This window comes from Dipodomys merriami, unplaced genomic scaffold, assembly GCF_024711535.1.
Source record: "Dipodomys merriami isolate MVZ:Mamm:240054 unplaced genomic scaffold, mDipMer1.0.p SCAF_75, whole genome shotgun sequence".
In the NCBI taxonomy this organism is placed as follows: Eukaryota; Metazoa; Chordata; class Mammalia; order Rodentia; family Heteromyidae; genus Dipodomys; species Dipodomys merriami.
The window spans coordinates 4,246,820-4,390,998 of NW_027206346.1; positions in this window are offsets into that span (position 1 = coordinate 4,246,820).

A 144,179-nucleotide genomic window follows, 5' to 3' on the forward strand; every position below is an offset into this window, starting at 1 on the left:
CCTAAACCTCACCCTAACCCTAAACGTAACCCTCATCCTCATGCTCTCCGTAACTCTAACCCTAACACTAACATTAACACTAATCCTAACCATAAACCTAAACTTAACCCTAACCCTAACCCTAATCCTAACACTCACTCTCACCCTAACCCTAATCCTAACCCTAACCCTCACACTAAACCTCACCCTCACCCTCCTTGTAACCCTAACCTTCATCCAAAACCTCACCCTAACCCTAAACCTAACCCAAAACCAAACCCTAACACACACACTCACCCTCACCCTAACTCTAATCCAAACCCTAACCCTATAACCTTGAATGTCCCCCTAACTCTCACACTAACCCTAACCCTAACACTAACCCTAACCCTAATTTTCAACCTAACCCTCACCCTAACCATAACTCTAACCCTAACCCTAAACCTCACCCTCACCTTCACTGTAACCGTAACTGTAACCCTAACCCTAACAATAAACCTAACCCAAACTCTAACCCTCACACTAACCAAAAGCCTCACCCTAACCCTAAACCTCACCCTAACCCTAAACCTAACCCTAGACCTCACCCTAATTTTAACCCAGACCCTCACCCTAACCCTAAACCTTACCAGAACCCTAAACCTAACCCTAACCCTCACCTTTATCTTAACCCTCACCATAAGCCTTAACCTAACCATTACCCTTAACATAAACCTCACCCTAACCCTCACCCTAAACCTAAACCTCATTCTAACCGTCAACCTAAGCATCACCCTAAACCTAACCCTCAACCTCAAACACACACTCAGAATAAGCCTAAGCCAAATCCTAAGACTTACCCTAATCCTCACCCTAGCCCTCACCGTAACCCTAACCCTAACCCTAACCCACAAACTAACCCTCACCTTAACGCTAACCGTAATCATCACCCTAGCCCTAATCCTCACCCCCAACCTCACCCTCAGCCTAACCCTATCACTAACCCTCACACTCACCCTCACCTTAACCCTAATCCTAACTCTAACCCTAACCCTAACCCTAAACATCAACCTCACCCTCACCCTAACCCTAATCCTAACCCTAACCCTAAACCTCACACTCACCCTCAACTTCAACCTCACCGTAACTCTAAACCTAACACTAATCCTAAACCTAACCCTAAGCCTATCCCTAAACCTCAACAGGACTCTCACCCTAACCTTAAACCTAACACTAACCCTAACCCTAGCCTTCGACCTAACCCTCCCCCTAACCCTAAATCTAACTATAAACCTCACCCTCACCCTTACCCTAAACCTCACCCTAAAGTTAACCCTAACCCTCACCCTCAAGGTAACTCTAACCCTAACCCTAAAAATAACACTAATCCTAACCCTAAACCTAACCCTAACCTTAAACCTAATCCTAATCCAAAAACTCACCCTCACCCTAACCCTCACCCTCACCCTCACCCTAACCCTAACACTCAACATAACCCCAACCCTCACCCTCACCGTAGCCCTTACCCCAACTTACACCCTAACCTTAAACTTAACCTGAACCCTAACTCTCACACTAAACATAGCTCTAACCTTCAACCTAAACCTAACCCTCACCCTCACCCTCACCCTCAGCCTAAGCCTAAGCCTAACCCTAACCCTAACCCTCACACTCAACCTAAAACTTACCCTAATCCTAACCCTAATCCGAACCCTCAGCCGAACCCTCACCTTAACACTAACCCTAACATTAACCCTAAACCTAACCCACACCCTCAGACTCAACCTAATCCTAACTCTAACAATAAACGTCACCTTGACCCTCACCCTAACCCTAACCCTAAACCTAAACCTCACCCTAACCCTAAAACTCAAACTCACCCTGAGCCTAGCCCTCACCTTAACCCTAATCCTAACCCTAAACTTCATCCTAAACCTCCCCATAATCCTAAGCCTAACCCTCACCCTAACCCTAACTTTCTCACCCTCAACCTCACCCTCAGCCTAACCCTAAGCCTAACCCTAATCCTAACCCTCACCCTCAACCTCACCCTCAGCCTAACCCTAACTCTAACCCTAACACTAACCCTCATCCTCACTCTCACCCTAACTCTAAACCTAACCCTAACCCTAACCCTTACCTTCACACGCACCCTTACTTTAACCCTAATCCTAATCCTAACCCTATCACTAACCCTCACCCCCACACTAAACCTCACCCTAACCCTTACCCTAACACTAACCCTAACCCTAATCCTAACCGTCACCCTAACCCTAACTCTAACTTTTAACCTCACCCTCACCGTAACCCTAACCCTAACCATAATCCTAAACCTCACCCTAAACCTAAACCTTAACCTAACACTTACCCTCACCCTAACACATACACTAACCCTAACACTAACCCTCACACTAATGCTAACCATCACCCTAAACATAAACCTCACCCTAACCCTAACTCTAACCCTCAACTTCAACTTAGCCCTCACCCTAACAATAACCCTCATCCTCACACTAAACCTCACACTAACCCTAACACTAATCCTCAATCTAACCCTGTCCCTCAGATTAACCATAACCCGAAACCTCACCCTTACCTTGAACTTCACCCTCAGCCTAACCCTCACTGTTATTCTAATTGTCACCCTCATCCTAACCCTCACCCTAATCCTAACCCTCATCCTAACCCTCACCCTAACCTTAACCCTAACCATCACCCTAACCGTAACCCTCACCCTAACCTTCAACCTCAGCCTAACCCTAAGCCTAAGCCTAAAACTATTCCTAAACCTCACACTCACCCTAGCCCTCACCCTAACTCTAATCCTAACCCTATCCCTCATCCTAACACTAAATCTAACCATAAACTAAACCAGCACTCTAAACCTAATCCTCATCCCCACCCTCACCCTCAGCCTAACACTAAGCCTAAACCTAAGCCTAACCCTAACCCTAACCCTCACACTCACCCTCACCCTAACCCTAATCCTAACCCTAACACTAACCCTAAACCTAAACCTCAACCACAACCCTCACCCTAAAACTAACCCTAACCCTAAACCTCACCCTTACTTTAGTCCTCACCCTAACCCTCACCCCAAACCTAAGCCTCACCCTCACCCAAACCTGAACCTTAACCCTCACCCTAACCCTACCCTTAATATTAACCCTAAACCTCACCCTAACCCTAACACTAACACTCACAATCTCCCTAGCCCTCACCCTAACCCTAATTGTAACCCTAAACCTCATCCTAACCCTCACCCTAACCCTAACCCTAACACTCACCCTAACCATAAACCTGATTCTAACCCTCAAACTAAACCTAAACCTGAGCCTCACCATAACCCTAACCCTAATCCTCACCCTAACTTTAAACCTAACCTGATCAATAAACCTCAACCTAACCCTAACCCTAATCCTCATGCTCACCCTAGCCCTCATCCTAAACCTAATCCTAACCGGAACCCTCATGCTAACCCTCCCCCTAACCCTAACCCGAACCCTCACCTTAAACCAAGCCCTAATCCTATCCCTCACCCTAGCCCTAAACTTAACCGTAACCCTAATCCTCACCCTCACAATAGCCCTCATATTAACCCTAATCCTAAACCTAACCCTCATCCTAACCCTCACCCTAACCCTAACCCTAACCCTCACCCTCACAATTAGCCTAAACCTAAGCCTAACCCTAACATTAACCGAAACCTAACCCTCAAACTCACCCTCACCCAAACCCTAATCCTACAACTAACCCTATCCCTAACCCTAAACCTCACCCTAAAACTCACGCTAAACCTAACCCGAAAATTAACCCTAACACTAACCCTCACACTAACCCTCACCTTAACACAAACTCTAACCCTAAACCTCACCCTCACCCTAACCATAAACCTCACCCTCACCCTCTCCCTCAGACTATCATTAAGCCTAACCCTAACACTAACCCTAACCCTCACACTCACCCTCACCCTAACACTCAGCCTTACACTAAGACTAAGCTTAAGCCCAACCCTAACACTAACCCTCACCCTAACCATAACCCTCACCCTAACCCTAACACTCACACTAAGCCTAACACTAACCCTCACCGTCACCCACAAACTCACCCTAACCCTAACCCTCACCCTGACCCTAACTCTAAGCCTCAACCTCATGCTCTGCCTAAGCCTAAGCCTAAGCCTAAGCCTAACCCAAACGCTCACCTAACCCTAACCCGAACATTAGCCCTAACTCTAACCCTAAACCTCACCCTCAACCTAACCCTAACCTTAAGCCTAACTCTAAAACTCATCCTAACCCTAACCCTCACCCTCACCCTAGCCCTCACCCTAACCCTAATCTTAACATTAAATCTCATCCTAACCCTCACCCTCACCCTAACCCTAACCCTCACCCTAACCCTAGCCCTAACCCTAACCCTAACCCTCAAACTAATCCTAACCCTCACTCTCACCATAAACCTAACCCTAACCCTCACCCTAACCCTAAACTTAACTGGAACCCTAACTCTCACCCTAGCCCTAAACCTAACCCTCATCATAACCCTAACCCTCACCCTCACCATCATCCTCAGCCTAACCCTAAACCTAATCCTAATTCTCAGACTCAACCTAAACCTTACCCTAACCCTAATCCTAACACTAAGCCTAACCCTCACCATCACCCTAACCCTTACCCTAACCCTAAATCTAACACTAACACTCACCCAAACCCTCAGCCTCACCCTAACCCTAACTCTAAACCTAAACCTCCCTCTCACCCTAACTCTAAACCTAAACCTCACCCTAACCCTAACCTTAACCCTAAACCTCATCCTCACCCTAGCCCTCACCCTCACCCTAATCCTAAGCCTAACCCTCATCCTAACACTCACCCTAACCCTAACCCTAACCCTAACTCTCACCCTATGCCTAAACCTCACCCTCACCCTCAGCCTCAGTCTAAGCCTAAGCCTAACCGTAACAATAACCCTCACACTCACCCTAACGCTTACCCTAATCCTAATCCTAACCATAACCCTAACCCTCACCCTCACACTATCTCTCACCTTAACCCTAACCCTAACACTAACCCTAACCCTAAACCTCACCCTCAGCCTCAACCTAACCCTAATAGTAACCATAATCTCACCCTCAACCTAAACCTAACCCTATACCTCACCCTAACCCTAAACATAAACCTCACCCTCAGCCTAACCCTCCCCCTAACCCTAATACTAAGCCTAACCCTCATCCTAACACTACCCCTAACCCTAATCTTAACCCTCACCCTTACCCTAACCCTCACCCTCACCCTCACACTCAGCCTAAGCCTAAGCCTAACCTTAACCCTAAACCTCACACTCACACTAACCTTAAAACTAATCCTAATGCTGACACTAACCCTAACCCTCACCCTCACCCTAACCCTCACCATAACCCTAACCCTAATATTAACCCTAAACCTAACCCACACCCACAGCCTCACCCTAACCCTTACTCTAACCCTAAACATCACCCTGACCCTAACCCTAAACCTAATAATAAACTTCACCCTAACCCTAAACCTAAACCTCACCCCCACCCTAGCCCTCACCCTAACCCTAATCCTAACCCTAATCCTCATCCTAACCCTCCCCATAAACCTAAGCATAACCCTCACCTTAACCGTAACGTTCTCACCATCAACTTCACCCTCAGCCTAACCCGAAGCCTAACCCTAAACCTAACGTTAACACACAAACTCACCCTAAGCCTAACCCTAAGTCTAACCCTCAAGCTAACCCTAACCCACACACTCACCCTCACCCTAACCCTAATCCTAAACCTAACCCTAACCCTCAACCTAACCCTCACTCTAACCCTGACTCTAAGCCTAAACCTTACAATCACCCTAACCCTAACTCTAACCCTAATCCAAACCCTAAACCTCAGCCTAACCCTACCCCTAACCCTCACCCTCACAGTAACCGTAAATATAAACCTTACACTAACAATAACCCTAACCCTAACTCTAACAATAAACCAAAACCTAACCCTCATCCTAACCATATCCTTCACCCTAATCCTAACCCTCACCCTAACACTTACCCTCACCCCAACCCTAACCCTAACCCTCACACTCACCCTAACCTTTACCCTAAACCTAATCCTAACCCTAAACCTAACCCTCACCCTCACCCTAACACTCACCCTAACCCTAACTCCAACACTAACCCTAAACCTAACCCTCACATCAGCCCCACCCTAACCCTAACTCTAAAATTAACCTCACCCTCACCCTAACCCTAAACCTAACAATAACCCTAACACTAACAATAATCCTCACACTAACCCTCACCCTAACACTAAGCCTAACCCTTACACTCACACTCACCCTAACCCAAAAGCTAACCCCTATCCCTCAACCTTGCCCTAACCTTCACACTCACCATGATCCTTACCCTAATCTTCAACCTAACCCTAAACTTAACCTGAACACTAACTCTCACACTAACCATAACCGTAACCCTCACCCTAACCCTAACCCTCACCCTAGCCCTCACCCTAAGCCTAACACTAACCCTAAACCTAACCCTAACCCTCACCCCAACCCTCACCCTAACCTTAAATCTAACCCTAAACCTCACCCTCACCCTAAACCTAACTCTAACCCTAACCCTAACCCTAACCCTCAACCTCAACCTCACCCTAACCCTAACTCTAACACTCACCCTCACCCTCACCGTAACTGTAACCCTAAACCTAACCCTAACAATAACCCTAACCCTAATCCTAACCCTCACCCTAACCATCAACCTCACCCTATCCCAAACCCTCACCCTAAATCTTACCCTCAACCTAACACTAACCCTAACCCTAAAGCTAACCCTCACACTAACCCTAACCCTAACCCTAACCCTAAACCTCAACCTAACCCTCACCATCACCCTAACCCTATCACTAACCGTACCCCTAAACCTCACCCTCCCTCTTCCCGTAACCATATATCTAAACGTAAACTTCACCCTCACACTAACCCTAACCTTAACCCTAAACACCAGCCTAACCCTAACCCTTATCCTCATCCGCACCCTCAACTTCACCATAACTATAACCCTAACCCTAACAATAACCCTAACCCTAACCCTAACCATCACCCTAAACCTAATCCTCACCTCCACCCTCACACTCAGCCTAACCCTAGTCCTAAGCCTAACCTTCACACTAAGCCTCACACTCAACCTCACCCTAAGCCTAAACCTAACCCTAACCCTATCCCTAAACTTCAACCTAACCCTGACCCTCACCCTAACCCGAACACTAACCCTAACCCTAAACCTTACCCTAACTCTCCCCCTAACCATAACTCTAACCCTAAACCTCACCCTCACCCTAAACCTAACCCTAACCCTAAACCTCACCCTAAACCTCACCCTCACCCTCACCCTCCACCTCACCGTAACTCTAACCCTAACCCTAACAATAAAACTAACCCTAACACTAACCATAACCCTAACACTAACCCTAACCCTAACCATAACCCTCATCTTCAGCCTCAACCTAACAGCAATTTTTTTTTTTTGGGTCCGGTCGTGGGGCCTGAACTCTGGGCCTGGGCGCTTTCCTTCAGCTCTTCAGCTCAAGGCTAGCACTCTACCACTTGAGCCACAGCGCCACTTCCGGCTTTTTTCTTTTTGCTTATGTGGGGCTGAGGAATCGAACCCAGGGACTCGAGCATGCAAGGCAAGCGCTCTACCACTGAGCCACCTTCCCAGCCCCCCTAACCGCAATCTTAACCCTAACCATAACACTAACAATAACCCTAACCCTAACCCTAATTCTCACCCCCACCCTCATCCTCAGCCTAACCCTAAGCCTGACCCTAACCCTAACCCTAACCCTCACCGTAACCCGAACCCTAACCCTAAACCTATACCTAAACCTAAACCTAAACTTAACCCTAACACTAAACCTAACCCTAATCCTCAGCTTCACCCTCGAGCTAACCCTCACCCTCATGCTCGGACTAAGCCTTAGCCTAAGCCTAAGCCTAACGGTACACCTGACCCTCACAATAACACTAACCCTAACACTAACCCTAACTCTAAACCTAAACCTCACCCTCACCATAACCCTCAACCTAACCCTATCCCTCACCCTAACACTTACCCTCACCCTAAAACAAACCCTAACACTAACACTGATCCTCACACTAACCCTAACCATCAACCTAACCCTAAAACTAAGCCTAACCCTAACCCTCACCCTCAGCCTAGTCCTCACCCTAACCCTAACACTCATCCTCCCCCAAAACCTCACCCTAACCCTAACACTAATCCTCAAACTAACCCTCAGCCTCAGTCTACCACTAACCATAAACCTCATCCTAACCCTAACCCTCACGCTTTCAGTAACCCTCACCATCAGCCTAACCCTCACGTTTACCCTTACCGTCAACTCCACACTAAACCTCACCCTAACCATTAACCTCACTCTCATGCTAACCCTAACCCTAACACTAACCCTAACTCTAAACCTAAACCTCACCCTCACCCTCACCCTCAGCCTGAACCTAAGGCTAACCCTAACCCTAACATTAACCCTCACACTCATCCTAACACTCACCCTAACCCTAACCCTAACACTAACCCTAACCCCTAAGCCTCACCCTCAGCCTCACCCTAACCCTAATTATAACCCTAAACCTCACCCTCACCCTAACCCTAACGCTAAACCTAACCCTAACCCTAACACTCCCCCTAACACTCAACCTAACCATAACACTAATCACTAACCCTAACTCAAACCCTAACCCTAACACTAAACCTCACCCTCACCCTAACCTAACCCGAACACTAACCCTAACCCTAACCCTCACCTTCAACCTCACCCTCAGCCTAAACTTAAGCCTAACCCTAAACCTAACCTAACACACACACTCACCCTTAACCTAACACTAATCCTCACCCTAACCGTAACCCTAATCCTAACCCTCCCCCTAACTCTCACCCTCACACTAACCCTAACACTAAGCCTAACCCTAACCCTCAAGCTAACCCTCACCCTAACCCTAACTCTAACCCTAAATCTCACCCTCACCCTAACCCTAACTCTAACCTCAACCAAACCCTAAACCTCACCCTATCCCTAACCCTAAACCTAAACCTAATATTCACCCTAACCTTAACTCTAACCCTAAACCTCCCCCTCCCCCTAACCCTAACCCTAAGCCTGATGCTAAACGTCACCCTAAACCTAAACCTTACCCTAACACTTACCCTCAAACTAACACTAACACTAACAATAACCCTCACCTTAACCCTAACCATCCCCCTTACCGTAACCCTAACCCTCATCCTAATCCTCATCCTAAACCTAACCGTAACCCGAAACCTTACCCTAACACTAACCCTAACCCTCACCCTCACCCTAGTCCCCAGCCTAAAGGTAAAGCTAACCCTAACGCTCAACCTAACCCTAAACCTCAAGCTCAAGGTAACCATAATCCAAACCCTCACCCTAATCCTAAACTTAACCTGAACCCTGACTCTCACCCTAAACATAACCCTAACCGTCTCTCAAACCCTAAACCTCACCCTCACCCTCACCCTCAGTGTAACCCTAAGCCGAACCCTAACCCTAACGCTAACCCTCACACTCACCCTAACCCTTGCCCTAATCCTAATCCTAACCCTAAATCTAACCCTCAGCCTCAGCCTCACCTTAACCAAAAATCTCAACCTCACCCTAACCCTAACCCTAAACTTCACCCTATCCCTAACCCTAAACCTCACCCTCACCCTAGCCCTCACCCTAACACAAATCCTAACCCTAACCCACATCCTAACCCTCAACCTAACGATAACCTGAACCATCACTCTAAACCTAAACCTCAACCCCACCCTCACCCTCAGCCTAACCCTCAGCCAAAGACTAACCCTAACCCTAACCCTCACACTCACCCTCACCTTAACCCTAATCCTAACCCTAACCCTTAACCTAAACCTCAACCTAACCCTCATCCTAAGCCTAACCTTAACCCTAACCCTCACCCTCACCTTAGTCCTCACCTTAACCCTCACCCCAAACCTAACCCTCACCCTCACCCAAACCCGAACCCTAACCCTCACACTCATCCTAACGCTACCCCTAACCCTAATCCTAAACCTCACCCTAACCCTAACACTAACCCTCACAATCACCCTAACCCTAACCCTAACACTACCTCTAAACTTCATCCTAACCCTAAACCTGACCGTCAACATCACCCTCACCCTCACCCTTACCTTAACCTTAACCCTAACCCTAAACCTAAGAATAACACTAACCATAAACCTAACCCTAAACCTCACCCTCAGCAAAACTCTAACCCTAACCCAAACCTTCACCCTAACCCTAACACTGAACCTAACCCTAACCCTAAACCTCACCCTAACCCTAATCCAAACCCTCACCCTAGCATATATCCTAACCCAAATCCTAAACCTATCACTCACACTAACCCACACTCTAACCCTAAAACTAACCCTCACCCTTAATCTAACCCTCACCCTCAGCCTCAGACTCAGCCTAACCCTAATGCTAACACTAACTCTAACCCTAACACTCACCATCACCTTAACCCTAATCCTAACCCTAACCCCAACCCTAAACCACCCTAACACTAACCCTCAACATCAACCTAACCCTAACCCTAACACTCACCCTGGCACATACCCTAACACTAATCCTAACCCTAAAGCTCACCCTAACCGTCACTCTAAACCTAACCCTAAACCTAACCCTCACCTTAACACTAACCCTCACCCTAATGCTAACCCTCACCCTACCCCAACCCATAACCCTCATACTAACCCTAAACCTCACCCTCACCCTAAACCTCACCCTCACCCTAACCCTAAACCTCACCCTCACCCTAGTGCTCACCCTAAACCTAACCCTAACCCTAACACTCACCCTAACCATAACCCTCACCATAACCCTAACACTCAGACTAACCCTAAATCTAAACCTCTCCCTCACCCTCACCCTAACTCTAACCCTAACCCTCCCCCTCACCCTAAACCAAACCCTAACCCTAACACTCACCCTAACACTAACCCTAACCCTAACCCTAAACCTAACCCTCACACTCAACCTCAACCTACACCTAATCCTAAACCTAACCCTAACCCTCACAGTAACCCTCAAACTAGCGCTCACCCTAACCCTAATCCTAACCCTAAATCTCATCTTAACCGTCACCATAACCCTAAACCTAACCCTCACCCTAAACCTAACCCTAACCCTCACCTTCATGCTCGGCCTAAGCCTAACCCTAAGCATAAGCTTAAGCCTAAACCTAACCTTCACACTAACCCTCAACCTAACCCTAACCCTAACACAAAAGCTAACTCTAACCCTAAACCTCACCCTCACCCTAACCCTAAATCTAACCCTAACCCTAAACATAAACCTAACCCTCAACCAAACCCTAAACCTCACACTCACCTTAACAGTAAACCTAATCCTAACCCTAACAGTAACCCTAACCCTAACCCTCATTCTAACCATAACACTCACCCAAAACCTAACCCTCACCCTAACACATAAATTCACCCTAACACTAAACCTAACCCTAACACTCGCCCTCACACTAACCCAAACTCTCCCCCTCACCCTAAACCAAATCCTAACCCTAACTCTCACCCTAACCCTAAGCCTAACCCTAACCCTAACCCTAACCCTGACACTCACCCTCAACCTACACCTAATCCTAAACCTAACCCTAACCCTCAGACTAACCCTCAACCTAGCCATCACCCTAACCCAAATCCTTACCCTAAACCTCATCCTAACCTTAACCCTAAACCTCACCTTAACCCTAACCCTCACCCTCATGCTCGGCCTAAGCCTAACCCTAAGCCTAACCTTAAGCCTAAACCTTACCCTCACACTAACACTCAACCTAACCCTAACCCTAACACAAAAGCTAACTCTAAAACCTAAACCTCACCCTCACCCTAACCCTAACTCTAACCCTAACACTAAACATAAACCTAACCCTCAACCTAACCCTAAACCTCACACTCAACTTAACAGTAAACCTAATCCTAACCCTAATAGTAACCCTAACCCTAACCCTCATTCTAAACATAACACTCACTCTAAACCCTCACCCTAACCCTCACCCTAACACTTAAATTCACCCTAACACTAAACCTAACCCTAAGAGTAGCACTCACACTAACCCTCACCCTCACCCTCACCCTAGCCCTCATCCTAACCCTAACCCTCATCCTCATGCTAAACCTCACACTAACCCTAAAACTAGTCCTCAATATAAACCTCACCCTCACCTTAACCCTAACCCTAACCCTCCCCCTAAACCTAACCCTCACCCTTAACTTAATCCTCACTCTCAGCCTAACTCTCACCTTTACCCTTACCTGCACCCTCACCCTAACCCTCACCCTAAGCCTAACCCTCATCCTAACACTCATCCTGACCATAACCCTAAGCCTAACCCTAACGCTAACCCTCACCCTCACCCTAGACATCATCCTAACCCTAATCCTAACCCTAAAACTAACCCTAACCCTAACCATCACCCTTAACCTAATCCTCAACCCCACCCTCACCCTCAGCCTAACCCTAAGCCTAAGCCTAATCCTAACCCTAACCCTCACACTCAGCCTCACCATAACCCTAATCCTAAACCCAACCCTAACACTAACCCTAAACCTCAACCTATCCCTCCCCCTAACCCTCCCCCTAACTCTAACTCTAACCCTAAACTTCACCCTCACCCTAACCAAGACCCTAAACCTAAATCTAACCCTCACCCTCACCCTCACCGTAACTCTAACCCTATCTCTAACAATAACACTAACCCTAACCATCACCCTAACCCTAACCCTAACCCTAAACCTCACTCTAAGACTAACCCAAAACCTCAACGTCAGCCTCACCCTAAACGTAAACTTAACCTTAACCATAACACTAACAATAACCCTAACCCTAATCCTCACACTGATCCTCACCCTAACCCTAACCCTCACACTCACCGTAAGCCTAACTCTAATCCACACCCTAACCCTCACCCTCAGGTTAAGGCTAAGCCTAACCCTATCCCTAAGCCTAACACAATCACTCACCCTAACATTAACCCTAATCCTAATCCTAACCCTAACCCTAACTCTCATCCTAACCCTCACCCTAACCCTAACCCTAACACTCAACCTAACCCTAATTCTAATCCTAAACCTCACCCTCAACTTCACCCTAACCCTAATCCTAACCCTAAACCTCACCCTAACCCTAACCCTTACCCTCACCCTCACTGTAACTCTAACCATAACCCTAACAATGACACTAAACCTAACCCTAACCCTCACCCTCACCCTCACCGTAACCCTAACCCTAACCCAAACCCTCACCCTAACCCTAACCTTAACCCTAACCTAAACCTCACCCTAACCCTAACCCTAACCCTCACCCTGAGCCTCAACCTCACCATAAACTTAAACCTAACCATAACACTAACAATAACCCTAACCCTAACCCTAATTTAACCCTCACCCTCACCCTAACCCTAACCCTAACCCTCACCCTAACCCTAACCCAAACCCTCAACCTCACCGTAACCCTCACACTAACACTCACCCTAACCCTAAACTTAATCCTAACCCTAAACGTCACCCTAATGCTAACCCTAACCCTAACCCTCACCCTAGCCCTCACCTTAGCCCTAATGCTAAACCTAAACCTCACCCTAACCTTCACCCTAACCCTAAAACCCTAACAATCACCCTAATCCTAACCCTTAACCTCACCCTCACGCTAGGACTAAACCTAAGACTAAGGCTAACCCTAACCCTAACTTTCACACTCACCCTCACCCTCATCCTCACAGTAACTCTAAACTTACCCCTAACAATAACACTAACCCGAACCTTAACCCTAACCCTAACCCTCACCTTGACAGTAAACCTCAACCTAAACCAAGCCCTCACCCTAACACTAACACTAATCCTAACCCTAAACCTTACCCTAACCTAACCCTAAACCTCACCCTCAGCCTCAACCTCACTGTAAACTTAACCTTCATGATAACACTAACAATAACCCTAACCATAACACTAATCCTAACCCTCAGCCTCACCCTAACACTAACCCTCACTCTCACCGTAACCCTAACCTAACCCTCACCCTAACCCTAAACCTAACCCTAATCCTAAACCTCGCCATAATGGTAACCCTAACACTCACCCTCACCCTTGCCCTCATACTGACCGTAATCCTAACCCTAAACCTCATCCTAACCCTGACTCTAACCATAACCCTAACCCTCAACCTAACCCTACCCCTAACCTTGAAGCTAACCCTAACACTCACCCTCACCCTCACACTCAGCATCAGCCTAATCCTAAACCTAAGCCTAACCCTAACCCTAACACTCACCCTCACCTTAACCCTAATCCAAACACTAACCCTCACCCTAACCCTCAATCTAACCCTCTCACTAATCCTAACACTAAACGTAAACCTCACCCTCACCCTAACCCTAACTCTAACACTGAACCTAAACCTAAACCTCACCCTAACCCTAACCCTAACCCTCACCCTCACCGTAACAGTAACCCTAACCTTAACAATAACCCTAACGCTAACACTAACCCTAAATATAAACCTCACCCTAATGCTAACCCTCACCCTAAAACTAACCCTAATACTAACACTAACCGTCACACTAACCCTAACAATCACCTTAACCCTAAACTTCAAAATAACCCTAAACCTAACCCTCACCCTCACCATAGCCCTCACACTAACCCTAACCCTCATCCTCACCCTAAACCTCACACTAAACCTAAAACTAATACTCAATTTAACCTCACCCTCACCCTAACCTTAACCCTAATCCTCACCCTAACTCTCACCCTAATCTTAACCCTCACTTTTACCCTTACTGTCACACTCACCCTAACCCTCACGCTAACCATAACCCTCATTCTAACCCTCACCCTAAACATAACCCTAACCATCACGCTAACCGTAACCCTCAACCTCACACTCAGCCTCAGTCTAAACCTAAGCATAAGCCTAAACCTAACCCTAAACCTCACCTTCACCCTAGTCCTCACCCTAACCATAATCCTAACCCTAACGCTAAAAATAACACTAACCCTAACCCTAACCCTCATTCTAACCCTAAACCTCACCCTAACCCTGATCCTCACCCAAACACCTTACGCTAACAATAACCCTAACCCTAAGCCTAACCCTCATTCTAACCCTAACCCTCACCCTAACCCTTACCCTCAACCTAACACTTACCTTATCCTAACACTAACCCTAACCCAAACACTAAACCTCACACTAACCCTAACCCTCACCCTACCCTAACCCTAACCCTAAACCTCTCCCTAAACCTAACCCTAACCTCACCCTCACTCTCCCCTCACCCTCACCCTCACCATATCTCTAACCCTAAACTTAACAATAACACTAATCCTAACCCTAACACTAACCCTTATCCTAATCCTAACCCTAATACCCACCCTCAGTCTCACCCTCACAACAAACTTAACCCTAACCATAACACTAACAATAACCCTAACCATCACCCTAACCCTAACATTAACCCTCACCTTAACCCTAACCCCAACCCTAATCCTAACCCTGTACCTCATCCTAACCCTCACCCTAACCCTAAACCTAAACCTCAACCTAACCCTAACCCTCACCCTCACACTCAGCCTAAACCTAAACCTAACCCTAACACTAACCCTCACACTCACACTCAAGCTAACCCTAATCCTAAATCTAACCCGAACCCTAACCATAACCCTCAACCTAACCCTCACCCTAACCCTAACCGTAACACCAATCCTAACACTAACCTTCACACTAACCCTAACTCTAACGATAAACCTCAACCTCACCCTCACTTTAATCCTGACCTTCAAACTCAGCCTAAACCTAAGCCCGACCCTAACCTGAATCCTCACACTCACACTCACCCTCACCCTAACACTAATGCTAATCCCAGCCCTAACCCTAACCGACAACCTAACCCTAACCCTCACAATAACCCTAAACCTAATACTAACCCTAACGCTAACGCTCACCCTAACCCTAAATCTAAACCTAAACCTCACCCTCAACTTAACCCTAACCCTAACCCTAACCCTAACCCTAAACCTCACCCTAAACATAACCCTAAACCTCACCTTCACCCTAGCCCTCACTCAAACCCTAATCCAAACTCTAACACTCATCCGAACCCTAACCCTAACCCTAACCCTAACCATCACCCTAACCGTAACACTCAGCCTCAAACTTACCCTCACCCGCAGCCTAACATTAAGCCTAAACTTAAACCTAACCCTAACCCACACACTCACCCTCACCCTAACCCTAATCCTAATCCTAAACCTAACAATAACCCTAACCCTAAAGCTATCCCTCACCTTAAATATAACCCTCACCCTAACCCAAACCCTCACCCTAACACTTACCCTGACCCTAACACTAGCTGTAAGCATCACCCCAACGTTCACACTAACCCTAATCCCCACAGTAACCCTAAACCTCATCCTAAACTTAACCCTAACCCTAACCTAAACCTCAACCTCATCATAGCCCTCACCCTAACCCTAATTCTAACCCTAACCCTAACCCTCAACCTCACCGTAAACCTCACACTAACCCTAACTTTAATCCTCAATCTAACCCTCACCCTAACCATAACCCTAAACCTCACCCTAACCCTAACCCTCACCCTTATTTTAACACTCACCCTCAGCCTAACCCTCACCTTTACCCTTACCATCACTCTCACCCTAATCCTCAACCTTACCCTAACGCTCACCCAATCCCTAACCCTAACCCTAACCCTAAACCTACCCTCACCCTCAGCTTTACACTAATCCTATCACTATTCCTAACCCTAAACCTCACCTTCACACTAACAGTCAGCTAATTCTTAACCTCACATTAATCCTAACCCTAACCCTAACCCTAACTCTCACACTAAACCTAAATCTTAACCTAACAGTAACCCTACACCTTACCCTAAACCTCATCTTAACCCTAACTCTAACCCTCACCCTAACCCTAACCCAAATCCTCAACATCACCCTAAATCTGACCCTAACACTAATAACAACCCTAAACCTCACCCGAACCCTAACCCTCACCCTGAACCTAACCCTCACCCTAACCGTCACCCTAATCATAACCCTAAAAATCAGCCTAACCCTCATCCTAAACCTAAGCATAAACCTAACCCTAACCCTCACCCTAACCCTCACGTTAACCCAAACCTTAACCCTAACCCTCACCCTCACCCTAACCCTCATCCTAACACTTAACCTCACACTCGCCCTAAACCTCACACTTAACCGAATCCTCACCGTAACTCTAACCCTAACAGTCACCCTCACCGTCACCCCCATACTAAGCCTAACCCTAACCCTCACCCTAATCCTAAAACCCACCCTAATCCTCACCCTAAACCTCACCCTAAATCTAATGCTAAGTTTAACACTCACCCTAACCCTCATGCTATCACTTATCCACAGCACAAACCTAACCCTAACCTTAACCCTCAAACTCACCCTAAACCTAATCCTAACCCTAACCCTCATCCTAACCCTCACCCTAACCCTAAGGTTAACCATAACCCTAAGCCTAATCCTCACACACACCCTCACCCTCAGCCTAACCCTAAGCCTAAGCCTAATCCTAACCCTAACCCTCACACTCACCCTCACTCTAACACTAATCCTAACCCAAAACCTAACCCTAACCCTAAACATCAACCTTACCCTCACCTTAAACCTAATGCTAACCCTAACACTAACCCTAACCCTAACACTCACCCTTACCCTCCCCCTCAACCTAACTCTAACCCTAAACCTCTCCCTCACCTTATCCCTAATACTAACCCTAACTCTAAACCTCACCATAACCCTAACCCTCACCCTCACCCAAACCGTAAGTCTAACCCTAACCCTAACATTAACACTAATCCTAACCCTAAAACTGACCCTAAACCTAAGCCTAACCCTAATGCTAACACTCACCCTCACCCTAATCCTAATCCTAACCCTAACCCTCAACCTAACCCTAACCCTCACCCTCACTGTAACCCTAAACCTCATCCAAATGCTCACCCTAAACCTAACCTTAACCCTAAAACTCACCCTAACATTAACCCTAACACTCACCGTCACCCAAGCAATCACCCTAACCCTAATAATAACCCTAATCCTCATCCAAACCCTCACCCAAACCCTAACTCTAACCCTAAAACTCACCCTAACCCTAACCCTAACTAAAACCCTAACCCTAACACTAAACCTCACCCTAACCCTAACCCTCACCCTCAACCTCACTGTAACCTTAACCCTAAACTTAACAATAACCCTAAACCTAACCCTAAACCTCACCCTAAACATAACACTCATCCTAACCCTAACCCTCACCCTAACACTTACCCTAAACCTTACCCTAACCCTAACTCTAACACTAACCCTCACAGTAACCCTAACTCTCACCCTAATCCTAAACCTCACCCTAACCCTAACCCTAACCCTAACCCTCACCCAAACCCTAGCCCTCACTCTCACCCTACTTCTAACCATAACCCTCACCCTAACCCTAACCATCATCCTCACCGTAAACCTCACACTAACCCTAACCCTAATCCTCAATCTAACCCTCACCCTCACCCTAACCCTCACCCTATCCCTTATGCTAACCCTCACATTAATCCTTATCCTCACCCTTAATGGAACACTCACCCTCAGCCTAAACCTCACCTTTACTGTTACCGTCATGCTCACCCTAACCCTCACCCTAAAACTTACACTCATCCTAACACTCACCCTAACCCTAACCCTATCCATCACCCTAACCCTATCAATCACACTCACCCTCACCCTCAGCCTAAACCTATGCCTAAGCCGAACCCTAACCCTAAACCTCACCCTCACCCAAGCCCTCACCCTAAATCTTATCCTAACCCCAACCCTCATCCTAATCCTCACCCTAACCCTAACCTTAACCATCACCCAAAACCTATTCCTCACCCCCACCCTTATCCTCAGCCCAACCCTAAGCCTAAGCCTAACCATAACCCTCACATTCACCCTAGCCCTCACCCTAAACCTAATCCTAACCCGAACCTTCATCCTAAACCTCACCATAACCCTAACCCTAACCATCACCCAAAACCTATTCCTCACCCCACCCTCAGCCTAACCCTAAGTCTAAGACTAACCCTAACCTTAACCCTCACCCTCACCCTAGCCCGCACCCTAACCCTAACCTTAACCTAACCCGAACCCTAATCCTAAACCTAAACCTATCCTTAACCCTCACCCTAGCCCTCACCGTAACCATAATCCTAACCCTAAACCTCATCCTAACCCTCACCCTAAACCTAACCCTAACCCTCACCCTAACCCTAACCCTCACCCTCACCCACAGCCCAACCCTAACCCTAATCCTCACACTCACACTCACGCTAAACCTAATCCTAAATCTAACCCGATCCCAAAACATAACCCTCAACCTAACCCTCATCCTAACCCTAATCCTAACAGCAATCCTTACACTAAACCTCACACTGACCCTAACTCTAACCCTAAACCTCACCCTCACCCTCACTTTAAGCCTCACCCTCAACCTCAGCCTAAACCTCAGGCTCACCCTAACCCTAACCCTAACACTTACACTCACCCTCACCCTCACCCTAACACTAATCCTACTCCAAGCCCTAACCCTATCCCTCACCCTAACCCTAACCCTCACCCTAAACCAAAACCGAACATTAACCCTAAACCTAACACTCACCCTAACCCTAACTCTAAACCTAAACCTCAGCCTCACCTTAACCCTTACCCTAACCCTAACCCTAAACCTCACGCTAAATATAACCCTAAACCTCACCTTCACCCTAGCCCTCACCCAAAACCTAATCCTAACTCTAACCCTCATCCTAACCCTCGCCCTAACCCAAACCCTAATGATCACCCTAACCCTAATCCTCAGCCTCAACCTCACCCTCAGCCTAACCTTAAGCCTAAACCTAAACCTAACCCTAACCCACACACTCACCCTCACCCTAACCCTAATCCTAATCCTAGCCCTAACAATAATCCTAACCCTAAACCTAACCCTCAAACGAAACATAAACCTCACCCTAACACTTACCCTCACGCTAACACTAACCTTAACTCTAACCCTAACCCTCACACTAATCCTAACCCTCACAGTAACCATAAACTTTACCCTAAACTTAACCCTATCCCTAACCTAAACCTAACCCTCATCCTAGTCCTCAGCCTAACCCTAATTCTGTCCCTAAACCTAACCCTAACCCTAACCCTCAACCTCACCCTAAACCTCACACTAACCCTAACCCTAATCCTCAATCTAACACTCACCCTAACCGTAACCCAAACCCTTAACCTAACCCTCACCCTAACCCTAACCCTCACCCTTATCTTAAACCTCACCCTCAGCCTAACCCTCACCTTTACCCTTACCATCACTCTCACCCTAACCCTCAACCTTACCCTAACCCTCATCCAAGCCCTCACCCTAACCGTAACCCTAAACCTCACCCTCACCCTCAGATTTACACTAATCCTATCACTATTCCTAACCCTAAACCTCACCCTCACCCTAACAGTCAGCTAATTCTTACTCTCAAACTAATCCTAACCCTAACCCTAACCCTAAGGCTCACAATAAACCGAACCCTCACCCTAACCGTAACCCTACCCCTTACCATAACCCTCACCTTAACCCTAACTCTAACCCTCAACCTAACCCTCACCCAAAACCTCAACGTCACGCTAATTCTGACCCTAACCCTTATAACAACCCTCACACTCACCCTCACCCTAACCCTCACCCTAATCATAACCCTAACCCTCACCCTAAACCTCACCCTAAACCGAACCTTAACCCTAACCCTCACCCTCACCCTAACCCTCATCCTAACACTTAACCTCATCCTCACCCTAAACCTCACACTTAACCGAATCCTCAACGTAACTCTAAACCTAACCGTCAACCTCACCATCACCCTCACGCTAAGCCTAACCCTAACCCTCACCCTAACCCTAAAACTCACCCTAATCCTCACCCTAACCCTAATGCTAAGTCTAACATTCACCCTAACCCTCATGCTATCACTTATCCACACCACAAACCTAACCCAAACCTTAACCCTCACCCTCACTCTAAACCTCAACCAAAACCTAAACCTAATCCTAATCCTCACCCTAATCCAAACCCTAACATTAACCCTCACCTAACCCTAAACCTATTCCTCTACCTCACCCTAACCCTCACCATCATCCGAATCCTCACCCTAATCCTAACGCTCTCCCACACCCTAAACCTCAAGCTCACCCTTACCCTAACCCTCAACTAATCCTCACCCTAACCCTAACCATTACCTAACCAAAACTCTCACCCTCACCCTCATCTTCACCCTAACCCTCACCCTCACCCTAGACCTCACCCTAACCATAACCATAACCCTAAACCTCACCCTCACCCTCACCCTCAACCTCAGCCTATCCCTAATCATATCCCTAATTCTAACCCTAACCCTCACCCTCATCCTAACCCTCACCATAACACTTACCCTCACCCTCACTCTCACCCTAACTGTAACCCTCACACTAAACCTAAACCTCACCCTAAACCTAAACCTACCCCTCACCCTAAACCTCACCATAAACTTCACGCTAACCCTAACCCTCACCCTCACGCTAGCCCTCACCCTAACCTTAATTCTAACCCTAACCCTCACCCTAACCCTCATCCTCACCGTAAACCTCACACTAACCCTAAAGCTAATCCCCAATCTAACCCTAACCATAATCCTAACCCTAACCTTCACCCTAACCCTAACCCTCACCCTTACCGTAACTCTCACACTTAGCCTTACCCTCAACTTCACTCTTACCATCACGCTCATCGTAACCCTCACCCTAACCAGAACCCTCATCCTAACCCTCACCCTAACCCTAACCCTATCCATCACCATAACCCTAACCCTCACACTCACCATCACCCTCAGCTTAAACCTATGCCTAAGCCTAAACCTAACCTTAACCCTCCCCTCACCATAGCCCTCACCCTAACCCTAATCCTAACCCTAACCCTCATCCTAACCTTCACCTAACCCTAAGGTTATCCATCACCCTAAGCCTAATCCTCACACCCACCCTCACCCTCAGCCAAACCCTAAGACTAAGCCTAATCCTAACCCTAACCCTCACACTCTGCCTCACCCTAACCCTAATCCTAACCCTAAACCTTGCCCAAACCCTAAACCTCAACCTTACCCTCACTCTAAACCTAAAGCTAACCGTAACACTAACCCTAACCCTAACCCTCACCCTAAACCTCTCCCTCAGACTACGTCTAACCCTAAACATCACCCTCACCCTATCCCTAATCCTAACCCTAAAACTAACCCTTACTCTAACCCAAAGCTTCACTCTCAGCCTCACCCTCATGGGAAATGTAACCCTAACCATAACATTTACAATAACCCTAACCCTAATCCTAACCATCACCCTCACCATAACCATAATCCTAACCTTAACCCTCGCCCTAACCTTAACCATCACTCTCACTGAAACCCTAACCCTCATCTTAACCCTCAACCTAACCTAACCTTAACACTCACCCTAACACTTTACCTCACCCTAATCCTAACACTAAGCCTGACCTAAACCTCCTCCTCACCCTCAAGCTGGGCCTAAGCCTAAGCCTAAGCCTAAGCCTAGTCCTAACCCTAACCCTAACAAAAACCCTAACCCTCAACCTAAAACTCAACCTAACCCTAACCCTAACCCTAACCCTAAACCTCACATTAACCCTAACCCAAACCCTACCCCTCATCCTGACCCTCAAGCTAACTCTAACCCTCACCCTCACCAGAACCCTAAACCTAACCCTAACCCTAAACCTCACCTTAAGGCTAATTCTAACCCCAACCCTAACCCTAACCGGCACCCTAACCCTAATCCTAACCTAAACCCTCACCCTCAGCCTAACCCTAAGCCTAACAGTAAGCCTAACCCTCACACTCACCCTCACCCTAACCATAAACCTAAACCTAACCCAAGCCCTAACACTTACCCTCAACCTAACCCTCACCCTAACCCTAACCCTAACACTAACCCTAACCCTAACCCTCAACCTAAACCTCACCCTAACCCTAACACTAACCCTAAAACTGACCTTCACCCTAACCCTAACTCTAACCCTAACCCTAACCCTAAATCTCACCCTAACCCTAGCATTAAACCTCACCCTCACTCTCACCCTCACCGTAACCATAACCCTAACCCTAACAATAACACTAACCTTAATCCTAAGCCTCACCATAAACATAACCCTCACCCTAACCCTCAACCTCAACCTAACACATAACTTCACCCTAACACTAACCCTCACACTAAGCCTACCCCTCAACGATACCCTAAACCTCACACTAACCCTAACCCTAATCCTCAATCTAATCCACACCCTCACCCTAACCCTAACCCTTACCCTTACCTTCACCCTCACCCTAACCCTAACTCTTACCCTTACTCTATACCTCACCCTAACCCTAGCCCTCCCCCTTAACGAAAACCTCACCATCAGCCTAACCCTCACCTTGAACCTTACAGACACCCTCAACCTAACCCTCACCATAACCCTAAAGCCGAACCTTAATTCTCACCCTAACTCTAACCCTAAGCCTCATCCTAACCCTAATATTCACCCTAACCCTAACACTCACCCTCACCCTCACCCTCAGCCTAACCCTAAGCCTAACCCTAACCCTAATTCTAACCCTCACACTCACCCTCTCCCTAACCCTAATCCGAATCCTAACCCTAACCCTAACACACACCATCACCCTACCCCTCACCCTAACCCTCACCCTACCAGTAACACTAACCCTAACCCTAACCCTCACCCTAACCGTCACCCTAACCCTATCTCTAACACTAAACGTCAAACTCACACTGACCCTAAATTTAACCCTAACCCTAAACCTCACCCTAAACCTAACCCTAAACCTTACCCTCACCCTAGCCCTCACCATAACCATAATCCTAAAACTAACCCTCATCTTAACCCTCATCCTAAACCTAACCCTAACCTTAACCCTCACCCTAACCCTAATCCTAACCATAACCCTAACCCTAAACCTCACCCTAACCCTAAACCTAAAACTAACCCTAACCCTAACCCTCATCCTAACCCTCACTTGAACACTAACTGTAACCCTAAACCTCACCCTCACCCTCACCGTAACTCTAACCCTAACCCTAAACCTAAACCTCACCCAAACCCTAACACTCACCCTCACCCTCAACGTAACCCTAACTCTAAACTTAAAAATCACCCTAAACCTAACACTAACCCTCACCCTAACCATAACCCTCACCCTAACCCTAACCCTCACCCTAACACTTACCCTCACCCTAACACTAACCCTAACTCAAACACTAACCCTCACAGTAACCCTAACTCTCACCCGAACCCTAAACCTCACCTAAACCCTAACACTAACCCTCACCCTCACCCTAACCCTAACCCTTACCCTTACTCTATACCTCACCCTAACCCTAGCCCTCCCCCTTAACGAAAACCTCACCATCAGCCTAACCCTCACCTTGAACCTTACAGACACCCTCAACCTAACCCTCACCATAACCCTAAAGCCGAACCTTAATTCTCACCCTAACTCTAACCCTAAGCCTCATCCTAACCCTAATATTCACCCTAACCCTAACACTCACCCTCACCCTCACCCTCAGCCTAACCCTAAGCCTAACCCTAACCCTAATTCTAACCCTCACACTCACCCTCTCCCTAACCCTAATCCGAATCCTAACCCTAACCCTAACACACACCATCACCCTACCCCTCACCCTAACCCTCACCCTACCAGTAACACTAACCCTAACCCTAACCCTCACCCTAACCGTCACCCTAACCCTATCTCTAACACTAAACGTCAAACTCACACTGACCCTAAATTTAACCCTAACCCTAAACCTCACCCTAAACCTAACCCTAAACCTTACCCTCACCCTAGCCCTCACCATAACCATAATCCTAAAACTAACCCTCATCTTAACCCTCATCCTAAACCTAACCCTAACCCTAACCCTCACCCTAACCCTAATCCTAACCAAAACCCTAACCCTAAACCTCACCCTAACCCTAAACCTAAAACTAACCCTAACCCTAACCCTCATCCTAACCCTCACTTGAACACTAACTGTAACCCTAAACCTCACCCTCACCCTCACCGTAACTCTAACCCTAACCCTAACCCTAAACCTCACCCAAACCCTAACACTCACCCTCACCCTCAACGTAACCCTAACTCTAAACTTAAAAATCACCCTAAACCTAACACTAACCCTCACCCTAACCATAACCCTCACCCTAACCCTAACCCTCACCCTAACACTTACCCTCACCCTAACACTAACCCTAACTCAAACACTAACCCTCACAGTAACCCTAACTCTCACCCGAACCCTAAACCTCACCTAAACCCTAACACTAACCCTCAGCCTCACCCTAGCCCTCACCCTAACCCTAATTCTAACCCTAAACCTCACCCTAACCCTAACCCTCATCCACAACCTAAACCTCACACAAACCCCAATCCTGATCCTCAATCTAACCCTCACCCTCACCCTAACCCTCATCCTAATCCTTACCCTAAACCTCAACCTAATCCTAACCCTCACCCTTAGGGGAACACTCACCATCAGCCTAACCCTCACCTTTATTCTTACCGTCACATTCAGGCTAACTCTCACCCTAACACTAACCATCATCCTAACACTCACCCTAACCCTAACCCTATCCATTATCCTAACCCAAACCCTCAAACTAACCCTCACCCTAAGCCTAACCTTAAGCCTAAGCCTAAGCCTATCCCTAATCCTAACCCTCACCCTCACCCTAGCCCTCACCCTAAACCTAATCCTAACGCTAAGCCTCATCCTCACCCTCAACCTAACCCTAACCCTAACCATCACCCAAAACCTATTCCTCACCCCCATACTCACCCTCAGCCTAACCCTAAGACTAAGCCTAAACATAACCATAACCCTCAACCTCAGGCTCACCCTCACCGCAAACTAAACCCAAACCATAACACTAACAATAACCCTAATTTTAACCGAAACCCTAACCTTAATCCTCACCCCCACCCTCACCCTCATCCTAACCCTAACCCTAACCCTAAATCTAAACCTAACCCTAAACCTCACCCTAATCCTCAGCCTCACCCTAACCCAAACACTAACATTAATCGTCACCCTAACCCTAAGCCTAACCCTAACTCTCAAACTCAACCTCAACCTAAGAATAAACCTAACACTAAACCTCACCCTAAACCTAACACTCAACCTCAACCTCAACCTCACTGCAAACTTTACCCTAACCATGAAAATACCAATAACCCTAACCCTAACCCTAACCTTAACCCTAATCCTCACCCCCACTCCCACCCTCAGCCTAATCATAAGCCTAATCCTAAACCTAACCCTAAGCCTCACCATAACCCTAAACCTAACCCTCACCCTAAACCTAACCCTAACACTAAACCTCACCTTAAGGCTAACTCTAAACCTAACCCTAACCCTAAACCGCACCCTAACTCTCATACTTACACTCTACCTCAGCCTAACCCTAAGCCTAAACCAAACCCTAATTCTAACCCTCACACTCACCCTCAACCTAACCATAATCCTAAACCTAATACTATCTCTAACCCTAACCCTCACCCTAACGTTAACCCTAACCCTAACCCTAACACTAACCCTAAACCTAACCCTCACCCTAACCCTCCTCCTAAACCTATCTCTAACCCTAAACCTCAAACTCACCCTGACCCTAACCCTAAACCTAACCCTAAACCACACCCTAACACTAAACCTCAACCTCACTCTAGCCCTCACCCTAACCCCAATCCTAAACCTAACCCTCATTCTAACCCTCACCTTAACCCTAAACCAAACCCTCACCCTAACCTACACCCTCACCCTAAGCCTCAGCCTAACCCTAAGCCTAACCCTAAACCTAACCCTAACACTAACCCTCACACTCACACTCAAGCTAACCCTAAACCTAAATCTAATCCTATCCCTAACCATAACGCTCACCCTAACCCTCACCCTAACTCTAACATTAACACCAACCCTAACGCTAACCCTCACACTAACCCTAACTCTAACCCTAAACCTCTCCCTCACCCTCACCTTAACCCTCACCCTCAACCTCAGCGTAAACTTAAGCCTAACCCTAAACCTGACCCTAACACTAACCCTCAAACTGACACTCACCCTCACAAAAACTCTTATCCTAATCCCAGCCCTAACCCTAACCCTCACCCTAACCCTAACCCTCACCCTAACCCTAAACCTAACACTAACCCTAACCGTAACCCTCACCCTAACCCTAACTCTAAACCTAAACCTCACCCTCACCTTAACCCTAACCCTAAACTTAACCCTAAACCTATACCTCACCCTAAACATAACCCTGAACCTCACCTTCACCCTAGCCCTCACCCAAATCCTAAACCTAACCCTCAAACTAAACATAACCCTAACCCAAACCCGAACCCCCACCCTAACACTTCCCCTCACCCTAACACTAAACCTCACACTAACCCCAACTCTCACAGTAAACCTAAACCTCACCCTAACATTAACCCTAACCCTAACCTAAACCTCACCCTCACCCTAGCCCTCACCCTAAACCTAATTCTAACCCTAACCCTCAACCTAAACCTAACCCTCAACCTCACACTAAACCTCACACTAACCCTAACCCTAATCCTCAATCTAACCCTCACCCTAACCGTATCCCGAACACTTAACCTAATGCTCACCTTAACCCTAACCCTCACCCTTATCTTAACCCTCACCCTGAGCCTAACCCTCACCTTTACCCTTACCATCACTCTCACCCTAACCCTCAACCTTAACCTAACTCTCATCCAAGCCCTCACCCTAACACTAACCCTAAACCTCACCATCACCCTCAGCTTTACACTAATCCTATCACTATTCCTAACCCTAAACCTCACCCTCACCCTAACAGTCAACTAATTCTTGCCCTCACACTAATCCTAACCTTAACCCTAAACCTAACTCTCACAATAAACCTAACCCTCACCCTAACCGTAACCCTACCCCTTACCCTAACCCTCACCTTAACCCTAACTCTAACCCTCAACCTAACCCTCACCCAAAACCTCACGGTCACCCTAAATCTGACCTTAACCCTTATAACAACCCTAACCCTCACCCTCACCCTCACCTTAACCCTCACCCTAAACCTCACCCTAACCCTCACCTTAATCATAACCCTAACCCTCAGCCTAACCCTCACCCTAACCCTAAGCATAACCCTAACCCTAACCCTCACCCTAACCCTCACCCTAACCCTCATCGTAACACTTACCCTCATCCTCACCCTAAACCTCACACTTAACCGAATCCTCACCGTAACTCTAACCCTAACCGTCACCCACACCGTCACCCTCACGCTAAGCCTAACCCTAACCCTCTCCCTAACCCTAACACTAACACTAACACTCACCTAACCCTAACCCTAACCTTCTACCTCACCCGAACCCTCACCCTAACCCTAATGCTCACCCACACCCTAAATCTCAAGCTCACCCTTACCCTAAACCTCAACTAATCCTCACACTAACCCTAACCATTACCTAACCAAGAACCTCACCCTCACCCTCACTTTCACCCTAGTCCTCACCCTCACCCTAACCATATCCCTAACCCTAAACCTCACCCTCACCCTCACCCTCTCCCTCAGCCTATCCCTAACCCTATCCCTAATCCAAACCCTAACCCTCAACCTCACCCTAACCCTCACCATAACCCTTAGCCTCACCCTAACCGTAACCCTCACACTAATCCTAACCTTCACCCTAAACCTAAACCTATCCCTCACGCTAAACCTCACCATAAACTTAACCCTAACCCTAACCCTCACCCTCACGCTAGCCCTCAACCTAATCCTAATTCTAACCCTAACCCTCACCCTAATCCTCATCCTCACCCTAAACCTCACACTAACCCTAAACCTAATCCCCAATCTAACCCTAACCCTAACCCTTACACAAACCCTCACCCTAACACTAACCCTCACCCTCACCCTCACCCTCACCCAAATCGTAAGTCTAACCCTAACCTTAACATTACCACTAATCCTAACCCAAAAACTAACCCTTAACCTAACCCTAATCTTCACTCTCAGCCTCACCCTCACTGGAAATGTAACCCTAACCATAACATTTACAATAACCCTAACCCTAATCCTAACCATCACCCTCACCCTAACCATAATCCTAACCCTAACCCTCGCCCTAACCTTAACCCTCACTCTCAATGAAACCCTAAACCTCATCTTAACCCTCACCCTAACTTAACCTTAACCCTCACCCTAACCCTTAACCTCACCCTAATCCTAACACTAAGCCTAACCTAAACCTCCTCCTCACCCTCAAGCTGGGCCTAAGCCTAAGCCTAAGCCTAAGCCTAGTCCTAACCCTAACCCTCACCTAAACACTAACCCTAACACTAACCTTAACTCTAACCTTAAACCTCACTCTCACCCTAACCCTAACTCTAACCCTAACCCTAAAACTAAACCTCATCCTAACACTAAACCTAACACTCACCCTCACCCTCACATTAACCATAACCATAAACTTAACACTAACAATAACTCTAACCATAACCCTAACCATCACACTTACCATAAGCCTCACCCTAACATTTACCCTCAACCTATCACTCACCCTAACCCTAACACTAACCCTCATACTGACCCTAACCATCACCCTAACCCTAAGCCTAACCCTGACCCTAACCATAAACCTCAACCTCAACATCACCCTCAGGCTAACCCTAAGCCTAAACCTAATCCTAACCCTAACAATAACCTTAACCTTATTCCTAACCCTCACCCTAACCATAACCCTCACCCCAACCCAAACCCTCACCCTAACACTTACCCTCCCACTAACACTAACCCTGACCCTAACACTAACCCTCAAACTAACCCTAACCCTAACCCTAAACCTCAAACTAACCCGCACCCTCACCCTAACCCTAACACTAACCCTAACCCTAACCCTCACCCTAACACTCCCCCTAAACCTATGTCTCACCCTAAACCTCACCCTCACCCAAATCCTTACCCTAAACCTAACCCTAATCCCCACCCTAACCCTAACCCTAACCCTGACCCGCACCCTCACCTTCACCGGAAATCTAACCCTAACACTAACAATACCACGAACCCTAAACAAAACCATCACCCTAACCCTAATCCTCACCCCCACCCTCACCCTCAGCCTAACCTGAAGCCTAAGACTAGCCCTCAAACTAACCGTCACACTCACCCTCACCCTAACACTAATTCTAAACCTAATCCTATCCCTAAACCTCAACCTAACACTCACAATCACCCTAACCCTAACACTAAACCTAACCCTAAACCGCAACCTAACAGTCCCCCTAACCATAACTCTATCCCTAACCCTAAGCCTAAACCTAACCCTCACCCTAAACCTAACCCTAAACCTAACCCTTAACCTCACCCTAAAACTCACACAAAGCCTAAACCCTCACCCTCACCCTCAACTTCACAGTAACTCTAACCCTAACCCTAACCCTAACAATACAACTAACCCTAAACAAAACCATCACCCTAACCCTAATCCTCACCCCCACCCTCACCCTCAGCCTAACCCTCAGCCTAAGCCTAAGCCTCAACCTAACCCTCACACTCACCCTCACCCTAACCCTAATCCTAAACCTAATCCTATCCCTAAACCTCAACCTAACCCTCACAATCACCCTAACCCTAACACTAAACCTAACCCTAAACTGCAACATATCAGTCCCCCTAACCATAACTCTAACCCTAACCCTAAGCCTAACCCTAACCCTAACTGTCACCGTAACCCCAACCCTAACCCTAAACCTAAACCTAACCCTAAACCTAACTCTAAACCAAACCGTAATCCTCAGCCTCACCCTCACCATAACACAAATCCTAACCTTTACCCTCACCCTAACCCTAAGCCTAATCCTAACTCTAACCCTAATCCTCACATTCAACCTCAACCTAATCTTAAGCCTAAACCTAAACTATCCCTAAACCTAACCCTTAACCTAACCCTCACCCTAGCCCTAACCCTAACCCTAATCCTAACCCTAAACCTCATCCTAACCCTCACCCTCAACCTCATGCTCGGCCTAAGCCTAAACCTAAGCCTAAGCCTAACCCTAACCCTCACCCTAACCCTAAAACTAGCACTAACCCTAACTCTAAACCTAAACCTCACTCTCACACTAAAACTAATTCTAACCCTAACCCAAACCCTAAACCTTATCCTAACCGTAACCCTAAACCTCACTCTCACCCTCAATGTAACCTTAACCCTAACCCTAACAATAACCCTAACCCTAACCCTAACCCTCACACTAAGAATAAGCCTCATCCTAAACCAAAACCACACCCAAACACTTACCCTCACCTTAACACTAACTCTAACCCTAACACTAACTCTAACCCTAACACTAACTCTCACACTAACCCTAACTGTAACCCTAAACCTTAACCTCAACCTAACCCTCACCCACACCCTAACCCTAACACTGACCCTAACCCTAACCCTCCCCCTAACCCTTCCCCTAACCCAATATCTAACCCTAAACCTCACCCTCACCCTAACCCTCACCCTCACCCTAGACCTCAACCTAACCCAAATTCTAACACTCACCCTTACCCTAACCCAGACCCTCATCCTCACCCTAAACCTCACACTAACACTAACCCTAATCCTCAATCTAACCCTCACCCTAAGCCTAACCCTAACCCTCAGTCTAACCCTAAACCTAACCCTAACCCTAACCCTAACCCTGAGACTTACCCGAAAGCTTACCTTAATCCTAATCCTAACCCTAAGCCTAACCCTAAATCTAAACCTCACCCTCACCATAACCCTAAATCTAACTCTAACCCTAACCCTAATGCTCACCCTCAGCCTCACCCTAACACTAACTCTACCACTAAACCTCACCCTCACCCTAACCCTAACCCTTACCCTAACCCTAAAACTAACCCTAACCCTAAGCCTAAACCTCACACTCAAAAAAGCCCTCACTCTAACCCTAATCCTAAAACTAACCCTCATCCTAACTCTCATCCTAACCCTAACGCTAATCCTCACCCTCACCCTAACTCTAACCTTCAAACTAACCCTAACCCTCACCCTCAACATAACCTTTACCCTAACCCTCACCCTAACCTAAACGTAACCCGAACCTTAACGCTCACCCTAACCCTAACCCTCAACCTCAACCTCACCCGGAGCCTAAACCTAAGCCTAATCCTAATCCTAACCCTAACACACACACTCACCCTCACCCTAATCCTAATCCTAACCCTAACCCTAACCCTAAACCTACCCCTACCACTCACCCTAAACCTAACTCTAAACCAAACCCTAAACCTCACCCTAACCCTAACCATAACCCTCACACTAACCCAAACTCTCACCCTAACACTTACCATGACCCTAACACTAATCCTAACCCAAACACTAACCCTCACACTAACCCTAAACCTAACCCTCACCCGCACCCTCACCCTTACCAGAACTCTAACACTAACTCTAACAATAACACTAATCCTAACCCTAACCATCACCCTAACCCTAATCCTCACCCACACCTTCAGCCTCATCCTAACTCTAAGACTAAGCCTAACCCTCACCCTAACCCTAACACTAACCCTAACCCTAAACCTCAACCTAAGCCTCCCCCTAACCCTAACTCTAACCCTAAACCTCACCCTCACCCTAAACCTAACCCTAAACCTAACCCTAAACCTCACCCTAAGCCTCCCCCTAACCCTAACTCTAACCCTAAACCTCACCCTCACCCTAAACCTAACCCTAAACCTAAACCTCAACCTCACCCTAAACCTCACCCAAAGCCTAAACCCTCACCCTCACTCTCAACCTCACAGTAACACTAACCCTAACCCTAACCATAACCCTCAACCTCAGCCTCACCCTCACCGCAAACTTAACCCTAACCATAACACTAACAATAACCCTAAACCTAACCCTAACCCTAACCCTAATCCTCAATCCTACCCTCACCCTCACCCTCACCCTCAGCCTAACCCTAACCCTAACACTAACCCTCACCATAACCCTAACCCTAACCCTAATCCTAACCCTAAATCTAACCCTAAACCAAACCCTAATCCTTAGCCTCACCCTCACCATAACCCAAACCCTAATCTTAACCCTCACCCTAACCCTAAGCTTAAACTTAACCCTAACCCTAACCCTCACACTCAACCTCACGCTAACCTTAATCCTAAACCTATCTCTAAACCTAAACCTAACCCTCAATCTAACCCTCACCCTAGCCCTAACCCTAAAACTAATCCTAACCCTAAACCTCATCCTAACCCTCACCCGCAAACTCATGCTCGGCCTAAACCTAAGCCTAAGCCTAAGACTAAGCCTAAGCCTAAGCCTAACCCTCACCCTAACCGTAAAACTAACACTAAGCCTAACTCTCAACCTAAACCTCACTCTCACCCTAACCCTAATTCTAACCCTAATATAAACCTAAACCTCATCCTAAACCTAACCCTAACCCTCACTCTCTCCCTCACTGTAACAGTAACCCTAACCATAACCCTAACAATAACCCTAAACCTAACCCTAAACCTCACCCTAACCATAACCCTCACCGTAACCCAAACCCTCACCCTAACACTTACGCTAACCATAACACTAACGCAAACCCTAACACTAACCCTCACACTAACACTAACCCTAACCCTTACCCTTAAACTCAACCTAAACCTCACCCTTACCCTAAGCCTAACATTAACCCTAACCATAACCCTCACCCTAACCTTACCCCTAACTCTATATCTAACCCTAAATCTCACCCTCACCCTAACCCAAACCCTAAACCTAACCCTAAACCTCACCGTAAACCTCACCTTAACCCTAACCCTCACCCTTACCCTCAACCTCACCGTAACTTTAACCCTAACCCTAACAATAACATTAACCCTAACCCAAACCATAACCCTCACCCACAGCCTCATCCTCACCGCAAACTTAACCCTAACCCTAACACTAACAATAACCTAACCCAAACCCTAACCTTAACCCTAATCCTCACCCCCACCCTCACCCTCAGCCTAACACTAAGCCTAACCCTATCCTAAACATAACCCTCACCTTAACCCTAACCCTAACCCTAAACATAACCCTAACCCTAAACATAACCCTAACCCTAAACCTAACCCTAATCCTCAGCCTCACCCTCCCCCTAACCCAAATCCTAACACTAATCCCCACCCTAACCCTAAGCCTAATCCTAACCCTATCCCAAACCATCACACTCACCCTCACCCTAACCCAAATCCTAAACCTAACCCTATCCCTAACACTAAACCTTAACCTAACCTTCACCCTAGCCCTCACCCTAACCCGAAACCTAAACCTCATCCAAACCCTAGCCCTCACACTAACCCTAATTCTATCCCTCACCCTCACCTTAACCCTAACCCTCATCCTCACCCTAAACCTCACACTAACACTAAACCGAATCCTCAATCTTACCCTCACCCTAACCCTAACACTAACCCTTACCCTAACCCTAAAAATAACCCTAACCCTCACCCTTATCTTAACACTCACCCTCAGCCAAAACCTCTCCTTTACCCTTACCATCATAATCACCCTAACCCACACCCTAACCCTAAACCTCATACTAACCCTCACCCTAACCGTAAACCTAACCATCACCCTAACCAAAATCCTCACCCTCAAACTCAAGCTCAGCCTAACCCTAAGCCTAAGCCTTACCCTAATCCTCACCCTCACCGGAGCCCTCACCCTAATCTTAATCCTAACACTAACCCTCATTCTAACCCTCAACCTAAGCCTAACCCTAACCATCACCGTAACTTTAATCCTCACCCCCACCCTCACCCTCAGCCTAAACATAAGCCTAAGCCTAACCCTAACCCTAACCCTCACACTCACCCTCACCCTAACCCTAATCCTAACCCTAACCCTAATCCTAACAAAAAACCTCAACATAACCATCAACCTACACTTAACCCTAACCCTAACCCTCGAACTAACACTCCCCCTAACCCAAAATCTAACCCTAAACCTCACTCTCACCCTAACCCTAATCCTAACCCTAAACAAAAACCTCACCCTAACCCTAACCCTAACCTTCACCCTCAAGCTCACCTTACCATAAATCTAACCCTAACCCTAACAATAACACTATTCCTAACCCTAAACCTAAACCTAACCCTAAGCCTAACCCTAAACCTAACACTCACCCTCAACCTAACCCTAATACTCACACTCACTGTAACCCTAACCCTCATCCAAACCCTCACCCTAACCCTAACCCTAACCCTCAACTTCACCCTAGTCATCACCCTAACCTTAATCCTAACCCTAATCTTCATCTTAACCCTAACCCTAAACATCACACTATCCTTAAACCTAACCCTCAACCTAACCCTAACCCTCACACTAACCCTAAACTTAAGCAGAACCCAAACTCTCACCCTAATCCTAACCCTAATCCTCACCCTAAACCTAAATCTAACCCTAAACCTCACACTCACCCTAACCATAATCCTAACACTAATCATAAACCTCACCCTAACCCTAACCCTAAACTTCACCCTCACCCTCACCCTCACCGTTACCATAAATCTAAGCCTAACCCTAACAATAACACTAATCCAAACCCTAAACCTAACCCTAAACCTAAGCCTAACCCTAATCCTAACACTCACCCTCACCCTAACCCTAATCCTAACCCTAACCGTACACCTAACTCTAATCCTCAACCTCACTGTAAACCTAACCCTCATCCAAACCCTCACCCTAACCCTAACCCTAAACCTAAACCAAACCCTAACACTAACACTAACCCTCAACCTCACCCTAGTCCTCACCCTAAACTTAAGCTTAACCCTAATCCTTATCCTAACCCTAAACCTAACCCTAACCCTAACCATCACACTATCCATAAACCTAACCCTAAACCTAACCCTAACCCTCACCCTAACCCTAAACTTTAGCTTAACCCATACTCTCACCCTAAACCTAAAACTAATCATCACCCTAACCCTAACCCTCACCCTCACCCTCAACCTCAGCCTAACCCTAAGCCAAAGCCTAACCCTAAACCTAACCCTCACACTTACCCTAACGCTTAACCTAATCCTAATCCTAACCCTAAGCCTAACCCTCACCCTCAGACTAACCCTCAGCCTAACCCTAACCCTAACACTCACGCTAAACCTAACCCTCACCCTCAGCCTAACCCTAAGCTGAAGCCTAACCCTAACCATAACCCTCACACTCACCCTAACCCTTACCCTAATACTAATCCTAACTCTAAGCCCAAACTTCAATCTCACCCTAACCCTCACCCTAACCCTAACTCTAACACTAACCAAAACCCCAACCCTCACCCTCAGCCTCACCCTAACCCTAACTCTAATCCTAAACCTCACCCTCACCCTCTCCCTAACCCTAACCCTAAAACTCAACCTAAACCTAAACCTCACCATCACCCTAATCTTAACCCTAACCCTCATCCTAACCCTCACCCTAACACTAACCCTAACCCTCTCCCTCACCCTCACCCTAATCCTAACCTAACCCTAAAGCTCAACCTAAACCTAACGCTCACCCTCACCTTAACCCGTACCCTATCCCTAACCCTAAACCTAAACTTAACCCGAACCCTAACTCTCACCCTAACCCTAATCCTAAACCTCACCCTAACCCTAACCCTCACCCTCACCCTCAGCCTAACCCTAAGCCTAACTCTAACCCTAACCTTAAACCTCACACTCATTCTAACCCTAAGCCTAATCCTAATCCTAACCCTAACACTAAACCTAACCGTCAACCTAACCATCACATTAACCTTAACCCTAACAATAACCGTAACCCTAACCCTCACCCTCACCCTCAGCCTCACCCTAACCCTAACCCTAAAACTAACACTAAACCTCACCAAAAGCATAAACCTCACCCTAACCCAAACCCTCACCCTAAAATTTAACCTCACTCAAACACTAACCCTAAACTTAACACTAACCCTCACACTAACCCTAAGCCTAACCCTAAAACTTACCCTAACCCTCACCCTCACCCTAACCCTAACACTAAGCCTCACCCTAACCCTCACCCTAACCCTCCCCCTAACACTATATCTAACCCTAAACCTCAACCTCACACTAACCCTAACCCTAACCCTAACCCTAAACCCCACCCTAAAAGTAAACCTAACCCTCACCTGCACCCTCACCCTCTCCATAGCGCTAACGCTAACCCTAACAATAACACAACCCTAACCCTAACCCTCACATTCACCCTCACCCTCAACCTAACCCTAATCCTAAATGTAACCCTATACCTTACCCTAACCCTCACCCTAGTCCTAACCCTAAACCTCATCCTAACCCTCACCCTAACCCTCACTCTAACCCTAACCCTAACCCTCACCCTCATGCTCGGCCTAAGCCTAAGCCTAAGCCTAAGCCTAGCCCTAACCCTAACCCTCACCCTGACCCTAAACCTAACCCTAACACTAACTCTAACCCTAAACCTCACTCTCACCCTAACCCTAACTCTAAACCTAACCCTAAACCTAAACCTCATCCTCAACCCTAAACCTACACTTCACTCTCACCCTCAACTTAATCATAACCCTAAACCTAACCCTAACAATAACCCTAACCCTAACCCTCACCCTTACCTTAAGCCTCACCCTAACATTTACCCTCAACCGAACACTCACCCTAACCCTAACACTAACTCTCACACTAAATCTAACAATCACCCTAACTCTAAACCTCACCCTAAACCTAACTCTAGCCCTCACCCTCACCCTAGCCCTCACCCTAACCCTAACACCCATCCTCACCCTAAACCTCACACTAACCATAACAATAATCCTCAATCTAACCCTCACCCTCACACTACCCCTAACCCTAACTCTCACGCTAACACTAACCCTCACACTTAAAATAACCCACACCCTCAGCCTAACCCTCACGTTTACCCGTACCATCACTCCCTCCGTAACCCTCACCCTAACCCTAACCCTCAACCTAAAACTCACCCTAACCCTGACTCTACCCCTAAACCTCACCCTCACCCTAACCCTAACTCTAACCCTAACCCTAACACTAAATCTAACCATAATGCTAACGCTAATCCTCACCCTCGCCCTCATTGTAACTGTAACCCTAACCCTAACCTTAACAATAACCCTAACCCTAACCCTAACCATCACTGTAACCCTAACCCTAACCCTAACACTAGCCCTAAACCTAAACCTAACCCTCAACCTAACCCTAATTCTCAGCCTCACCCTCACCCTAACAAAACTCTAACCCTAACCTTCACCCTAACGGTAAGCCTAAACCTAACCCTAATTCTAACCCTCACATTCACCCTCACCCTAAACCTAATCCTAATCCTAAACCTATCCCTAAGCCTAATCCTCACCATAACCCTCACCCTAGCCCTCAGCCTAACCCTAATCCTAACCCTAAACCTCATCCTAATCCTCACCCTAACCCTAACCTAAACCCTCACCCTAATCCTAACCCTAACACTCACCCACATGCTGGGCCTAAGTCTAAGCCAAAGCCTAAGCCTAACCCTAACCCTAACGCTCACCCTAACTCTAACCCTAACACTCACCCTAACTCTAACCCTAAACCTCACCTTCACACTAACCCTAACTCTAAACCGAAACCTAAACTTAAACCTCATCCTAACCCTAACCCTAATAATAACCCTAACAAAAACACTTACCCTAACCCTACCCTAACCCAATCCCTAAACCTAACACTAAACCTACACCTAAACCTAACCCTAACGCTAACCATAACCCTCACCCTAACCCTAAATTCACCCTAACACTAAACCTAATCCTCACCCTCACCCTAGGCCTCACCCTAAGCCTAACCCTCATCCTCACCCTCAAACTCACACAAACCCTAACACAAATCCTCAATCTAACCGTCACCCTCACCCTCACCCTAACCCTAACCCTCACCGTAAACCTAACCCTCACCCTACTGTAACCCTCACCCTAAGCCTAACCCTCAACTTTACCCTTACCGTCACACCCACCTTAACCATCACCCTAAACCTAACCCTCACCTTAACCTTCTCCCTAACCCTAACTCTACCCCTAAACCTCACACTCACCCTAACCCTGTCTCTAACCCTAACCCTAACACTAAAAACCTCACCCCAACTCTAACTCTAACCCTCAACCTCATTGAAATCGTAACCCTTACACTAACAATAACCCTAACCCTAACCCTAATCCTAACCCTCAACCTCACATTAACCCTAATCCTTACCCTAATCCTCACTCTAACCCTAACCCTCACACTTACCATAACCCTAACCCTCATCCTAACCCTCACCCTAACACTAACCCTAACCCTAAAACTCACCCTAACAATAAACCTACCCCTCACCCTCACCCTCACCCTCAACCTCACCTTAACTCTAACCCTAACAATAACAGTAATCCTAACCCTAAACCTAACCCTAATCCTAACCCTAATCCTAACACTCACGGTCAACCTAACCCTAACCCTAACCCAACCCTCACCCTCAGCCTCACCCTAACCCTACCTCTAACCCTAAACCTCACCCTCACCCTAACCCTAACCCTAATCCTAACCCTAAACCTCACCCTAACCTTAACCCTAAAACTCACCCTCAAGCTAGCCCTCACCCTAATCCTAATCCTAACCCTAACACTCATCCTAAACCTCATCCTAAAAATAACCCTAATCCTAACCCTCACCTTCACCCTAACCCTAAACCTAACCCTAAACCTCAACCTAAACCTAACCCTCACCCTCACTGTAACCCCTACCCTAACACTCACCCTAAACCTAAACTTAACCCAAACCCTAACTCTCACCCTAACCTTATCCCTCACCCTAACACTAATCCTCACACTCACCCTCAGCCTAAACCCAAGCTTATACCTAACCCTCACCCTCACTGTAACCCCTACCCTAACAGTCACCCTAACCCTAAACTTAACCCAAACCCTAACTCTCACCCTAACCCTATCCCTCACCCTAACTCTAATCCTCACACTCACCCTCACCCTCAACCTAAACCTAAGCCTATCCCTATCCCTAACCCTAACCCTAACCCTCACATTCATCCTAACCCAAATCCCAATCAAACCCTAACCCTGACTCTCACCCTCACCCTAAGCCTCACCTTAAGCCTAAACCTAACATTAATCCTAACCCTAACCCTAACCCTAAACCTCACACTAACACTAACCCTAACCATCACCTTAACCCTAAACCTCACCCTAAACCTAACCCTAACCCTCACCCTAAACCTAACCCTCACCCTTACCGTAACCCTCATCCTCAGCCTAAACTTCACATTTACCCTTATCGTGACTCCCACACTAACCCTCACCCTAAACCTAACCCTCATCCTAACCCTAACTCTACCCCTAAACCTCACCCTCACCCTAACCTGAACTCTATCACTAACCCTAACACTAAACCTCAACCCAACCCTAAAGCTAATCCTCACCCTCAACCACATGCTCAGCCTAAACCTAAGCCTAAGCCTAACGCTTACCCTAACCATGAAACTCACCCTAGCCCTCAGGCTAACCCTAATCCTAAACCTAACACTCATCCTAACCCTCCCTCTATCCCTAACACTAAACCTCAAACTAAACCTAACACTAAACCACACCCTCACCTTAACCTTCACCCTAGCCCTAATCCTAACCCTAACCCTGATCCTAACCATCCTCATAACCCTAACCTTAACCCTCACCCTAACCCTAACACTCAGCTTCAACCTCACACTCAGCTTAATCCTAAGCCTAACCCTAACACTAACCTTAACCCTCAATCTCACCTTAACCCTCACCCTTACCCTAACCCTAACCCTAACACTAAGCCTAACCCTAAACCTCACCCTCAGCCTCACCTTAACCCTAACTCAAACCCTAAACCTCACCCTCACCATAACCCTTAGCCTAACCCTAACCCTAAACCTGACCCTAACCCTAACTCTAAACCTACCCTTACCCTAGCAATTACCCTAACCCTAATCCTAACCCTAATCCTCATCCGAACCGTCCCCCTAACCCTAACCCTAACACTCACCCTAACCCTAACCCTTACCCTCAACCTCACCCTCAGCCTAATCTTAACACTAACCCTAATCCTCACCCTCACCCTAGCCCACATCCTAACCCTAACCCTCACCCTCACCATAAATTTCACACTAACACTAACACTAATCCTCAGTCTAACCCTCAGCCTCAGCCTAACCCTCAGCCTAACCCTCAACCTAACCCTAACCCTGACCCTTACCATAACCCTCACCCTAGGCCTAACCCTCACCTTTAACTTTACCGTGACCCCCACCTTAACCCTCAGCCTAATCCGAACCCTAACCCTAACCCCGACTCTAACCCTCACCCTAACCCTAACTCTAACCCTAAATCCCACCTTCACCCTAAACCTAACTATAAAGTAAACCAAAACCTAAACCTCACCCTAACCCCAACCGTAATCCTAACCCGAACCCTAACCTTAGGCCTAACCCTAACACTAAGCCTAAACCTCACACTTATCCTCACCCTAACCGTAACCCTAAACCTAACCATAACAATAACCCAAACCCTAATTCTAACCCTTACCCTAACCATAACCCTCACCGCAACCCAAAACTTAACCCTAACACTAACCCTCACAATAACCCGAACCTCACGCTAACCCTAACTCTAACCCTAACCGTAACACTAAAAACCTCACCCTAACCCTAATTCTAAACCTCAACCTCACCATAATCGTAACCCAAACCCTATCCCTAACAATAATCCTAACCCTAACCCTAATCCTCAACCTCACACTAACCCTAATCTTAAACCTAACCCTCAACCTAACCCTAACCCTCACACTTACTCTAACCCTATCCCTCATCCTAACGCTCACCCTCACCCTAACCCTAACCCTAACACTAAAAGTCACCCTAACACTAAACCTAAACCTCACCCTCAACCTAGCCCTCATCCTAACCCTAATTCTAACCGTACTTCTCATCCTAAACCTCACCCTAACCCTAACCCTAAACCTAACCCTCAACCTAACCCTAATCCTCACGCTCAACTTAAAGCTAACCCTAACCCTCACCCTAACCCTAAACTTTACCTGAACCCTAACTTTCAACTTAACCCTAACCCTAACCCTCACACTCACCCTACCCTTACCCTAATCCTAATCCTAACCCTAACCCTAACCCTCAACCCCCGCCTCACCTTAACCCTAACTCTAACCCTAAACCCCATGCTCACCCTAACCCTAACCCTAACCCTAAACCTAAACCTCAACCTAACCATAACCCTAAACCTCACCTTCACCTTAGCCCTCACCCTAACCCTAATCCTAACCCTAACCCTCATCCTAACCCTCCCTATAAACCTATATGAAAATCTCAACCTAACCCTAACCCTCAAACCCACCCTCACACCCAGCCTAACCCTAAGCCTAACCACAAGCCTTACCTGAAACCTAACCTTAACCCTCACACTCACCCGCACCCTCACCCTCACCATAACTCTAAACCAAACCCTAACTCTAACCCTAAACCTCACCCTAACCCTCACCCTCACCCTAACCCTAAAACAAACCCTAACCCTAACCCTCCCCCTAACCCTGTATCTAACCCTAAACTTCCCCCTCCACCTAACCCTATCATTAAACCTAACCCTAAACCCCACCCTAATCCTAACACAAACGCTCACCCTTATCTTAACCCTCACCCTCAGTCTCAACCTCACCTTAACCCTTACTGTCATCCTCACCCTAACCCTTACTGTAACACTAAAACTCATCCTAACCCTCACCGTAACCGTAAACCTAAACATCACCCTAACCCTAACCCTCACACTCAACCTCACACTCAGTCTAACCCTAAGCCTAATCTTAAGCCTTACCCTAATCCTCACCCTCACCCTATCCAACACTAACCCTAATCCTAACCATCACCCTAAACCTAATCCTTCACCCCACCCTCACCCTCAGCCTAAGCCTAAACCTAACCGTAACCCTCACACTCACCCTCACCCTAACCCAAATCCAAACCCTAAAAATAACCCTAACCCTAAAACTCAACCTAACCCTCACCCTAACCTTAACCCTCACACTAACCCTAATCCTAACCCTCCATATAACCCGCACCCTAATCCTAAATCTAACCCTAAACCTCACCCTCAACATAACCATAATCCTAACCATAACCATAAACGTCACCCCAAACCTATCCCTCAATCTCACCCTCAGCCTCACCCTAACTGTAACTCTAACACTAAAATTAACACTAATCCTGACCCTAAACCTAAACCTAACCCTAACCTTAACCTTAATCCTAACACTCACCCTCACCCTAACACTAATTCTAACCCTAACCTAAACCCTAACCCTAACCCTCATGTCACCATAACCCTAACCCTCATCCTAACCCTCACCCTAAACCTAACCCTAACCCTAATCCTCACCCTAACACTAATCCTAACCCTAATCCTCATCCTAACCCTCACCCTAACTCTAACCCTAACCGTCACAATAAACCTAGCCCTAATCCTAACCCTCAAACTAACCCTAACTCTCATGCTCATTGTAAGACTAACCGTAACCCTCACCCTAACCCTAAACTTAAGCTGAACCCTAAATCTCACCCTAACCCTAACCCTAAACCTCAACCTAACCCTAACCTTCACACTCACCCTCACCCTCGGCCTAAACCTAAGCCTAAACCTAAGCCTAACCCTAACCCTCAGACTCACCCTAACACTTACCCTAATCCTAATCCTAACCCTTAGCCTAACCCTCACCCTCACCCTAACCCTTAATCTAACACTAACCCTAAACCTAACCCTCATCCTCAACCTCACCCTAACCCTAACCCTAACCCTAAACCTCACCCTCACTATCGCCCTCACCCTAACCCTAATCCTAAAACTAACCCTCATCCTAACCCTCACCATAAGCCTAACACTCATCCTCACCCTCACCCTAAACCTAAACCTAACCGTCAACCTAATCCTAACCCTCACCCTCAACATAACCCTTACCCTAACCCACACCCTAACCCTAAACTTAACCCGAACCCTAACCCTCAACCTAATCCTAACCCTCACCCTCAACCTCACCCTCAGCCTAACCCTAAGCCTAACCCTAAACCTAACCCTAACACACACCCTCACCCTCACCCTAACTCTAATCCTAACCCTAACCTTCCCCCTAACTCTCACCTTAAACCTAACCTTAACACTAACACTAACCCTAAACCTCAACCTAACCCTCACCTGAACCGTAATTCTAACCCTAAACCTCACCCTCACCCTAAACCTAACTCTAACCCTAACCCAAACCTAAACCTCACCCTAACACTAACCCTCACCCGCACCTGCACCCTCACTGTAACTCTAAACCTAACCATAACAATAACACTAACCCTAACCAGAACAATCACACTACCCCTAATCCTCACCCCCACCCTCACCCTCAGCCTAACTATAAGCCTAAGCTTAACCCTCAACCTAACCCTTACACTCACTCTCACCCTAACCCTAACCCTAAACCTAAACTTAAACCTAAACATAACCCTAACCCTAAACCTAACCCTAATCCTCATCTTCACACTCACCCTAGCACAATCCCTAAACTTAAACCTCACCCTAACCCTAAGCCTAATCCTCACCCTAAGCCTCACACTCACCCTCACCCTAACTCTAACCCTAACCCTCACCCTAACCCTCACACTAGCCCTAATCCTAACCCTAATCCTAACCCTAACCCTCATCCTAACCCTCACCCTAAACCTAACCCTAAACCTCACCCTCACCCTAGCCCTCACCCTAAAACTAATCCTAAACTTAAAGCTCATCCAAAACCTCCCCATAACCCTAACACTAACCCTCACCCTAAACCTAACCCTCACCATCAATCTCACCCTCAGCCTAACATTAACCTTCGCCCTAACCCTCACATTCACCCTAACAGTAAACCTAATCCTAAACCTAACCCTATCCCTAAATCTCAACCTAAACCACACCCTCACCCTAAACCTAACACTAACCCTAACCCTTAACCTCACCCTAACAGTCCTCCTAAACCTAACTCTAACCCTAAACCTCACCCTCACCCTCAACCTCAAAGTAACTCTAACTCTAAATCCATAAACCTCACCATCATCCTCACCCTCACCACAAACTTAACCATAACCATAACACTAACAATAACCCTAACCCTAACCCTAACCCTAACCCTAAGCCTAACTCTCACCCACCCACTAACCCTAACCCTATCCCTCACACTAACCATAAACTTAACCCGAATCCTAACTCTCACCCTAACCCTAACCCTAACCCTCACACTAACCCTAACCCTCAGCCTAACCCTAATCCTAACCGTAACCCTAACCCTAACCCTCACATTCACCCTCCCCCTACACTCCCCCTAACCATATATCTAACCCTAAACCTCACCCTCATCCTAACCCTAAACCTAACACTAAACCCCATCCTAACCCTAAATTTAAACCTCACCCGCACCCTCACCCTCACCGTAACTCTAACCCTAACACTAACAATAACACTAACCCTACCCCAACCATCACCCTAACCCTAATGCTCACCCCCACATTCACACTCACCCTAACTCTAATCCTAAACCTAGCCCTATCCAGAAACCTCAACCTAAACTTCACTCTCACCCTAACCCTAACACTAACCTTAACCCTAAACCTCACCCTAACTCTCCCCTTAAAGCTAACTCTAACCATAAACGTCACACTGACCCTCATCCTGACCCTAACCCTAACGCTAAACCTCTCCCTAAACCTCACCCTAACCGTAACCCTCACACCCATCCTCAAACTCACCGTAACTCTAACCCTAACCCTAACAATAACACTAATCCTAACCCAAACCATAACCATAACCCTCACCCTCAGCCTCACCCTCACCACTAACTTAACGCTAACCATACCACAAACAATAACCCTAACCCTAACCCTAAGCCTAATACACACACCCAAACTCACCCTCAGCCTAACCCTAAACCTAACCCTAAACCTAACCATAACCCTCACTGTAACTCTAACCCTAACCCAAACCCTAACCCTAAACCTAACCCTAATCCTCAGCCTCACCCTCAACTTCAACCAAACCCTAACCCTAACCCCCACCCTAACCCTAAACCTAAACCTAACCATAACCATAATCATAACCCTCATTGTAACTCTAACCCTAACTCTAACCCTAACCCTAAACCTAACCCTAACCCTAACTCTAACCCTAACCCTAAACCTAACCCTAGCCCTCATTGTAACTCTAACGCTAACCCTAACACTAACACTAAACCTAACCCTAATCCTCAGCCTCACCCTCACCCTACCCCAAAACCTAAACCTAACCGTCACCATAAACCTAATCCTAAACCTAACCCTAAACTTAACCGTCACACTCACCCTCTCCCTACCCATTATCCTAAACCTAACCCTCACCCTAACCCTAACACTAAACATAAACCTAACCCTAAACCTAACCCAAACCCTAACCCTAAACCTAAACCGAATCCTTAGCCTCACCCTCAACTTAAACCAAACCCTAACCCTAACCCCCAACCTAACCCTAAACCTAAACCTAACCATAACCGTAATCATAACCCTCATTGTAACTCTAACCCTAACCCTAACCCTAACCCTAAACCTAACCCTAATCCTAACCCTAACCCTAACCATAGCCCTCACTGTAACTCTAACCCTAACTCTAAACTTAAGCCTAAACCTAACCCTAATCCTCAGCCTCACCCTCACCCTAACCCATACCCTAACCCTAACCCTAAACCTCACACTCACCCTCACCCTAACCCTAATCATAAACCTAAACCTATCCCTTACCCCAACCCTCACATTCAGCCTCAACCTACCCCTCACCCTAACCCTAATCCTAACCCTAAACCTCATCATAACCTTCACAATAACCCTAACCCTAACCCTTACCCTAACCCTAACCATAACCCTCACCCTCATGCTCAGCCAAAGCCTACTCCTAAGCCTAAAGCTAAGCCTAACCCTAACCCGAACCCTCACCTTCACCATAACCCTAACCTTAAACCTAACTCTAACCCTTAACCTCACTCTCACCCTAAACCTAACTCTAACCCTAACCCTGAAACTAAACCTCATCCTAAACCTAACCCTCACACACACCCTAACCCTTACCCTAATCCTAATACTTTCACTAAGCCTAACCCTCACCCACACCCTAAACCTCACACTAACCCTAACTCTAACACTAACCCTAACCCTAACCCTCACCCTCAGCTTCACCCTAACCCTAACTCTAACCGTAAACCTCAACCTCATCCTATCCCTAACCCTAAACCTAACGCTAAACCTCACCCTAACACTAACCCTAAAACTCTAACCCTAAACCTAACGCTAAACCTCACCCTAACCCTAACCATAAAACTCACCCTCACCCTAGCCCTCACCCTAACCCTAATCCTAACCCTAACACTCATCCAAACCCTCCCCATAACCCTAACCCTAGCCCTAACCCTAAACCTCAAAATCTCCCTCACCCTCAGCCTAACCCTAAGCCTAAACCTAACCCTCACCATAACCCTCACACTCAACCTCTCCCTAACCCTAATCCTAAAGCTAACCCTATCCCTAAACCTCAACCTAAACCTCCCCCTCACCCTAAACCTAACCCTAACCCTAACCATGAACCTCATCCTAACTGTCCCCCTAACCCTAACTCTAACCCTAAACCTCACCCTCACCCTAATCCTAACCCTAACCCTAAACCTCACCCTAACCCTAACCCTCACCCTCACCCAAAACCTCAAAGTAACTCTAACGCTAAACCTAACAATAACACTAACTCTAACCCTAACCCTAACCATAAACCTCACTCTCAGCCTCACCCACACCGCAAACTTAACCCTAACCATAACACTAACAATAACCCTAAACCTAACACTAACCCTAATCCTCACCCCCACCCTCACCCTCAGCCTAAACCAAAGCCAAACCCTAAACCTAACAGTAACCCTAAACCTCACCGTAACCCTAACCCTAAACCTAACCCTAACCCTAAACCTAACAAAAACCTTAACCCTAAACCTCATCCTCACCCTAAAACTCACACTAACCCTAAAACAAATCCTCAATCTAACCCTCAACCTCACCCTCACCCTAGCAATCACCCTAACCCTAACCCTCATCCTCACCCTAAACCTCACACTAACCCTAACACTAATCCTCAATCTAACCCTCACTCTCACCATAACCCTAACTCGAACCCTCACCCTAAACCTAACTCTCACTCTTACCATAACCCTCACCCTCAGCCTAACCCTCACCTTTACCCTTACACTCAACCCGACCCTAACACTCACCCTAAACCTACCCCTCACCCTGACCCTAAACCTACTCCTAAACCTCACCCTCACCCTAATCCTAACCCTAACCATAACCCTAACACTAAAACTCACCCTATCCCTAACCCTAACCTCACCCTCAACCTCATGCTCAGCCTAACCCTAAGCCTAGCCTAACCCTTACTCTAACCCTCACACTCACCCTAGCCCTCACCCTAACCCTAATCCTAACCCTAACCCCCATCCTAAACCTCACCCTAACCCTAAACCTAACCATCAACCTAACCCTAATCCTCACCTCCACCCTCACCCTCAGCCTAAACCTAAGCCTAAGCCTAACCCTAAACCTAACCCTCACACTCACCCTCACCCTCACCCTAATCCTAACCCTAATCCTAACCCTAATCCTGAACATCAACCTAAACCTCACCTTAACCTTAACCCTAACACTAAACCTAACATTAACGCTCGACCTAACCCTCCAACTAACCCTAAATATAACCCTAAACCTCACTATCACCCTAACTCTAATCCTAACCCTAACCCTAAACCTAATCCTAACCCTCACCCTAACCCTAATTCTCACCCTAACTGTAACCGTAACCCTCATCCTAAACCTCACCCTAACCCTAACCCTAAACATCACCCTAACCCTAACCCTAACTCTCACCCTCACCCTAGCCCTCACCGTAACCCTAATACTAACCCTAATCCTCATCCTAACCCTCAACCTAACCCTAACCCTAACCCACACTGTAACCCTAACCCTAACCCTCTCCCTAACCCTAAACTTACCCGAACCCTAAATCTCACCCTAACCCTACCCCTAACTCTCACCCTAACCCTAACGATCACCCTCACCCTCACAGTAAGCCTAAACCTAAGCCTAACCCTAAACCTAACCCTAACCCTCACACTCACCCTAACCCGTTCCCTATATCTAATCCTAACACTAAGCCTTACCCTCACCCTCACCCTAACCCTCACCATAACCCTAACTCTAAGATTATCCCTAACCCTAACCTTCATCCTCAGCCTCACCCTAACCCGAACTCTAACACTAAACCTCAGCCTCATCCTAAACCTAACCCTATCCCTAACCCTAAACCTCACCCTCACCCTAACACTAAACCTCACACTCACCCTAGCCCTCACCCTCACCCTAATCCTAACCCTCACCCTCACCCTAACACCATACTTAACCGAACCTTAAATCTCACCCTAACCCTAACCCTAACCGTCACCCTAATCCTAACCCTCACCCTCATCCTCACGCTCAGCCTAACCCTAAGCCTAAGCCCTAACCCTAACCCTAACCTTCACACTCATCCGAACCCTTACACTAATCCTAATCCTAACCCTTATTCTAAACCTCACCCTCACCCTAACCCTCACCGTAACCCTAACTCTAGCACTAACCCTAAACGTAACCCTCAACCTTACCCTAACTCTAACACTAACCCTAACATTAAAACTCACCCTAACCCTAACCCTATACCTCACCATCACAGTAACTGTAACCTAACCCTAACAATAACCCTAACCTTAACTCTAACCCTCACCCTCACCCTAGCCCTCACCCTAACCCTAATTCTAACCCTCACTCTCACCCTTATCTTAAACCTCAACCTCAGCCCAAAACTCACCTTTACCCGTACCATCATCCTCACCCTAAACGTTACCCTAACCCTAAACCTCATCCTAACCCTCAACTTAAACTTAAACCTAACCATCACCCTAACCCTAACCCTCACCGTCAACCTCATGCTCAGCCTAACCCTAAGCCTAAGCCTAACGCTCATTCTAACACTCATCCTCACCCTAGCCCTCACCCTAACCCTAATCCTAACCCGATCCCTCATCCTAACCCTCCCCTAACCCTAACCCTAACAATCACTTAACCCTAATCCTCACCCCCAATCTCACCCTCAGCATAACCCTAACCCTAAGCCTAACCCGAAACCCTAATTCTAACATACCATCACCATAACCTTAATCCTAATCCTAAACTTAACCCTAACGCTAAACATCAACCTAACCCTCACCCTAACCCTAACCCTAACACTAATCCTAACCCTAACCCTCGACCTAACCCTCCCCCAACACTAAATCTCATCCTAAACTCACCATCACCTTAACCCTAATCCTAACCCTAACGCTCACCCTAACCCTCACCCTCACTCTAAACCTAACCCTTATCCTAACCCTCACCCTAACCCTAACCTTAGACTTAAATCTCACCCAAACACCAACCCTAACCCTCACCCTCACCCTAGCCCTCACGCTAACCCTAATTCTGACCCTAATCCTCATCCTAACCCTCACCCTAACCCTAACCCTAACCTTCACCCTAATCTTAAGCCTAACCCTAACCCTCAACCTAACCCTAACCTCACGCTCACCGTAACCCTAACCGTAACCCTAATCATAACCTTAAACATAACCTGAACCCTAATCCTCACCCTAACCCTACCCCAAACTCTCACCCTAACACTAACACTCACACTCACCCTCACCCTCAGCCTAACCATAATCCTAAGCCTAAACCTAAACCTAACCTCACACTCACCCTAACCCTTACCCTAAACGTAATCCTAACACTAAGGCTAACCCTTACCCACACCTTAAACCTTACGGTAATACTGAGCTAACACTAACCCTCACCCTCACCCCAACCCTAACCCTCATCCTCACCCTTAACCTCACACTAACCCTAACCCTAACCCTAATCCTCAATCTAACCCTCACCCTAACCCTAAACCTAACCCTAAACCTAACCCTAACCCTCACCCTTATCTTAACCCTCACCCTCATCCTAAACCTCAACTTTACCCTTACCAACACCCTCCCCCTAACCCTCACCCTAACACTAAACCTCATCCTAACCCTCACCCTAAACGTAATCCTAACCATCACCCTAACCCTAAAACTCACCCTCAACCTCTTGCTCAGCCTAACCCTAAGCCTAAGCCTGGCCCTAACCCTAACCCTCACACTCACCCTAACCCTTACTCGAATCCTAATCCTAACACTAAGCATAACCCTCACCCTCACACTAACCCTCACCGTAACCCTAACTCTAACACTAACCCTAACCCTAACCCTCACCCTCAGCCTCAACCTAACCCTAACTCTAACCCTAAACCTCACCCTCATCCTAACCCCAACCCTAAACCTAACCCTAAACCTCAACCTAACCCAAACCCAAACCTCACCCTCACCCTATCCCTCACACTAAACCTAATGCTAAACCTAACCCTCATCCTAACCCTCACCCTAACACTAACCATAACACTCATCCTCACCCTCACCCTATCCCTAAACCTAACCCTAACACTCCACCTAACCCTAACCCTCACCCTCACTGTAACCGTTACCCTAACCCTCACAGTAACCCTAAACTTAACCCGAACCCTAACTCTCACACTAACCCTAACCCTAACCCTAACCCTCACCCTTACCCTCACTCTCAGCCTAACCCTAAGCCTAAGCCTAACCATAACGCAACCCTCACACTCACCCAAAACCTTACACTAATCCTAATCCCAAACCTAAGCCTAAACCTCACCCACACCCTCACCCTCACTCTAACACTCACCCTAACCCTAACTCTAAGACTAACCCTAAACCTACCCCTCAACCTCAGCCTCAACCTTACCCTAATTCTAACCCTAAACCTCACTTTTACCCTATCCCTAACTCTAACCGTGACCCTAACACTAAACCTCACCCTAATCCTAACCCCAACCCTCACACTCACGCTCAACCTAAACCTAAGCCTAACCCTTACTCTAACCCTCACCCTCACCATAGCCCTCACCGTAAACCTAATCCTAAACCTTTTCCTCATCCTAACCCTTACCCTAACCCTAACCCTAACCATCACCCTAACCTTAATCCTCACCCCCAACCTCACCCTCAGCCTAACCCTAAGCCTAAGCCTAACCCTAAACCTCAACCTAACCCTCACCCTAACCTTAAACCTAACACTGAACCTAACACTAACCCTCGACCTAACCCTCCCCCTAACCCTAAACCTAACCCTAAAACTCACCCTCACCGTAACCCAAATCCTAAAGCTAACCCTAACCCTCAGCCTCACTGTTACCCTAACCCTCAACCTAACCCAAACCGAAACCCTAACTCTAACCCTAAACCTTACCCTAACACTAACTCTAATCCTCACCATCACCCTAGCCCTCACCCTAACCCTAATCCTAACCCTAAACCTCACCCTAACCATAAACATAACCGAACCCTAAATCTCAACCTAAACCTAAACCTAACCCTCACCTTAACCCTAACCCTCACACTCACCCTCACTCTCAGAATAACCCTAAGCCTAAGGGTAACCCTAAACCTAACCCTCACACTCACCCGAAAAATTACACTAATCCTAATCCTAACCCTAAGCCTAACCCTCAACCTCACTCTCACCCTCACTCCAACCCTCACCCAAACCCTAACTCTAACACTAACCCTAAACTTAACCCTCAACCTCAGCCTCACCCTTACCCTAACTCTAACCCTAAACCTCACCCTCACCCTAACCCTAACTCTAACCCTAACCCTAACACTCAACCTCACCCTAACCCTAACCCTAACCATCACCCTCACACTAACGGTAACCCTAACCCTAACCATAAGAGTAACCCTAACCCTAATACTAACCCTCACCCTAACCATAGCCCTCACCCTAACATTAACCCTCACCCTAACACTTACCCTCAACCTAACACTAACCCTAACTCTAACACTAAATCTCCCACTAACCCTAACCCTCACCCTAATCCTAAACCTCACCCTAATACTAAACCTAACTCTAAACCTCACCCTGACCCTAGCCTTCACCCTAAACCTAATTCTAACCCTCAGTCTCACCCTAACCCTAACCCTCATCCTCACCCTATACCTCACATAAACCCTAACCCTAAACCTAATCATCAATCTAACCCTCACCCTAAGCCTTACCCTAACCCAAAACCTAACCCTAAACCTCACCCAAACCCTAACCCTAAACCTCATCCTCACCCTAGCCCTCACCCTAACCCTAATCCTAATCCTAACCCTTATCCAAACCCTCACCCTAACACTAACTCTAACCCTAACCCTCACCGTCACCCTCACACTAACCTTAAACCTAACACTAAACCTCAACCTAACCCTAACCCTCACCCTCACTATAACAGTTACCCTAAACCTAACCCTAACCCAAAACTTAACCCGAAACCTAACTCTCACCCTAAGCCTGAACCTAATCCTCACCCTAACCCTCACCCTCAGCCTAACACTAAGCCTAACTCAATCCCTAACCCTAACCCTCATCATATCGCTCACCCTACCCCTAACCCTAATCCTAATGCTAACCCTAACCCTAAACCTCACACTCACCTAACCCTCAACTTAAGCCTAATCCTAACATTAATCCTAACCCTAACCCTAACCCTAAACCTCAGCCTAAACCCTAAAAATCACACTAACCCTCACACTAATCCTCAACCTAACCCTCAACCTAACATTAACCCTAACACTAACCCTAACATTAACGCTCGACCTAACCCTACAAGTAACCCTAAATGTAACCCTAAACCTCCCCCTCACACTAACCCTAATCCTAAACTTAACACTAAAACTCACCCTAACCCTAAACCTCACCCTCACCCTCACCCTCACCATAACTCTAACCCTAACCCTAACAATAACACAAATCCTAACCCTAAACCTAACCCTTACCCTAACCCTAATCCTAACACTCACCCTCACCCTAACGATAATCTTAACCCTAACCCTCAACCTAACCCTAAACCTCACTCTCACCATAACCCTAACCCTCATCCTAACCCTAACCCAAACCCTAACCCTAACGATAAACCTTACCCTAACACTAACCCTAATCCTCACCCTCACCCTAGCCCTCACTCTAACACTAATCCAAACCCTAAACCTCACCCTAACACTAAACATAATAAAACCTTAACTCTCACCCTAACACTAACCCTAACCTTCACCGTAACCCTAACCCTCACCCTCACCCTCACTCTCAGTCTAACCCTAATCCTAAGCCTAACCCTAACCATAAACATCACACTCAACCTAACCCTTACCCTAATCCGAATCCTAACACTAAGCCTAAGCCTAACCTTCATGCTCAAACTCACCCTAATCCTAACCCTCACCCTAACTTTAACTCAAACACTAACCCTAACCCTAACCCTCAAACTCAGCCCCACCCTTACCCTAACTCTAAACCTAAACCTCACCCTCACCCTAACTCTAACCCTAACCCTAAACTTGACCCTAACCCTAACACTAAACCTCACCCTCAACCTAGCACTCACCCTAACCCTAATCCTAACACTAACCCTCATCCTAACCCTCCCCATAACCCTCACCCTAACCCTAACTCTAAACCTCACACTCACCCTAACCCTAACTCTAACCCTAACCCAAAACCTAAACCTGACCCTAACCCTAAACCCTAATGCTCACCCTTACTCTCAATGTTACCTTAACCCAAAACCTAACCCTAACAATAACCCTAACCCTAATCCTAACCCTCACCCTAACCAAAAACCTCACCGTAACCCATACCCTAACCCAAACACTAACCCTCACAGTTACCCTAACCCTAACCTCACCCTATCCCTAACTCTAACCTTAACCCTAACACTAAAAACCTCAACCTAACCCTAACCCTAACCCTCACCCTCACCTTCAATATAATCGTAACCCTAAAAATAAACCTAACCCTAACCCTAATCCTAACCCTCACCCTCACCCTAAACCTAAACCTAAACCTAACACTCACCCTAACCCTAGCCCTCACCCTTACCGTAACCCTAACCCACATTTTAACACTCATCCTAACCCTAACCCTAAATCTCACCCTAACCCTAAACCTACCCCTAACCCTCAACCTAACCCTAATCCTCACACTCAACGTAAACCTAACCCTAACCCTCACCCTAACTCGAAACTTATCCTGAACCCTAACTCCCACCCTAACCCTCACCGTCACGCTCACACTCAATGTAACCTTAAGCCTAATGCTAACCCTAACCATAACCCTCACACTCACCCTAACCCTAACCTTAACCCTAACCATAAACCTCACCTTAACCTAACCCTAAACATCACCCGCACACTAGCCATTACCCTAACCCTAATCCTAACATTAACCCTCATCCTAACCCACTCCATAACCCTCACCTTAACCCAAACAATAACCCTAAAGCTCAAGCTCACCCTTAGCCCAAACCTAAGCCTAAGCCTAAGCATAACCCTAAACCTAACCACAACACTCACACTCATTCTGCACCCTAACCCTCACCGTTACTCTAACCCGAACCCTAACCCTAACCCTAAAACACACCCTTACCCTATACCTAACCCTAATCCTAACCCTCATCCTCACCCTAACACTAAAACTAAACCTAACCCTAACCCTCACCCTAACCGTCAACCTAACCTTATATCTAACCCTAAACCTCACCCTCACCCTCATCCTAACCCTAACCCTAAACCTAAACCCCACCCTAACCATAACCCTAAACCTCACCCGCACCCTCACCCTCACCGTAACTCTAATGCTAACCCTATAAATAACACTACCCCTAACCCTAACCATCACCCTAACCCTAATCCTCACCCCACCCTCACCCTCAGCCTATCCCTAAGCCTAAGCCTAACCTTTACCCTAACCCTCACACTCATGCTCACCCTAACCCTAATCCTAAACCTATCCCTATCCCTAAACCTCAACCTAACCCTCACCCTCACCCTAAAACTAACACTAACCCTAAAACTAAACCTCACCCTAACCCTCCTGCTAACCATAACTCTAACCCTAAAGCTCAACCTCACCATAAACCTAACCCTAACCCTTACTCTAAACCTCACCCTAACCCTAACCCAAACCCACAACCTCAACCTCACCGTAACTCTAACCCTAACCCTAACAAAAAACTAACCCTAACGCTAAACCTAACCCTAGCCCTAATCCTCAACCCCACACGCACCCTCAGCCTAAACCTAACCCTAACCCTACCCCTCACCATAAGCCTAACCCTAACCCTAACACTAACACTAACACTAACCCTAAACCTAAACCTCACCCTAACCGTAACCATAAACCTCACCCTCAACCTAGCCCTCACCCTAACCTAATCCTAACCCTAACCCTCATCCTAACCCTCCTCATAACCTAAACCTAACCCTCATCCTCAACCTAACCCTCACCCTAACCCTAACCCTAACCCTAACACTAACCGTAATCCTAACCCTCAACCTAACCATCACCCTAACCCTAACTCTAAACCTAAACCTCACCCTCACCCTAACCCTAACTCTAACCCTTACCCAAAACCTAAACCTCACTTTAACCCTAAACCCTAACCCTCACCCTTACCTTCACTATAACCGTAACCGTAAACCTAACCCTAACAATAACGATAACCCTAATCCTAACCCTCACCCTAACCACAACCCTCACCGTAACCTATACCCTAACCCAAACACTAACCCTCACACTAACCCTAACCCTAACCTCACCCTAACCATAGTTCTAACCTTAACCCTAACACTAAAAACTCAACCTAACCCTAACCCTAATCCTCACCCTCAACCTCACCATAACCGTAACCCTAACAATAACCCTAACTCTAAACCTAAAACTAACCCTCACCGTACCCCTAACCCTAAACCAAAACTTAACAATCACACTAACTTAACCCTCACACTTACTGTAACCCTAACCCTCATGCTAACCCTCACCCTAACCATAACCCTCACCGTAACCCATAACCTAACCCCAAAACTAACCCTCACACTAATCCTAACACTAACCTCACCCTAATCTTAACTCTAACCCTAACGCTAACATTAAAAACCTCAACGTAACCCTAACCCTCTCCCTCACCCTCACCCTCAACATAACCATAACCCTAACAATAACCCTAACCCTATCCCTAATCCTAACACTCACCCTCATCCTAACCTTAAACCTAACCCTAACCCTCACCCTAACACTAACCCTCACCCTTACCGTAACCCTTACCCTCACCCTAACCCTCACTCTAACTCTAACCATAAACCTAAACCTCACCCTAACACTAACCCTAACCCTCACTCTCAACCTAGCCCTCAACCTAACCCTAATCCTAACCCTAATCCTCATCCTAACCCTCACCCTAACCCTAACCCTAAACCTCACCCTAAGCCTAACCCTAACACTAACCCTCAAGCTAAGTCTAACCCTCACACTCAATGTAAACCTAACCCTAACCCTCAACTTAACCCTAAACTTAACCTGAACCCTAACTCTCTCCATAACCCTAACCCTCACCCTCACCCTCAGTGTAACCCTAAGCCTAACCCTAACACTAACCCTAACACTCACACTCACCCTAACCCTTACCCTAATGCCAGTCCTAACCCTAACCCTCAACCTCACCCTCAGCCTCACCTTAACCCTAACTCTAACCCTAAACCTCAACCTCACCCTAACCCTAACCCTAAACCGAACCCTAAACCTCACCCTAACCTAACCCTAAACCTCACCCACACCCTAGCCATTACCCTAACCCTAATCCTAACACTAACCCTCATCCTAACCCTCCCCATAACCTTAACCCTAAACCTCAACTTCAACCTAGCCCTACCCTAACCCTAATCCTAAACCTAATACTCATCCAAACCCTCAGACTAACCCTAACCCTAACTCTCACTCTCACCCTCACACTAACCATAACCCTAACCCTCAACCTAACCCTAACCCTCACTCTCACTGTAACCATTACCCTAACCCTCACGCTAACCCTAAACATAAACCGAGCTCTAACTCTCACCCTAACCCTGACCCTAACGTCACCCTAACCCTAACCCTCAACCTCACCATCACCCTCAGCCTAAACCTAAGCCTAAACCTATCCTTAACCCTAACCCTCATCCTATCCCTCACCCTAACCCTAACCCTAATCCTAATCCTAACCCTAACCCTAAACCTCACCCTCACCCTAACCCTCAACTTAAGCCTAACACTAACATTAATCCTAACCCTAACCCTAACCCTAAATCTCATCCTAAACCCTAAACCTCACACTAACCCTCACACTAATCCTCAACTGAACCCTCACCCTAAACTTAACCCTAACACTAACCCTAACATTAACACTCGACCTAACCCTACAACCAACCCGAAATCTAACCCTAAACCGCCCCCTCATCCTAACCCTAATCCTAACCCCAGCCCTAAAAATCACTCTAAACCTAAACCTCACCCTCCACCAAACCCTCACCCTCACCATAACTCTAACCCTAACCCTAACAATAACACTAATCCTAACCCTAAAGCTAACCCTAACCCTAACCCTAAACCTAACACTCACCCTCACCCTAAACATAATCTTAACCCTAACCCTCAACTTAACCCTAACCCTCACCCTCACAGTAACCCTAACCCTCATCCTAACCCTAACACAAATCCTAACCCTAAACCTAAACCTTACCCTAACACTAACCCTAACCATCACCCTCACCCTAGCCCTCACTCTAACATTAATCCTAACCCTAACCCTCACCCTAACCCTAAACATAATCGAACCCTAACTCTCACCCTAACCCTAACCCTAACTTTCACCCTAACCCTAACCCTTACCCTCACCCTCACTCTCAGCTTAACCCTAAGCCTAAGCCTAACCCTAACACTAACGATCACACTGACCCTAACCCTTACCCTAAACCGAATCCTAAACCTAAGCCTAACCCTCACCCTCACGCTCACCCTAATCCTAACCCTCACCCTAAACCTAACTCTAACACTAACCCTAACCCTCAACCTCAGCCTCACCCTTAACCTAACTCTAAACCTAAACCTCAAACTTACCCAAACCCTAACCCTAACCCTCACACTAAACCTTCCCATAACCCTAACCCTAAACCTCACCCTCAACCTAACTCTCACCCTAACCCTAACTCTAACTCTAAACCTCACCCTAACCCTAACCCTAACTCTAACCCTAACACAAAATCTAAACCTGACCCTAACCCTAAACCCTAATGCTCACCCTTACTCTCAACGTTACCTTAACCCAAAACCTAACCCTAACAATAACCCTAACCCTAATCCTAACCCTCACCCTAACCACAGCACTCACCGTAACCCATACCCTAACCCAAACACTAACCCTCACAGTAACACTAACCCTAACCTCACCCTAAACCTAACTCTAACCCTAACCCTAACACAAAAAACCTCAATCTAACCCTAACCCTAACCCTCACCCTCACCCTCACCGTAACTGTAACCCTAAAAATAACCCTAACCCTAATCCTAACCCTCACCCTCACCCTAACCCTAAACCTAACCCTAACCCTCACCCTAACCCTAACCCTCACCCTTACAGTAAACCTAACCCTCATCCTAACTCTCAACCTAAATGTAACCCTAACCCTAAACCTCACCCTAACACTAACCCTAAACCTCACCCTCACACTGGCCCTCACCCTGACCCTAATCGTAACCCTAATCCTAATCCTAACCCTCACCCTAACCTTGACCATAACCATCATCCTAACCCTAAACATAACCCTAACCCTGACCCTAACCCTAACCCTCACCCTTACTTTAACCCTTACCCTCATCCTAACCCTCACCCTAACTCTAACCCTAATCCTCATCCTAACCCTCACCCTAACCCTAGCCCTAAACCTCACCCTAACCCTAAGCCTCAACCTAACTCTAACCCTCACACTCAACGTAAACCTAATCCTAACCCTCAACCTAACCCTAAACTTAACCTGAACCCTAACTCTCATCCTAAATCTAAACCTCACCCTCACCCTCACCCTCAGTGTATCCCTAAGCCTAATCCTAACCCTAACCCTAACACTCACACTAACCCTAACACTTACCCTAATCCTAATCCTAACCCTAACCCTAACCCTCACCCTCAGCCTCACCTTAACCCTAACTCTAACCCTAAACCTTAACCTCACCTTAATCCTAACCCTAACCCTAACCCTAAACCTCACCCTAACCTAACCCTAAACCTCACCCTCACACTAGCCATCACCCTAACCCTAATCCAAATATTAACCCTCATCCTATCCCTCCACATAAACCTAACTCTAACAGTCACCCTAACCATAAACCTCAACCTCACCCTTAGCCTAACCCTATGCCTAAACGTAAGCCTAACCCTAAACCTAACCCGAAACCTCACACTCATCTGCACCCTCAACCTCACCGTAACTCTAACCCTAACCCTAACCTAAACCCTAAACCTCACCCCTACCCTAACCCTAACCCTATCCCAAACCCTAACCCTCATCCTTACCCTAACCCTAACCCTAAACCTAACCCTAACCCTCACCCGAACCCTCCACCTAACAATAACCCGAACAGTCACCCTAACTCTAATCCTCACCCCCACCCTCACCCTAAGCCTAACCATAAGCCTAAGCCAAACCCTCACCCAATCCCTCACAGTCCCCCTCACCCTAACCCTAATCCTAAACCTAACCCTGTCCCTAAACCTCAAACTAACCCTCAACCTCACCCTAACCCTAACACTAACCCTAACACTAAACCTCACCCTAACCCTCCCCCTAACCCTACCTCTAACCCTAAATATCATCCTCACCCTAACCCTAACCAAAACCCTCAGCCTAAACCTCACCCTAATCCTAACCTCACCCTCACCCTCAAACTCACCGTAACTCTAACCCTAACCCTAACAATAACACTAACCCTAACCCTAACCCTAACTCTAACCATAACCCTCACATTCAGCCTCACCCTCACTGCAAACTTAACCCTAACTATAACACTAAAAATTACCCTAACCCTAAGCCTAACCTAACTCTAAATCTAATCCTAACCCCCACCCTCAGCCTCAGCCTAACACTAAGCCTAAACCTAACCCTAAACCTAACCCTAATCTTCAGCCTCAGCCTCAACCTAACCCAAACCCTAAACCTAACACTCACCCTAACTCTATGCCTAAACCTAACCCTAATCCTCACACTCACCCTCAAACTAACCCTAATCCTAAACCTAACCCAATCCCTAACCCTAACCCTCACCCTAACCCTCACCCTAGCGCTCACCCTAACCCTAACCCTAACACTCACCCTCAACCTAGCCCTCAACCTAACCCTAAATCTCACACTCACCTTAACCCTTACCCTAACCCTCACTCTAACCCTAAACTTAACTCAAACCCTAACTCTCACCCTAACCCTAACCCTAACACTAACCCTAAACCTAACCATCAACCTTACCGTAACCCTCACCCTCTGCCTAACCCTCATGTTTGCCCTTACCGTCACCCCTATCTTAACCCTCACCATAACCCTCACACTCACCCTAACCCTCACCCTAAAACTAACTCTACACCTAAACCTCACGTTCACCCTAACCATAACTCTAACCCTAACCCTAACACTAAACCTCACCCTAACCGTAACCCTACAAATCAGAATAACCCTAACCCTCAACCTCACGCAAACCCTCAGCCTAAACCTAAGGCTAACCCTAACCATAACATTAAGCCTCAAACTCACCCTAACCAGAACCATAATCCTAATCCTAACCCTAAACCTAACCCGAACCCTCACGCTCAACCTCACCCTAACCCTAATTCTAACCCTAAACCTCACACTGACCCTAACCCTAATCCTAAAACTGACCCTCACTGTAACCGAAACCCTAAACCTAACCCTAAACTTATCCCTAACCCTAGCCCTAACCCTACCCCTAAAGCTCACCCTAACCATAACCCTAACACTAACCCTAACCCTAAACCTCACCCTAACTCTAACACTAACCGTAAACCTCACCATCATCCTAACCATCACTCTAACCCTAACCCAAACACTAAACCTTACCCTAACCCTAACCCTAAAAGTCACCCTCACCTCACCGTAACCAAAACCCTAAACCTAACCCTAACAATAACCCTAACCCTAATCCTAACCCTCCCCATAACCATAACCCTCATCCTAACCCAAACACTCACCCTAAAACTTACCCTCACCCTAACACTAACCCTAACCCTAAAACTAACCCTCACACTAACCCCAACCATAACCCTAACCATAAACCTCAAAGTAACCCTCACCCTCAGCCTAACTCTAACACTAACCCTATCCCTAACCCTCCTCCTAACCCTATATCTAACCCTAAACTTCACCCTCACACTAACCCTAACCCTAACCCTAAACCATACCCTAACCCAACCCTACCCCTCACCCACACCCTCACCCTCACCGTAACTCTAACCCTAACCTTAACAGTAACACTAACCCTAACCCAAACCATCACCCTAACCCTAATCCTCACCTCCACCCTCACCCTCAGCCTAACCCTAAGTCTAAGCCTCACCCTCACCGTAACTGTCACACTCACCCTCACCCTACCCCTAATACTAAATCTAACCTTATCCCTAAACCTCAACCTAACCCTCACCCTCCCCGTAACCCTAACACTAAACCTCAACCTAAATCTCACCCTAACCCTAACCCTCACCCTCACCTTCAATCTCACCATAACTCTAAACCTAACCCTAAATCTAACACTAACCCTAACCCTAACCATAAACATAACCATAAACCTCACCTTCAGAATCACCCTCAGCTCCAACTTAACCCTAACCATAACACTAACAATAACCTTAATCCTAAACCTAACACTAATCCTCAAACCCACCCTCACCCTCAGCCAAATCCTAAGCCTATCCCTAAGCCTAAACCTAACCCTAACCCTAACTGTAACCCTAAACCTAACCCTAAACCTAACCCTAATCCTCAGCCTCACCCTCACCCTAACCAAAACCCTAACCCTATCCCTCACCCTAACCCCAAGCCTAACCATAACCCTGACCCTCACACTCACCCTCAACTTAGCCCTAACCCTAAACCTAACCATATCCCTAAACTTAACCCTCACCCTAACCCTCACCCTAACACTAATCCTAACCCTAAACCTCATCCTAACCCTCACCCTAACCCTAACCCTAACCCTCACCCTTATCCTAAACCTAACCCTCAACCTCATGCTTGGCCTAAGCCTAAGCCTAAGCCTAAATCTAACCCAAATATTCAACATAACGCTAACCCTAACTCTAAGCCTAAACCTCACTCTCACACTAACCCTAACTCTAACCCTTACCCTAAACCTAAACCTCATCCTAACACTAATCCTAAACCTCACCCTCACCCTCACCGTAACCGTAACCCAAACCCTAACTCTACCAATAACCCTAATCCTAACCCTAACCCTCAACCTAACCCTAACCCTAACCCTAACCCTCACCCTAACACTTACCCTCACCCTAACACTAACACTAACTCTAACACTAACCCTCACACTAACCCTAACCATCACCCTGACTCTAAACCTCACCCTAAACCTAAACCTAACCCTCACCTTCATCCTAGCCCTCACAATATCCCTAATCCTCATCCTCACCGTAAACCTCACACTAACTCTAACACTAATCCTCAAGCTAACCCTCACCCACACCCTTCCCCTAACCCTAACCGTCACTCTAACCCTAACCCTCACCCCACTGTAACCCTCACCCTCAGCCTAAACCTCAAGTTTACCCTTACCATCACCCCCATGCTAACACTTACCCTAAACCTAACCCTCAACCTAATCCTCACCATAACCCTAATTCCACCCCAAAACCTCATGCTCACCCTAATTCTAACCCTAAACCTAACCCTAACCCTAACCCTCATCCTAACCCTAAACCTCACACTAACCCTAACCCTAAACCTCAATTTAACTCTCACACTGACACTAATCCTAACCCTAACCCTAACCCTAAACCTAACCCTAACACTCACCATTATCTTAATCCTCACCCTCAGCCTAAACCTCACCTTTACCCTTACTATCATCCTCACCCTAAACCTCCCCCTACGCTAAACCTCATCGTAACCCTCACCCTAACCATAAAACTAACCATCACCCTAACGCTAACCCTCAACCTCAACCTCACCCTCAGCCTAACCCTAAGCCTAAGCCTAAACCTTACCATAATCGTCACCCTCACCCTAGCCCTCACTCTAACCCTAATCCAAACCCTAACCCTCATCCTAACCCTCACCCTAAACCTAACCCTAACCCTCATCATCACCCTCACCCTTACCCTCATCCTAACCCTAAGCCTCAACCTAATCCTAACCCTCACCCTCACAGTAACTCTTTTCCTGACACTCACTGTAACCCTAAACTTAACCCGAAACCTAATTCTCACCCTAAACCAAACACTAACCCTCACCCTAACCCTAACCCTAAATTTCATCCTCACCCTACCACTCACCCTAACCATAATCCTAAACCTAACCCTCATCCTAACCATCCTCCTAACCCTAAACCTAACCCTCACCCTAACCCTAACACTCACCCTCAACCTCACCCTCAGCCTAACCCTAAGCCTAACCCTAAACCTAACCCTAACACAGACACTTATCCCAAACCTAAATCTAAACCTAAGCCTAAGCTTATCCCTTACCCAAAACTTCACCCTCACCCTAACACTAATCCTAATCCTCACCCTAACCCTAACCCTAAACCTCCCCCTAATTCTCACCCTAACACTAACACTAACCCTAACCCTAACCCTCCACCTAACCCTCACCCTAACCCTAACTCTAACTCTAAACCTCACCCTCACCCTAAACCTCACCCTAACCCTAACCCTAACCCTCACCCTCACCCGCACCATAACCGTAACCTTAAACCGAACCCTAACAATAACCCTAACCCTAATCTTAACCCTCACCCTAACCATAACCCTCACCCTAACCCTAAACCTAAACCTCACCCTCACCCTAGCTCTCACCCTAACCCTAATCCTAACCCTAACACTCATCCTAATCCTCCCCTTAACCCTTACTCTAACCCTCACCATAACCCTAATCCTCACACTCAACCACACCCTCAGCATAAACCTAAGCCTAAACATAAACCTAACCCTAACACATACACGCACAATCACCTTGACACTAATCCTAACCCTAACTCTAACCCTAACCCTCCTGGTAACTCTCACCCTAACACTAAACCTAACCCTAACCCTCAACCTCATCCTAATCCTAAACCTAACTCTAACCCTAACCCAAAACCTAAACCTCAACCTAACCCTAACTCTAACCCTCACCCTCACCCTAAACCTCACACTAACGCTAACCCTAATCCTCAATCTACCCTCACCCTAAACCTAAAACTAACCCTAACCCTCACCCTTATCTTAACCCTCAACCTCAGCCTAAACCTCAGCTTTACCCTTACCATCATCCTCACCTTAACTCTCACCCTAACCCTAAACCTCATCCTAACAGTAAAAATAACCCTCACCATAACAATAACCCTCAACCTCAACCTCACCCTCAGCCTAACACTAAGCCTAACCCTAAACCTAACCCTAACACACAAACGCACCCTCACCCTGAACCTAATCGTAACCCTAACCCTAACCCTTACACTCCCCGTAACTCTCACCCTAACCCTAACCCTAACACTAACCTTAACCCTCAGCCTCACTCTCACCCTAACCCTAATCCTATCCCTAACCCTCATCCTAACCCTCCCCCTAACCCTTACACTAAACCTCACCCTAACCCTAACCCTCAAACTCAACCTCACCCTTAGCATAAACATTAGCCTAAACCTAAAACTAAACCTAACACACACACTCAACCTCACCCTAACCCTAATCCTAACCCTAACCTTCCCTCTCACCCTCACCGTCAGTGTAAACCTAAGCCTAACCCTAACCCTAAACATAACACAAACCTAACCCTTACCCAAATCCTAATCCTAACCCTAACACTAAGCCTCACCCTCAGCCTCACCTTTACCCTAACTCTAACCCTATATTTCACACTCACCTTAACCCTAACCCTAACCCTAAACCTCATCCTAACCCTCCCCATAAACCTAACCCTAACCCTCAACCTAACCCTAACCCTCAAACTCACCCTCAACCTCAGCCTAAACCTAAGTCTAAACCTAAAACTAAACCTAACACACTCACTCAACCTCAATCTAACCCTAATCCTAACCCTAACATTCACCCTCACCATCAGTATAAACCTAAGTCTAACCCTAACCCTAACCATCACACTCAACCTAACCAGTACCTTAATCCTAATCCTAACCCTAACCCTAAGCCTCACCCTCAGCCTCACCTTTACCCTAACTCTAACTCTATACCATAACCATAACGCTAACCCTAACCCTAAACCTCACCCTAACACTAACCCGAAATCTCAACCTGATCCTAGCCCTCATCCTAACCCTAATCATAACCCTAACCCTCATCCTAACCCTCCCATAACCCTAACCCTAACCGTATCCCTCACACTCACCCTAACCCTCACCCTAAACCTAACCCTAAACCTAACAATAACCCTAACCCTAAACCGCACCCTCAGTCTCACCCTAAACCTAACTCTAACCCTAAACCTCAAACTCACAGTAACCCTAACCCTAACCCTAACCTTAAACCTCACACTCACACTCACGCTTGCCCTTACCGTATCCCTAATCCTAACCCTAAACCTCATCCTAACCCTCCTCCAAAATCTAACCCTCACCCTCAACGTCACCCTCAGCCTAACCCTAAGCCTAACCCTAAACCTAAACCTAACACACACACTCACCCTCACTCTAACCCTGATCCTGTCCCTAACCCTAACCCTAACCCTCCCCCTAACTATCACCCTAAACCTAACACTAAAACTAACCCTTACCCTAACCCTCAACCTAAACCTCACCCTAACCCTAAATCTCACCCTCATTCTAACCCTAACTCTAACCCTAACCCAAACCCTAAACCTCACCCTAACACTAACCCTAACACTAACACACACCCTCTCCCTCATTCTAATTCAAGCCTAACCCTAACCCTATCCCTCACACTCACCCTAAACCTAACCCTAAACCTCAAACTAACCCTCACCCTCACCCTCAACCTCTGCCTAACACTAATCCTACTCCTAACCCTAACCCCAAGCCTCACCCTCAACTTAACCCTCACCTGAAGCCTAACCCTAACATTAATCCTAACCCTAACCCTCACCCTCAGCCTCACCCTAAATCTAACTCTAACACTAAACCTCACCCTGACCCTAACCCTAACCCTAACCCTAAACCTATCCCTAAACCTCATCCAGGCCTAACCCTAACCCTCACCCTCACCATAACCTTAACCCTAACCATAAAGCTAAAATAACCCTAACCCTAAACCTAACCCTCACCCTAACCCTAACCCTCAACCTCAACTTCACCCTCAGCCTTACCCTAAGCCTAACCCTAACCCTAACGCTCACACTAACCCTAACCCTTACCCTAAACCTAAGCCTAACCCTAAGCCTAACCCTCACCTTCAACCTAACCCTAAATCTAACCCTAACACTAAACCTCAACCTCACCCTCACTCTCAGCCTTACCCTAAGCCTAACCCTAACGCTAACGCTCACACTAACCCTAACCCTTACCCTCAACCTAAGCCTAACCCTAAGCCTAACCCTCACCTTCAACCTAACCGTAAATCTAAAACTAAGCCTAAATCTCACCCTCACCCTTACCATTACCCTCAACCTCAGCCTAACGCTGAACTTTACACTTATCGTCAATCCCACCCTAACCCTCACTCTAACTCTAACACTCACCCTAACCCTAACTCTACCCCGAAACCTCACACTCACCCTAACCCTAACTCTAACCCTAACTCTAACACTAACCCTCACCCTAACCCTAACACTAACCATCACCCTAACCCTAATCCTCACCACCACCCTCACCCTCAGCGTAACCCTAAGCCTAAGCTTAACCCTAACCCTAAACCTCACACTCACCCTCACCCTCACCCTAACCCTAACCCTAATCCTAAACCTCAACCTCACCCTCAACCTAACCTTAACCCTAACACTTACCCTAAACATAACCCTCCACCAAACCCTCCAACTAAACCTGTCTAACCATAAACCTAACCCTCACCATAACACTAATCCTAGGCCTAAACCTAAACCTCACCCTAACCCTAACACTCACCTTCACCTCACCCTAATCCTAACCCTAACCCTCACCCTAAACCTTACCCTCACCCTCACCGTAACCCTAACCCTCACCCTAACCCTAACCCTAAACATTACCATAAAACTAACCCTAATCTTCACCTTCACCCTAGCCCTCACCCTAACCCTACTCGTAAACCTAATCCTCATCCTAACCCTCACCGTAACTCTAAGCCTAACTCTAACCCTAACCCTAACCCCAAAACTCACTCTAACCCTAACACTAACCCTACCACTAACACTAACCCTAAACCTAACCGTAAACCTAACCCTAAACCTAACCCTAATCCTCAGCCTCACCGACACCCTAACCCAAACCCTAACCCTAACCCTCATCCTAACACAAAGCCTAACCATAACCCTAATCCTAACCCTCACACTCACCCTCACCCTAACCCTAAACCTAACCCTATCCCTAACCCTAACCCTCAGCCTAACCCTCAGCCTAGCCCTCACTCTTACACTTATCCTAACCCTAATCCTCACCCTAACCATAACCCTCACCCTAACCCTAACCCTCTCCCTGAGACTTACCCTCACCCTAACCCTAACCCTAACCCTAATACTAACCCTCACACTAACCCTAAACATCACCCTAAAACTAACACTCACCCTAAGTCTAACCCTAACCCTCACCCTCACCCTATCCTTCACCCTAAACCTAACCCTCATCCTCACCATAAACCTCACTCTAAACCTAACCCTCACACTAACCCTAACTCTACCCCTAACAATAACACTAATCCTAACCCTAAACCTAACCCGAACCCTAACCCTAATGCTACCATTCAACCTCTCCCTAACCCTAACCCTCACCCTAACCCTAAATGTACCCCTAAACCTCACCCTCACCCTAACCCTAACTGTAACCCTAACCCTAACACTAAACCTCGTTGGAACCCTAAACGGAACCCTTACCCACACTTTAAACGTAACCCTAACCCTAAACCTAACAATAACCCTAACCCTAACCCTAACCCTCACCCTAAACATAACACGTACCCTAACCTTAACCCTCACCCTAAAACTAACCCTAACCCTCACCCTTATCTTAACCCTCACCGTCAGCCTAAACCTCACCTTTACCCTTACTTTCATCCTCACCCTAACCCTATACCTCATCCTAACCCTCGCCCTAAGCATAAACCTAACCATCATCCTAAACCTAACCATCACCCTCACCCTAGCCCTCAACCTAACCCTAATCCTAATCCTAACCCTCATCCTAAACCTCACCTTAACCCTAACCATAACGATCAAACCTAAACATAATCCTCACCCCCACCCTCACCCTCAGCCTAACCCTAAGCCTAAGCCTAACCCTAAACCTAACCCTAAACCTCACCCTCACCCTAGCCCTCACCCTCACCCTAATCCTTACCCTAACCCTCAACCTATCCCTCACCCAAACACTAAACCTAACCCTCAACCTCACCCTCACCCTAACCTTAATCCGAACCCTAACCCTCAATCTCACCCTAACCATCACCCTCACCATAACCCTTACCCTAATACTCAACCTAACCCTAAACTTAAACCAAACCCTAACTCTCACCCTTACCCTAACGATAACCCTCACCCTAACCCTAAGCCTAAACTTCACCCTCACCCTAGCCCTTACTCTCAACCTCACCCTCAGCCTAATCCTAACCCTAAAACTAAACATTACGCTAACACACACACTCACCCTCACCCTAAACCTAATCCTAACCCTAACTCTCATCCTAACCCTCCCAATTACCCTAACCCTCAACCTAAACCTAACCCTCACCCTCAGCCTAATCGTAAGGCTAACCCTAACCCTAAACCGCACACTCAAACTAACCCTATCCCTAAACCTCATCCTAGCCCTAAACCTAACCCTCACCCTCACCCTCACAATAAACGGAACCCTAACCCTAATGCTAACAATAATCCTAAACCTATCCCCAATCCTCACCCTAACCATAACCCTCACCCTAACCCTAACCCTCACCCTAACATTTACCCTAACCCTAAACCTAACCCTCACACTAACACTGACCCTCACCTTAACACTAACCCTAACCCTAACACTAACCCTAAACATCAAACTATACCTAAACCTCACCCTAACCCTAACCCTAAACCTCAACCTCGCCCTAGAACTGACCCTAACGCTAACCCTCATCCTCACCCTAACTTCACACTAACCCTAACACTAATACTCAATCTAACTCTCACCCTCACCCTAACCCTCACCCTAACCCTCACCCTAACCCTAACCCTTACCCTTACTGTAACCCTCACCCTCAGCCTAACCCTCAACTTTACCCTTACCGTCACCCTCACCCTAACCCTCACTCTAATTCTAACCCTCACCCTAACCATAACTCTACCCCTAAACCTCACCCTCAGCCTAACCCTAACTCTAACCCTAATCCTAACACTACCCTCACCATAACCCTAAACATAACCATCACCCTAACCCTAATCCTCACCCCCACCCTCACCCTCAGCCTAATCCTAAGCCTAAGCCTAACCAAAACCCTAAACCTCACACTCACCCTCAGCCTAATCCTAAACCTAACCCTAAACCTAACCTAAACCCAAAACCTCAACCTAAACCTAACCCTAACCTTAAACCTAACATTAATCCTAACCCTAACCCTCGACGTAACCCTCCAGCTAAACCTAAATGTAACCATAAACAACACCCTCACCCTAACACTAATCCAAACACTAAACCTAACCCTAAAACAAACCCTCACACTAATCCTAACCCTCACTCTAATCCTCATCCTAACCCTAACCCTCATCCTAACCCTCACCCTCAGTGTAACCCTAAGCCTAAACCTAACCCAAACACTCACACTCACCCTAACCCTTAACCTAATCCTAATACTAACCCTAAACCTAAGCCTCACCCTCAGCCTCAGCTTAACTTTCACTCTAACCCTGTACCTCACACTCACACTAACCCTAACCCTAACCCGGAACCTCACCCTAACACTAACCCTAAACCTCAACCTCACCTTAGCCCTCACCGTAATGCAAATCCTAACCCTAAAACTCATCCCAACCCTCCCCATAACCCTAACCCTAACCCTCACCCTAACCCTAAACCTCACCCTCACCCTCACCCTCAGCCTAAACCTAAGCCTAACCCTAAACCTAACCCTAACCGTCACACTCACTCTAACCTTAACCGTAATCCTAATCTTAACCCTCACCCTCACCCTTATCCTCCCCCTAAACTTAACCCTAAACATACACTAACCCTAACCCTAACCCTCATTCTCAGCCTCACCCTAACCCTAACACTAACCCTAAACCTCACCCTCACCCTAACCCAAACTCTAACCCTAACCCAAACCCTAACTTCACCCTAACACTAACCTTAACCCTAACCCATACCTTCACCCTCAGCCTAATTCTAAGCCTAACCCTAACCCTAACCCTCACACTCACCCTAATCCTAACCCTAAACCTCACCCTAACCTTAACCCTCACATTGACCCTAACACTAATCCTAATCCTACTCCTAACCCTAACCCTAACCTCACCCTAACCATAACCCTCACCCTTACTGTAAACCTCAACCTCAGCCTAAACCTCACCTTTACCCTTACCGTGACCCGCACCATAACCCTCACTCTAACACTAACTCTCACACTAACCCTAACTCTACCCCTAAACCTCACCCTCACCCTAACCCTAACTCTAACCCTAACACTAACCCTCACTCTAAACCTAACCCTTACCCTCACCCTAACCCTAATCCTCACCCCACCCTCACCCTCAGCCTAAACCTAAGCCTAAGCCTAAACCTAAACCTAATCCTCACACTCACCCTCCACCTAACCCTAATCCTAACCCTAATCCTAAGCCTCATCCTCAAAAGCACCTTAACCTTAACTCTAACCCTATACTTCACACTCACCCTGATCCTAACCCTATCCCTAACCCTAAACCTCACCCTAACCCTAACCCTAAAACTCAACCTCACCCTAGCCCTCACCCTAACCCTAAACCTAACCCTAACCCTCATCCTAACCCTTCCCATAACCCTAACCCTAACCCTCACCCTAACCCTAAACCTCACCCTCGCCCTCAGCCTCAGCTTAACCCTAAGCCTAACCCTAAACCTAACCCTAACCCTCACACTCACCCTAACCCTAACCCTAATCCCAATCTTAACCCTCACCCTCACACTAACCCTCCCCCTAAACCTAACCCTAAACCTAACACTAATGCTAACACTAACCCTCACACTCAGCTTCACCCTAAACCTAACTCTAAACGTAAACCTCTCCCTCACCCTAACCCTAACCCTAACTCTAACCCTAACCTTAAACCTCACCCTCACACTCACCTTAGCCCTTACCCTAACCCATATCCTAACCCTAACCCTCATCCTAACACTCCCCCTAACCCTAACCCTCACTGTCAAACTCACCCTCAGCCTAACCGTAAGCCAAACCCTAAACCTAAACCTAAGACACACACTCACCCTCACTCTAACCCTAATCCTATCACTAACCCTAACCCTAAACTTAAACCTCCCCCTAACTCTCAACCTAACCCTAACCCTAACACTAACCCTTACCTTAACCCTAAACCTAAACCTCACCCTAACCCAAACTAACACTAAACCTCACCCTCACCCTAAACCTAACTCTAACCCTAACCCAAACCCTAAATCTCACCCTAACACTAACACTAACCCTAACCCACATCCTCACCCTCAGACTAATCCTAAGCCTATCCCAAACCCCAACACTCACACTCAACCTAACCCTAACCCTAAACCTCACCCTAACCCTAACCCTCACCCTCAACCTCAGCCTAAGCCTAAGCCTATCCCTAATCCTAACCCTAACCCTCACTCTCACCCTAACACTAACCCTAATTCTACTCCTAACCCTAACCATAACCCTCATCCTCAACTTACCCCTCACCTTAAGCCTAACCCTAACATTAATCGTAAGCCTAACCCTCACCCTCTGCCTCACCCGAACCCTAAATCTAACACTAGGGTTACTAACCCTAACCCTATCCCTAAACCTCATCCTAGCCCTAAACCTAAACCTCACCCTCACCCTCACCATAACCTTAACCCTAACCCTAACAATAACAATAAACCTAACCCTAACCCTAAACCTCACCCTAAACATAACCCTCACCCTAACCCTAACCCTCACCCTAACACTTACCCTCACCCTAACACTAACACTACCCCTAACACTAAACCTCACACTAACCCTAACCCTGACCATCACCCTAACCCTAATTCTCACCCCCACACTTACCCTCAGCCTAAACCTAAGCCTAAGCCTAACCCTAACCCTAAACCTCAAACTCACCCTCACCCTAACCATAATCCTAACCCTAAACCTTACCCTAACCCTAAACATCAACCTAACCCTCAACCTAACCTTAACCGTAACACTTAAGCTAACCCTAACCTTCGACCTAAACCTCCAACTAAACCTAAATCTAACCATAAACCTCACCCTCACCCTAACCCTTATCCTAACTCTAACCCTAAACCTCACCCTAAACCTAACACTCACTCTCACCCTCACCCTCACCATAACTCTAATCCAAACCGTAACAATAACAGTAATCCAAACTCTAAACCTAACCCTAACCCTAACCCTAACCCTAATGCTAACACTCAACCTCACCCTAACCCTAATCCTAACCCTAAGCCTCACCCTAAGCCTAATCCGCACCCTCATCATAACATTAACCCTCATCCTAACGCTCACCCTAACCCTAACCCTAACCCTAAACATTACCATCTCACTAACCGTCATCCTCACCTTCACCCTAGCCCTCACCCTAACCCTAATCATAAACCTAATCCTTATCCTAACCCTCACCCTAACGCTAAGCCTAAACCTAACCCTAAACCTAACCCCAACCCTCAATGTAACCCTAACACTAAACCTAACACTAACCCTAAACCTAACACTAAACCTAAATATAAACCTAACCCTAACCTTCAGCCTCACCCTCACCCTAACCCAAACCCTAACCCTAACCCTCATCCTAACACCAAGCTTAAAACTAACCTAATCCTATCCCTCACATTCACCCTCACCCTAACCCTAATCCTAAACCTAACCCTATCCCTATCCCTAACCCTCACCCTAACCCTAAGCCTAGCCCTCACCCTTACACTTATCCTAACTCTAACCCTCACACTAACCATAACCCTCATCATAACCCTAGCCCTCACCTTAACATTTACCCTCACCCTAACACTAACCCTAACCATAACAGTAACCCTCACACTAACCCTAAACATCACCCTAACCCCAAACCTCACCCTAACACTAACCCTAACCCTCACCCTCACCCTAGACTTCATCCTAACCCTAAAACTCATCCTCACCATAAACCACACACTAACCCTAACAATAATACTCAATCTAACACTCCACCTCACCCTAACACTGACACTAAACCTCACCCTAACCCTAACCCTCTTCCTTACTGTAAACCTCACCCTCAGCCTAAGCCTCACCTTTAAACTTACCTTCACCCCCACGCTAACACGGACCCTAACCCTAAGCCTCACACTAACCCTTAATGTAACCCTAAACCTCACCCTCTCCCTAACCCTAACTCTAACCCTAACCCTAACACTAAACCTCACCCTAACCCTAACCCTAAACCTCACCCTCATCCTAACCATAACCCTCAGCCTAACCCTAACCCTCACGCTAACACTTACCCTCACCCTAACACTAACCCTAAACCTAACACTAACCCTCACACTAACCCTAACCCTCACCCTAATCCTAAACCTCTCCCTAACCCTATCCCTATCCCTAATCCTAACCCTCAGCCTAGCCCTCACCCTAACCCTAATTCTAACCCTCACCTTCACCCTAACCCTAACCCTCATCCTCACCCTAAACCTCACACTAACCCTAAACCTAATCCTAAATCTAACCCTCACCCTAACCCTAAACCTAACACTAATCCTTACCCTAAACCTAAACCTAAATCTAACACTCACCCTTACCTTAACCCTCACCCTCAGCCTAAACCTCACCTTTGCCCTTAACATCATCCTCACCCTAACCTCACTGTAATCCTAAACCTCATCCTAACCCTCACCGTAACCATAAATCTAACCATCACACTAATTCTAACCCTCACCCTCAGCTTCACACACAGCCTAAACATAAACCTAAGCCTAACCCTTAATCTAACCCTCACCCTCACCCTAGCCCTCACCCTAACCCTAATCCTAATGCTAACCCTCATCCTAGCACTCACCCTAGCCCTATCCCTAACCATCACCCTAAACCTTATCTTCACCCCCACTCTTGCCTTCAGCCTAACCCTAAGCCTAAGCCTAAGCTGCACCCTCACACTCACCCTCAACTTCACCCTACTACTAACCCTAACCCTAACCATAACCCTAAACCTCAACATAACCCTCACCCTAACCTTAACCCTAAAAATAACCCTAACTCTAACCCTCGACCTAATCCTCCAACTAACCCTAAATCTAACCCTAAACCTCAACCTCAACCTCACCCTAACCCTATTCCTAACCCTAACCCTCAACCTCACCCTAACCCAAAACCTAACCCTCACCCTCAACCTCACCCTCACCATAACTCTAACCCTAACCCTAACAATAACACTAATCCTAACTCTAAACCTAACCTTAACCCTAACCGTAATCCTAACACTCACCCTCACCCTAACCCTAATCCTAATCCTAACCCTCATCCTAACCCTAATCCTCACCCTCACTGTAACCCTAACCCTCAACCTAACTTTCACCTAAACCCTAACCCTAACCCGAAACCTTAATCTAACACTAACCCTACCAATCACCCTCAACCTAGCCCTCACTGTAACCCTAACCGTAACCCTCACCCTAACACTAACGCTAAACCTAAACCTCAACCTAACCCTAAACCTCACGCTCGCCATAACCCTAAACCTCACCCTAACCCTAAACATAACCGAAACTTAACTCTCACCCTAACCCTATCCCTAACCCTCCACCTAACCCTAACCCTCACCCTCACCCTCACCCTCAGCCTAACCCTAAGCCTAACTATAATCCTCACACTCACCCTAACACTTACCCTAATCCTAATCCTAACCCTAACCCTAACCCTCACCTTCAGCCTCACCCAAACTCTAAATCGAACCCTAAACCTCACCCTCTCCCTAACTCTAACCATAACCATAACCTTAAACCTCACACTCACACTCACCCTAGCCCTTACCCTAACCCTAATCCTAACCCTAACCCTTATCCTAACCCTCCCCCTAACCCTAAATCTCACCCTCAACCTCACCCTCAGCATAACCCTAAGCCTAACCAGAAAAATAAACCTAACACACACACTCACCCTCACTCTCACCTTAATGCTATCCCTAACCCTAACCCTAAACCTCCCCCTAAATCTCACCCTAATCGTAACCCTAAACCTAACTCTTACCATAAACCTTAACCTAAACCTCACCCTAACACTAACTAACCCTAAACCTCACCCTAACCCTAACCCTAACTCTAACCCTAACCCAAAACCTAAACTCACCCTAACACTAAAACTAACCCTAAACCTCAACCTAACCCTCCAACTAAACCTAAATCTAACCATAAACCTCAAACTCACCCTAACCCTAATCCTAACCCTAACCCTAAACCTCACGCTAACCCTAACCCTAATCCTCATCCTAACCCTCACCCTAACTCTTAGCCTAAACCTCACTCTAACCCCAACCCTAACCCTCCCCGTAACGGTAAACCTAACCTTAACCCTAACAATAACCCTAACACTAACCCTCAGTCTCACCCTAACCAAAAACCTCACTCGAAACCTATCCCACACCCTAACACTTACTCTCACCTTAACACTAACCCTAACCCTCATCCTCACCCTAAACCTCACACTAACCATAACACTAATCCTCAATCTAACCCTCACTCTAAACCTAACCCTAACCCTTACCCTAAACCTAAACCTAACCCTAACACTCACCCTTATCTTAACCCTCACCCTCAGCCTAAACCTCAACTTTACCTTTACCACAATCCCCTCCCTAACCCTCACCGTAACCCTAAACCTCATCCTAAGCCTTAACCTATTCGTAAAACTAACCATCACCCTAACCCTAACACTCACCCTCACCCTAAACCTCACCCTAAAACTAATCCTAATCCTAACCCTGATCCTAACCCTCACCCTAACTCAATCCCTAACCATCACCCTAAACCTAATCCTCACCCCCACCCCCACCCTCAGCCTAACCCTATGCCTGACTAACCCTAACCCTAACGCTCACACTCACCCTCACTCTAATCCTAACCCTAACCCTAACCATAACCCTAAACCTCAACCTCAACCTAACCGTAACCTTAACCCTAAAAGTAACCCGAACCCTAACTCTCGACCTAACCCTCCAACTAACCCTAAATATATCCCTAAACCTCACCCTCACCCTAACCCTAACCCTAAACCTCACCCTAACTCTAACTCTAACCCGAACTCTCACCTCACCATCACACTCATCATAACTCTAACCCCAACCCTAACAATAACATTAATCCTAACCCTAACCCTAACCATAAACCTAACCCTAACCTTAATCCTAACACTCACCCTCATGCTAACCCTAATCCTAACACTAACCCTCACCCTAAACCTAATCCTCACCCTCACTGTAACCCTAAGCCTCAACCTAACCCTCACCCTAACCCTAACCCAAAACCTAAACCTCACCCTCACACTAACCCTAACCCTCACCCTCACCCTAGACCTCATCCTAACCCTAATCATAACCCTAATCCACATCTTTACTCTCACCCTAAACCTAAACTTAACCCTCACCCAAACCCTAACACTAACTCTCAACCTAAACCTAACCCTAGCCCTCACCCTAACCCTAACCTTCACCCTCACTCTCACTCTCAGCCTAACCCTAAGCCTAACACTAACCCTAATGCTCACAATCACCCTAAACCTTACCCTAAAACTAATCCTAACCCTAAGCCTACACTTCACCCTCAACCTAACCCTAAATCTAACACTAACCCTAACCCTAACCAACAACCTCAGCCTCACCCTAACCCTAACTCTAACCCTAAACTTCACCCTCACCCTCATCATAACCCTAATCCTAACCCTAAACCTCACACTAACCCTAACCCTAACCCTAACCCTCCACCTAACCCTCACCCTAACACTAAACCTAACCCTAAACCTCACCCTCACCCTAACCCTAATCCGAACCCTAACCCTCAACCTAAACCTAACCCTCACCCTCACCATAACCCTTACACTAACACTCAACCTAACCCTAAACTTAAACCGAACCCTAACTCTCACCCTTACCCTAACCATAAACCTCACCCTAACCCTAATAATAAACTTCACCCTCACCCTAGCCCTCACCCTCAACCTCACTCTCAGCCTAACCCTAAGCCTAACCCTAAACCTAAACCTAACACACACACACTCACCCTCAAACTAACCCTAATCCTAACCCTAGTCCTCATCCTAACCCTCTCCATAACCGTAACCCCCACACTAATCATTACCCACAACCTTCACCATCAGCCTAATCATAAGCCTAACACTAACCCTAACCCGAAACTTAAACCTCACCCTAAAATTAACCCTCACTATCAACCTCAGCCTAACACTAAGCCTATACCTAACCCTAACCCTAACCCTCACACTCATCCTAACAAAAACCCTAACCCTACTCCTAACCCTAACTCTAACCCTCACCCTCAAACTAACACTCACCTTAAGCCTAAACCTAATTTTAATCCTAAACGTAACCTTCACCCTCAGCACCACCCTAACCCTAAATCTAACACTAAACCTCACCCTGACCCAAACCCTAACCCTAACCCTATCCCTAAACCTCATCCTATCCCGAACCATAATCCTCACCCTCACCCTCACGATAACTGTAACACTAACCATAATGCTAACAATAATCCTAAACCTAACCCTAACCCTCACCCTAACCATAACCCTCACCCTAACCATAACCCTCACCCTAACACTTACTCTCACCCCAAAAATAACCCTAACCCTAACACTAAACCTCACATTAACCCTAACCATCACCCTAACCCTAAACATCACCCTAACAATAACCCTAAACCTCACCCTCACCCTAGACCTCGCCCTAAACCTAACCCTCATTCTCACCCTAAACTTCACACTAACACTAACACTAATCCTCAATCTAACCCTCATCCTCACCCTCACCCTAACCCTAACCCTCAGCCTTAACGTAACCATCACCCTCAGCCTAACTCTCACCTTTACCATTACCGTCACCCCCACCCTAACCCTCACCCTAACCCTAATTCTAACCCTAACCCTAATTCTAACCCTAACCCTAACACTAACACTCACACTAACCCTAACCCTAACCATCACCTTAACACTAATCCTCACCCCAGCCTCACCCTCAGCTGAACCCTAAGCCTAAGCCTAACCCTAAACCTAATGCTCACACTCATCCTCAACTTAACCCTAATCCTAACCATAACCATAACCCTAAACCTCAACCTAACCCTCAACAGAACCTTAACCCTAACACTTACCCTAACCCTAACCCTCGACCTAATCCTCCAACCAAACCTAAATCTAACCCTAAACCTCATCCTAACCCTAATACTCACCCTCACCCTCACCCTCACCATAAATCTAACCCTCACCCTAACAATAACAGTAATCCAAAACCTAATCCTAAACCTAACAGAAACCCTAACCCTAATGCTAACACTAAACCTCACCTTAACCCTAATCCTAACCCTAACACTCAACCTAACACTAACCTTCACCGCAACCGTAAACGTAACCCTCATCCTAACCCTCACCCTAACCCTCATCCTAACCCTCACCCTCACCATAATCCTAACCCTAACCCTAACCATAACCCTAAACCTCAACCTAACCCTCACCCTAACCTTAACCCAAAAACATACCCTAACCCTAACTCTCGACCTAACCCTCCAAATAACCCTAATTGTTACCCTAATCCTCACCCTCACACTAACCCTAATCCTAACCCTAACCCTAAACCTCACCCTAATCCTAACCCTAACCCTCACCCTCACCCTCACCCTCACCATAACTCTAACCCTAATTCTAACAATAAAATTAATTCTAACAATAAACCTAACCCTAACCCTAACCCTAATCCTAACATTCACCCTCACGCTAACACTAATCCTAACCCTAAACTTCACCCTAACCCTAATCCTCACCCTCACTGTAACCCTAACCCTCAACCTTACCCTCACCCAACCCTACCCTAAACCTAAACCTTAATCTAACACTATCCCTAACCCTCACCCTAACCTTAACCCTCACCACAACCATAAACCTCTCATCCTAACCCTCACCCCAACACTAACCCTAACCCTCACCATAATCCTAACCCTAACCCTAACCCAAACCCTAAACCTCAACCTAACCCCCACCCTAACCTTAAACCTAAAACTTACCCTAAACCTAATTCTCGACCTAACCCTCCAACCAACCATAAATCTTACCCTAATCCTCACCCTCACACTAACCCTAATCCTAATCCTAACCCTAAACCTCACACTAACCCTAACCCTAACACTCACCATCACCCTTACCATAACTCTAACCCTAACCCTAACCCTAACATTAATTCTAACAATAAACCTAACCTGAACCCTAACACTAATCCTGACACTCACCCTCAATCTAACCCTAATCCTAAGTCTATCCTTAGCCCTAACCCTAATCCTCACCCTCACTGTAACCCTAACCCATAACCTTACCCTCACCCTCACCCTAACCCTAACCCTAAACCTTAATCTGACACTAACACTAACTCTCACCCTCACACTAACCCTCACCCTAACCCTAATCCTAACCCTAATCCTCATCCTTACCCTCACCCTAACCCTAAACTTAACCCCCACCCTAACCCTAAACCTAACCCTAACCCTAAACCTCACGCTCACCATAACCTAACACTAACCCTCACCCTAACCCTAAACATAACCGAACCCTATCTGTCACCCTAACCCTAAACCTAACCCTTACCCTAACCCTAACCCTAATCCTCACCCTCACCCTCAGCCTAACCCTAAGCCTAACCCTAATCCTAACCCTAACTCTCACACTCACCATAACCTTACCCTAAACCTAATCTTTACCCTAACCCTAACCCTAACCCTAAACCTCACCCTAACACTAACCATAACCCACAACCTCACCCTAACCCTAATCTGAACCCTCATACTCAACCTAACCATAACCCTCACCCTCACACTAACCCTTACAATAATCCACAACCTACCCCTAAACAAACCCAGAACCCTAACTCTTACCCTTACCCTAAACGTTACCCTCAACCTAACCCTAACACTAAACCTCATCCTCACCCTAGCATACCCAACCCTAACCCTAATCCTTACCCTCTTCCTAACTCTCCCCCTAACCCTTACCCTAACCCTCACCCTAACCCTAACCCTCACCCTCAACCTCACCCTCAGCCTAACCCTAAGCCTAACCATAAAACTAACAATAACACACACACTCACCCTCACCCTAAACCTCACCCTAACCCTAACCCTCATCCTAACCCTCCCCATATCACTAAACCTCACCCTAACCCTAACCCTCACCCTCAACCTCAGCCTAACCCTAAGCCTATCCCTTTTCCTAACCCTAACACTAACCCTCATCCTCACCCTAACCCTAATCCTACTCCTAACCCTAATCCTAACCCTCACCTTAAGCCTAAGCCTAACATTAATCCTAAACATAACCCTCACCCTCAGCCTCACCCTAAACCTAACTCTAACACTAAACCTCACCCTGACCCTAAACCTAAACCTCACCCTCACCCTAGCCCTCACCCTAACCCTAATACTAACCCTATCCCTCATCCAAACCCTCCCCCTGACCCTTACCCTAAGCCTCATCCTAACGCTAAACCTAACCATCAACCTTACCCTAAGCCTAACCCTAAGCCTAACCCTAAAACTAACTCTAACACACACATTCACCCTCACCATAACCCAAAGACTAACCCTAACCCTCACGCTCACCCTCACCCTCTGTGTAACCTTAAGCCTAACCTAACCTTAACCCTCACACTCAAACTAATCCTTACACTAATCCTAATCCTAACTCTAACCCTACCCCTCAACCTCAGCCTCACCTTAACCCTAACTCTAAACCTAAACCTAAACCTCACCCTAACCCTAACAGTAACCATAACCCTAAACCTCTCCCTAACCCTAACCCGAAAACTTACCCTCACCCTAGGTCTCACCCTAACTCTAAACCTAACCCTATCCCTCATCTTAACCCTCCCCCTAACCCTAACCCTAACCCGCACCCTCACCCTCACCCTCACCCTAAACCTCACCCTTACCCTAACCTTAAAGCTAATACTAGCTGTAACACTAACCCTCATCCTCAGCTTCACCCTAACACTAAATCTAACCCTAAGCCTAACCCTAACCCTCACCCTAACCCTCACCCTAAAACTAACCCTTACCCTAATATTAATCCTAACCCTAACCGTAAGCCTCACCCGCAGCCTCTTATTAAACCTAAAACTAACCCTATACCTCACACTCACCCTAACCCTAAACCTAACCCTAAACCTCACCCTAACCCTAACCCTACACCTAAATCTCACCCTAGCCCTCATCCTAACCCTAATCCTAACACAAAACCACGTCCTAAACCTCCCTATAACCCTAACCCTAACTCTCACCCTCACCCTCACCCTCAGCCTAACCCTAAGCCTAACCCTAACCCTAAACCTAACCCTCACACTCACACTAACACTAAACCTAAACCTAACCCTAACCCTCACCCTCACCATAACCCTCACCCTAAACCTAACACTAACCCTAACCCTAACCCTCACCCTCAGCCAAACCCTAACAATAACTCTAAACCTAAACTTCACAATCACACTAATCCTAACCCTATCCCTAACCTTAAACCTCACCCTAACCCTAAACCTAAACCTCACCCACAACCTAGCCCTTACCCTGACCCTAATCCTAACCCTAAACCTCATCCTAAACCTCCCCTTAACCCTAACCCACACCCTCAACCTCACCGTCAGCCTAACCCTCAGCCTAACCCTAAAGCTAACCCTAACACACAAACTCACCCTCACTCTAACCCTAATCCTATCCCTAATCCTAACCCTAACCCTCCCCCTAACTCTCATGCTAACCCTAACACTAACACTAACCCTTACCCTAACCCTAAACCTCACACTCGCCCTAACACTAACAATAACCCTAACCCTAATCCTAAACCTCACCCTAACCATAACCCACACCCTAACCCATACCCTCACCGTAACACTTACCTTCACCCTAACACTAACCCTAACCCTAACATTAACCCTCACACAAACCCTAAACCTAACCCTAACCCTATACCTCAACCTAACCCTCACCCTCAACTTAACCCTAACACTAACCCGAATTCTGATCCTCCCCCTAACACTCCCCCAACCCTGTATCTAACCCTAAACATCACCCTCACCCTCACCCTCACCCTAACCCTAACCCTAAACCCCACCCTAATCCTAACCCTAACCCTCACCCTCAACGCAAACTTAACCCTAACCATAACATTAACAAAAACTGAAACCCTAAGCCTAACCCTAAACCTAACTCTAATCCTCACACTCACCCTCACCCTCAGCTTAACCCTAAGCCTAACCCTAAACCTATCCCACACTGTAATAAACCTAACCCTAACCCTAACCCTAATGCTAAACTTGACCCTAAACATAACCCTAATCTTCAGACTCACCCTCACCTTAACCCAAACCCTAACCCAAAACCTCACCCTAACTCTAAGCCTAAACCTAAAACTAACCTTCACACTGATCATCACCCTAACCCTAATCCTAAACCTAACCCTATCCTTAACCCTACCACTCACCATAACCCTCATCCTAGCCCTCACCCTAACCCTAATCCTAACCCTAAACCTCATCCTAACCCTAACCCTAACCCTCACATTCATGCTCGGCCTAAGCCTAAGCCTAAACCTAACCCTAATCCTCACCCTAACCCTAACGCTAACACTAACCCTAACCCTAAACTTAACCCGAAGCCTAAATCTCACCCTAACCCTAAATCTAACCCTAAACCTCACCATCACACTAGCCCTCACACTAACACTAATCATAACCCTCATCCTAACCCTCACCATAACATTAACCATAACCCTCACCCTACCACTCACCCTAACCCTAATCTGGAACCTAACCCTCAACCTAAACCAAACCCGCACCCTCACCGTAACCGTTACCCTAACACTCACCCTAACCCTAAACTTAACCCGAACCTTAACTCTCACCCTAAACCTAACCCTAAACCTCACCCTAATTCTAATCCTAAACCTCACCCTCTTCCTAAACCTCCTCCTAACCCTTACCCTAAAGTCACCCACACCCTAACCCTCACCCTCAACCTCACCCTCAGCCTAAACCTAATTCTAACCCTAAACCTAACCTTAACACCCACACTCACCCTTACCCTAACTCTAATCCTAACCCTAACCTCACCCTCCCCCTCACACTCAGTGTAACTCTAAGCCTAAGCCTAACCCTAACCTTAACCCTCCTACTCACCCTAACCCTTACCCTAATCCTAATCTTAACCCTAACACTAATCCTCACCCTCAGCCTCACCTTAACCCTAACTCTAACCCTAAACCTCACAACTCACCCTCACCCTAACCCTAAACCTAAACCTCACCCTAACTCTAACTCTAAACATCACTCTCACCCTAGCCCTCACCCTAACCTTGATCGTAAACCTAACCCTCAACCTAAACCTCCCCATAACCCTAAACCTAACCCTCAACCTCACCCAAACCCTAATCCTCACCCTCACCCTCAGCCTAAACCTAAGCCTAACCCTAACTCTAACCCTAACCCTCACACTCACCCTAACCCTAACCCTAATCCTTATCCTAACCCTCACCCTCACCCTAACCCTCACCCTTACCCCAACCCTAAACCTAACACTAACTGTAACACTAACAATCACTCTCTGCTTCAACCTTACCCTAAATCTAACCCTAAACCTCACCCTCACCCTCACCCTAACCTTAACCCTAAACCTCACCCTAACCCTAACCCTAAACCTAACCCTCACCCTAGCCCTTACCCTAACCCTAATCCTAAACCTATACTTCATTCAAACCCTCCGCCTAAACTGAATCCTCAGCCTAAACCTAAGCCTAACAATAAACCTAACCCTAACACACACACTCACCCTCAACCTAACCCTAATCCTATCCCTAAACCTAACCCTAACACTAACCCTCCCCCTAACTCTCACCCTAACCCTAACACTTACACTAAACCTAAACCGAACCCTCAACCTAACCTAAACCCTAACCCTAACCCTAATCCTAACCCTCACCCGAACCATCACCCTCACAGTAATTCAAACCCTAACCCTAACAATAACACTAACACTAACCCAAGCCATCACCCTAACCCTAATCCTCACCCCCACCCTCAACCTCAGCCTAACCCTAAGCCTAACCCTAAACCAAACCCTAACCCTCACACTCACCCAAACCCTTACCCTAATCCTAATCCAAACCCTAACCCTCACCCTCACCCTAACCCTCACCCTAAACCTAACACTAACCCTAACCCTAAAACTCACCCTCAGCCTCACCCTAACCCTAACTCTAACACTAAACCTCACCCTCACAATACCCTTAACCCTAACCCTAACGTTAAAGCTCACCTTCACACTCACCCTAGACCTTACTCTTACCCTAATCCTATACCTAACACTCATCCTAACCCTAACCCTAAGCCAAACCCTTAACCTCAACCTCACACTCAGCCTAACACTAAGCCTAACCCTAAACCTAAACCTAACACACAAACTCACCCAGACTCTAACCCTAATCCTATCCTTAACCCTAACCCTAATCCTAACCCTCCCCCTAACTCTCACCCTAACCCTAACCCTAACACTAACCCTTAAACTAACCCTCAACCTAAACCACACCCTAACCCTAAATCTAACCCTAAACCTCACCCTCACCCTAACCCTAAATCTAACCCTAACCCAAACCCTAACCCTAACCCTAACCCTAACCCATACCCTCACCCTCGGCTGAATCCTAAGCCTAACCCTAACCCTAACGCTCACACTCACCCTAACCCTAAACCTAAACCTCACCCTAACCGTAACCCTAACCCTCAAACACAGCCTAACCCTAAGCCTATCCCTAACCCTAAACCTAACCCTCACACTCACCCTAACACCAACCTAATCCTACTCATAACCCTAACCCTAACCCTCACCCTCAACCTAACCCTCATCTTAAGCTTAAACCTAACATTAATCCTAACCCTAACCATCACCCTCAGCCTCACCCTAACACTAACTCTAACACTAAACCTCACCCTGAACCTAACCCTAACCCTAACCCTATGCCTAAACCTCATCCTAGCCCTAACCCTAACCCTCACCCTCACCCTCACCATAAACTTAACCCTAACCCTAACGCTAATAATAACCCTAACCCCAACCCGAACCTCACCCTAAACATAACCCTCACCCTAACCCTAACCCTCACCCTAACACTTACCCTTACCCTAACACTAACCCTAACCCTGACACTAAACCTCACACTAACCCTTACCATCACCTTTAGCCTAAACCTCACCCTAACACTAACCCTAAACCTCACAGTATCCCTAGACCGCGCCGTAACCCTAACCCTCATCCTCACCCGAAACTTCACACTAAACCTAACACTAATCCTCAATCTAACCCTCAACTCACCCTAACCCTAACACTAACCCTCACCCTAACCCTAATCCTCGCCCCCAACCTCACCCTTAGCCTAACCCTAAGCCTAAGCCTAACCCTAACCCTAAACCTCACACTTACCCTCACCCTAACCCTAATCCTAACCCTAACCCTAACCCTAACCCTAAAACTCACCATTACCCTAACCCTAACACTGTACCTAACACTAACCCAAAATCTAAACCTAACCCTAAACCTAACCCTAATCCTCAGCCTCAACCTCACCCTAACCCAAAACCTAGCCATAACCCTCACACTAACTCTAACCCTAACCCTAACACTAACCCTCACCCTAACCCTAACCCTAACGATCACTCTAAACCTAATCCTCACGCCTATGCTCACCATTAGCATAACACTAAGCCTAAACCTAACCCTAACACGAAACCTCACACTGACCCTCACCCTAACCCTAATCTTAAAACTAACCCTAACCGTAACCCTAAACCTCAATCTAACCCTCAACCTAACCTTAACCCTAACACTTAACCTAAGCCTAACCCTCGACCTAACACTTCAACTGAACCTAAATCTAACCGTAAACCTCACCCTCACCCTAACCTAATGATAACCCTAACCCTAAACGTCACCCTAACCCTAACACTCATCCTCACCCTCACCCTCACCATAACTCTAACTCTAAGACCAACAATAAGAATAATCCTAACCCTAAAATTTACCCTAACCCTAATGCTAAAACTCAACCTAACCCTAACCCTAACCCTAACCCTAAACCTCACCCTAACCCTAAACCTCACCCTCACCGTAACCCTCACCCTCATCCTAACCCTCACCCTAACCCTAACCCTAACCCTAAACCTTACCCTAACACTAACACTAAACCTCACCTTCACCCTAGCCCTCACCCTAACCCTAATCGAAAACCTAATCCTTATCATAACCCTCACCCTAACTCTAAGTCTAAACTTAACCCTAACCCCAACCCTCACTCTAACCATAACACTGACACTAACACTAACACTAACCATAAACCTAACCCTAAACCTAACCCTAAACCTCAGCCTCACCCCCACCCTAAGCCAAACCCTAAACCTAACCCTCATCCTAACTCTAAGCCTAACCAGAACCCTAATCCTAACCCTCATATTCACCCTCACCCTAACCCTAATCCTAAACCTAACCCCATACCTAACCCTAACCCTCAGTCTAGCCCTCACTCTTGCACTTATCCTAACCCTCACCCTCACCCTAACCATAACCCTCGCCCTAAACCTAACCCTCACAATAAAACTTACCCTCACCCTAACAATAACCGTAATACTAACCCTCACACTAACCCCAAACATCACCCTAACCCTAAACCTCACCCTAACACTAACCCTAACCCTCACCCTCACCCTAGCCTTCACCCTAACCCTAACCCTCATCCTCACCATAAACCTCACACTAACCCTAACACTAATCCTCAATCTAACCCTCAACCTCACCCTAGCGCTAAAACTAACCCTCACCATAACCCTAACACTCACCCTTACCATAACCATCACCCTCAGCCTAACCCTCACCTTTACCCTTACAATCAGCCCCACGCTAACCCGCACACTAACCCTAACCCTCACGATAACCCTAAATGTACCCCGAAACCTCACCCTCTCCCTAACCCTAACTCTAACCCTAACCCTAACAGTAAACCTCACCCTAACCCTAACCCTAACCCTCACCCTCACCCTAACCATAAACCTCACACTAAACCTAACCCACAACGTAACGCTTACCCTCACCCCAACACTAACCCTAACCTTAACACTAACACTCACATTAACCCAAACCCTCACCCTAATCCTAAACCTCACCCTAACCCTAACCCTAACCCTAATCCTCACCCTCACCCTAGCCCTCACTCTAACCCTAATTCTAACCCTTACCCTCACCCTATCCCTAACCCTCATCCTCACCCTAAACCTCACACTAACCCTAACTCTAATCCTCAATCTAACCCTCACCCTAAACCTAACCCTATCCCTTAGCTTAACCCTAAACCTAACCCTAACCCTCACCCTTATCTTAACCCTAACCCTCAGCCTAAACCTTACCTTTACCCTTACCATCATCCTCACCCTAACCCTCACACTCACCCTAGCCCTTAACTAACTCTAATCCTAACCCTAACCCTCATCCTAACCCTCCCCCTAACCCTAACCCTCACCCTCAACCTCACCCTCAGCCGAACCATTAGCCTATACCTAAACCTAAACCTAACACACACACTCACCCTCACTCTAACCCTAATACTATCCCTAACCCTAACCCTAACACTAAACCTTCCCCTAACTCTCACCCTAACCCTAAAACTAACCCTTACCCTAACCCTCAACCTAAAACTCACCCTAAACCTAACCCAAACCTAAGCTTTACCCTAACACTAACCCTAATCCTTACCCTTACCCTAGCCCTCATCCTAACCCTATTTATAACCCTAAGCCTCATCCTAAACCTCACACTAACCCTAACCCTAACCCTCATCCTTACCCGAAACCTAATCCTCAACCTAACAAGAAACCTAACCCTCACCCTAACCCTAACCCTAAACCTCACCCAAACCCTAAACTTAACCGAACCCTAACTCTCAACCTAACCCTAACCCTAACCCTCCCACTAACAATAACCCTCACCCTCAACCTCATTCTCAGCCTGACCATTAGCCTAAACCTAAACCTAAACCTAACACACACACCCTCACTCTAAACCTAATACTATCCCTAACCCTGACCCTAAACCTAAACCCCCTCCTGACTCTCACCCTAACCATAAAACTAACACTTACCATAACCCTCAACCTAAACCTCACCCTAAACCTAAATCTAACCCTAAAACTCACCGTCACCCTAACCTTGACTCTAGACCTAACCCAAACCCTAAAACTCACCCTAACACTAAGCCTAACCCTAAACTCCGAATTTACCCTCCAACTAAACCTAAATCTAACCAAGAATATCACTTTTACCCTAACACTAATCATAACCCTAACCCTAAACCTAACCCTAACACTAACCCTGTCACCCTAACCCTGACCTTCACCCTAACCCTAACCCTTACCCTAACCCTAACCCACACCCTCACCCTCAACCTTATCCGGACCCTAACAATAAACCTAACCCTCACACTCACCCTAACCTTAGGCCTAAAACTCACCCTAACCCTATCCATCACCCTGAAAGTCAGCCTAACCCTAAGCCTATCCCTAACCCTAACCCTCACACTCAAACTAATACTATCACTAATCCTACTACTTACCCTAACCTCAACCTGACCCTCTGCTTAAGCCTAACCCTAACATTAATCCGAACCCTAACCCTAACCCTAACTCTAACACTAAACCTCACCCTGACCCTAACCCTAACCCTAACCCTATCCCTAAACCTCATCCTAGCCCTAACCCTAAAACTCACCCTCGCCCTCACAATAACTGTAACCCTAACCCTAATACTAACAATAACCCTAAACCTAACCCTAACCCTCACCCTCAAACTCAGCCTCACCCTAACCTTAAATCTAACACTTAACCACAAACTCACCCAAACCCTAATCCTAACCCTAACCCTAAACCTCACCCTACCCTAAACCTAACCATGACCCCAAACCTCACCTTCACCATAACTCTAACCCTAACCCTAACAATAACACTAATCCTAACCCTAAACCTAACCTGAACCCTAACCCTAATTCTAAAACTCAACCTCACCCTAACCCTAATCCCAACCCTAACCCTCACCCTCACCATAAACCTATTCCTCATCCTAACCCTCACCCTAACCCTAACTGTAAAACTAAACCTTACACTAACACTAAGCCTAATCCTCACCCTCACCCTAGCCCTCACCCTAACCCTAATCATAACCCTAATCCTCATCCTAACCCTCACACTAACAATAACCCTAACCCTCATCCTTACCTTAACCCTAACCCTCAACCTAACCCTAACCCTAAAGCTCACCCTAAACCTAACCTTAACCCTCACCCTAACCCTAAACTTAACAGAACCCTAACTCTCACCCTAACATTAACCCTACCCCTCACCCTAACCCTAACCCCCAATCTCACCCTCATCCTCAGCCTAACCCTAATGCTAAACCTAACCCTAACCCTAACCCTCACACTCACCCTAACCCTGACTCTAATACTAATCCTAACCCTAACCCTAATCCTCAACCTCACCCTAACGCTCACCCTAACACTAAATCTAACACTAACCCTAAACCTAACCCTCAAACTCAGCCTCACCCTTACCCTAACTCTAAACCTAAAACTCACCCTCACCCTAAACCTAACCCTAAACCTAACCCTAATCCTAACCCTAAACCTCACCCTCACCCTAGCCCTCACCCAAACACTAATCCTAACCAAAATCCTAACCCTCACCTAACACTAACCCTAACCCTCACCCTCACTCTCACACTAACCTAGTCCTAACCCTAATACTCATCCTAACCCTCCCCCTAACCCTTACCCTAAACCTCACACTAACCCTAACCCTCAACTTCAACCTCACCATTAGCCTAACCCATTGCCTAAACCTAAACCTCACCCTAACACACTCACTCACCCTCACCATAACCCAAAACCTAACCCTAACCCTCATCCTCACCCTCACCTTAACCCTAACTGTAACCCTATACCTCACACTCAACCTAACCCTAACCATAACCCTAACCCTAAACCTCACCCTAACACTAAACCTAAACCTCAACCTCTCCCTTGCCCTCACCCTAACCCTAACCCTCATCCTAACCCTCCCCATATCCCTAAACCTAACACTCACCCTAACCCTCACACTCACCCTCAGCCTAAACCTAAGCCTAACCCTAAACCTAAACCTAACCCTCACACTCACCTCACCCTAACCCTAACCCTAATCCTAATCCTAAACCTAACCCTAACCCTCACCCTAACAATAAACCTCACCCTAAACCTAACCCTAAACCTAACACTAACCCTAACCCTAACCTTCACGCTCAGCCTCACCCTAAACCTAACTCTAACCCTAAACCTCACCCTAACCCTAACCCTAACCCTAACCTTAAACCTCACCCTCAAACTCAGCCTAGCCCTTACCCTAACCCTAACCCGAACCCTAACCCTCATCCTAACCCTCCCCCTAACCCTAACCCTCACCCTCAAACTCACCCTAAGCCTAACCCTAAGCCTAACCCTAAACCTAAACCTAACAAACACACTCACCCTCAGTCCAACCCTACTCCTGTCCCTAACCCTAACCCTAACCCTAACCTTCCCTTTAACTCTCACCCTAACAATAACCCAAACCCTAACCATTACCATAACCCTCAACCTAAAGCTCACCATAACCCTAAATCTAACCCTAAACCTCACCCTCACCCTAAACCTAAATCTAACCCTAACCCAAACCCTAAACCTCACCATAACACTAGCCCTAACCCTAACCCACACACTCACCATCCGCCTAATCCTAAGCCTAACCCTAAACCTAAACCTCACACTCACCCTCAGCCTAATGCTAAGCCTAACCCTAACCCTACCTCTCACACTCACCCTAACCCTAACCCTAAACCTAACCCTCACCCTCAACCTCAGCCTAACCCTAATTGTATCCCTAACCTTAACTCTAAACATCACACTTACCCTAACACTAACCCTAATGTACTCCTAACTCAAACCCTAACCCTCACCCTCAACCTAACCCTCAACTTAATTATAACCCTAACATTAATACTAACACTAACCCTCACCCTCAGCCTCACCCTAACCCTAACTCTAACATTAAACCTCACCCTGAACCTAACCCTAACCCAAACCCTATCCTAAACCTCATCCTAGACCTAACCCTAAACCTCACCCTCACCGTCAAAATAAACAACCCTAACCCCAATGCTAACAAAACCCTAACCCTAACCCTAACCCTCACACTATACATAACCCTCACCCTAACACTAATCCTCACCCTAACACTTACCCTCACCTTAACACTAACCCTAACCCTAACACTAAACCTCACACTAACCCTAAGCATCAATGTAATCCTAAACCTCACCCTAACACTAACCCTAAACCTGACCCTATCCCTAGACCTCGCCCTAAACCTAACCCTCATCCTCACCCTAAACTTCACATGAACAATAAAACTAATCCTCAATTTAACCCTCACCCTCACCTTAAACATAACCCTAAACCTCACCCTAACCCTAACCCTCACCCTTACCTTAACCCTCATGCTCAGCCTAACCCTCACATTTACTCTTAACGTCAACCCCACCCTAACACTAACTCTAACCCTAATCCTAACACTAACCCTTACACTTACCCTAACCGTAACCATCACCCTAACCCTAATCCTCACCCCCAACATCACCCTCAGCCTAACCCTAAGCCTAACCCTAAACCTAAAACTAACACACACACTCACCCTCATTCTAACCCTAATCCTATCCCTAAACCTAACCCTCCCCCTAACTCTATATCTAACCCTAAACCTCACCCTCACCCTCACCCAAACAATAACCCTAAACCCCACCCTAACCATAACCATAACCCTCACCCGCACCCTCACCCTCACCGTAACTATAACCCTAACCCTAACAAGAACACTAAACCTAACTGAACCATTACCCTAAGCCTAATCCTCACCACCACCCTCACCCTCAGCCTAACCCTAAGCCTAAGCCTAACCCTCACACTAACCCTCATACTCACCCTCACCCTAACCCTAATCCTAAACCAAACCCTATCCCTAAACCTCAACCTAACAATCATCCTCACACTAACCCTAATACAAAACCTGTCCCTAAACCTCAGCCTAATCCTCCACCTAACCCTAACCCTAACCCTAAACCTCACCCTCAACCTAACTCTAACCCTAACCCTAAACCTCACCCTAAACCTCAACGTAAACCTGAACCTCATCTTCAACCTCACTATTACTCTAAACCTTACCCTAACAATAACACTAACCCTATCCTTAACCCTAACCATAACCCTCACCCTCAGCCTCAACCTCACAGCAAACTTAATCCTAACCATAACACTAACAACAACCCTAACCCTAAGCCTAACCCTAAACCTAACTCTAATCCTCACCCCCACCCTCACCCTCAGCCTAACCCTAAGCCTAACCCTAACCCTAACCCTCAGCATAACCTTAACCCTAACACTAACACTAACGATAACCCTAAACCTAATCCTAAACCTCACCCTTACCCTACAAATCACTCTAACCCTATTCCTAACCCTAAACCTCATCCTAACCCTCCCCAGAATCCTAAACCTAAACCTCACCCTAACCCAACACTAAACATAACCCTAAGCCTCAGCCTCACCCTCACCGCAAACTTAACACTAACCATAACACGAACAATAACCATAACCCTAAGCCTAACCCTAACCCTAACTCTAACCCTCACCCCCAAGCTCACACTCAGCCTAACCCTAACCGTAACCCTAAACCTCACCATAACCCTAGCGCTAACCCTAATCCTAACACTATCCCTAAACCTAAACCTAACCCTAAACCTAACCCTAATCCTCAGCCTCAACTTCACACTAACCGAAAACCTAACCCTAAAACTCACCCTAACTCTAACCCTAACCCTAACACTAACCGTCACCCTAACCCTAACCCTAACCACCACCCGAACCCTAATCCTCACCCCCAACCTCGCCCTTAGCCTAACCCTAAGCCTAAGCCTAACCCTAACCCTAAATCTCTCATTCACCATCACCCTCACTCTAACCCTAACCCTAACACTAACACTAAAACTAACCCTAAATCTAACCCTAAACCTAACCCTAATCCTCAGCCTCAACCTCACCTTAACCCAAACCCTGCCCCTAACCCTCACCCTAACACTAAGCCTAACCCTATCCCTAACCTTCACACTCACCCTCACCCTAACCCTAATCCTAAACCTTACCCTATCCCTAACCCTACCCCTCACCATAACCCTCATCCTAGACCTCACCCTAACACTAATCCAAACCCTAAACCTCATCCTAACCCTCACCCTAACCCTAACCCTACCCCTCACACGCATGCTTGGCCTAAGCCTAAGCCTAAGTCTAACCCTAACCCTCACCCTAACCCTAACGTTAACACTAACGCTAACTCTAACCATAAATCTCACCCTAACCCTAACCCTAACCCTAAGGCTAAACCTCACCCTAAACCTAACCCTAAACCTCACCTCACCCTAGCCCTCACCCTAACACTAATCATAACCCTCATCCTAACCCTCAACATAACACTAACCATAACCCTCATCCTCACCCTCACCCTAAAACTAATACGAAACCTAACCCTCAACCTAACCCTAACCCTCACCCTCACCATAAACCTTACATAAAAACTGACCCTAAGCCTAAACTTAACCCAATCCCTGACTCTCACCCTAAACGTAACCCTAGCCCTCACCCTAATCCTAACTCTAAACCTCACCCTCATACGAGCCCTTTCCCTAACCCTAATCCTAAACCTAACCCTGTTCCTAAACCACCCCCTAACCCTTACCATAACCCTCACCCTAACCCTAACCCTCACCTTCAACCTCACCCTCAGCATAAAACTAAACCTAACCCTAAACCTATCCCTAACACACACACTCACCCTTACCCTAACCTTAATCCTAACCCTAACCCTCAACTTCACCCTCAAACTCAGTGTAACCCTAAGCCCAACCCTAACCCTAAACCTAACCCTCACACTCACCCTAACACTTACCCGAATCCTAATCCTAACCCTAACCCTAACCCTCACACTCAGACTCACCTTAACCCTAACTCTAACTCTAAAACTCAACCTCACCCTAACCCAAACCCTAAACCTCACCCTAACCCTAAGGCTAAACATCACTCTCATCCTAGCCCTCACCCTAACACTAATCGTAACCCTAACCGTCAGCTTAACACTCCCCATAACCCTAAGCCTAACCCTCACCCTAACCCTAACCCTCAACTTCACCCTCAACCTCAGCCTAACCCTAAGCGTAAACCTAACCCTAACCCTCACACTCACCCTAACCCTAAAACTAATTCCAATCCTAATCCTAAACGAAACCCTCACCCTCACCCTAACCCTCACCTTTACCCCAACCTTAAACCCAACACTAACTGTTACCCTAACACTCACCCTCAGCTTCACCCTAACCTTTCCTCTAACCCTAAACCTCACCCTCACCCGAACCCTAACCCTAACCCTTAACCTCAGCCTAACCCTAACCCTAAACCTCACCCTCACCCTAGCCCTTACCCGAACCCTAATCCTAACCCTCATTCTAACCCTCCCCCTAAACCGAACCCTCATTCTAACCCTCCCCCTAAACCGAACCCTCAGCCTAACCCTAAGCCTAACCCTAAACCTAACCCTAACACACACACTCACCCTCAACCTAACCCTAATCCTATCCTTAAACCTAACCCTAACCCTAACCCTCCGCTTAACTCTCAACCTAACCCTAACCCTTACACTAACCCTAAACCTAACCCTCAACCTAACCCAAAACCTAAACCTAACACTAACACTCACCCTCACCCTCACCAAAACTGTAACCGTAAACCTAACCCTATCAATAAACCTAACCCTAATCCTAACCCTTACCCTAACCGTAACCCTCACCCTAACCCAAACCCTCACCCTAACACTTACCCTCACCCAAACCCTAACCCTAACCCTAACACAAACCCTCACACTAACACTTACCCTAACCCTAAACCTAAACCTCAACTTAACCCTTACCCTCACCCTAACCCTAACACTAACCCTATCCCTAACCCTCACCCTAAGCCTATTTCTAACCCTAAAACTCACCCTCAACCTAACCCTAACCCTAACCCTAAAGCCCACCCTAACTGTAACCGTAACCTTCACCTGCACCCTCACCCTCACCGTAAATCTAACCCTAACCCTAAAAATAACACTAACCCTAAACTGAACCATCACCCTCACCCTAATCCTCACCCCCACAGTCACCCTCAGCCTAACCCTAAGCCTAACCCTCACCCTAAATTTCATACTCACCCTCAACCTAACCCTAATCCTAAACATAACCCTATCCCTAAACCTCAACCTAACCCTCACCCTCACCCTAACCTTACCAATAACCCTAACTCTCAACCTCTCCCTAACCCTAACTCCAACCCTAAAACTCTCTCTCACACTAAACCTAAATCTAACCCTAAATCTCACAGTAAACCTCACCCTAACCATAAACCTCACCATTACCCTCAACCTCAGCGTAACTCTAACCCTAACACTAACAATAACACTAACCCTAACCCTAACCCTAATCCTAACCCTAACAATAAATGTCACCCTCAGCCTCACACTCAATGCAAATATGACCCTAAACCTAACCCCAATCCTCATCCCCACCCTCACCCTCAGCCTAACCCGAAGCCTATACCTAAACCTAACCCTAACCCTAACCCTCACTGTAACCCTAATCATAACCCTAAATCTAACCTCAACATTAAACCTAAAGCTAACACTAATCCTCAGCCTCACCCTCACCCTAAACCAAACCCTAACTCTAACCCTCACCCTAACCCTAAGCTTAACCCCAAATCTAACCCTCACACTCACCCTCTCCCTAACCCTAATACTAAACCTAACGTTTTCCCTAAACCTAACCCTCACCCTATCCCACACCGTAGTCCTCACCCTAACCCTAATACTAACCCAAAACCTCATTCTAACCCTCACCCTAACGCTAACCCATACCCTCACCCTAACCCTAACCCTAACCCTCACCCTCATGCTCAGCCTAAGCCTAAGCATAAGACTAAGCCTAACCCTAACCATCACCATAACCCTAACATTAACACTAATCCTAACTCTAAACGAAAACCTCATTCTCACCCTAACATTAAATCTAACCCTAACCCTAAACCTCATCCTAACCCTAATCCTAACCCTCACCCTCACCCTCACCGTAACCGTAACCCTAACCCTAAGCCTAACAATAACCCTAAACCTAACCCTAACCCTCAACCTAACCATAACCCTTACCCTACCTCTAACCCTCACCCTAACATTTACCCTCACCCTAACCTAACGCTAACCCTACCACTAACCCTAACCATCACCATAACCCTAAACCTCACCCTCACCCTAGCCCTCACCCAAACCCTAATCCTAACCCTCATCCTAACCCTCACCCTAACACTACCCCTAACCCTCACCCTCACTCTTACCCGAACCCTAATCCTAACCCTAACCCTCATCCTAGCCCTCACCATAACCCTTACCTTAACCCTCACCCTAAACCAAACTTTCACCTCAACCTCACCTTTAGCCTAACACTTAAGCTAAACCTAAACTTAACCCTAACACACAAACTCACCCTCACCCTAACCCTAATCCTAACCCTAACCCTCAATCTTACCCTCACCCTCAGTGTAAACCTAAGCCTAACAATAACCCTAACCCTAATCCTCATCCTCAGCCTCACCCTAACCCTAAATCTATCCCTAAACCTCACCCTCACCCTAATTCTAACCCTAACCCCAACATTAAATCTCACCCTAAACCTAAAGATAATCCTCATGCTAACCCTCCCCCTAATCCTAACCATCACCCTAACCTCAAACTCAGCCTAACCCTAAGCCTAACCCTAAACTTAAACCTAACACACACACTCACCCTCATTCTAACCCTAATCCTATCCCTAAACCGAACCCTCCCCCTAACTCTCACCCTATCCCTACCCCTAAAAGTAACCCTTACCTTAACCCTCAACCTAATTCTCACCCTAACCCTAACTCTAAACCTAAAACTCACCTTCACCCTAACCCTAACTCTGACACTAACCCAAACCCTAAACCTCACCCTATCCCTAAACCTAACACTAACCCTCAACCTCACCCTCACAGTAACCATAACCCTCACCCTAACACTAACACTAACCCTAACACTGACCCTCACACTGACCCTAACCCCAACCATAACCCTCCCCCTAACTCTATATCTAACCCTAAACCTCACCCTCACCCTCACCCTAACCCTAACCCTAACCCTAAACCCCACCCTAACCATAACCATAACCCTCACCCGCACCCTCACCCTCACTGTAACTCTAACCCTAAGCCTAACAAGAACACTAAACCTAACTTGAACAATTAACCTAAGCCTAATCCTCACCCCCACCCTCACCCTCAGCCTAAACTTAAGCCTAAGCCTAACCCTCACACTAACCCTCAATCTCACCCTCACCCTAACCCTAATCCTAAACCTAACCCTATCCCTAAACCTCAACCTAATTCTCACCCTCACCCTAACCCTAACACTAAACCTATATCTAAACCTCAGCCTAATACTCCGCCTAACCCTAAACCTAACACTAAACCTCACCCTCATCCTAACCCTAACCCTTACACCTAACCTCAACCTAAACCTCACCCTAAACCTGACCCTCACATTCAACCTCACCATTACTCTAACCGTAACCCTAACAATAACACTAACACTAACCCTAACCCTAACCCTATATCTAACCCTAAACCTCACCCTCACCCTCACCCTAATCCTAACCCTAACCCTAAAACCCACCCTAACAATAACCATAACCCTCACCCACACCCTCACCCTCACCGTAACTCTAACCCTAACCCTAACAAGAACACTAAACCTAACTCGAACCATTACCCTAAGCCTAATCCTTACACCCGTGCTCACCCTCAGCCTTACCCTAAGCCTAAGCCTAACTCTCACACTAAACCTCATACTCACCCTCACCCTAACCCTAATCCTAAACCTAACCCTATCCCTAAACCTCAACCTAACCCTCACCCTCACCTTAACCCTAACACTAAACCTATCCCTAAATCTCAGCCTAATCCTCCGCCTAACCATAACGCTTACCCTCAACCTCACCCTCACCCTAACCCTAACCTTAACCCTAACACTAACCCTCACCCTAACCCTAACCCAAAACACCACCCGATCCCTAATCCTCACCCCCACCCTCACCTTTAGCCTAACCCTAAGCCTAAGCCTAAACCTAACCCTAAACCTCACACTCACCCTCACCCTCACCCTAAACCTAACCCTAACCCTAACACTAAAACTAACCCTAAACCTAACCCTAAAACTAACCCTAAACCTCAGCCTCACCCTCACCTTAACCCAAACCCTAACCCTAACCCTCACCCTAACTCTAAGCCTAACACTAACCCTAAAATTCACACTCACCCTCACCTTAAACCTAATCCTAAACCTCACCCTATCCCTAACCCTACCCCTCACCATAACCCTCATCCTAGCCCTCACACTAACACTAATCCTAACCCTAAAGATCATCCTAACCCTCACCCTAAGCCTAACCCTAACACTCACATGCTTGTTTGGCCTAAGCATAAGCCTAAGCCTAAATCTAAGCCTAACCTCACCCTAACCCTATCCCTAACACTCACAGGCATACTCGGCCTAAGCCTAAGCCTAAGCCTAAGCCTAACCCTAACCCTAACCCTCACCCTAACCCTAACGCTAACACTAACCCTAACTCTAACCCTAAATCTCACCCTAACAATAACCCTAACCCAAAAGCTAAACCTCACCCTAAACCTAACCGTAAACATCACCTCACCCTAGCCCTCACCCTAACCCTAATCATAACCCTCATCCTAACCCTCAATATAACACTAACCCTAACCCACACCCTAACCCTAACCCAATACGAAACCTAACCCTCAACCTAACCCAAACCCTCACCCTCACCGTAACCCTTACCCTAACACACACCCTAACCCTAAACTTAACCCAAACCCTAACTCTCACCCTAAACCTAACCCTAACCCTCACCCTAATCCTAACCCTAAACCTCACCCTCAACCGAGCCCTTGTCCTAACACTAATCCTAAACCTAACCCTCTTCCTAAACCTCCCCCTAACCCTTACCCTAACCCTCACCCTAACCCTAACCCTCACCCTCAACCTCAACCTCAGCATAACCCTAAACCTATCCCTAAACCTATCCCTAACACACACACTCACCCTTACCCTAACCTTAATCCTAACCCTACCCCTCACCTTCACCCTCAAACTCAGTGTAACCCTAAGCCTAACCCTAACCCTAACCATAACCCTCACACTCACCCTAACCCTTACCCGAATCCTAATCCTAACCCTAACCCTAACCCTCACCCTCATGCTCAGCCTAAGCCTGAGCCTTAGCCTAAGCCTAACCCTTACCCTAACCATGACTCTAACCCTAACACTAACACTAACCCTAACTCTAAACGGAAACCTCACTCTCACCCTAACCCAAACTCTAACCCTAACCCTAAACCTCATCCTAACCCTATCTCTAAACCTCACCCTCACCCTCACCGTAACCGTAACCCTAACCCTAACAATAACACTAAACCTAACCCTAACCCTCAAAGTAACCATAACCCTCACCCTAACTCTAACCCTCACCCTAACATTTACCCTCACCCTAACCTAACCCTAACCCTAACACTAACGCTCACACTAACCCTAACCATCACCCCAACCCTAAAGCTCACCCTAACCCTAACCCTAAACCTCACCCTCACCCTAGCCCTCACCCTAACCCTAATCCTAACCCTCATCCTAACCCTCACCCTAACACTACCCCTAACCCTCAACCTCACTCTTACCCTAACCCTAATCCTAACCCTAACCCTCATCCTAACCCTCACCCTAACCCTTACCCTAACCCTCACCCTAAACCAAATCTTCACCTCAACCTGACCTTTAGCCTAACCCTTAACCTAAACCTAAACCTAACCTTAACAAACACAGTCACCCTCACCCTAACCCTAATCCTAACCCTAACCCTCAACCTCACCCTCACCCTCAGTGTAACCATAACCCTAACCCTAACCCTCACACTCACCCTAATACTTACCCTAATCTTAATCTTAACACTAACCCTTAGTCTAACCCTCAGCCTCACCTTAAGCCTAACTCTAACCCTAAACCTCACAATCACCATAACCCTAACACTAAACCTAACCCTAAACCTCACCCGGACCCGAACCCTAAACCTCACCCTCACCCTTGCCCTCATCCTAACCCTAATCCTAACCCTAACCCTCATCCTAACCCTCCCCATAACCCTAACCCTAACCCTCACCCTGGCCCTAACCCTCATTCTCACCTTCACCCTCAGCCTAACCCTAAGCCTAACCCTAACTCTCAAATTCACTGTAACGCTAAACCTAATCCTAATCCTACCACTAACCCTAACCTTCAACCTCACACTAACCCTCACCCTACACCTAACCCTAAACCTAACACTAACCTTAACCCTGACCCTCACCATCAGCCTCACCCTAACCCTAATTCTAACCCTAAACCTCACCCTCACCCTAATCCTAACCCTAACCCTAACCTTAATCCTCACCCTAAACCTAAACCTAATCTTCATTCTAACCCTCCCCCTAACCCTAACTCTCACCCTAACCTCACCCTCAGCCTAACCCTAAACCTAAACCTAACACACACACTCACCCTCATTCTATCCCTAATCCTAATCCTAAACCTAACCCTCCCCCTAACACTCACCCTACCCCTATCCCTAAAAGTAACCCTTACCCTAACCCTCAACCTAACCCTCACCCTAACCCTAACTCTGACCCTAACCCAAAACCTAAACCTCACCCTATACCTAACCCTAACCCTAACACTCACCCTCACCCTCACAGTAACCATAACCCTCACCCTAACACTAACACTAACCCTAACACTGACCCTCACACTGACCCTAACCCCAACCATAACCCTCCCCCTAACTCTATATGTAACCCTAAACCTCACCCTCACCCTCACCCTAACCCTAACCCTAACCCTAAACCCCACCCTAACCATAACCATAACCCTCACCCGCACCCTCACCCTCACTGTAACTCTAACCCTAAGCCTAACAAGAACACTAAACCTAACTCGAACCATTACCCCAAGCCTAATCCTCACACCCACACACACCCTCAGCCTAAACCTAAGCCTAAGCCTAACCCTCACACTAACCCTCATACTCACCCTCACCCTAACCTTAATCCTAAACCTAACCCTATCCCTTATCCTCAACCTAACCCTCACCCTCACACTAACACTAACACTAAACCTATCCCTAAACCTCAGCCTAATACTCCGCATAACCCTAAACTTAACCCTAAACCTCACCCACACCCTAACTCTAACACTAAACCTCAACCTAAACCTCACCCTATACCTGACCCTCACATTCAACCTCACCATTACTCTAACCGTAACCCTAACAATAACACTAACCCTAACCCTAACCCTAAGCCTCACGCTCAGCCTCACCCTCATCCTCAACCTAAGCCTAACACTAACCCTAACCCTAACCCTCCCCCTAACCCTCCCCCTAACCCTATATCTAACCCTAAAACTCACCCTCACCCTCACCCTAACCCTAACCGTAACCCTAAACCCCACCCTAACCATAACAATAACCCTCACCCGCACCCTCACCCTCACCGTAACTATAACCCTAAGCCTAACAAGAACACTAAACCTAACTCAAACCATTCCCCTAAGCCTAATCCTCACCACCACCCTCACCCTTAGCCATACCCTAAGCCTAAGCCTAACCCTCACACTAACCCTCATACTCACCCTCACCCTAACCCTAATCCTAAACCTAACCTTATCCCTAAACCTCAACCTAACCCTAACCCTCACCCTAACCCTAACACTAAACCTATCCCTAAAGCTCAGCCTAATCATCCGCCTAACCCTAACCCTAACCCTAAACCTCACCCTCACACTAACCCTAACCCTAACTTTAAACCTCAACCTAAACCTCACCTTAAACCTGACCCTCACATTCAACCTCACCATTACTGTAACCGTAACACTAACAATAACACTAACCCTAACCCTAACCCTAACCCTAACGATAACCCTCATCCTCAGCCTCACCCTCACAGCAAACTTAATCCTAACCATAACACTAACAATAACGCTAACCCTAACCCTAACCCTAAACCTAACTCTAATCCTCACCCCCAACCTCACCTTCAGCCTAGTCCTAAGCCTACCCTAACCATAATCCTCACCAAAACCCTAACCCTAATCTTAACCCTAACACTAACCATAACCCTAAACCTAACCCTAAACCTCACCCTCACCCTAGCAATCACCCTAACCCTATTCCTAACCGTAAACCTCATCCTAACCCTCCCTATAACCCTAAATCTAAACCTCACGCTAACACTAACCCTAAAAATAACCCTAAGCCTCACCCTCACCGCCAACTTAACCCTAACCATAACACTAACAATAACCATAACCCTAAGCCTTACCCTAACTCTAAATCTATTCTTCACCCCCAAGCTCAACCTCAGCCTAACCCTAACCCTAACCCTAAACCTCACCATTACCCTAACCCTAACACTGTACCTAACACTAACCCAAAAACTAAACCTAACCCTAAACCTAACCCTAATCCTCAGCCTCAACCTCACCCTAACCCAAAACCTAGCCATAACCCTCACACTAACTCTAACCCTAACCCTAACACTAACCCTCACCCTAACCCTAACCCTAACGATCACTCTAAACCTAATCCTCACGCCTATGCTCACCATTAGCATAACACTAAGCCTAAACCTAACCCTAACACGAAACCTCACACTGACCCTCACCCTAACCCTAATCTTAAAACTAACCCTAAACCGTAACCCTAAACCTCAATCTAACCCTCAACCTAACCTCAACCCTAACACTTAACCTAAACTAACCCTTGACCTAACCCTCCAACTAAACCTAAATCTATCCATAAACCTCACCCTCACCCTCCCCCTAATCCTAACCGTAACCCTAAACCTCACCCTAACCCTAACACTCACCCTCACCCTCAACATAACTCTAACCCTAACCCCAACAAAAAGAGTAATCCACACCCTAAAACTAACCCTAACCCTAACCCTAACCCTAATGCTCACACTCAACCTCACCCTAACTCTAATCCTAACCCTAACCCTCACCCTAACCCTAACCCTCACCCTCACAGTAACCCTCACCCTCATCCTTACCCTCACCTTAACCCTCACCCTAACCCTAAACCTTACCCTAACACTAACCCTAACCATCACTTTCACCCTAGCCCTCACCCTAACCCTAATCGTAAACCTAATCCTCATCCTAACCCTCACCCTAAATCTAAGCCTAAACCTAACCCTAACCCTAACCCCAACCCTCATTGTAACACTAGCACTGACCCTAACACTAACTCTCACCATAAACCTAACCCTAAACCTAAACCTAATCTTCAGCCTCACCCTCACCCTAACACAAACCCTAACCCTAAGCCTCATCCTAACTCTAAGCCTAACCCTAACCTTAATCGTAACCCTCATATTCACCCTCACCCTAACCATAATCCTAAACCTGACCCCATACCTAACCCTAACCCTCACCCTAACCCTCTGCCTAGCCATCACCCTTACACTTATCCTAACCCTAACTCTCACCCTAACCATAACCCTCACCCTAAACCTAAACCTCACCCTAAAATTTACCCTCACCCTAACACTAATCCTAAACCTAATAATAACCCTCACACTAACCCTAAACCTCACCCTAACCCTAAACCTCACCCTAACACTATCCCTAACCCTCACCTCACCCTAGCCTTCACCCTAACCTTAACCCTCATCCTCACCATAAACCTCACACTAACCCTAACCCTAATCCTCAATCTAAAACTCACCCTCACCCTCAGCCTAACCCTAAGCCTAACCCTAAACCTAACCCTAACCCTCACACTCACACTAACCAAAACCCTAATCCTAATCCTAAACCTAACCCTCACCCTAACCCTCCCCCTAAATTTAACCCTAAACCTTACACTAACCCTAAACCTAACCCTCACCCTCAGCCTCACCCTAACCCTAACTCTAACCCTAAACCTCACCCTAAACCTGAAGCTAACCCTAACCTTAAACCTCACCCTCAAACTCACCCTAGCCCTTACCCTAAGCCTAATCCTAACCCTAACTCTCATCCTAACCCTTCCCCTAAACCTAAACCTCACCCTCAACCTCACCCTCAGCCTAACCCTAAGCCTAACCCTAAACCTAAACCTAACACACACACTCACCCTCACTCTAACCCTGATGCTGTCCCTACCCTAACCCTAAGCCTAACCCTCCCTCTAACTCTCACCATAACACTAACCCAAACATTAACCCTCAACCTAAACCTGACCCTAACCCTAACTCTATCCCTAAACCTCACCCTCATCCTAAACCTAACTCTAACCCTAACCCAAACCCTAAACCACACCCTAACACTAACCCTAACCCTGAACCACACCCTCACCCTCAGCCTAATCCTAAGCCTAACCCTAACCCTAACACTCACACTCAACCTAACCCTAACCCTAAACCTCACCCTCAACCTAAACCTCACCCTCAACCTCAGCCCAATCCTAAGCCTATCCCTAACCTTAACCCTAACCCTCACACTCACCCTAACACTAACCCTAATGTACAACTAACCAAACCCTAACCCACACCCTCAACCTAACCCTCACCTTAAGCCTAACCCTAACATTAATACTAACCCTAACCCTCACCCTCAGCCTCACCCTAACCCTAACTCTAACACTAAACCTCACCCTGACCCTAACCCTAACCCTCACCCTATCCTTAAACCTCATCCTAGACCTAACCCTAAACCTCATCCTCACCCTCACCATGAACTTAACCCTAACCCTAACGCTAAGAATAACCCTAACTCTAACCCTAAACCTCACCCTAAACATAACCCTCACCCTAACCCTAACCCTCACCCTAATACTTACCCTCACCTTAACACTAACCCTAACACTATCACTAAACCTCACACTAACCCTAACCATCAACGTAACCCTAAACCTCACCTTAACACTAACCCTAAACCTCACCCTGTCCCTAGACCTCGCCCTAACCCTAACCCTCATCCTCACTCTAAACTTCACCCTAACTCTTACACTAATCCTCAATCTAACCCTCACCCTCACACTAAACCTAACCCTAAATCTCACCCTAACCCTAACTCTCACCCTTACCTTAACCCTCACGCTCAGCCTAATCCTCACATTTACCCTTACAGTCACCCCCACCCTAACCCTTACTCTAACGCTAACCCTCACCCTAACCCTAACTCTAGCCCTAAACCTCACCCTCACCCTAACCCTAACTCTAACACTAACCCTAACACTAACCCTTACCCTAAACCTAACCTTAACCATCACTGTAACCCTAATCCTCACCCCCACCCTCACCCTCAGCCTAACCCTAAGCCTAAGCCTAACCCTAACCCTAAACCTCACACTCGCCCTAACCCTAATCCTAAACATATCCCTAACCCTAACCCTAAACCTCAACCTAACCCTCAACCTAACCTTAACCCTAACACTTAGCCTAACCCTAACCCTCGACCTAACCCTCCAACTAAAACTAAATCTAACCATAAACTTCACCCTCACCCTAACCCTAATACTAACCCTAACCCTAAACCTAACACTCACCCTCACCCTCACCCTCACCATAACTCTAACCCTAACCCTAACAATAACAGTAATCCTAAGCGTAAACCTAACCCTAACCCTAACCATAGTGCTAACAGTCAACCTTACCCTAACCCTAATCCTAACCCTAACACTCATGCTAACCCTAACCCTCACCCTCACCATAACACTAACCCTCATCCTGACCCTCACCCTAACCCTAATCCTAACTCTAACCATAACCCTAACCCTAAACCTCAACCTAACCCTCAACCTAACCTTAACCTGAATACTTAGCCTAACCCTAACCCTCGACCTAACCCTCCAACTAAAACTAAATCTAAACATAAACCTCACATAAATCTAAATCTAAATCTAAACATAAATCTAAAACTAAATCTAAACATAAACCCTCACCCTAACCCTAATCCTAGCCCTAACCCTAAACCTCACCCTCACCCTAACACACACACTCACCCACACCCCAATCCTAACCCTAACCCTCACCCTCACCCTAAACCTAACCCTCACCCTCACCATAAACCTAACCCTCATCCTAAACCTCACCCTCACCCTAACCCTAACCCTAAACCTTACCCAAACATTAAGCTAATCCTAACCTTCACCCTAGCCCTCACCCTAACCCTAATAGTAAACCTAATCCTCATCCTAACCCTCACCCTAACTCTAAGCCTAACCCTAACTTTAACCCTAACCCCAGCACTCACTGTAACCCTAACACTAACCATAACACTAAAACTAACCATAAAACTAAAGCTAAACCTAACCCTAATCCTCAGACTCACCCTCACCCTATCCCAAACCCTAACCCTAAACCTCATCCTAACTCTAAGCCTAACCCTAACCCTGATCCTAACCCTCACATTCACCCTAACCCTAACCCTAATCCTAAACCTAACCCTATCCCTAAGCCTAACCCTAACCCTAACCCTCAGCCTAGCCCTCACCCTTACACTTATCCTAACACTAACACTCACCGTAACCATAACCCTCAGCCTAACCCTAACCCTCACCCTAACACATACCCTCAACCTAACACAAACCCTAACACTAAAACTAACCCTCACACTAACCCTAAACATCACCCTAAACCTAAACTTCACCCTAACACTAATCCTAACCCTCACCCTCACCCTAGCCTTCACCCTAACCCTAACCCTCATCCTCACCATAAACCTCACACTAACCCTAACACTAATCCTCAATCTAACCCTCCTCCTCACCCTAATGCTAACCCTAACCCTCACTCTAACCCTAACCCTCACCCTTACCGTAACCCTCACCCTCAGCCTTACCCGCAACTTTAACCTTACCATCACACCCACGCTAACCCGCACCTTAATCCTAACGATCACCCTAACCCTAAATGTACCCCTAAACCTCACCCTCACCCTAACCTTAACTCTAACCCTAAACCTAACAATAAACCTCACCCTCACCCTAACCCTAACACTCACCCTCACCTTAACTGTAACCCTAACCCTAAACCTAACAATAACCCTAATTCTAACCCTAACCCTCACCCTAACCATAATCCTCACCCTAACCCTAACCCTCACCCACACCCTAGCACTAACCCTATGCCTAACTCTCACCCTAACCCTCCCTCTAACCCAATATCTAACCCTAAACCTCACCCTCACACTAGCCCTAACCCTAACCCTAAAACCCACCCTAACCCTAATCCTAACCCTCACCGGCACACTCACCCTCACCCTAATTCAAACCGAACCCTAATAATAACACTAACCCTAACCCAAACCATCACCCTAACCTTAATCCTCACACCCACCATCTCCCTCAGCCTAAACCTAAGCCTAGCCCTAAACCTAACCCTAACCCTCATACACACTCAAACCCTAAACCTAATCCTAATCCTAACCCTAAACCTAAGCCTCAACCTCACCCTAATCCTCACCCTAAACCTCACCCTAAACATAACACTAACATTAACCCTAACCCTCACCCTCAGCTTCACCCTAAAACTAACTCTAACCCTAAACCTTACCCTCATCCTAACCCTAACCCTAACCCTAACCTTAAAACTCACCCTCACACTCACCCTAGCCCTTACCCTAACCCTAACCCTAACCCTAACCCTCACACTCACAATAACACTAACCCTAATCCTACTTCTAAACCTAACCCTAACCCTCACCCTCAATCTAACCCTCACCTTAAGCCTAACCCTAACATTAATCTTAACGCTAATCCTCACCCTCAGCTTCAACCTAACCCTAACTCTAACACTAAATCTCACCCTGACCCTAACCCTAAACCTAACCCTATCCCTAAACCTCAACCTAGCCCTAACCCTAACCCTCACCCTCACCCTAAAGATAACCCTCACCCTAACCCTAACCCTCACCTTAAAACTTACCCGCACCCTAAACCTAACCCTCACCCTAACACTTACCCTCAACCTAACACTTACACTAACCATAACACTTAACCCTAACCATCACCCTAACCCTAAACCTCACCCTAACCCTAACCCTAAACCTCACCCTCTCTCTAGCCCTCACCCTAACCCTAACCCTCATCCTCACCCTAAACTTCACACTAAACCTAACACTAATCCTCAACCTAACCCTCACCCTCACCCTAACCCTCACCCTAACCCTCACCCTAGCCCTAACTCTCACCCTTAATGTAACGCTCACCCTCAGCCTAAACCTCACCTTTACCCTTAACATCAACTCCACCCTAACCCTCACTCTAAGGCGAACCCTCACCCTAACCCTATCTCTACCCCCAAAACCTCACCCTCACCTTAACCCTAACTCTAACCCTAACCCTAACACTAACCCTCACCATAACCCTAACCCTAACCATCACCCTAACCCTAATCCTGACCCCCACCTCACCCTCAGCATAACCCTAAGCCTATACCTAACCCTACCCCTAAACCTCACATTCACCCTAACCCTAAACCTAAACCTAACCTCAACCCTAAACCTCAACCTATCCCTGACCCGAACGTTAAACCTAACACTAACCCTAACCCTAACCCTCGACCTAACCTTCCAACTAAACCTAAACCTAACCGTAAACCTCACCCTCACCCTAACCCTAATCCTAACCCTAAAACTTAACCTCACCCTAAACCTAGGTTTAGTGTGAGGGATAGGGTTGAGTTTAGGGTGATGGCAAGGGTTAGGGTTAGGGATAGGGTGAGGGTGAGTTTTAGGGTTAGCATTTGGTTTAGCTTTAGGGTTAGGATGAGAGTTAGGGTTAGGCTTAGTGTTAGGGTGAGGGTGAGGGTGAAGGTTAGTGTTAGGATGAGGGTTATGGTTAAGGTTAGGGTGAGCGTGAGGGTGAGGTTTAGGGTTAGGGTTAGTGTGAGGGTGAGAGTTAGGATTAGGAATAGTGTTAGGGTTTGGGTTAGGCTGAGGCTGAGGGTCAGGTTGAGGGAAAAGGTTAGCGTTAAGTGAGGGTGAGGGTAAGGGTGAGGGTTAGGGTTAGAGTCAGGTTTAAGGTGAGGGTTAGGGTTTAGGAGATGTTTAGGGTGAGGGTGAGGGTGAGGATGAGGTTTCGGGTGAGGGTTCGGGATCAGGTACAGTTTCGGGTTTGGGTGTGGCTGAGGATTAGGGTTAGGGTGAGGGTTAGCATTAGGTTTAGGGTTAGTGTGATAGTGAGGGTGAGGGTTAGGGTTAGGGTTCGGTTGAGGGTTAGGGTTAGGGTTAGGGTTTGGATAATTTTTGGGGAGAGGGATAATGTTAGGGTTAGTGTGAGGTTTAGGGTGTGTGTGAGGGTTAGGGTTAGGTTGAGGGTTAGTGTTAGGGTGAGGGTGAGGGTTAGGGTTAGAGTTAGGTTTAGGGTGAGTTTGAGGGTGAGAGTTAGGTTTAGGTTTAGGATTAGGGTTAGTTTCAGCGTGAGTTTTAGGGTGAGAGTGAGGTTTCGGTTGAGACTGAGGGTTAGTGTATGGGTGATGGTTAGGGTTCGGGTCAGGATTACGTTTAGTCTTAGGATCAAGTTTATGGTGAGGCTAAGGGTTAGGGTGAGGTTTAGTGTGAGGATGAGGGTTAGGGTTAGTGTTAGGGTTAGGGTGACGTTTAGGGTGAGGGTTATAGTTAGGGTTAGGGTTAGGGTGAGCGTGAGGGTGAGGTATAGGTTGAGGTTTAGGGTTAGGGTGAGGGTTAGGGATAGTGTTAGTTTAGGGTGAGGATGAGCGGGAGTGTTAGATTTAGGTTTAGAGTTAGGGTGAGGGTGAGGTTGAGGGTTAGGATTAGGGTTAGGCTGAGGGTTAGGTTTAGGGTTAGGGTTAGGGTGAGGGTGAGGGTGTGGGTAAGTGTTAGGGTGAGGGTTAGGGTGAGGGTTAGGCTGAGGGTGAGGGTTAGGGTTAGAGTGAGCGTTAGGGTGAAGGTTAAGTTTAGGGTTAGGGTTAGGGTGAGTGTGAGGGTGTGGGTCAGTGTTAGGGTGAGAGTTAGGATGAGGGTGAGGTTTAGGTTTAGGGTGAGTGTTAGGGTGAGGATGAGGGTTAGGCTGCGGGTTAGAGTTAGGGTTAGTGTGAGTGTTAGGGTTAGGGTTAGTGTGAGCGTTAGGGTTAGGGTTAGGTTTATGGTTAGGGTGAGGGTTATTGTTAGATTTAGGGTTAGCATAAGGGTTAGGCTGAGGGTTAGGTTTAGTGTTAGTTTGAGGGTTAGGTGTAGGGTTAGGGTTAGGGTTAAGGTGAGGGTAAAGTTTAGGGTGAGGTTTAGGGTGAGGGTGAGGGTTAGGGTTAACATTAAGGTTAGGGTGAGGTTTTTGTAAAGGTTAAGGATAGGGTGAGGAGTAGGTTTAGGGTTAGTTTTAGGGTGAGCGTTAGGCGGAGGGGTAGGCTTAAGGTCAGGGTGAGGGTTAGGTTTTGTGAGAGGGTTAGGGTTAGGGTTAGGGTGATGGTAAGGGTTAGGGTGAGGTTGAGGGTGAGGGTGAGGTTTAGGGTTAGCATTAGGTTTAGCGTTAGGGTTAGGATGAGTGTTAGGGTTATGGTGAGGGTGAGGGTGAAGGTTAGTGTTAGGATAAGGTTTAGGGTTAGGGTTAGGGTGAGGGTGAGTGTGAGTGTGGGGGTTAGGGTTAGGGTTAGTGTGAAGTTTAGGATTACAGTGAGGTTTAGTGTTAGGGTGAGGCTTAGGGTTAGCCTTAGGGTGATGGTTAGGGTTAGGGTTATGTTTAGTGTCCGGGTGAAGGTTAGGATGAGGGTGAGTGTTCTGATGAGAGTTAGGCTTAGGGTTAGGGTAAGGGATATGTTTAATGTGAGGGTAAGGGTTAGGGTGAGTGTTATGGTGAGGGTGAGGTTTAGGGTTAGGTTGAGCGTTAGGGTTATGGTTAGGGTTATGGTTAGGGTGAGGTTTAGGTTGAGGGTGAGGGTTAGGGTTAGGGTGAGGGTGGGTGTTAGGTGGAGGGTTAAGGTGAAGGTGAGGGTTAGAGTTAGCATTAGAGTTATGATGAGGGTGAGGGTTAGGGTTCGGGTTCGGGTTAGGGTGAGGTTTAGGGTTAGGTTTAGGGTTAGTATAATGGTTAGGGTGCACGTTAGTGTTAGCGTTAGTGTGAGTGTTAGGTTTAGGATTAGGGTTTGGGTTAGGTGGAGTGTAAAGGTTAGGGTGAGGGTTAGGGTGAGGGTGAGTTAGGGTTAGGGTGAGGGTGAGCGTGAGGGTTGGGGTTAGGGTTAGAGTGAGGGTGAGGGTGAGGTTTAGGTTTAAATTTAGGTTTAGGGTTAAGGTGAGTGTTAGGGTGTGGGTAAGTGTTAGGGTGAGGGTTAGGGTGATGTTAAGGGTTAGGGTGAGTGTTAGGGTGAGGGTGAGGGTTAGGGTGAGTGTGATGGTAAGGGTTAGGCTGAGTGTTAGGGTGAGGGTGAGGGTTAGGGTGAGGGTTAGGGTGAGTGTTAGGGTTAGGGTTAGGGTTAGTGTGTGGGTGAGGTATAGGGTGAGGGTTATTAGGGTTAGGATTAGGGTTAGGCTGAGGGTGATGGGGAAGGTGAGGGTTAGAGTTACGTTTAGGGTTAGGATGAGGGTTAGGTTTAGGGTTAGGGTCAGCGTAAGGGTTAGGGTGAGGGTTAGTGTGAGGGACAGGGTTAGGTTTAGGGTGACGGTAAGGGTTAAGGAGAGTGTTAGGGTGAGGGTGAGGGAGAATTTTAGTGTTAGGATTACGGTGAGGGTTAGGGTTAGGGCGAAGTTTAGGGTTAGGTTTAGGTTTAGGGTGATGTTTAGTGTCAGGGTGAGGGTTAGGATGAGGTTGAGTGTTCTGGTGAGAGTTAGGGTTAGGGTTAGGGTTAGGGATACGGTTAGTGTGAGGCTAATGGTTAGGGTGAGTGAAAGGGTGAGGGTTAGGCTCAGGGTAAGGATGAGCATTAAGGTTAGGGTTAGGTTTATGGTTAGGATGAGGGTTAGGGTGAGCGGTAGGTTTAGGGTTAGGGTTAGTTTGCAGGTTAGGGTGAGGTTAGGAGTTAGGGTGATGTTAGGGTGAGGGTGAAGGTTAGGGTTAGCATTAGAGTTAGCGTGAGGTTGAGGGTTAGGGTTTGGGTTAGGGATAGCGTAAGGATTAGCGTTATTGTGAGGGTTAGGTTTAGGGTTAGTTGAGGATAAAGTAAGGGTGAGGGTTAGGGTGAGGGTGAGGTGTTACATTAGCATTAGGGATAGGTTTAGCTTTAGGGTGAGGGTTAGATTTAGGGTGAGGGTTAGTTTTAGTTTGAGGTTGAGGGTTAGGGTTGGGGTGATGTTTAGTGTGAGGGTGAGGGTTAGGGTGAGGTTGAGTGTTCAGGTGAGAATTAGAGTTAGGGATAGGGTTAGGGTGAGGGTATTGGTTAGGGTGAGTGTTAGGGTAAGGGTGAGTGTTAGGCATAGGGTGAGGGTTAGGGTTAAGGTTAATTTTAGGGTTAGGTTGAGGGTGAGCATTAGGATTAGGGTTAGGATGAGGGTGAGGCTGAGGATTAGGGTTAGGGTTAGTGTGAGGGTTAGGGTTAGGATTAGGTTTAGGGTAAGGGTTAGGGTTATATTTAGGTTTAGTTTAAGGGTTAGGGTGAGGCTTAGGGTTAGAGTTAGTGTGATTGTTAGGTTTAGGGTTAGGGTTTGGGTTAGGTTGAGTTTAAAGGTTAGGGTGAGGTTTAGGGTGAGGGTGAGGGTAGGGGTTAGGGTGAGGGTTAGTGTGAGGGTTAGGGTTAGGTTTATGGTTAGTGTGAGGGTGAGGGTTAGGGTGAGGGTTATGTTTAGGTTTAGGTTTAGGGTGAAAGTTAGGGTGTGGATAATTGTTAGGGTGAGGGTTAGGGTGAGGTGAGCATTAGGGTTAGGTTGACAGTAAGGGTTATGGTGAGGGTTATGGTGAGTGTGAGGGTTAGGGTTAGCATTAGGGTTAGGGTGAGGGTGAGGGTTAGGGTGAGGGTGAGGGTTAGTTTTAGGGTCAGGATTAGGGTTAGGATGAGGGTTAGGGGTAGGGTTTGTGTGAGGGTAAGGGTTAGGGTGAGGGTTAGGGTGAGGCTGAGGTTTAGTGTTAGCCTTAGGGTTAGGGTGAGTGTTAGGGTTAGGGTGATGTTTAGGGTGAGGTTGAGGGTTATTGTGAGGGTGAGGGTGAGGCTAAGGGTTAGTGTTAGGATTAGGGTTAGGCTGAGGATGAGGGTGAAATTGAGGTTTACGGTTATGGTTAGGTTTAGGATGAGGCTTCTGGTTAGTGTGAGGGTTAGTGTGATGCTGAGGGTCAGGGTGAGGGTGAGTGTTAGAATGAGGGTGATGGTGAGGGTTAGGCTTGGGATTTGGGTTAGGGTGAATTTTAGGGTTAGGATTATGTTAGGGTTAGGGTTATTGCTAGGCTTAGGGTGAGGGTGAGGATTAGGGTGAGGGTTAGAGTTAGGGTTAGGGTTAGGGTGAGGGTGGGGTTGAGGGTTAGGGTTAGGATTAGGGTGAGGGTTAGGGTAAGGCTGAGGGGGAAGGGGAGATTGAGGGTGAGGGTTAGGTTTAGGTTTAGGGTTAGTGTGAGTGTTAGGTTTAGGGTTAGGGTTTGGGTTCGGTTGAGGGTAAAGTTTAGGGTGAGGTTTAGGCTTAGGGTGAGGTTTAGGATTAGGGTGAGGGTTAGGGTGAAGTTTATGTTTAGTTTTAGGGTTAGGGTGAGGGTTAGGTTTATTGTGAGTTTTAGGCTTAAGGTTAGGGTGACGGTAAGGGTTAAGTTGAGGGTTAGGGTGAGGGTGAGGTTTAGTGTTAGCATTAGGTTTAGCTTTAGGGTTAGGATGAGAGTTAGGGTTAGGTTTAGGGTTAGGGTGATGGTGAGGGTGAAGCTTAGTGTTAGGATGAGGGTTAGGGTTAGGGTTAGGGTAAGGGTGAGGGTGAGGTTTAGGGTTAGGATTAGTGTGAGCGTGAGAGTTAGGATTAGGAATAGTGTTAGGGTTAGGGTTAGGCTGAGGGTGAGGTTCAGGGTGAGGGAAAAGGTTAGGGTTAGGTTGAGGGTAAGGGTAAGTGTTAGGGTGAGGGTAAGTGTGAGGATTAGGGTTAGAGTCTGGGTTAAGGTGAAGTTTAGGGTTTGGGTGATGTTTATGTTGAGGGTGAGGGTTAGGCTGAGGATGAGGTTTCGGGTGAGGGTTCGGGTTCGGGTTCGAGTTCGGGTTAGGGTGTGGCTGAGGATTAGGGTTAGGGTGAGGTTTAGCATTAGGTTTAGGGTTAGTGTGACGGTGAGGGTGAGGGGAAGTGTTAGGGTTTGGTTCATGGTTAGGGTTAGAGTTAGGGTTTGGATGATTGTTAGGGAGAGGGTTAATGTTATGTTTAGGGTGAGGTTTATGGTGAGTGTGAAGGTTAGGGTTAGGTTGAGGGTTAGGGTTAGGGTTAGAGTGAGGGTTAGGTTTAGGTTTAGGGTAAGGTTTAGGGTGAGGGTAATGGTGAGGGTGAGGGTTAGGCTGAGGGTGAGGGTTAGGGTTAGAGTGAGTGTTAGGGTGAAGGTTAGGTTTAGGGTTAGGGTTAGGGTGAGGGTGAGGGTGTGGGTACGTGTTATGGTCAGGGTTAGGGTGAGGGTGAGGTTAAGGTTTAGGGTGAGGGTTAGTGTTAGGGTGCGTGTTAGGGTGAGGGTGAGGTTTACGGTTAGCATTAGGGTTAGGGTTAGGGTGAGGGTTAGAGTGAGGTTTTGCGTTAAGGTTAAGGATAGTGTGAGTATTGGAATTAGGTTTACTGTGTGGGTTAGGCTGAGGGGAAGGGTTAGGGTTAGGGTGAGGGTTGGGTTTAGTGTGAGGGTTAGGGTTAGGGTTAGGGTAAGGTAAGGGTGAGGGTGAAGTTTAGGGTGAGTGTGAGGTTTAGGGTTAGCATTAGGTTTAGAGTTAGGGTTAGAATGAGTGTTAGGGTTTGGTTTAGGGTGAGGGTTAGGATGAGGGTGAGTGTTAAGTTTAGGCTTAGGGTGAGGGTTAGTTTTAGGGTGAGGGCTAGGGTGAGGGTGAGGATTAGGTTGAGGGTGAGGTTTTCATTTAGGTAAGGGTTATGGTTAGGGTTATGGTGAGGTTTAGTAATGAGGGTGTGTGTTGGGGTTAAGTTTAGGATTAGGGTGAGGGTGAGGGTGAAGTTTAGTGTTAGGATGAGGGTTAGGGTGAGAGTGAGGGTGAAGGTGAGGGTTCGGGATAGGGTTAGGGTGTGGTTTAGGTTTACGGGGAGGGTTAGAGTTAGGGTGAGGTTTAGGGTTAGGCTTACGGTGAGGGTTAGGGTTAGGCTGATGTTAGTGTGAGGGTGAGGGTTAGGGTGAGGGTGAGTGTTCTGTTGAGAATTAGGGTTAGGGTTAGGGTTAGGGAATGGGTTAGTGTGAGGGAAAGGGTTAGGGTGAGGGTTTGGGTGAGGGTGAGGTTTAGGGTGAGGGTGAGGGTTAGGTTTAGGGTTAGGGTTATGATGAGGGTGAGGGTAAGGGTGAGCCTTAGTTATAGGGTTAGGTTTAGATTGCGGGTAAGGGTGAGGGTAAGGGTTTGGGTGAGGTTTAGGGTGAGGGTGAGTTTTAGGTTTAGGGTGAGGGTAAGGGTTAGGTTGAGGGTTAGGGTTAGGGTTAGGGATCGGCTGAGGATTAGGGTTAGGGTGAGGGTTAGGGTGAGGGTTAGGATTAGTGTTAGTGTGAGGATAAGGGTTAGGGTGAGGGTTAGGGTGAGGGTGAGGTTTAGGGTTAGGTTTAGGGTGAAGGTTAGGGTGTGGGTAAGTGTTAGGTTTAGGGTTAGGGTGACGGTAGAGGTTAAGTTTAAGTATAGGGTGAGGATTAGGTTTAGGGTTAGGTTTAGGGTGAGTGTTAGGCGGAAGGGTAGGCTTAGGGTAAGGGTGAGTGTTAGGTTTATTGTGAGGGTTAGGGTTAAGGTTAGGGTGATGGTAAGGGTTAGGGTGAGGGATAGGGTGAGGGTGAGTTTTAGGGTTAGCATTAGGTTTAGCTTTAGGGTTAGGATGAGAGTTAGGGTTAGGCTTAGGGTTAGGGTGAGGGTGAGGGTGAAGGTTAGTGTTAGGATGAGGGTTAGGGTTAGGGTTAGGGTGAGGGTGAGGGTGAGGTTTAGGGTTAGGGTTAGTGTGAGTTTGAGTGTTAGGATTAGGAATAATGTTAGGGTTAGGGTTAGGCTGAGGGTGAGTGTCAGGGTGAGGGAAAAGGTTAGTGTTAGGGTTAGGGTGTGGGTAAATGTTGGGGTGAGCGTAAGGGTGAGGGTTAGGGTTAGAGTCAAGTTTAAGGTGAGGGTTAAGGTTTGGGTGATGTTTAGGGTGAGGGTGAGGGTTAGGTTTTGGATTAGGGTTAGAGATTGGGTTAGTTTGAGGGTGAGGTTGACGGTGAGGGTTAGGATTAATGTGAGTGTTAGGGTTAGGGTTAGTGTTATAGTTAGGGTGAGGGTTAGGGTTAGGGTTAGGATGAGGTTTAGGCTGAGGGTTAGCGTTAGGGTTCGGGTGAGGGTAAGCGTTAGGGTGAGGGTTAGGCTTTGGGTTAGTATGAAGGTTAGAATGAGAGTTAGTGTTTCTGTGAGGGTTAGGCTGTGGGTAAGGGTTAGAGTCAGGGTTTGGGTGATGGTGAGGGTTAGGGATAGCATTAGGTTTAAGGTTAGGTTTAGTGTGAGGGTTAGAGTTAGGTTTAGGGTTACGGTGAGGGTGAGGGTTATGGTAAGCATTAGGATCAGGGTTAGGTTTAGGGTGAGATTTAGGGTTAGGGTTAGAATTATAGTGAAGTTGAGTGTGAGGGTTACTGTGAACGTGAGTGTTAGGTTGAGGGTGAGGGTGAGGGTTAGGGTTTAGGTGAGGGTCAGGTTTAGGGTTAGGGTTAAGGTTAGGGTGAGGGTTAGAGTTAGGGTTAGGGTTACGATGAGGATGAGGGTGAGGGTTAAGTTTAAGGTTAGGGTGAGGGTAAGGGTTAGGGTGAGGGTCAGGGTTAGGTTTTGTATTAGGGTTAGGGTTAGGGTGAGGGTTAGGGATAGGGTTAGGATTAGGGTGAGGGTTTTGTTAGGGTTAGGTTTTGACTTAGGGTGAGTTTTAGGGTTCGTGTTTGCATTAGGGTTAGGGTTAGGGTTAGGCTGAGGGTGAGGTTGAGGGTGAGGGTGAGGGTTAGGGTTAATATGAGTGTTAGAGTTAGCGTTAGCGTTAGGATGAGGGTTAGGCTGAGGGTTAGGGTTAGGGTTCGGGTAAGAGTAAGGGTTAGGCAGAAATGAACCTACAGACCTATAGCCATCTAATCTTCGATAAGGAAGCTAAAACAATAGAATGGACGAAAGACAGCCTCTTCAGTAAATGGTGCTGGCAAAATTGGTTAACTACATGTAGAAAACTAAAGCTAGATCCTTATATATCACCCTGCACCAGAATCAACTCCAAATGGATCAAAGACCTTGAACTCAAAGCAGACACTCTGAAAATATTACAGGATGGAATAGGAGAAACCCTAGGTCTCCTTGGCTCAGGCCGAAATTTTCTGAATAGAGACCCGGAAGCACAACAAATCAAAGAAAGGTTGGACAAATGGGATTGCATAAGGTTGCAGAGCTTCTGCAGGGCAAATGACATAGCTAGCAAGATCAATAGAAAGCCCACCGATTGGGAGAAGATCTTTACTAGCCATACAACGGACAAGGGTCTCATATCTAAAATATACTTGGAACTAAAAAAATTAAACCCCCCAACAACAAATCCTCAAAGAAACAACTGCCCAATAAATAAGTGGGCGAAAGACTTAAAGAGAAGCTTCTCTGAAGAAGAAAGAAGGATGGCCAATAGACACATGAAGAAATGTTCAACATCCCTAGCCATAAAAGAAATGCAAATCAAAACAACATTGAGATATCACCTCACTCCAGTTAGAACAGCAAAAATCAAGAACTCTAACAACAACATATGCTGGAGGGGATGTAGACAGAAAGGAACCTTACTTCATTGTTGGTGGGAATGTAAACTTGTTCAACCACTTTGGAAAGCAGTATGGAGGTTCCTCAAAAGACTTCACATAGATCTCCCCTATGATCCAGCAATCCCACTTTTGGGCATTTACCCAAATGTTTACAAACAAGACCACAATAAAGCTACCAGCACAACTATGTTTATTGCAGCATTATTTACCATAGCTAAGATATGGAACCAACCCAGATGCCCCTCAGTAGATGAATGGATCAAGAAAATGTGGTATATATACACAAAGGAATTCTATGCCTCCATCAGAAAGAATGACATTTCTCCATTTGTTAGGAAATGGAAAGGTTTGGAAAAAATTATATTAAGTGAAGTAAGCCAAGCCCAAAGAAGCATAGGTCCCATGGTTTCCCTTATTTGCAATATCTAGTATAGGTATGAGTCAAGCGGAAAAGGTCAGATAATGTGATGTTAGGAAAATGAACCCTTAAATATGTATTTTAATGTTTTCGTTTCTTTCATGCATGTGTTTCTAACGGATTTATAAGATTATTTCTTTGTTGCTTTGTATGTCCCTCCCCCACAGTGTAACCCCCGCTTTCACTATATTTGATGTCAGTATAACATGTGGAGGAGATGGGGACAAACAAGTCGTTTAAGGATTCAGGTGGACCTGTTGCAACAATGAGAAGTACAAAATGTCATGTCAAAACCAACTTTACAATGTCGGTGTGGGGGGGGAGGGGGGTATAATTGGGTGGGGGGAGGGGGGAGGATGGGAAGGGAGGTGAAGGGTAAACAAAGGAGGAGGCTGCAATGCTTGGTAAGACATGTATGCATTATCCTGCCCATGTAATTGTAGCCCCTCTGTACAGTATGTTCTCAAATAAAATAAAATAAAATAAAATAAAAAAGAAAACAAAAAAAAAGAGTAAGGGTTAGGGTGAGGTTTAGGTTGAGGGTGAGGGTTAAGTTTATGCTTAGGGTTAGGGTGAGGTTTATGGTTAGGGTGAGGGTGAGGGTTAGGGTTAGGGTTTGGGTGAGGGTTAGGGTTAGGTGAGGGTTAGGGATAGGGTTGGGGTTAGGGTGAGTGTGTGGGTTAGGGTAAGGTTTAGGTTTAGGGTTAGGCTGAGGGTGAGGGTTAGGTTTAGGGTTAGGGTTAGGATTAGGGTTGGATTGAAGTTTTCTTTTAGGGTTAGGAAGAGGTTTTGGCTGAGGATTAGGGTTGTGGTTAGGGTGAGGTTTAGGGTTAGTGTGAGTGTTGGGATGAAGGTTAGATTGAGGGTTAGGTTTAGGGTTAGGTTGAGGGTAAAGGTTAGGGTGAGGGTGAGGGTTAGGTTTAGGATTAGGGTTAGGGTTTGGGTGAGGATTAAGGATAGGGTGAGGGTTAGTGTGAGGGTTAGGGTGAGGGTTAGGGTTAGGTTTAGGGTGAAGATTAGGGTGAGAGTGACGTTTAAGGTGAGGGTTAGAGTTAGGGTGAGGATTAGGGTTAAGGTTAGGATTAGGATGATGTTTAGGGTGAGCCTGATGTTTTGGGTTAGGATGAGGGTGAGCGTGAGGGTGTAGGTGAGGGTTAGGTTTAGGGTGAGTGTTAGGGTGATGGTGACGGTGATTGTTAGGGTGAAGTTGAGGGTTAGGGATAGGGTTAGGGTGAGGGTTAGGGTAAGGGTTAGGGTGAGGGGTAGGGTGAGGGTAGGGTTAGGGTTAGGGTTAGGGTAAGGGCTAGGGGAGGGTGAGTTTTAGGGTTAGGTTTATGTTGCGGTTTATGGTTAGGTTTAGTGTTAGGGTGAGGGTGAGGTTTAGGGATAGAGTTAGGGTTAGCATGAGGCTGAGGGTGAGGGTTAGGGTTAGAGTGCGTGTTAGGGTTAAAGTTATTGTGAGGGTTAAGCTCAGGGTGAGGTTGAGGGTTAGGGTTAGGATTAGGATTAGGGTTAGGGTTTCGGTGATTGTGTGGGTTAGGAATAGTATTAGGTTGAGGGTTAGGATTAGGGTGAGGTTTATGTTTAGTGCTAGGATTACGGTTTCGGTGAGGGTGAGTGTGAGGGTTAGTGTTAGGGTGAAGTTTAGTGTTAGGGTTAGGGTTAGAGTTAGGCTTAGGTTGAGGGTGAGGTTTAGGGGTAGAGTTAGGGTTAGGGAAGAGGGTTAGGGCAAGGGTTATGGTTAGGGTGAGGATTAGGATGGGGGTGACGGTAAGGCTAAAAATGAGGGTTATGCTGAGGGTGAGGGTTACGGTAAGGGTTAGGGTTAGGGTTAAGGTGAGTGTTAGGTTTAGTGTTAGGGTGCAGCTGAGGGTTAGATTGAGGATTAGTGTTAGGGTTAGTGTGAGCTTTAGGGTGAGGATGGGCGTTAGGGTTAGGGTGAGGGCTAGGGTGAGGGTGAGGGTTAGGGTTAGTGTTAGGTTGAGAGTTAGGATTAGGCTTAGCCATAAGCTTAGGCTTAGGCTGAGCATGAGTGTGAGGGTTAGGGTTAGGGGTAGGGTGAGTGTTAGGGTTAGGGTTAGGATGAGGTTTAGGTTTAGGTTTAGGCTTAGGGTGAGGGTTAGGGTTAGGTTTAGGGTTAGGGTGAGGTTTAGGGTTTGGGTTAGGGTTAGAGTTCGTTTTAGGCCGAGCAGGAGTTTTAGGGTTAGAGTTAGGGTTAGGGTGACGGTTAGGTTGAGGGTTAGGGTTAGTGTTAGGTTTAGGATTACGTTGAGAGTTAGGGGGAGGGTTAGGGTTAGGGTTAGGCTTAGGCTTAGGCTTAGGTCGAGCATGAGTGTGAGGGTTAGGGTTCGGGTTAGCTTGAGGGTTAGGGTAACCGTTAGGGTGAAGGTTAAGATGAGGTTTATTATTAGGATTAGGGGAAGGGTGAGGGCTAGGGTGAGGGTTAGGGTGAGGGCTAGTTTTAGGGATAGGGTTAGGTTTAGGATTACGGTTAGAGTGAGGGTGAGTGTGAGGGTTAGGTTTAGGCTTAGGGTTAGGCTTAGAGTTAGGGTGAGGGTTAGGATTAGGGCTTGGGTTATGGTGAGGTTGAGGCTGGGGATTAGGGTTAGGTTTAGGGTTAGGTTTAGGGTTAGGTTTAGTGTTAGTGTTAGAGTTAGGGTTATGGTGAGGATTAGGGTTAGGATTAGGGTTAGGTTTAGGCTTAGGTTTAGGCTGAGGGTGAGTTTGGGTGTGAGGATTAGAGTTAAGGTTAGGGTTAGGCTCAAGGTTAGGCTTATCCTCACCCTCATGCTCAGCCCAAATATAAGCCTAAACCTAACCCTAACCCTAACCCTCACAATCACCCTAACCCTAACCCTAAACCTAACCCTAAACCTCACCCAAACCCTAACCCTCACCCTCAACCTCAACCTCACAGTATCTCTAACCCTAACCCTAAATAAAACACTAATCCTAACCCTAAACATAACATTAACCATAAACTTTACCCTCATTGCAAACTTAATCCTAACCATAACACTAACAATAACCCTAATCCCCTAAACCTAACCCTGCTCCTCACCCTAACCCTCACCCTCTGCCTAACCCTAACCCAAATCCTCACCCTATCCCTAACATTAACCCTAACCCTTACCCTCACCCTAACCCTAATGCTAACACTAACCCTCCCCCTCCCCCTATTCCTCTCCCTCACCCTAACCCTCACTTTAACACTTACCCACACCCTAACCCTCACCCTAACCCTAAACCTAAACCTAACCTTTACCCTAACCCTAACCCTCAGCCTAACCCTCAATCTAACCCTAACCCTAACCCTAATCCTAACCCTCAAACTAACACTCACACTAACTGTAAACCTAAACCTAAACCTAACACTCAGCCTCAGCCTCACCCTAACCTAAAACTATCCCTAACCCTCACCCTAACCCTAAACCTGACCCTAAACCTCACCCTTACCCTAACACTAACCCTATCCCTAAACCTCACCCTAACCCTAACAATAACCCTAACCCTCATCCTCACACTAAACATCACCCTAACCCTTACCCTCATCATAACCTTAACCCTAAGCCTAAAACTAATACTCACCCTAAACCTAACCCTCACCCACATACTAACCCTCACCCTCATCCTAACACTCACCCTAACCCTAACCCTAATCCTAATCCTAAACCTAACCCTCACCCTCAAACTCACCCTAACCAAAACTCTCACCCTAACCCTAAACTTCACCCTAATGCTAACCTAACCCTAACCCTCAACCTAAACCTACCCCAACACTAACCCTCACACTCACCCTAAACTTCAACCTAAACCTAACATTACCCCTCCTCCTAACCATCACCCTAACCCTAACCCTAACCCTCAACCTAACTCTTACCCTACCCTCACCCTCACAGTTACACTAACCCTAAACCCAATGCTAACTTTCAGCCTAACCCTAATCCTCACCCACAACCTAACCCGACACCTCACGCGAACCCTCACTCTCAAACGAACCCTCATCCTCACCCTAACCCTCCACCTCACCCTAAACATCACCCAAACCCTAACCCTCACCCTAACCCTGACACTAACCCTAACTCTCACCCTTAAACTCACCCTAAAACTTACCCTCACCCTAACCCTAACCCTAACACTAAACTTAACCTTCACCCTCACCCTGACGCTCCCCCTCAGCCTAACCCTAACCCTAACCCTATTCCTAATCCTAAATCTCACCCTCACACTCACCCTAAACCTAACCCTAACCCTAAAGCTCACCCTCACCCTCACCCTCTCCCTAGCTCTCACCTTTACCCTAAACTTCACCCTGACACAAACCATCACCCTAACCCTAACCCTCACCCTAACCCTAACCCAAACCCTCACCCTAAACCTAACCTCAGTTTGACCTTCACCCTCACCCTAATCCTCACCCTAACCCTAACACTTACCTAAACGAAACCCTCACCCTCACCCTCACCCTAAACCTGACCCTCAACCTAGCTCTCACCTTAACCCTAAACCAGACCCTTACCCTCACCCTCAACCTCCCCTTCCCCCTCAGCATTACACTAACCCTAACCCTAATCCTAACCCTAACCTTCAATCCCACCCTCACCCTAACCCTAACCCTAACGCTAACCCTCACCATCAGCCTCACCCTAACCCTAACCCTAAACCTAAGAATTAACCTAACCCAAACCCTAAACCTAAAACTCACCCTAACCCTCTCCCTAACCCTCACCCAAACACTTACCCTCACCCTAAATCTAAAACTAATCCTCACACTAAACCAACCCTCACCCTAAACCTAACCCTAATCCTCAGCCTAACCCTCTCTGTATACCTAACCCTAATCCTCACCCTATCCCTAACCTTAACCCTAACCCTCACCCTCATCCTAAACCTAATGCTAACACTAATCTTCAACCTCCCTTTAACCCTCACCCTGACCCTCACACTAAACCTAACCATAACCCTAACCCTCACCCTAACAATTACCCTGACCCTAACCCTCACCCTAAACCTAACCTGAACCCTCACCCTAACCCTAACCCTCATCCTAAACCTAAGCCTCACCCTCACCCTAAACCTCACCCTCTCCCTAAACCTCACCCTCACCCTAAACCTAAACCTAACATTCACTCTACACCTCACGCTAAACCTAACCATAACCCTAACCCTCACCTGAACACTCACCATAACAATAAACCTCACCCTCTCCCTAACCTTCACCTTAACCTTTACTCTCAACCTAACCCAAACCCTAACCCTAAACCTAACACTCACACTAACCCTAACCCTTACCCTCAGGCTAACCCTTATACTAACACTAAACCTAACAGTAACCCTCACCCAAACCCTAACCCTAAACCTCACACTCAACCGCCCCTTCCGCCTTCACTTAACCCTAACCGTAATCCTAATCCTAACCCTCAACCACACCTTCACCCTAACCCTAACCCTAACCCAAATGCTAACACTCACACTCACTCTCACCTTACCCTAACCCTAAACCTAACAATAACCCTAACCCTAACCCTAAAACTCACCCTAACCTAATCCTAACCCTAACCCTCACCCTCACCCTCACCCTCATTCTAACACTCACCCTCACCCTGATGCTCACCATCACACTAACCCTCACACTAACCTGAAACCTCACCCTAACCCTAAACCTAACCCTCACCCTCAATTTCATTATCACCCTCAGCAACCATAACCCTAATCCTAACCCTAACCCTCACCCTCACCCTAAACCTAAACCTAACCCTCACCCTCACCCTCACCCTCACCTGAACCCGCACCCTAACCCTCACCCTCACCCTCTGCCTCACATTAATCCTCAATCTCACCCTAAACATCACCCTATCCCTCACCCTCACACTAAATCTAATCCTAACCCTCACCCTAACCCTAAACCTCATACTAACCCTCACCCTAACCCTAACGCTAACCCTAACGCTCACCCTCACACTAACCCACAACCTAAATCTTATCCTCACACTAACCTTAACCGTAACCCTAACCTTCACACTAACCCTAACCCTCACCCTAACTCTATCCCTACACCTCACCCTGACTCTCACCTAACCCTATCCCTCAACCATACCCTAATCCTCACCCTCACAAGAACCCTCACCCTCACCCGAATACCCACCCTCACCCTAACACTCACCCTCACAATAAATAATACCCTAACCCTAACCCTAAACCTCACTCTAACCCTCACCCTAACCCTTACCCTAACCCTAACCCTCACCCTAAACCTAACCTTAACCCTCACACTAACCCTAACCCTCATCCTAAATCTAACTCTCACCCTCACCCTCTCCCTAACCCTAACACTCATCTTAACCCTAATCTTAAACCTAATGCTAACCCTAAACCTCACCCTCACAGTAACCCTTACCCTCAGCCTAACCCTAACCCTAACCAACACACTAAACCTAATCCTCACACTAACCCTAAACCTAAACCTCCCACTAAACCTAACACTCAACCCTAACCCTAACCCTACCCCTCAGCCTAACCCTAACCCTAAATCTAACTGTAACCCAAATCCTTACCCTATCCCTAACTTTAACCCTAACCCTCACCCTCAACCTTCCCCCTCAGCCTTACCCTAACCATAACCCTAATCCTAACCCTCAACCTAACCCTCACCCTAACCCTAGCTCTCAGCCTCACCCTAACCCTCACCCTAAACTTTACCCTCAACCTAACCCAAACCCTAACCCTAAACCTAACAATCACACTAACTGTAACCCTAACCCTCACCCTATAGTTTATACTAACCTTAACCTAACCCTAACCCTCATCCTAACCTAAACCCTCAAACTAAACCTAAACCTAACCCTAACCCTAAACCTCTCGCTAACCCTAAATCTCACCCTCACTCTCACACTCACCCTAAACCTTACCCTCACCCTAACCCAATTCCTAAAGCTTATCCTAACCCTAATTCTCTCCCTCTCCCTAACCCTCACCCTCACACTAAACATCACCCTAAACCTAACTCTATCCCTCACCCTAACCATAACCGTCACCGTAACCCTAACCCTCACAATAACCTTAAGCCTAACCTTCACCCTCATCCTCATCCTAACCCTAACCCTAACCCTCATCCTAACACTAACCCTCACCCTCACCCTCACCCTAACCCTAATCCTCAACCTAACCCTCCCCCTCACAATCATACTCACCCTAACCCTAAACCTAACCCTAACGCTCACCCTAACCCTAATCCTCACACAAAGCCTAACCCTCACCCTAACCGTAACCCTACCTGTCAGACTAAACCTCACCTTAGCCCTAACTCTAAACCTCACAATAACCCTAACCCTATCACGAACCCTCACACTAACCCTAACCCTAATACTGAACCTAACCCTAACCCTCAACCTCACCCTAACCCTCACCCTAAGCCTTACCCACACCCTAACTCTAATTCTAAACATAACCCTAACCCGCACCCTAACCCTAAACCTATCCCTAACCCTCACCCTAACCCTAACCCTCACCCTACCTCACACTCACCCTAACCGTAACACTAACTCTTACCATCACCCTAACCCTAACCCTAACCCTCGGACTAAACCTAACCCTCACCCAAATTCTAATGTTACCCCTCACCCTTACCCTAACCCTCAACCTAACCCTAACACTTATCCTCACCCTATCCTTAAACTTAACCCAAAACTTCACCCTAACCCTCACCCTCACCCTCACCCTAATGCTAACCCTAAACCTCAGACTCAACCTAACCCTCACCCTGATACTTAACCTCACCCTAACCCTCACCCTCACCCTAACCCTAACCCTAAGCCTCACCCTAACACTAACCTTCACCCTCACTTTCACCCTAACCCTAAACCTAACCCTAACACTCTTCCTAACCCTAAAGCTAAATCTAATGCTAACCGTAAAACTCACCCTCACCCTATCCCTCACCCTAACCCTTACCATCACCCTAACCCTAACCCTAACCCTCACACTAAACCTAACCCTCACCCTAACCCTAAGGCTACCCTTCCTCCTAACACTCACACTAAACCTAACCCTAAACCTAGTCCGCACCCTGTCTTAAAAGTTAACCCAAACCCTCACCCTAACCCTCACCCTCACCATAACCTTAATGATAACCCTAACCCTCACCCTCACCCTAACCATCACCCTAAAAGCTACCCACACCCTAACCTTCACCCTAAGCCTAACCCTAAACCTAACCTTCACCCTAACAGTCACCCTAACCCTAACCCTCACATTCACCCTAACCGTCACCCTAAACTTTACCCTCACCCTAACCCTACTCCTAACCCTCACACTAACCCTAACACTAACCCTTAGGCTAACCCTTATCCTAACCCTAAACCTAGCCCTAAATCTCACCCTAACCCTAACCCTAACCCTCAGCATAACCCTCATCCTAACCCTTACCCTAATCTTAACCCTCACCATAACCCTAACCCTAACACTAACCTAAACCTCACCCTAAACCTAACCCTCACCCTCACCCTCCCCATCACCCTCAGTCTAACCCTAATCCTAACCTAATCCTACTGCTCACCCTCACCCTAACTCTAACCCTAAACCTAATCCTAACACTCACCCTCACCCTAACCCTAACACTATCCCTAATCCTCAACTTAACCCTAACCCTCACCCTAATCCTAAACCTAACCCTCACCCTCAAACTCACCCTAAATCTAACCCACACCCTAACCCTAACCCTCACCCTCACCCTCAACCTAACCTTCACACTCACCCTAAACCTCACCCTAAACCTAACCCTACCCCTCTCCCTACTCCTCACCCTAACCCTAATGCTAACCCTAACCCTCAACTTATCCCTAACCCTACCCCTAACACTAACCCTCACCCTAACCCTCACCCTCACTCTAAACATCACGCAAAACCTAACCCTCACCCTAACCCTAACACAAACCTAATCCAAACCCTCACACTGACCCTAACCCTCACCCTAACCTTACCCTCACCCTAAAATTTAACCTCACCCTAACCATAACCATAACCCGCACACTAACCATAACCCTCACACTAACCCTAAAGCTTAACCTGACCAATGCCTTCACCGTCACCCTGACCCTCACCCTCAGTTTATCCATAACCCTAATCCTATTCCTAATCCTAAACCTCACCCTCAACCTAAACCTAACCCTCACCCTAAACATCACCCTAACCCTAAACCTCACCCAAACCTTAACCCTCACCCTAACCCTAACAATAACCCTCACCCTGAACCTAACCTCAGCTTAATCCTCACCCTCACCCTAATCCTCACCCTAACCCTAAACTTTACCTAATCAAAACCCTCACCGTCAACCTCAGCCTAACCCTCACCCTCACCCAAGCCCTCACCCTAACCCTAACCTTAACCATAACCCTCAACCTCAACCTCCTCTTCCCCCTCAGGCTTACCCTAACATTAACCCTAATCCTAACCCTAACCCTTAACCCCACCCTCAACCTACACCTAACCCTAACCCTAACAATAACCCTTACCCTCATCCTAACCCTAACACTAACCGTAACAATAACTCTAACCCTAACCCTAACCCTTAAACTCACCCTAAGCCTAATCCTCACCCTAACCCTCAAGCACACCCTCACCCTCATTCTAACCCTCACCCTCACGCTGACCCTCACCATCACACTAACCCTCACACTAAACTTAACCCTAACCCTAGCCCTAACCCTAACTTTCACCCTCACTTTCCCTCTCACCGTCAGCCTCACCCTAACTCTAACAGTAATCCTAAACTAACCTCACTCTCACCCTCACCCTAACTCTCACCCTCAACCTCACCCTAACCCTAACTCTAACCCACAACCTCACCCTCACCCTCACCCTAAACCTCAGCCTAAACCTCACCCTACCCCTAACCATAACCCTAACCCTCACCCTCACCCTCATCCTCACCCCAACCCTAACCCTAACCCTAACCCTCACCCCATCCCTAACCCTCACCCTATCACTAACTCTCACCCTCACCCTCACCCTAATCCTAAACTTAACTCTAATACTAACCCTCAAGCTCACCATAACTCTCACCGAAAAACTTACCCTCAACCTCACCCTAAGCGTAACCCTAAACCACACAGTAACCCTAACATCCACCCTAACCCTAAACCTCAACTTAACCCTCAACCTCACCCTAATCCTCAACCTAACCTTACCTTAAGCCTTACCTAAACTAAACCCTCATCCTCACTCTCACCCTAAACCTCACACTCACCCTAGCCCACACCCTAACCCTAACCCTAAACCTAACCCTCACACTAAACATCACACTACCCCTAAACCTTACCCTAAGCCTAACACTCATCCTAACCCTAACCCTAACCCTAACTGTCACCCTAAACCTACCACTAAACCTAACCCTCACTCTAACCCTAAACCTCAACCTCAACCTCAAGCTCACCCTCACCCTCAGCCTAAAGCTAGTGGTACCCTAATCCTAACCCTCACTCTAAAACTAAATCTAACCCTAAACCAAACTCTCCCCCTCCCCCTCCCCCTCACTCTAATTCTCACTCTAACCCTAACCCTCACCCTCAACCTCACTCTCACCCTCAGCCTAACCCTAGTCCTTACCCTAATCCTAACACTCAACCTACACCTGACCCTAATCCTAACCCTCACCCTAACCCTCACCCTCACCATAGTCCACACCCTAACCCTAACCCTAAACCTAACCCTCACACTAACCCTAACCCTAACCCTCACCCTAAACCTTATCCTAACCCTAAACCTAAAACTAACCTTCACCCTAACCGACCCCTAACCCTAACCATAACCTAACCCTAACCCTCACACTAACCTTAACCCTAACCCTCAGCCTAATGCTCATCCTATCCCTAACCCTAACCCTAACCCTAAATCTCAACCTAACCCTCATGCTAACCCTAGCACTAACACTAACCCTAAACCTGACCTTCAATTTCACCCTCCCCATAACCCTAACTCTAACCCTAAACCTCACCCTCACATTAACCCAAATCCTAACACAAACCGTAAACCTCACCCTAACTCTCACCCTAACCCTCACCCTAAACATCACCTTAACCTTAACCCACACCCTAACCCTAACCATAACCCTCACCCTAACGATAATCTCAGCTTAACCCTAACCCTGAAGTAAACGACACCCTCAACCTCACCCTCACCCTAGCCCTCACCCTCACCCTAGCCCTCACACTCACCCTAACCCTAACACTAAACATCAACCTCATCCTCACTCTAACCTAACCCTACCCCTCAACCTCACCCTCATCCTCAACCGAACCCTAACCCTAACAATAAATCTAACCCTCACCCTAACACTAAACCTCAACCTCACCCTAAACCTAATCCTAACCCTAACTCTAATCCTAACCCTCACCCTCACCCTAACCCTAACCCTAACCCTCACACTAACCCGAACCCTCACCCTAACTTTAACACTAACCCTAACCCTTACCCTCACAATCACCCTAAATCTAACCCTTACCCTCACCCTAACCCTAACCCTAACAGTACCCCTAAACCTAAACCTAGTCCTCACACTAACCCTAACTGTCACCCACACCTTATCCCGAACCCTCACCCGAAACCTCACACTAACCCTAACCCTAAAACTAACCCTAACACTCCCACTAAACCTAACCCTCATCCTAACTATAACCCTACACATCAGCCTAAACCTCACCCTAACCCAAACCCTAACCCTAATCCTCACCCTATCCCTAAACCTATCCTTAACCCTCACACTCACCCTAGCCCTCACCCTAACCCTACCCCAAACCCTAACCCTAATTCTAAACCTAATTCTCACCCTATCCCTAACCCTAATCCTAACCCTCCCACTCACCCTAGCCCTCACCCGAACCTCACCCTAACCCTATCCCTAACCCTAAACCTCACCCTCACCCTAACCCAAACCCTAACCTTCACCCTAACCCTAATCCTAACCCTGACCCTAAACTTAACCCTAAAAGTCACACTAACCCTAACCCTCACCCTAACGCTAACCCTACCCCACAGCCTAACCCTCATCCTAAACCTAACACTAACCCTATCGCTCATGCTAACCCTACCCTAACATTAAACCTAACCCTCACCCTAACGCTAACCCTCACCCTCACCCTCACACTCACACTCACCCTCAGTCTAACCCTAACCCTTATCCTAATCCTAACCCTCATCCACACTCTCACCATAACTCCAACCAGAACCCTAACCATAACGCTCCCACTCCCCCTCCACCTCACCCGAACCCTCACTCTCACCCTAACACTCACCCTCACCCTAACCCTAACCCTAACACTAACCCTCACCCTAACCCTAAGCCTCACCCTCACCCTCAACCTCACACTCACCCTAACCCTAACCCTCACCATCACCCTAACCCTAACCCTAACTATAACACTCACACTAACCCTAAACCTAACCCTCCCCCTCCCCCGAACCTTCACCCTCACCCTCACCCTAAACATCACCCTAACAATAACCCTCACCCTAATCCTAACCCTTACGCTCACCCTAACCCTAACGCTCACCTTAACCCTCAACCTCATCCAAATTCTCACCGTAATCTTACCCTAACCCTTACCTAAACTAAACCCTCACCCTCACCCTAAACCTAAACCTCACCCTCACCCTAAAGCTAACCCTAACCCTAACCCTCACACTCACCCTCACCCTCACCTCACCACAACCCTATCCCTCACCCTCAACCTAAACCTAACCCTAACACTTGCCCTCACCCTAATCCTCACCCTAACCTTAACCCTAAACCTAACCCTCACCCACATGCTCACCCTAACACTAACACTAAAACTATCCCTCACCCTCAGTCTAACCCTCACCCTAACGCTTACTCTCACCCTAAACCTAATCCTCACACTAACTCTAAACCTAAACATAACCCTAACCCTAACCCTCACCTTAATCCTGACCCTGATCTTAACCCTCAGCCTATCTCTAACACTAAACCTAAATCTCACTCTCACCTAATGCTCACCGTCACACTAAACCTCACCCTAAACCTAATCCTCAACAACACCCTAAATCTCACCCTCACCCTTACTCTCACCCTAAGCCGAAACCTAACCCTAACCCTAATCCTAAACCTAAACCTCACCCTCGCCCGAAAGCTAACACTAACTGTAAACTTCACCCTCACCATCATACTAACACTAATCCTAAACCTAACCCTCACACTCACCCTAAACCTAACCCTCATCCTAACCGTCACCCTCACCCTTACCCTAAATGCAAACTTAACCATCATCCTAACCCTAACCCTAACCCTAACCTACACCCTAAATCTAACCCTAACCCTAAACCTCACTCTCACCCTAACCTTCACCCTCACATGAAACCTCAATCTCACCCTAACCCTCACCCTCACCCTAAACATCACCCTAACCCTAATCCTCACCCTAACCCTAAACATAACCCTCACCTTCACCCTAACCCTAACAATAACCCTAACCCTCACCCTTAAACTCACGCTAACCCTAACCCTCACTCTTACCCTAAACCTCATCCTAAAACTTAATCTTACCCTAAACCTAACACAAACCCTAACCCTCACACGAAAACTAACCCTCACCCTCACACTAACCCTAACCCTATCCCTCACCGTAACCCTAACCATCACCCTAAACTTAACCCTAACCCTCATCCTCACCATAGCCCTCACACTTACCATAATCCTAACCCTTACCCTAACCCGAACCATAAACCCTAACCCTCACCCTCACCCTCACCCTAAACCTAAACCTACTCCTCACGCTCACCCTAACCCTAACCCTAACCCTCACCTTAACACTCACTCTAATCCTATCCCTGATCCTAACCCTCACTCTAAAGCTAACACTAAACCTAAACCTCACCCTCACCCTGACCCTCACCATCACCCTAACCCTCACCCAAACCCGAACCCTCACCTCAACCTAATCTTCACTCTCACCCTAACCCTAAACCTAACGCTAAACCTCTCCCTAACCCTCACCCTCACGCTCACCCTCACCTTAAGCCTAACCCTAAATCTAATCCTAAACCGAACCCTCAACTTCACCCTAAACCTAACCCTAACCATCACCCTCACACTCACCATTACCCTAACACCAACCCTAACCCTTACCCTAACCCTAACCCTCATCCTAACCCTAACCCTAACCCTAACAATAACCCTCACCCTAACCCTAACCCTAACAATAACCCTATCCCTCACCATAACACTTATCTTCACACTTACCCTAAACCTAACCCTAAACCTCACACTAACCCTAAACCTCACCCTAACCCTGACCCTATCTCTCACCCTAATCCTAACCCTAACCCACAGCCTAAATCTAACCCTAACCCTCACCCTCACCCTAACCCTCATCCACACCCTAATCCTCAACCTCACCCGAACCATCACCCTCAGCCTTACACTCACCCTCACCCTAAACATCACCCTAAACCTAACCCTCACCCTAACGCTAAACATAACCCTCACCCTCACCCCAACTGTAATCCTAACTCTAATACGAACCCTCACTCTGACCCTCACCCTCACACTCACGCTAAACCTAAACCTCACTCTCACTCTAACCCTCACTGTAACCCTTAACCTTACCCTAACACTAACCGTAACCCTAACCCCCTCCCTCACACTAAACCTAACCCTCACCCTCACCCTAAACCTAACCCTCACACTCTCCCTCACCCTAACAATTACCCTCACCCTAACCAAACCCTAACCCTCACCCTCACGCTAGCACTCACCCTTTCACTAATCCTATCCCTAACCCTAACCCTATCCTTAAAACTAACCCTCACCCTCACCCTCATCCTGACCCTCATCCAAACCCTAACCCTAACCCTAACCCTAAACCTCACCCTCACCCTCACCCTAACCCTAACACTAACTCTAATTCAAACCCTAACCCTCACTCACACCCTAAACCTCACCCTAATCCTTAGCCTCACCCTCATCCTAACTGGAACCCACACCTTAACCTTAACCCTCACCCTACCCCTAACCCTAACCCTCACCCTCACACTCACGCTAAAACTAGCCCTATCCCTCATCCTCACCCTAACCCTAAACCTAATGCTAACCCTAACCCTCATCCTCACCTGAACCCTAACCCTACCCCTCACTCTAACACAAACCCTAACACTAATGCTAACCCTGAGCCTCACCTTCACCATAACCCTCACCCTAATCCTTACCCTCACCCTCTCCCTCACCCTTACCTTAAACCTACCCATCAGCCTAACACTCACCTTAAACCTTAATCTCAGTATAAACCTAACAGTAACCCTGACACTAACCCTAAACCTAAACCTAACACTAATCCTCACTTTAACCGTCACCCAAATCCAAACCTTGACCCTAACCATCGCCCTAACGCTAACACTAAACCTAAACCTCACCCTCTCTAACCCTCACTGTCACCCTAACCCTCAACGTCACCCTAACCCTCACCCTAAACCTCACCCTAACCCTTACCCTCACCATAAAATTAACCCTAATCCATACCCTAACCCGAACCCGAACCCGAAACCTCACCCTCACACTCACCCTAACTGTAACCCTAACACTCACCCAAACCATAAACCTCATCCTAACCCTAACCGGAACTCTAACCCTATACCTCACCCTAACCCTAAGGCTAAACCTTACACTAACTCTTACACTCATCCTAATCCTCACCCTAACCCTTTTCCTCACACTAACCCTAATCCTAACCCTCACACTAATCCTAACCCTCAAACTAACCCACACCGTCACCCTAACCCTCATCCTAAGCCTAACCCTCACCTACAACCTAACCCTCACCCTCACCCTCACTCTCACCCTCAGCCTAACCCTAACCCTAATCCTAACCCTAACCCTCAGCCTAACTCTAACCCTAACCCTCACCTTAACCCTAAACCTCACCTTCAACCTCACCCTCAGCCTAATCCTCACCCTAAACCTAACCGTAACACTTTCCTAACTTAAAACACCACCCTCACCCTAACCCTCACCCTAACCCTCTCCCTCAGCCTAGCCCTCACCCTAAGCCTAACCCTAACCCAACCCTCATCATCAACCTCATCCTCAACCTCAGCCTCACCTTAACACTAAACCTAATCCTAAACTTAACCATCACCCTCACCCTCACTCTAACCCTAACCATAAACCTAATGCTAACCCTAAACATCACCCTCACCTTAACCCTAATCCTAAAACTCAACCTAATCCTAACACTAACCCTAATGCCACACCTAACCCTAACCATCACACTAAGGCTAATGCTAACCCTAATACTCAACCTCACCCTAATCCTCACCCTAAATCTTACCCTCATCCTATCCCTCACCCTAACCCTAAACCTAAACCAAACCCTCACCCAAACACTCACACTAACCCTTAAACTAACCCTATCCCTCACCCTAACCCTAAGCCTCACCCTAACACTCACCCTCAACCTAACCCTAATGCTAACCCGAACCCAAACCCTTACCCTAACCCTCACCCTAACCCTAACCCTCACCCTCAAAATAACTCTCACTATAACCCTTACCCTCACCCTAACCCTAAGCCTAACATTAACACTAAAACTCACCCTAAACCTCACCCTAACATCAACCCTCAAACTCAACCTAAACCTCAGCCTAACCCTTGCCCTCACCCTAACCGTAACCCTAACCCTAAGCCTCACACTAACCCTAACTCTAACCCTCAGCCTAACCCTCATCCTAACCCTAACCCTAACCCTAAACCTAACCCTCACCCTAACCATAACCCTAACTCTAATCCTCATGCTAACACTCACCCTCATTCTCACCCTAATCCAAACAATAACAATAACCCTGACAATAACACTAACCCTAAACCTAACCCTAAACCTCACCCTCACCCTCACCCTCACCCTAACCGGAACCCTAATCCTAACTCTCACCCTCAACCTCACCCTCAACCTCACCCTGACCCTCAAACTCACCCTCACCCTAACCCTCAGTCTAACCCTAACACTCACCCTAACCCTCACCCTCACCCTCAACCTCACCCTCTCGCTCAGCCTAACCCTTACACTAACCCTAATCCTAACCCTAAACCTTACCCTCACCCTAAACTTAACCCTAACCGTCACCCTCACACTCACCCTCACCCTAACCCTAACCCTCACGCTGAACCTCACTCTCACCCTAACACTCACTGACACCCTAAAAATCAACCTAACCCTAACCTTCACCCTAACCCTATCCCTAAGCCTCACACTCACCCTAACCTTAACCCTAACCCTAAGCCTAAACCTAACCCTTACCCTAACTCTAACCCTAACCCTAATCCTCACCCTAACCCTTATCCTCACACTAAACCTAACCCTCAGCCAAACCCTCACCCTAACCCTAAACGTAACCCTCAACCTAACCCTAAACCTTACCCTAACTCTAAACCTACCGCTCACCCTAAAACTCACCCTCACCCAAACTCTAACCCTGACCCTCACCCTAAACCTAACCCTTACCCTAACGCTAACCCTAACTTTTATCCTCATACTAAACCTAACTCTAACCCTACCCCTAAACCTCACACAAACCCTAACCCTCTCCCTAACCTTAAACCTACCCCTCACCCTAATTCTCACTCTAACCCTAAACCTCACCCAAACCCTTATCCTAACCATCACCCTCACCCTAAAGCTCACCGTCACCCTAACCCTCACCCTAAACCTAACCATAACCCTAAACCCCACCCTAACCCTAACACTAAACCTAACCCTCACACTCATTCTAATCCTTAACCTCACCCTAACCCTAACCCTTTCCCTTACCATAACTCTCACCCTAATCCTAACATTCAGCCTAACCCTAACCCTACCCCTTACCCTAACCCTCATCCTAACCCTAACCCTAACCCTAACCCTTACCCTAACACTAACCCTAATGGTATCCCTAACCCTCAAAAACACACTAATCCTGAACCTCATCCTCATACTATTGCTAACGCTAACCCTAATCCTAACCTTCACCCTCACCCTCACCCTCACTGTAACTCTAACCCCCACCCTAACCGAAAACCTCACCCTCACCCTCACCCTAACCCTAACACTAAACCCTCACCCTAAGTCTCACCCTAACCCTAATGCTAACCCTAACCTTAACCTTCACCCTAACCCTAACCCTCACCCGCCTCACTCTCACATTCACCCTCACCCTAAACATCACCCTAACAATAAGCCTCACCCTAAACCTAACCCTAATACTCACCCTAACCATAACCCTCAACATCACCTTCACACTCACCCTAACACTCACCCTCACCGTAGCCCTCACCCTAAACATAAACCTAACCTTAACCCAAACACTAAGCCTCACACTCACCCTCACCCTAACCCTAACCATAACCCTAACCCTCACCTTAACCTTAACCCGAATCCTAAATCTAACCCTCACTGTCACCATCACCTTCAACCTAACCCTCAACCTCAAACTCACCTTCACCCTAACCCTCAAACTAACCCAAACCCTCACCATAACCCTAAACTTCTCCCTAAACATAACCCTACCCCTCACCCTAACCCGAACCCTAATCCTAACCCTCACCCTAACCCTAATCCTAAACCTCACCCTCTCCCTAACCCTCAATGTCACCCTATCCCTCACCCTAAACCTAACCCTAACCCACACAAGAACCCTCAACCTCACCCAAACCCTCACCCGAACCCGAACCCGAATAATCACCTTTACCCTTAGCCTCACCCTAACCCTAACCCTAATCCTAACAATCAACCTAAACCTCACTCTCACCCTAATCCTCACCCTAAACCTAACCCTAACCCTTACCTAACCAAAACCCTCACCCTCACCGTCACACTCACTTTAACCCTCACACTCACCATAGCCTTCACCCTAAACCTAAACCTCACCCTAACCATAACCCTAAGCCTCACCCTCACCCTCACCCTAACCCTAAACATAACCCTAACGCTAATCCTAAATCTAACCCTCAACATCACCCTCATCCTAAATCTAACCATAAACCTAACCCTAACCCAGAACCTCACCCTCACACTAAACCTAATCCTCACCCTATCCCTAACCCTAACCCTAACCTACACCCTTACCCTCACCCTCCACCTAACCCTAATGTTATCCCGAACGCAAACCCTCACCCTAACGCTCACCCTAACCCTTACCCTAACCCTAACCCTAACGCTCACCCTCACAATAACTCTCACTATAACCCTTACCCTCACCCTAACCCTAAACCTTACATTAATCCTAAAACTCACCCTAAACCTCACCTTAACCCTAACCCTCAAACTCAATCTAACCCTCACCCTAAACCTTACCCTCACCCTAACCGTAACCGTAACCCTCACACTAACCCTACCTCTAACCCTCATCCTATCCCTCATCCTAAACCTAACCCTAAACCTAATCCTAACCCTAACCCTCACCCTCACCCTAACCCTAACCCTAACCCTAACCCTCACCTTCACCCTAAACCTAACCCTAATCATCACCCTCACACTCACCCTTATGCTAACCCCAACCCTAAGCCTTACTCTAACCCTAACCCTCACCCTAAACCTAACCCTAACCATAACCCTCACCCTCACCCTCATCCTAACCCTAATCCTAACCCTAATCCTACCCTTCACCCTAACTCTAAACCTTACACTAACCCTAACTCTAACCCTAAACCTCACCCTAACCCTAACCCTCACCCTCACCGTAACTAACACTTGCCCTATACCTAAACCTCAGCCATAACTTAACCCTAACCCTAACCCTCACCCTAACCCTAACCCTAAAGCTCACCCTAAACCTCACCCTCCTTCTCACCCTCACCCTAACCCTCACCCTCACCCTGATCCTCACACTAAAACTAACCCTAATCCTAACCCTAAGCCTCACCCTCACCCTCACCCTATCCTTAACCATAATTATATTCCTAATCCTAACTCTAACCCTCCTGCTCACCCTCACTATAATTCTAACCCAAACCCTAAGCCTCACCCTCACTCTCACCTAACTCTAACCCTAACCCTAAACTTAATTCTAACCCTCACCATCACCCTAACCCTAAATGTAACCCTAACCCTAAACCTAACCCAGACCCTCATCCTCACACTAACCCTAACCCTCTCCCTCACCCTAACACTAAACCTAACACTCAACCCTCACCCTAAGCCTCACCCTCACCCTAATGCTAATCCTAACATTCACCCTCATCCTAGTGCTCAACCTAACCGTAACTCTAACCCTAAAACTAAAACTTCACCTTCACCCTCACCCTCACACTCAACCTCAGCCTTATCCTAACCCTAACTCTAATACTAACCCTAAACCTAACCCTAACCCTTTCTCTAACCCTAAACCTAGCCCTCACTCTCACTCATACCCTCAACCTCAGCTAACTGTAACCCTAACCCTAATCCTAAACCTAACCCTCACACTCACATTCACGCTAACCCTAACCCAAACACTCACCCTCGCCCTAAGGCTAACCCTAACCCTCACCTCACCCACACCCTAAACCTTAACCTCACCCTAACCCTAACCCTAACCCTAAAATTACCCCTCAGGCTAACCCTAACCCTCATGCTCAACCCAACCCTGTGCTAACACAAATGCTCATTCTCAACCTAAGCCTCAGCATAAACCTTACCCTCACAATAACCTATCCCTCACCCTCTCCCTAACCCTCACCCAACCCCTTCTCACCCTAAGCCAAACCCTAATCCTAACCCTAAACTTCACCCTAATCCTCACCCTAACCCTCACCCTAACCCTAACCCTAACCCTCAACCTAACCCTCACCCTAAGCCTAAACCTAACCCTAACACTCACCCTCAACCTAAATGTCAATAAAACCCTTACCCTCACCCTAATCCTAACCGTAACCCTAACCCTAACCCTTACCGTAACCCTAACCCTCACCCGAACCCTCACTCTCACCTTCACCGTCACACTAAACATCACCGTAACCCTAACCCTCAGCCTAAACCTAACCCTAACCCTCACCCTAACCATAACCCTCAAATTAAACCTCACCCCACCCTAATCCTCACCCTAAACCTAACCTTAACCTTTCCTAAACAAAAACATCACCCTCACCCTAAACCTAACCCTAACCTTAAACTTCACACTCACACTCACCCTCACCCTCAGCCTCACCCTAACACTAAACCTAATCCTAACCCTAAACCTGACCCTTACCCTCACTCTAACCCTAACACTAACCTGCACCCTAACCCCAAACCTAACAATCATCCTAACGCTAACCCCAATGCTAACCCTAACGCTCACCCTTAACCTAACCCTGACCCTAACCCTTACACTTAACCTAAGCCTCACTCTCACCCTAACCCTAACCCTTACCCTCACCATTACCCTATCCCTCCCCATCAAACTAACCCTCACCCTAATCCTTACGCTCAACCTAACCCTCACCCAACCCTAACAAGAACCCTAACCCCCACCCTAACCCTCACCCTAACCCTAACGCTAACCCTAACCCTCAGTCTCAACCTAACACTCACCCTAAACGTTATCCTCACACTAACCCAAACCCTAATCGTAACCCTCACAGTAAGCCTAACCCTCATCCTAACCCTAAACCTAACTCTCACCCTAACCTTCACCCTAACCCTAAACCTAACCCTAACCCTCAACCTAACCCTAACCCTCACCCTCACCATAATCCTCACCCTAAACCTAACCCTAACCCTAACCCTCACCGTCATGCTGCCACTCACCCTCACCCTCACACTAAACCTCACGCTCAATCTCACCCTCACCCTAACCCTCACTGTCTCCCTAAACACCACCCTAACCCTAACCCTCACACTAACCCTAAACATAACCTAACCTTAAACTTAACCCTAACCCTTCCCCTAACCCTAACCCTAAGCTTAACCCTCACCCTAACCCTAACGCTAACCCTAAGCCTCACCCTAACCCTTACCCTAACCCTAACCCTTACCATAACCCTAACCCTAATCCTAACCCTCACCCTAAACCTTATTCTAACCTAAACCCTCACCCTAATCCTCACCCTAACCCTTATCCTCACACTAACCCTAACCTTAATCCTCAGCATCACCCTCACCCTAAACCTAAACCTAAAACTAACGCTCAACCTAAACCTAACCCTTACCCTAACCCTAAAACTAACATTCACACTAACCCTCACCCTAACCCTAACACTAACCCTCACCCTCACCCTCACCCTCACCCTAACCCAAAACCTAACCCTAACTCTCACCCTAAACCTAACCCGAATCCTAACCCTAACCCTCACCAACACCATCACCCTCACCCTAACCATCAACCTCAAACTCACCTTCACCCTAACCCTCAAACTAACACTAACCTTCACCCTAAACCTAACCCTAACCCTAACCCTAACCCTAACCCTAAACCTACACCTCATCCTAAGCCTCACCCTAAACCTAACCCTCACCCTAACCTTAATCCTAACTCTCACCGTCACCCTAATCCTCACCCTAAACTTAACCCTAGCCGACACCCGAACCCTGAACCTCAGCTGAACCCTCACGCTCACCCTGAACCTAAACCTCAACCTAAACCTCAGCCTCATGCTAACCCTCACCCTAACCATAACCCTCAAGCTAAACCTCACCCTCACCCTAATCCTCACCCTAACCCTAACCCTAACCCTTACCTAACCAAAACCCTCAACCTCACTCTCACACTCATCCTAACCCTATCCTCATCGTAGACCTCACCCTAAACCTAAACCTCACCCTAAAACTAACCCTAACCTTCATCCTAAACCTAACCCTAAGCCTCACCCTAACCCTAATCCTAACCCTAACCCTAACCTTCACCCTAAATCTATCCCTTACACTAACCCTAACCCTAACCCTAAACCTCACCCTAACCCTAACCCTAACCCTAACCCTCACTCTCACCCTAACGTTAAACCTAAACCTAACCCTCACCATAACCCTAAGCCTTACCCTTGCCCTAACCGTCACCCTAATCCTAACATTCACCCTAACCCTAACCCTACCCCTTACACTAACCCTCAACCTAACCCTCACCCTATCCCTGACCCTAACACTCACCCTCACCCTAACCCAAACCCAAACCCTATAAGCCTCACCTTAACCCTCACCCCAACTCTAACCCTAAACCTAACCCTTACCCTCACCCTAACTCTCACCCTAACCCTTAACCCAATTCTAACTCTAAACCTAACCATTAACCTAAACCTCACACTAAACCTAACCCTCACCGTAAACCTAACCCCACCCCTTACCCTAAACCTCATCCTATCCCTAAATCTAAACCTAACCCTCACCCAAATACTAACCCTCACCCTCACCCTCATCCTCAACCTAACCCTAACCCTAACCATAATCCTAACCCTAACCATCACCCTAACCCTAACCCTAACCCTAACCCTCAACCTCACACTCACCCACACCCTAACACTAACCCTAACGCTAACATTCACCCGAACCCTAACC